Raw genomic sequence first — 119,434 nt, forward strand, 5'->3', positions numbered from 1 at the left:
TAATGAGGCTGAGAAGCTGTGTAGTGAGCAAAGCAACTATTATAGCGCTGTGTATTCGAGGAGCTCCATGGTATTTAACAGACTCTGTTGTAACTTGCAGAGATGAAATTAATGACATAGTCAGCTTGTCAAGACTGCTTCTACTAATATTGCAGGGTTTGCACAGTGTTGTGTTCTATGATGAACTATGTGATTTTGTTATAATCTTTACCATAATTATGAATAATTCGTAAGTTTTTGTTAATCATACACCTATTGTCTGTCCACTCAAAAAAAAACCTTTTGGGATAGTTCAATATTCAAGATTAAATGGACTTCCTCATTGTAATTTTTAATACCTTTTTATTCTTTTCTCTCTTTAAAACTGCTTTAAATGCAAATGTGTGTAGTTTTTAGACAAATTGCGTATCACACTGGGAGTTCTGTTTCTCTTTTCTGTGTGTGTGTGTGTGTGTGTGTGTGTGTGTGTGTGTGTGTGTGTGCGCATGTGTGTGTGATTTCCTCCTGAGTGAAATTTATTAAATAGAAATGATCTGAGGTGCACACTGCTCAGTCGTCCTCCACAACATGGAAGGTGCACTAAGGCTTCTGCTGCTGGCAGCCCTGACTCTGCTTGTTTCTGCCCAGACATTCACAAACTACAATAACTTGCCAGAATCTTACAAAACACACATTGATAAAGCACTGAAGAAGGCAAGCAGTATCTATGGAAGAGGACATCATATTGCTTTTCATTCACTTTTAAACAATCCGAAGGTAAGTTCTGTTGGCATGTTCGCAGTTTGTTTTACATGTGGAAATAACACTTTAAATATAATAGTTATTTATACTTATATTTATGCTATATTTATTTAGTTATATTTATACTATGATATATACTATATTTACAAAGGTTGTCATTCATCCCTGTTGAAGGGTGAATAATATTAATAATAATAATAATAATAATAATAATAAGCAACTGTCTCTAGAGAAGCAGAATGGTAAGTAAAAACAATGGTGAGAATAAACCCAAAGGTGAAGCCAAGATGTTTCTGAGGTCCTCTAGTGCACTACAACTTTTATTGCTGCTTATTCCCATACTAGCGTATAGTCCCATATTAGGACAGATGGCAAACTCTCATTTTAAGTTCCACCACCTCAAATTATATTCCTTATTTTTCTGTAAGTAATTCTTGTACTTATATAAATTTGTCATCTTGACTATGTGTCCCAAATGTATTATGCAATTTTCTTTCAAGGTCATAAAATGATAGATGATCACCTCATTAATCTAGATGCCATTTAGCAAATGATAACTTTTTTCATTTTTGATAATGAATTTTGACCAATGACTAGTTGGACTACAGAGGTTCCTAGATGGATGGATGGAAGGAAAGTTTGGGAGGTAGATGAACGACTTTCCATGTGTAACACTGTTAAAATTAAAGCCTTACTTGTTTTATATGGCATTTTTACTTTTTCAAGGAAAACAATCTCACCACTAACCAGTTATTCAATTAAGTTATTAATTTAGAAAAACTGCTAAACCAATTCCTTCTCTTAACTGATCCTCATAAACGTAATGTCAGATAGCATACTATATACTGTATATACTATAATAATGTTAAATAATACTAAACACATGCAAGCATTACATGACTAACCAATTCATGTTGATGACTTTTACCTAATATCAGTATTTTAAAAATAAGTGTACTGAAATGTCTTGTTTTTACACTTGTTAACAGATAACGGATGACAAATGGAAAGTAAACGTCCTTCTAATGGTCACAACATGCACAAAGGCTTCTACAGATGCATATGAGCACCGAGATGAATGTAATGAACAAAAAAATAAAACGGTGTGTATGACATTATTTTTACAGTTAAAGCAATTTTTTATATCATACTTACTGTATCAACAATAGATAGACTGCAGCTGTGGATTTTATAACATTATAAAATCTCTTAACCCAAAATTCATAACTTTTTTTCGCAGCCCTGGATTGACTGTCTTGTGTGTAAACTGGACAATGAACAAGAACTGGTTGATTGTGGCACAGTGAAAGATGTCAATAATGTAAGTTGAAAATATTTGATAACTGCAGCAGGTCTGAGAATACACACGGCACATAAACTAAAGACATCTAGTCACATCTGTTGTAAAAGTCACATAAAACTATTAAATAATTATTGTTTATTTAACAGGGAATGCGGGTAAAATATAGAGAAGTCTGTGCATTGAAGAAATATCATACTGGAGGTTCCATACTCCTCCATAAATCAGATAATAAGGAGAAGCAGTTTGGATGTCTCGGATGTGTGTGAAGCTGCACAAATCACAATAGCACAAAAAAAAAACTCACTATGCATGAAAAAAGATATATTAAAAAACAGGTTTGGTCTTTGTTAATTATAGGCTAATTAACCTTATGAGACAATGCTTTGCTATAATTACACAGATTAGTAAATAAAGCTTTTCATAAAGGGAACATTTTCTGTCAAATTTGCATATTTTGTTCTCACATTTGTACTTAATATATCTTAAGCCATGATTGTGCAGCGGCCAGGTAAAATCATTACATGGTGATTTTTTTAATATTTTCTAATATCATGTTATGTTAGTACTAACACAACTGTATCTATGGTTTATGTTTCCTATTAATTATTCATATTTAGCTTCTAGTCTTGATATTGTTTATGTTTGTTGATTTTTCAATTAGAAATAAATAGCTTGCACTTGCATCTGACTATCAGTGTGCGTGTGTGTGTTTGTGTGTGTGTGTGTGTGTGTGTGTGTGTGTGTGTGTGTGTGTGTGTGTGTGTGTGTGTGTGTGTGTGTGTGTGTGTGTGTGTGTGTGTGCGCCCTGCAATGGATTGGCACCCCATCAGGGTACACTCTGCTTTTTGAGCCGAGTCCCTTGGGTTAGGCTTCAGGCCCCCCATGACCCTGAACAGGATAAGCATAATACAGAATGAGAGAGAGACACAATATTTCTGTTCTGTTTTAAATGTAGTATAAAATGTTTTTTTTTTCCTGACTGTGGGCCAGAAGTATGGAAATTGTTCATAGCCAGGATTTGAATGCAAAATAAACTGATTAGGCTACAACCTGTGACTTTTGCACTTTATTATTCAGAAATTATCCAGCTGGATAACTGCTTTTGCAGACATGAAGATCAATGAAGTATATAATCTTTATACAACAGAAAAAAATAGAAAGAACTAAATAACACACGCCTCAGAAGACCAAAACCCTGCGCACACGCACACATACACACACACACACCACACATCCTGGATCTGTGTCAATCAGATCATTTATACATTCCAAGTTCAAATATTTAATAATTCAACATCTGTAAATTTCTAAAACAAAAGAACAGTTGTTATTTGTAAAAGAACATCTCACTAGAACCTCTTAGTATTTATATACTAAGTCTTGAAAGAATTGAAAGTTCATACTTTATGTGCATAAATGAATAGTACTGATTTTTAATTGCCTTCACATACCACACTGGGAGTTCTGTTTTTCTTTCTGTGTGTGTGTGCGCATGCGTGCGTGTGTGTGTGTGTGTGTGTGTGTGTGTGTGTGTGTGTGTGTGTGTGTGTGTGTGTGTGTGTGTGTGTGTGTGCATGCGTGCGTGCGTGCATGCATGTGTGTGTGTGTGTGTGTGATTTCCTTCTGAGTAAAGTTCATTAAATAGAAATGATCTGAGGTGCACACTGCTCAGTCGTCCTCCACAACATGGAAGGTGCACTAAGGCTTCTGCTGCTGGCAGCCCTGACTCTGCTTGTTTCTGCCCAGACATTCACGAACTACAATAACTTGCCAGAATCTTACAAACCACACATTGATAAAGCACTGAAGAAGGCAAGCAGTATCTATGGAAGAGGTCATCATGTTGCTTTTCATTCACTTTTAAACGGTCTGAAGGTAAGTTCTGTTAGCATGTTTGCAGTTTGTTTTACATGTGGAAATAACACTTTGAATATAATAGTTATTTATACTTAAATTTATGCTATATTCATTTAGTTATATTTATACTATGATATATACTATATTTACAAAGGTTGTCATTCATCCCTGTTGAAGGGTGAATAATAATAATAATAATTATAATAATAATAATAATAATAACAAGCAACTGTCTCAGAAGCAGAATGGTAAGTAAAAACAACGGTGAGAAACAATCTCACCACTAACCAGTTATTCAATTAAGTTATTAATTTAGAAAAACTGCTAAGCCAATTTCTTTTCTTAACTGATCCTCATAAACGTAATGTCAGATAGCATACTATATACTGTATATACTATAATAATGTTAAATAATACTAAACATATACAAGCATTACATGACTGACCAGTTTATGTTGATGATTTTTACCTTATATCAGTATTTCCAAAATAAGTATACTGAGGTGTCTTGTTTTTACACTTGTTAACAGATAATGGATGACAAATGGAAAGTAAATTTCCTTGTAATGGTCACAACATGCACAAAGGCTTCTACAGATGCATATAAGCACCGAGATGAATGTAATAAACAAAAAAATAAAACGGTGTGTATGACATTATTTTATAACTCAAGTTATTTATAATTATTTCACAGTTAAAGCAATTTCCTTTTTATATCATACTTATCAACAATAGATAGACTGCAGCTGTGGATTTTATAACATTATAAATTCTCTTTCTTAACCAAAAACAAAAACCAAAAACAAAAACCAAAAACTTTTTTTCGCAGCCCTGGATTGACTGTCTTGTGTGTAAGATGGACAATGAACAAGAACTGGTTGATTGTGGCACAGTGAAAGATGTCAGGAATGTAAGTTGAAAATATTTGACAACTACAGCAGGTCTAGGAATACACACGGTACATAAACTACAGACATCTTTAGTTGTTGTAGAAGTCACATAAAACTATTAAATAATTATTGTTTATTTAACAGGGAATGCGGACAAAAGATCGAGAAGACTGTAAGGAATCTCATACTGGAGGTAACTTTTTTCTCTTCTAATGAGGAGAAGCAGTTTGGAGCTAAGCTATGATTGTGCAGCGGCCAGATAAAATTATTTACATGGTGAATTTTTGATATCATGTCGTGTTAGTAGTGAAAAAACTGTATCTATGGTTTATGTTTCCTATTCATTATTCATATTTAGACTCCTAGTCTTGATATTGTTTATGTTTGTTGATTTTTTAATTAGAAATAAATTGCTTGCACTTGCATCTGACTTCAGAGTGTGTGTGTGTGTGTGTGTGTGTGTGTGTGTGTGTGTGTGTGTGTGTGTGTGTGTGTGTGTGTGTGTGTGTGTGTGTGTGTGTGTGTGTGTGTGTGATCTGCAATGGATTGGCATCCCATCAGGGTACACTCTGCGTCATCTATCATTTATACATACCAATTTCAAATATTCAATAATTCAACATCTGTAAATTTCTAAAACAAGAGAACAGTTGTTATTTGTAAAAGAACATCTCACTAGAACCTCTTAGTATGTATGTAGAAAATGTAGAAAATCTTTCCAACTTTAGAAACTTTATAAATCTTTACTCTTCTAAGAAAAAAGGGACACATACTGAAAAAAAAGCTATAACATACTGAGAAAAAGCTATAACATATATAAACTTGTTTTTAAAACTAACCACAATTTTAGTCCACTGAGTTTCCCCTTTACAAATGATTGTAAAATCATTTTTAATTTCTAAAAATTTGTTAAAAAAATGTTTTAAATATCAGTCTGCATTTATTTTGGCAAAGACGAAGGCATACTCAAGAACATCAAAGCAAATGCTCAGCTTACATTAATGTGTAATATCAGAAAAGAAAATTCAGATAACAATTGTGTGTACATGTGAGTTTTACTGTTTTTTCATAAATCAAATCAATAAACCTAAACCAGCAAAGGCAATATAGCAATGTTCTGACACACCTCTGAACCTGACCGTGATTAAGTGATTAAAGAAAATTAGCTAAACAGCTGTGTTTAGGTCAGCGTACTAATAAGGAAAAATAAAATTCCGCTCATTTGAGTGACAATATTAAGCCCCTTCCTCTCACATTGACATACAGGCAAAGGCAGGAGAAAATACTTTTAGCTGAATAACACTATTCTACACAACCGATGTTTAACAGCTCTTGTGTGTGTGTGTGTGTGTGTGTGTGTGTGTGTGTGTACTGTACTTCAATTTAATCAAATGTTTTTGTGTGTTCCTCCGGGTACACTGGTTCCCTCCCACAGTGGAACATGTCCCACATAGACATTAGATAGGCAGATTGGACTAATTGGTGTTCCCAAATCGCTCGTAGTGTCTGAATGTTGACCAGATGTCATTAAAAATGGGTATAAATACAGTGTTCCTAAAGGATGCAAAATTAACACATTAAAGCACTTTTTGTAAGTCGCTTTGGATAAGAGCGTCTGCCAAATGCCTAAATGTAAATGTAAATGTAAATGTAAGTGCATAAATGTATGGTACTGAAATTTTTATTGCCATTTACATAACGCTTTATTACCTTGAATAGAAAACCAGCCATTCAACAGATAACAGATGATAAATTATAACTTTACAGTATGTGCATGTTATTGAAAACATGTTCATTTTAAAAATCAACAAGAAAACCAGACTTTAAAATTTCACAGTTCACAGACTATCTGATTTTTATTTTTATTTTTAATTTCCTCTACTAACTACCAACTGCAGGCGGAATTATAGCTGAAACTGTGACAGAGGTAGAAAACTACCTCCCCCATGTGCCTGTAATGTGTACTGTAGACATCAATCGTGACAGTGATGATATAACTTTAAAAAATACCTTTCATTTTCAACATACAGTATGTGCTAAATCTTTTAAATAAATAAATTGAGTAATATGTCATTATAAATATATCAGGGATATCTGGCTAGTTAATTAACAGCCTAGGTCTTGTTTTTCTTGTTTTAGGAAAGTTCATGTTTAAATAATTATCCTTAAATAGACTTGACATCTTAATATATTATAACATAACAAATACTTTGGTGTTTTAGATTATAGTTTTTGTCTTTTGTGTAAAACTTTCTTTATTGGGTATATATTTTTGTAATAAAAAATAAGCTTCTGTTTGATAAACCTGTTACTAATAGCAGCCTAACATTATTCACATTAGCCTACCATTTGGGCTCTTTGCTATTATATTCCAATATCATTATGCCTCAAATAGTTACAGATTAAGAGTTGTTTCATGTGTACAGATGGGTTGCTGCTGTATTTAAAAATTTATGTACTTAAAAAATAGCATTCTGTTCCATCAACTACACTCTTATGAAACTTCTCTTAGAGCACTTTTAAAGTTTTCTGGAGGTGGGGAACAACAACTGGTAAATTTATACTGTTCGAATAACCAACCATTGACAAAAATCAATCGTATTGGTGGCACAGAGGGGCTCATAAATAAAATTCTGCTTAGGGCCCCATGAAGGCTTGGGTTTAGTGTTGTTAATCCCCAAATTATCCAGGAACTCCAGTCCCTGTCACTATGTAGGTGAGTATAGATAATAAATTTATTGCATATGTATGAAATTGAATGACATGAAGTTTTAAAATAATTTGAATTTTTTTTACCCCCAAAATAAGTTAAATGACATGTATCAGTCTAAAAATTTTATTTCTAAGGCTTTAGGACTCCAGCAAACCACAATGAGAGTCATTATCCACAAATGAATTGGCCATCCCACCAAAATTAGTCCAAGAGCACAATGGCGACTCATCCAGGAGCTCATAAAAAACCCAGAACAACATCTAGAGAAGTGCATGACTCACTTGCCTTGGTTAAGGTTAGTGTTGATGATTTAGAAATAAGAAAGACATGTGAGAGTTCCAAAGCAAAAGAGACTGCTGACTAAAAAGAACACAAAGGCTCATCTCAAGTTTGGCAAAAAAAAAAATCTTGATTGTCCCCAAGACTTTTGAGCAAATATTCTCTGGACTGATGGAATGTTTGCATTGTGCAGCTACCACGTGTTTGATTAAATAACTGCATGGAAAATGTGTCATGTGTATAGTAAGTATGGGTGCATGTCCCAGCACTGATCCAAAACTAAAACCAAAATAACTCTGAGGCCCTCTAGTGGCTAGATGCAGTAACTGTCTGTTAGTTTAAAGGACAGATGGCAAACTTTAATTTTAGGTTCCATCTCCTTAAATTATATTCTCGAATATTCTTAACTCTTAAACTTTTACCAATTTGTCATATTTGAATATGTGTCTCAAATATATAATGTGGTTATATGTTAAAATAATAGGCGACCTCTTTGATGTGGAAGCCATACAGGGGTGTCCTAACTTACTAAGCAAGTGATAACTTATTTATTTGTTGATAATGAGTTTAAAATAAACATCACCTAAATGAAATGCTTTGCTGTCCACCATTGTGATTTCCTCAGTCCTGCAGACTCTGTAAACAGTAACATCATAGCTACGTAAGAGCAAAGCACAACTGAATGCTCTGTTGTTGGCTGGACAAAAGAGAACAAAAGTGAAGACATGGTTGATGTCATTTATTAATGAACTAAATGCATTGTACAGTATATTCCAATGCAGTAAAAAGCCAGTGGGGAATCACATTACATCTATTTTTTAATATTCCATATCCAAACCTTTATTTTTGATGACAGTCCTTTTGGATGGCATGGTACCAGTGCTGCACAAATCTGAACAGATCAGAAAAAAATTTGGAGACATTTTTCATAGCTGCTCTTTGCTGGAGGGGATTTTGTTTTCCTATCTTTCTCTTTAAAGTACCCCAAATGTGTTCTGTTGGATTTAAGTCAGGCAACATGATTCATTTGAATAGGACAAAACTTTTGTCAGTTTGGTGTGGATGATTATCATGCTGAAATATTTTTTTTCTGACAAGCTTCGTGACATTGAAAGACTTCTTGTCCATTGGTAATTTGTCCACGGGCATTTATGGTGTCTATACCTGTCATCTTCTAAGCACGTTATGCACTTACTACCCATGTCATCACAACTACAACTTCAAGCTTTATTGTGGGACTACGTATTTACTGTAGTAGTCCTGACCAGGCTGCTATCTGATGTGCTCTTAATATTCACCAGTTGTTTTTTTTTAAATGTTCTTTAGCAAAGATTAATCTTGCAGGTTCATGGTTAAGAGTAAAGTTTCTTTTTCCTATGTAATGTCCTTTGCACTGTCTGAACTATCACAGAAATTTAAGATTTCCATTGATAACCACTGTGCCAAGTTTGAAGATTCACAAAACTCCTCAAAATGAAGTTTTTGACAGTGTGGGCAGAAGTGTGTGGACGTTTATCATCAGCCATGGATGTGGACAAGCATGTGGCTCCTTCTTGATGGCTAAAACCTTTTAAGATTATACAACCTTTTTTTTGAACTTCTCTATCTATTCAAACACATCTTCGCAACTAAACACTTTCTGCTCACAAAGTCTTTGATAAAAATATCGGCACCAGGTCCACACAAATCACAAAAACTTTCTGCACGCTGCTCTTCTTCCATGCAAATTACAAGTGGGGAGCCATTTTTGCTCGCACCACAGGTACAAACGAACTGTGTCATGTTCACACATGCACAGCTGTGACTGGAGAGACAGTAGCCTTGAATGGAAAGACAATGTGCCCAACAAAGGTTTTAATATAACCAGACTCACCTTGTATGTTTGTGTGCATTCATTCATGCCCAGTTTTCTGAAGATCTCATCACAGATGCATATGGGGTTGAGATCTGGCCATTCCAACACCTTAATTGCTTTATTGTTTAGCCAGTCAGATGTCTATTTGCTGGTGTTGCTGGTTCATGTTGCAGGGATTGTGGTCTTGTTGCATGACATTTCGGCTTAACTTCAGCTGTCTTATGAATATTCTGAAATAATGTGGATGCTCTTGATGTCTAAACTTGGACTGAATTTGCTAAGACACCCAATCTTTTGAAGAATGGGAACTGTCTTCAAGGTTCTCCATTTGTAAGCAATCTTACTCCCTGTACAACGCTGAATTTCCAAAAGTCTGAAACTAACTTCCCAGATTGATTAAGTAACAGTTGCTTCTCTGAGGTCACGGCTGATGTCCTACAATCTTGGTATGATGTAGACACATACCCGAGTGCTCCAGAACACCAAATAGCCAAAATTAGTTTTAGGTCACGCTATTGATTAATTAAATGTACGCATTTCATAAGGTACAAATAATTATGATTGTCAAAGCTAGAAATATATTCTTGGAATCCCAATCTTCGTTTTTGTGAATATTGGTTTACTTTTGGGGAAAGAATTACAGTACTACATAAAATACTTAAAATCTGTTTAATATGTATATAAATATGTGTTTTCTTTTTTTGTCATCTAAGGTTATTTCTTCGAGACCAGGAAAATTATTTAGGCACTAAATAATACATAGTACTGAAGTATTGTGTACTTTCTTTAAGTATCAAATTTACAGTTGTGTTCAAAATAATAGCAGCGTGTTGAAAAAAAGTGAGTAAAGCTCCATATCCATATTATAACTTTAAATTTAAATCACATAAATGCATTGGACACCCTGCACGTTCTATTCTGAATCACACCATGCAGACAAATGTGCTAAATGTACTATTAGTTTACAGAAAGTGAAGAAAAACAAATATTAGTCTTTTAAAAAAATAGCAGTGTCATCATTTATCTTTACAAAGTGATAAATTTAAACAAAACTGTTTGAAGTTTAATCTTTCTTGTGCATCTCTGAACTATTATTTAGTTGCATGGTTTCTGAGAACTGCTTCACATCTGTGACAATTGTACTACACGTCACAATTCCTCTGCATTTCTTGGTTTTGCCTTAGAAACAGCATTTTTATCGTCAGGCCACAACTTCTCTATTGAAATAGGGTCTGGGGATTGGGCTGGCCACTCCATAACGTCAATCTTGTTAGTCTGGAACCAAGATGCTTCTTGCTTACTGGTGTGTCTGGGGTTGTTGTCTTGTAGAAACACCCATTTCAAGGGCATTTCCTCTTCGGCATAAAGCAACATCACCTCTTTAAGTATTCTGATGTACTCAAATTGATCCATGATCCCTGAAATGTGATAAATAGGCCCAACACCATAGTATGAGGAGCATCCCCATATTATCTTGAACACAACTTTATGTTACAAATTGAAATGATAGTGAGTCAACATTTACAATCAAAGAATACAAAAACATAAGACATAATTTAGTTAAGAAAACATAACTAAATTATTTTTATTTAGTTATGATACCTGCAATAACTTACTCCTCTAAACAGAGTTGCTCAGGTAACTAATGCTATACATTTGTCAGTAGATCTTGTTTATAAAAAAAAAAAACACCAGCTAATCTTTCTAAAATACTTAGAATGTTTTCTAAGACTGCAGTTACTACCTGTGAAAGTAAATACAGTGTTACTTGCCTTAGTGAGTACAAATAGTGAACACTTCCTTGTTTATATCAGTGTTAAAACCCTTGTTTCCATTTAACATTAGATTATGTACACTATATAACCAAAAGTATTTGCTCACTTGCCTCCACATGCATATGAACGTGAGTAACAATGAATTCTTAATCCATATAGTTTGATATGATGCTGGCCCACACTTCTATAACAGCTTCAAATTTTCTGGAAAGGCTTTAGGAGTGTTAGGAATGTGTGGTTGTGACCATCCCTCCAGAAGCACATTTGTGAGGTCAGAAATTAATGTTTGATGAGAAGGCCTGGCGCGCAGTCTCCTCCCCATTTCATCTCACAAATGTTTCATCTGGTTGAGGTCAGGACTTCTCACTATGGAAAGGCAGGCGAGCAAATACTTTTGGCAATATAGTGTATGTAACCATGTCATGAAGTCAACTGCTGAGTCTATGGTTAGGAACTTCCAGGCTTTGGAGTGTGTTTTGTAATATGCTACGCTACATGTTTTTAGGCTGAGCAAAGTAGCAACTAACCAATAGTGAAATGTAATGTGAACTAATTACTTAGTTATTGTAACATTTATTGTTTAGCTGTTACAGTCCTACTTTGTCGTGGCTCACATTATTCAATTTAATCCTAATGTGAATCAGTACAATGAGAAAGAAGTTCCATAAATTAGGCTCTGACAGCATGGTCAACAGCACAAAACCAAAGTGATGTCATTTAACCAAAAAATGGTCTATAAACACAAAAAGGGTCAGATCTGAAGAATTTATTTTTTGGACATTTGGAACCAAAAGTTTTAGAACAAGGTAGAGAGTCTTCTGAAAAAAAGTACTTTTTGAAATAAACAAAAGAAAAATTGCAACCTAATTAAAACTAACTGATGGTGGGGAGGGGAAACAGAATACAAAAACATTTCCAGTCCTTCACAGTACACAACAGTGATTAAAAAAAAAAAAAAAAAAAAAAAAATCCATGAGCGTTTGTTTGCCATTGTCCCTGAATGGGATCTGTAATAATATTAATATCAACATCAATAAAAAATAATTACAGGTTAAAAAGTGAAGCCTGCACCACTGGGAAAAGCGGTCAGCAGCTGTATCTGTGAGTGTGTGAGAAACAAAAACAGGTCACTGAAGGAGTTGGATACTTTTTTTCAGTCTATGCCGAGAGGTCGCTGTTGTCAAACCGCTCTTGATCGTAAACCTCAGCAACGACCTTTCGACCTCCAAACCAGCGATTGTTAAGAGCCTGAATGGCCTTGTTCATCTCGGATGCTGCTGAAAACTCCACAAATATCTTAACGATGACCTCTGCGTCCTCCTCCTCACCCTGCTTCTCCTGGTAAATGATGACTCTGTTGACAGCACCAAACTTTCCACATTCTTCCGTTACCTCACCTTCTAGGTCGTCATCTATGTCTTCCGGTCCGACCATGTTCCTGAGCACCATAACCGTTGACTGTGGGTAGAGAGAAACAGTGTTTAAACAAACTGCTGTGACAGCTCTGTGCTGATAATACTTTCAGAAACTATACCATTATCTAAACATAAATTAAAGTTTTAATTAATACACTTTTAATTTACCAAGTTAACCTAATACTCTCAAAAGTATTAAGAAATTTTCATTTAATATAATAAACAAAATGAACCTTGTATTTATCCAGCATCCCATACTAAAGGAATGGGAACATTTTTATCATCATATTTCAGCAGGAAGACTGGAAAACCCAAAGCAATAATGCTCACCTCTTGCTTCCTTAGGAGTTTCTGCATAACCATGTGTCTAGCACTGCTGCCAGAGATACTCATGTGCTCCTGTTCACTGAGCATCTCCTGACCCGTCCCATCTAGGGCTGCTTCCTCCTCTTCCTTGTCCTTCTTCTCCTTGGCCTCCTGTGCGGCAGCCACAGCAGCAGAGATCATGGGTGGAGAGGCCAAGACAGGGTTCACTAGACCAACCTGGGGTACAACAGGCCGTGCTGGAGTCACGCCTGCAGAGGAGGAGCAGTTAGAACATTTGCTGTAGACACCAAGTACAACACAGAGCCCCAGGGCACCTACAATATCCCTCTAAATGTTATGCTTGTAAAAATGAGGGATTTTAATAAAGCCTAGGGGGCTCCAGTACAAGCCTAATCATCATTCGGTGTCAAAGTTTTACTTTACATCTTTATACTGTTTTAGAAAACAAAATGGACAAAAAAAAATCCTAAACAAGAAAGGTAGCTAGTGACTTACTTAGCACTAGCTACATGCCTCTGAATACATTTGTTGATCAAAACAAGTAAACATTTAAAAATATATACATTTCAAAAGAAGGTTGTAGATTTAAAAAATGAGGGGTAGAGAACATCTACCCAGTCAGTCTTCCTCCTCATGGACCGACGAACTCCATACATCCCTGCACCATTAATAGTTCTTTCCCCTTCATGTCAGTCAGTTCAAATAAATGTTACCCATTTTACTCCATAAAATATACAGCACTCACTGGCCAATGAGAATGAGAGATTTGATTATGAGGGGAGGGGCTAGAAACAATCCTCTTCACACTTGGTTGGTGGGGGGATAAGAGGCCACAGTCAGGGTGATTGTGGAGAGTAAAGACAGGGAAGGGAATAGAGACAGAGATAGAGATAAAGAAAAACGAAGAGAGAGAGAGAGAGAGAGAGAGAAAATAAAACAGAATCTATTAGTGTACAGGTCCTGTGACAGACCATATTCAACTATGTAATTGTGTAGAAAACTAATTAAACCTGGGGAAGAGAGTGACTTGAACACAAGATATATAAACATTATAAAAGCAACAGTACCAATAAAAAAAGGACTTCCTGAAACTGACTACCAACAGCTTCAATGCATATTATTAAACTAATACTCATAATACAATGCCACTGTTAAATGTTTGTATGGTGACAAAGACTTCAGGAATTATGCAAGTCTGCATGATTGGCTCCTACTGAGATATAAAAAATATTTTGTATCTATCTATGCGATGTGTATATTTAAATAAATATACACATCACATTGAAGCCATTCAAGCCAATAAGTCCAAATGGTCCAAAATGCTTAATAAAACAATGTCAGGCATACACTAATATATATATACCATATATATATATATATATATATATATATATATATATAAAGCTTAAGCTTCTTGCCAATTTTTTTTTTTACCCCAATTTTCTCCCTAATTTAGTCGTGGCCAATTACTCCCCGTCACCAGGGGGCTCCCACTACCACACAGCCGGAGGGTTGAAGACTAGCACGTGTTTCCTCTGAACCGCGTGACGCCAGCCGACCGCATCTTTTCGAACTGCTCGCTCACGCACCGTTAGGGGCGGAGTAACACACTCAGAGGAAAGCGCTAGCCGCTCCCTCCACGTGCGCGAGCTCACAGACGTCCCTGATTGGCTGTAGAGCCGTGATTGATGTGGGAGCACAATCCCCTCCCCTCTGAGAGAGCTCGGCCAATTTAGCTCTCTCTAGACGTCCGGCTGTGAGAGGTAACAGCATCACCCAGGGATCGAACCAGCGATCCCCGGATGATAGGGAGAGCACTTTACCACTGCGCCACTCGGAGGGCCTTCTTGTAAAATTTCAAAGTCAGGTCAACGTTCAGAAAAATCAGTAGCAATGCATGATTATTTGTCTAAACATCCTTGGATAAAGCTGACAAACAAGATTAATTTATTTGATGTCAGAACTTAAACATTTATATTCAAAATTCATGCAGGTATGTCAGGCACCAATTCCAGAATGAAAATAGATGTACAACTCAAACATTGTGTTAGATTGTAATTTTGAACAATATATGCACATCACCTACAGGCTACAAGTGTATTATGAGCGATTCGAATCTGAAGTACAACTCGGGCAAATTTAAAAGCACTACAGTGTATGCCTAAGCATCGTCAATGGTTCTGTAACAAGGATTACCAAATCTGATGCAACCCCCCCAAAAAGGTCCCAGTTCACAAACATGAACCTTCATGCACACAAGAGACATGCTATATGTGAAACACACTAGGTGACCATGCTAGAAATATGATTATATTTCTACCATGTGAATCTTAAGACCCTAGCCTACCTGTGATGACCCCTGGGGCCTGTGCTGCCATAACAGCCTGGGGGAGCTGTGGCAGGTTCACTGAGCCGGCCGTCATTGCCCCCAGGATGGACGCGCCAGCCACCGCTTCCTGGAACAAGAGGGGGACATATAGGAACACCGCCCAGACAGCGCCCGTTAACCAGTACACACAAGGTACGGACAAGACTTGACGAGACAGGACAATGGCAGGACAGACAAAGACTGACATGGACAAGGCCTGGGCCTGCTGCATTTGAAATGTGACAAAAAAGTTTGTAGACAGTTAATTACAACCTTTCTCTTCCAGATCCATATGCACTTGAACCAAAAGCTGCAGAGGTCTTGACTGCCTGATTACGGTTTATTAGAATATACAAATATTTTATACACACAGTGTGGACTAAAAGTCTAAAACCACTGGTCAACATGTCTTGAATTTCGAATTATTTTCCAATATCTTCAGGTGGTTTAGTATATAGCCATTTCCTACTTTTGCTTTTATGATAGTACACTGGACATGCTAAATCAAAACTTCTTAAACATCACAAATTTAAATGGTCACACTAGGAATCATGCACAATCATGAATATGAAATGAAGATACTGGACATAACTGGTTTTGATTTCCTCAAAAAAACAAAAAAAAAAAAAAACATTTGCACTTTTACATAAATCAACCAAACTAAACAATCGAAAGTTTCACTGCAGTTTTAGTTTTTTTTTTTAACTGTCGTGCATTTGAGTGAAATTATATAATGACAAGCTTTGAAAGCAACAGGTTATAGATTAATTTTATTTTACAGTTTTTAAACTGTAAAACTACCTGAATGCACTAAATGACAATTATCGCATCATGGATTTTATTCCGCATATTAGCTGTAAAAGAATGCTTATGACAGCATGCAGAATTATTTTTACACATGAATTGATCACAAGATTGTGCAGTAAAGGTAACAAACATATGTGTTACCTTTTTTTGGCCAGGCAGTACATTTGCATCAACAGAGGTAGACTACTGGCTCTTTTTGTAAAATTTTAACAGGACCTGTTACATAGTCTGCACTGCAAATCACTAAGAATAATTCTGCTCATCCACGTGTCTCTCAAAAGATATGCTTTTGCCTTTAATTGCAATTAGGTAACTGTTTGTTGAGCCTCATTATTTGGCAAATGTTCAGACCTGCATGTTTTGATCTGGGAGAAAGATTAGAAGTGCAATTTCAACTAATCAATTATTTAGTTATATCTATAAAGGAAAAGCAGATTTGGGTTCCAATAATGTAGGACTAAAGCCAACAGAACATTCTGCAGCAAGCAGATTGGCATAAACACCACAGCAAGAACTATTCTATGGCCTGTATAGTCAATGCAAATCAGGCCCAAGCCAAGAGACACAGACCACAATTATGACAAGACAAAACAAGCTAAACTAATCATACAATTTATGACTCAATTTAAAGTATTACATTACAGTTAATATTTTAATAGTTAAACTTTGTATATAAAAAGACAAGTATGGTAACATACCACAGATTATATATTTCAACAGCTAAGTAAAGGGATTTAAAAATGTCTTTAGGTCAATTATTTATGCTGTAGCATAGACTTTATACATGTTATAAAAATGGACTGACAATCCAGAGAAGTAAATTCAGCTTGTTAAAGCATAAAAAAGCACACTCAGTAATTTGACTATAGTTAAAAACTTAAAATATTAATTAGATCTAAACACATGCATATCTGTTTTTGCCAAACTGAAATAAGAGATGCAGGTAATGACTCAAGGGTCAAGGCACCTTAGCCGATAAAAGGCATAATGCTGCCTTTATACGAGGGGTGTTCAAGTCAAACCGGGACTTGTGACGAAATGTCTAGTGAATGAAGACTAAAACTGATTGACATTTAGAGAAGACTACAAGCACAGTATGGTAATGAAGCTCTTAGCTGCAGTAAAACATCTGCATAGTGCAAACATATTAAAAAAGGCTGTACGTCTGTAAATAAAAAAAAAAAACCTGGCTAAGGTGTCTCGGAGCACATTGTAGGCTTTCTTGTGAATATTTAGCAGGTGGAACGTCTAATCCTTGAAAACTGAGAGCTTGCATCTGTATGTGGGAACTGTACACAACCATTCACGAACATTACAGGAACTCGGCCAGAATTTATTGCCCCATCTTCCATACAGTCCTGACCTTGCTCCAACCCGTTTCCACAAGTTTGGGCCATTAAAAGAGTTCCTGGAAGGCTGGTGTTTTTAGACTTGAGGCAAGACGTTTGATCATGGCTCTAGTATATTAAAAGAACTTTCTACCTCGATGGTAACCAAGCACTAGTGAAATGCTGGGATAAGCGCATTAGTGTAGCAAGGGATTATACAGCAAGACGACCAAATTTTTTTTTTGATATTTTAACTTGATAAAGGAGCAAGGTCGTAACATACAAGTAGTACGCATGTACTACACGTACCTTGTCTGCTGAGCGTCACGTGACCACAAATAAGTCAATGTAGCCAGTAGCCCCCCTTCCTGCTCCTCTCTCGTTTTATTTCACCAACAGTTCATTTCAAAAGTAAAGTGCAGGTAATTTTTTTTTTTACTTTTGTGCATTAATTATTTTTTATATGAATATTCTTGGGTTGTAGACCGAATCATCTGAGTTTCTATTATTTCTTATGGGGGAATTTGCTTTGAAATGCGAATGATATGCAAGCATGCTTCCAGAACAATTATGCTCGCAATTCAAGATTTACCTATATATTAAAAAAAAAAAAAAAAAAAAAAAAAAAAGGGTTTTTAAACCGTATCCTGCTCAATCAAGAGTCCCGGTTTGATTTGACCGCCCCTCCATTTTATTATCTTATTATTATTTTATTTATTTTAGCAGTGAGCAACTTCAGACCCTGAGGTACCTGAAACTACAGCTGCCCAATCAGCATCCTGAATTTACATGACTGTAGAATTAACATTCTCCATCTAGCAGACATCTATGGCACAATGATTACCAGCATTACTGAGAGGTCCTGAAGACAAGTCTCTCCGCACACTTATAAATCTACACAAAACAAAAAAGCACCAGCGTGCTTGGAACAGAATTGCCTGAAGGATTTACCAGACAGTTGAGGAACTCTTCTGTCCGATTCTCCGGAGTGGAAAGATTCCATGCCATCTGTTTTTGGAGTTTACACGCTATGTTATCTTTCTGCATGTAAAAAGCTCTGTCTCATATAAGTAATGCTGTCTTCATGCCAGTCAAAAGCTAAACTGACTTAAAGCAAGCCCTCACATACAGCACCATCTCTCTCCTCTAACCTTGCTAAGCCCATTAAAAAACAAACACAAAATTCACTGCCTTATTTTAATCAAGGAACCATTCTAGTGCCAAATGGAAGCAGCTGATCTTACACACACACTCACACACACTCTCCTGACTAACAATAAATGGTAAAAAAGTAAAAAGGACTCACCTGGGCGGTTATTTTGGCAGTGGCCGCAGCAGCAGCCACTGCAGCAGCAGGGGGCAGGCCCCCGGGTGCTGTGGGCGTCAGCATCGGTATGGGCGGTGTCACTGCTTTGCCCACGCGCAGGTATTGACCACCCAAATCAAACAGGTTCATAGAGGACACTGCGTCCTGCGCTGACTGGGCCTTGTCATACTCTAGAGAAAAAGGAAACAGCAATGTAAAACTCAAAAGACCCGAATGAAAGATTCAGCTTAAATCTTCTGGCAGAGCACTGTGTCATTTACTGTGTAATTACCAGAGGGCACTTATGGCAAATTGTCCGCAACTGAGCCTAAGGAAAATAACGACAACAACAAAAAAACAAAAACTTACTATGAAAGCATGTGAGGAACCTGCCCCCACCCCTTCTCTATCCCCTGCGAGACATATGTAGAGAACAGCATTCCGCTATGACTGACCGCTCTCGGCCGCATACACAGTATTTACAACCTAACAAAAGCAGAGGCCTAGTTCTCACCTATGAAGCCGTAGCCCTTGTGTTTTCCTGTTGTAGGCTCTCGTGCCAGCATACAGGACTTGATTCTTCCAAAGGCCTCAAAGACGCTCTTGATGTCGTCGTCTGACAGGTCAGGGTGCACAGATGCTACGTAGATTCTGTTATAGGCGCGGGCTTCTTCGGCTAGCTGGTCTATGATTGGCTGAGCTTGACCGATGTTGCTTGGCCGTCCGACCTTGGAGGAAATATTAAAACAATGAAATATTTATTTAATTTATGCAATTATTTTATTCATAATCTCAATAGTAATTTTAATGATCTTGGCAATCTGATTAGCTATTTAAAAAATACCCACTTACTTTAATGTTTCTTCCCCCTAACATGACAGAGTTCATTTGCTCTAAAGCCAGCTGTGCTGCCTCCGGTACCTCATATTCTACAAATGCAAAACCCTGTAGAGAGAAAAGACAAATTCTGGTCAGACTGTGGAGAGGGGGGAAAAAATAAACTGCTACGACATATCAATCAGTTAAACATGTACGCTGAATATGAAAGATTTCATGCCTTGTGCTTAAGCGTAACTGAGTCCCAGGACATGTCGATGCTCTTGATTGGCCCGAAAGGTGCAAACGCTTGTCTAATGGTATCCTCTCCAAGCTCATAGTAGATCGAGCCCACGTAAACACGGCACATTATGGCAAGCGCCCGTTGCCGCTGTGCTGCAACCTAAACAAAAAACAAACAAAAAATGAAACTCAGTCCGTAAACCACTCTCAAAGATCAAATGAAACCTAATTTAGAAAAGTATGCTCTTTAAGAGTGTTTCAGTGATTGAGGATAGAACCAGCATACTCCAAACATACTGGTACCGAAGACATAGCACTGGCTCTGCTTTACCTCCTGACATTACACACATGAGTACTGAGCAACTGCATGTATGCCAAGAAATGGAGGACAAATACCATGTTCCTGCCTTAATTTTAATTACAAATTTTGTTTATAACAAAGTGTAAAATATGTACTTTTTCCTACCGACTGTAAGGGTGAAAGAGGGTCACCGAAGCCAGCCATGGTCAGTGAGGCCATCTGTATGGAATTGGGGATCTGTTAGGGAAAAGGGGCGAGAGAGAATTGTCAAGACTAATAAAAACTCTTTATATCAGCACACAAAAAATGGTGATGTTTATCAATCACACTTTGGAACCCAACATTTCTGATACTTGCTAAAGCTACAAACACTTTATGACTAATAAGGTTTTCCCAAACGCCATCAGAGTTAGCTACTGTTACCTGAAGGTTGTTAATTGGCTGCTGTTGGGCGAGGCTCTGCTTGACCAGCACACTCTTGATGCTCTGTTCCATGGCATACTTTTTCGCCTGTAATAAAACCAAATGTTCAATATGAAATCAGCAAATATTGAAATCAACCCTCTTTAGATGTGACACATCCTGGAGGATGTCAATAATATTAACAATCCACAGCACATGCCAGCAGTTGAGAACAGTACTAGCAGACATATCACACACTAGTACTGAAGGCATAACTCTGGCTTTTCTATTCTACTAATGCGCACAAGCTGCATGTGAATGCAAACTAGCGAAGGACAAGTTAACTATTAAACTTAATCAAGCTGATATAAGCATTGTTTTACAGAGGTTACACTTTGAATGTTACGCCACAGAAAAAGTGTTGGGGGAAAAAAAAAGTGATAACCTTCTGCAGGGCCTCCTGCTGTTCAGGGGTGAGAGGCGGCAGGCCAAGCTTCGAGGCTGTGCTCTGTCCATTCTCCATCATCAGAGCCTTGCCTCCCTGAAAAGAACACACATGTGAGACCCAATGCTATTATGACATAACCTTTAACTTTATTATCATTTAGGTTCAGAGCAAACACAGCCTTAGATAAAAATATGTAGTTTACATGAAAGTACTTAAATCAGTGAATTCAAATACATACATACATGACCTTTTTTTTCAAGTTGCTGTATATACTCTGACAGGGCTGAACATTTTTAATATACCATTTGTGCCCATGTAATTTTTTAGCTGGAAAATTCAACACAGACATTAACTGAACAGCTATGTTTATAAGTTTGGGAAAGTAAGCACTGTAGTTCTCCATGATGCTGTTTATAAAGATTAAGTACAAATAGTAAAAGAGAAACCAACATTGTACTTTTTCTCCCCAGCAACAGAAAGATACTGGCATTCAGTAGAGGATGCTAGCCACTTTTCCTTAAAAGTGGGAAGGCTACAGTAAGCATGATGAGGTGCGCTGCCTGACTCTACACAGAAGAAAGCTGAAGTACCTTTGCTCAAATGAACTCCAGTGATGCAGAGCCTCCCTTAAGGAGGTCTGAACCCAATTTGTTCTGCCATTGGCTTTGGAATTATAGTACAGTCAAGAGATATGCTCTATAGCACAGACGACACAGAGAGAAACGACATAAAGGAAAAGAAAAAACACAAACCTACTTAGAACAAGAGATACTTGAGAGCGAGACAACAGACTGAGAACAATGACAAAAAAATATCAAGGATACCCATTTTCCTTCCATCATGAAGTGCAAGACAACATGTTTACTGATTGTACTACTATTTCTAATTACATACGTGTAGTTGAGTGTCAGGTTCCCTGCTTACTTATGAACGTTGCTTACAAAAACAACCTTGTGAAAGAGACACATGCACAAGCCAGATCTCTGTGACCCAAGGTGCAGTGGAAAAACTCTTGACATCTATACAAAATGTACACTTAAAGGACGTCGAAAAGGTGGGCACACTTACTTAGCGCCTGCTCTCTTGTGAGGTGTCCTAATGCCAATAACCAGTGGAGAAATATCCAGGGAGACCTTTTATGATTTATTTACTGTCCGGAATCTAGGAAACAAAAACACAATACATCAACCCACAAAGGACATAAGGGTAGATTTAAAATCTTCTTAAACAATGCTTATTATACACAAACTATACTATTTTACAATTCTAATAAAGATGAACCGGTCTATAGGTTAGCAACCAGAACTGACTGGTTGTAAGTTTGATTGGCCATGACTGGTGATAAACCTCAAATATCAATGATTCTGTACCAACGCCAGAAAGCTTTCGATTGGCACAACAAAAACAAATTTTAGGTCTTCCTCTGACCAAAAGTTACATGTACAGTATGTTAAAAGCCTCTGCTCCGCTTTTTTCTCCAAACTCTGAATTAGTCTCAAACCAACTCACTATACACGCTTACACAAGTCTTAGAACACTGCAAGGGCAAATTAGTTGAAAAACATGTGCCATTTGCCGTTTCTTTGTAATTCTACAGCTAATACACTCTGAAATTAGGGATGCAACTAACGGTTATTATAATAATCGATTAATTATCTCCCCAGTGGAACACAGTGGAACCTTGGATTACGAGTATAATTCATGCCGGAAGCAGCTCATATTCCAAAACACTCTTAAACCAAACTTAATTTTTAAAATCACACTAACGTAATAACTGCTGTAAAATAAAAATAAAAAATTAACCTGCACTTTACCTTTAAAAAGAATCGCGACAGAGCAGTGTTTTGTGTATAGAGCAGAGAGAGTGTGTGTGTGTGTCTGTAAAGGCGAAAGTAGGAGGGGTCTGTGTGAGACACAGTGTCCAATGATGCGTGCCACACAGACACACACAACAGCGAAAGAGCAGGCTAAGCCTTGAGCAGAGAGAGAGCATGAATTTTTAACGTCTCTAAAGAGACTTGCTTTACACATCCGCTGTACACACACGCATGCAGACAAAAAATAAAATATGTCTTACGCGCACACACGTGGTCACCGTGTTATAGTAAACAGTACACGCGTGAACGGATTTTGATTATACCAGTAAGGAACGCGCACTAGGACTCAGCAGCCTCCGCTATGTATCTTTCCTCTACCTCCAGTAGTCTTTTTTTTTTTTTGCTCCGCCCTGTCTATGAGGCGCAGACTTCTGCCAGCATCAGTGCGCGAGACTGAGTGTGTTCACTCCATGCTCAACTTTTTTTTTAAAGAATCATATGTCTTTGCGTCGTGCGACACAATAAATCAATTATGCACCCCGTTGTTGCACCCCTACTGAAATATTCACACATTTTCAACTCATGTGGTAGGAGTGAATTATAACGGCGAATGAGAGATGTCGCTTTTTTGTTTAATTTAATTTTAAACACTTGTATTTGGAGTAAGTTTATGTTGTTTAAATGCAGGGCTTGGTTTTCAAATGAGAAAACTAAATGTTAGAAGGAACGGGCTACAGTTAATTAACAGTTAAGTACAATTTAATGGTTACAAACTTTAACAATAGGAGAAAAATGTAATTGCGTACTGGGATATTTATAAAACTGTGATGCTTAAAGAACGTAATCAGCACTCAGGTGTTGTGATAATAGCATACTGAGTGATGAATGGAGATCCCTATCCCTATTTTTATACACACACGTACGCATATACAGTGGAACCTCGGATTGCGAGTAATGTGGTTTGCGAGTGTTCCGCAAGATAAGCAATGATTTTTAACTTGAAAAACGAGTCCTGGTTTACGAGTACTGAGTATCATGTAGCACACATACGCTTCTTGTTTTGCACGTGATTGCGTGTGCACGTAAAACATTTTATTTTGTGTTTGTAAGCGCGTGTGTACTGTTTCTTATAACACACGTGTGCACATGCGGGTAAAGCAAAATAAAGTCTTATTAGAGAGGTTAAATATCCCTTTTCTCTCTCCCTCTTTGTATCAGCCTGTCGTTGTGTGTACACTGTGTGTATAATTTGACACCGTACCCCTTTACACACAAACACTCTCGCCTTTACACCCCCACTCAACTTCTCACACACGCACTGCTCTTCACACATTGTTGCGATTCTTTTCAAAGGTAAAGTGCAGGTTCATTTATTTGTTTTACTTTACAACAGTGATTCCGCTCACGCGAGTGCCATTAGCGATGGTCCTTGATAATTTTTCTGACAAAACAGTCTTTCCGTTAATGCGTGTGTTTGTGTGAAATTCAAAATCTTACTTTAGATTCACACACAAACATCACCTGCGCACATAAATAGAAACACTTATCTGTCTGGATTTTTTTTTTTTTAAGTTAAGTGCAGGTTAATTTGTTTTATTTTTACTTTATGTTTTGTATTAATTATTTATATTTATTTATTTTTTGGGGGGCTGTGGAATTAATCATTTGAGTTTCAATTATTTCTTATGGGAAATTTTGCTTTGATTTACGAGTGTTTTGGAATATAAGCCTGCTTCCGGAACAAATTATGCATCGGAATCCAAAGTTCCACTGTACTTAAATTTCATTAAAATTGGTAGAGATCAAGTCAAAAATTCTGCTGGAGCAAAAACTGAGACACTTGACTGCAAGTCTCAGGATCACCTACACCATATTAAATTGGGGAATTTTAAGCTCCTTTTAAATAGAACAATCTAAAACAGTAACTGAAATGCCATCAACAGGCACTAATGTTTGAAATATGTACATATGTATATTGTGTTGAGCATGCTATCTACTTGACATGTCTTATCCACTGCACAATGATTGCACAGTTATATTGTACATTATCCTATCCTTATTACCTACTGCATCTTCTGTACATTAACCACTCTCACCTCCGGAGCCATATACCCATTTACCACACTTATTTATTGTAAATAGGCCACTTATGCTAAATGCATTTCATTGGCAGCATACATTCACTTTGCATAATGAGAATAAAGTTAATCTAATGTAAAACTTCTATCACTAAATTGTGCAGATTTTCCTAATTCTAAGAGGTTGTAATCTGTGTGCCCAATGTTATTTCTAAAATACAACAATAATATCTAGAGATAAATTAATGTTATATAAATACTAGCATGACAAATGAGTTATAAACTAACGAGTTATTCTTCAGTCAGCATAATGCAGTTTTTAGCATTATGTAAACACACCCATAGAAAACAAGTTTAGCTATATTAGATTGCAAACAAAACAGCTCTGTCTTAAAGGCGGTGCTGGGGCAACCACGCAGTGTCATTCATTACATCTTCTTACCGTGAAAACGAGTTACATGGTAGCTAAAGGAAATAAACTAAAATACAGCTATTTAACTTCAACGCATCGGCAAAAAAATAGAGTACATGGGTAAAATAATCATGGAATTCAACTAGAAAGTTAGCTAACAAACGTTTTTATTCCCACGCGTATTCCGACACCTTTTGTCGGCTACGTTATGATTGGCTGGGTGACTCCGACCTCCTGCGTTAACATTGGCTGAATGTTTGAAACTGGACACAAGAGGCAATCACCGAGCAGGAGGCGGGATTTGACGGAATCGCGTGCGTTTAAAAAAAATAACAGAAACGTTAGCATGAATGTAACAATATGAAGGCGTGCTACATTCGCTAGCTACACAAGTCATTATCTTAAAGTACTAAACCTAACAATATAGATTTGTTTATTGTGCATAAACCGTAATTTTGAACAGAGCAGAGAATAAATCTTAAAACACTTGAGCTTTTAATTAACGTACAAAAGCTAAGTCCACTTCGATAGCAACAGGCCGCGCGCGACCAAGATCCCGCTCTCAGCTAGCGGCTAACAGGATTAGCTAACACCGCGCTTGCTTTATTACATTCAATGTCTACTATATAATTATCTATAAACGCAAAATTTACACAGAGCAAGTATTTCCCCACTCCCAAGAAAACGATTAATTGTCAAAATACGAAAGAAAGTAGTTAAATTACCGCAAAAACCGCCACCGCCATGAAGCACACTGTCCCACACGGCCACCTACGCTGGCGTTGAAAACTATAAAATATCGCGAGAGTGTGATCTCATGCGCATAGAGTTGCAAAGGTAATCTCGCGAGATTTAGCCCATAAAAGCGATCTGCTGCGGCATCGTGTTTCTAGACCATTCCATCTGCCTCCAGAGAAAGAGTGAATGTGGCCAAAGTCATTTTCCTGATTATACATTACAAACGAACCTACCAAGACAGAGTTATTTATGGGTTTCTTAACAAATTACATAATACATGTAGCTTTATATCAGGAACTGAACTGCATGTTTAAATCATGTTATTCCACTTTCAAGTAGGAATGATGAAACTTTGTGAATGGAGATTGAGTGATTGGGTCATTCATTCAAAGTTAAAGTTTTACACTTGTCTATCCCAGAAAAGCAGGACAATTTGCCACAGCTGAATGAAAGTCCTAAAGGTCTCTATCTCACACACACATTTAAATCTAGAAGCAATTTCACATACCTAGACCACCACATGTTTTTTGGATAACAATAGAAAACCAGGGAACCTTACAGACCACAGGTATGGACACAGAGTAACACACACTCTATATAGGTAAATTAACCACCCTTTCCATTCATTATAAATATTTATTATATATTTAATGTTTAGTATATAACCTTTTAAAAATGCTACGGATTTATTTCATGATTAAGATTTTATTGAGCAATTTGAATAACAGACAATATTTGACACAATTAAAATGAATTGCATAAATCAAAAAAAAAAAAAAAAAAAAAAAAAGGCAGCATGTACAGTAAACTAAAAGACCAGGGAGGACGTCAGCAAACACTGGGCAGGTATGTGTTGAGGTTACACATTATTTCTTTCTTTATCTATATAATCCTTGTTTCTCCTTTACACATTGCCCAAGATTTTAGGATGACGATACATGATTTTTTTGTGTATAATTGAGAATATATTTTTATGTACGACCAAACTTTTTCTTTTTTTTAACAACCAAAATGATCAAAGTTTACAAATATTTCTGAAAGATGTGGTCGTCAGTCGTATATCGCATTTCCAACATAATACTTTACCAAACAATTTGGCAATATCAATAATGTTCTAACATGCAAAAGTATTTCTACTGAGATAAATGGGAAATTTTAGGAGCCAAAGCCGTTCACACTGTAGTACTATCGGTATCACTGTAGTCTCCCTGAAGTCCAAATAGGACTCACTGAAATAACTACATTTGACTTGGGCAGTTTAAATAGTTTATTTAAATGCACATTTTAGCAGGGGAATTTTTGTTGTACTAAAACTACAAAAAGGAAATCTTATACCTAAAATAACTCGTAACCAGGTCTTAAAAATATTTGACAGCATCAGGGAAAATAAAAATACAGAATATTGATTTACAATACACATTAAAAAAATCCCCAAATCAAGAATCATAGTAAGATTTTCCAGATGCAATGTGTTAAACCTTTATTTTCCCTATTCATCTACCCCAACCCCAGCTGCCGGTATTGATTCCAGTGTTCTTCAGTGTTCATTTGGCATGTACTTCACTTGTTTTTTTATAGGAGTATGTAAACAGCTCTTTAACAAAACATCATTTTCAAATACTGCTGCATATGATGTAAACTCAGAAGTAAGAACAGCCCTTTTAAGTTTGTTTGAGGGATTTCTTCTCATCCAATATGTTAAACATCATATCTTGAGTTTTGTTAATTATATGAGAGTATATATTTTACATTATAAATTGCCTGTGGGCTTCGACTGGAAGTTACAGTGCACAGGAAAAAAAATGATGCTACTTTGGTCATGTTTAATAGTGTGTGAAAAGTTCTAAATACAATTAAAGAACTCATATTTATATACCTTAAAGATTGCTACTAAGCCATTCTTTCAGAGCAGTGTAATATATTCCCTGCTCCATGATTTGGAAGATTCTTTTATCCAATACCAGACAAGAATAGAGCCAAGCACTTGAGGTTAAGTATCTTACTCTGCCAGCCCTGGGATTTAACCCTAGAAGCTGCTAATTAGTAGTGCAGAAGCTTAACCTGGTAATTAACATGCAATTTGGTATACACTCACTAATGACTCTAATAGGAGAACCTGTTCCTGTAGCAGCACATTTCATCAAAATCATGTAGATACGGAGTTTCAGTTAATGTTTACATTAATCAAAATGAGAAATCCTCAGTGACTTTAAACATGGTATGTTTTTAATGCCATGCTAGATGAGCTTGTTTTAGTATTTAATCAGTTGCTACTTGAGAGATGTCAGAGGAGACTGGCCAGACTGGAGAGATTTGAACTGACAGGAAGACAAAAGTTTCTCAAATAATCACTCTTTCCAATCATATTGAGCAGACAATCATCTCAGAACGCACAAAATACTGTTATTTGTGTTAGCATTCCTGTCAGCTTGAAAATGGCCTTTCCCCTCTGACCTTTCCCCATCTGCAGAACTGCTGCTTTTTCCCCCCACCATTATGTGGAAACTCTAGCAACTGTTATGTCAGGAGAACAGTGGTTTCCTAAATATTCAATCCACCCTGTTTGACTTGCAATAGACACTGTTGGTGAGATTACATTTTCCATCAACATCAAACATTAACTGAAGCATCTGGCCGGTATCTGCATGACTGACTGTGTTTGCACTTCTGTCACATGCTGACTAGATACAGGTGTTCCTATTAAAATGGTTTGCAAGTATAGGGGTTTTTACGTAGTGTACCCTTGTCTTAAAGAAATCATACAAATAGTATTAAGAATATCTAGTATACATTTCACGCAGATAAAATCATACCCATGAAATTTAGCAAGTCTAGGATTACTGCTAGTGAATCACAAATCTGTATAAATTAAGCTCACGGATTAATAATGGCAGTATACCATTCCATGTACTTTTTCATTTCTTACTTAGGCACTTGGTGCTTCGTAAGAACCAGTCTTTTGAGATATTTTAGGTCTCACATTGGGAGAAGTAATCTAACTATAACAAAAGTAAAGGGCACTTTGCTACAGTACTGTACATTCATCATTTCCTGGTCGCTTATTTATTTAAAAAAAATGCTGCAGGGATAAATCATCTCACATACTTAAAAGTTGTTTTTTTTCCACTGGGAGTTTTAAGAGTCACCCTTTCTCAACATTTAAAAGTTGAACAATAAATAAATACACACTGCATTTATCTTAAAAAACCTTGACAGTTTAAGACACATGGGCTGGCAGACCCATGAGAACCAACTATTTGTACCAGTTAGTATTCTTACATGTTTGTTCCCCAAGTTCTTTGCTCCTAAAGCTTTACTTCTGTGGCATTTTTCTTTGCCAGAAACTTCTTGGACAGAGGACGGATATTACCATCCGGCATGGTAAAAAAAAGCATTGAGAATGTCCAAAAGAAATCCATCCAAACAAAGATATACATGGTGGATTCATCATCGGTGAAACATTTGTTGTGTTTTGGAATAATGTTAATGGTCAGATTTCTTTACAGCCTTGCTATTCATGGAGCTATTCAATTCTATCACATCATGCCACGTTGTGCCTTTTCCTGTTTAAAAGTGTTGCACTTTTGGTAACTCAGCTCCTTGCTTCTTTTCTCTTTGACCAGCTCCAGCCAACCTCTCTGCTTCGTGACAGCGTTCCAGTGCGATTCAGTGCATTAACACAATCGATGAAGGAGACGTGGAAGCTCCACCCCAGTGTTTTCCCAGTGCCTCTTCCAGAAAGCATGCCAACTTCTCACAGTCATCCTGTCCAACATTGACATATAATCAGATTATCGTTACTAAATTCATTAAATTAAATGGTGCACACGCACGAGATTTAAATTGCGTTAATGATGTGTTTTATAAAGGCTATTCATCTCACCTCGCTAATAAATGCATGATGGACCAGCTCACTGGCCAGATCTCTGGGGTGGTCAGCTGAAAAGACATCAGATCACATTTCGCCACTAATTAAAACGTTAGATCAGGATATAATGACAATGCAACACAGTAGAAAAGTCTCTTGTGTACCTAAGTATCTTTATACAGCTATGTTTCTTAAAGAGCTCCCTTAACTACAAGCATGCCATTTTGATTAAAGCTTGTCTATTTAATCTAAAAACAATATTTGTCTGTAGAATAGCTAGGCCTACTGTCCTTTTAGTTGCCTTTAATTTGTGGTAGTAATGTAAATAGAGTTGAGGACTAATAATAGTCCTAGGTTAATTATGTTAAATTTCTTTTTAAGTTTGAATATTTACAAAAGGTAAGGTATTTTATTATTTTAAATGTATTTGTTACTTGGTCAAACTAATAAACCGTCCTCCATATAAAATGTCAAAGCAACCTCTATGTACCAAACACAAATGGCAAAGTGTTAGTACAGTGTACTTGAATAATTCTTGTACACAATGACACTTAATTGTGAATATGTTTAACCAAGGATGAAAAAAAAACACTAAAGAAGATGACACAGGACGACTTACTTGGAAGAACGTCACAGCTAAGTTGGCGATGAAGTTTGTCATCCATCTTCAAAAACAGGGACAGCTAAAGATATGGATGACAAAATGTTTTAGGTACGCAAAGTCAGGTTGAGAAAAAATATGTCTAAATTAAAGAAATGACTGAGGTGTATGTTAAACTTACATGACTCCTGGTGCCTTCCTCATTAGCCTCTAAATTACAGTGCATTTGGATAACCTGCATGAAATAAGTTTAACTCATTAACATTTAACATCATATGGGCAATCCATCCATCCATCCATCCATCCATCCACCCAACCACCCATCCATCCATCCATCCATCCATGGACTGTGGAGGCCAATGGTGACATTGTACTTATTCATATTTAGCATAATCGTGGTAGGACCTCCAGTCAACATTCACACACTATGGGCAAGTTGGGGACGCCAATTAGCCTAATCTGCATGTCTTTGGACTGTGGGAAGAAAGCGGAGAACCCAGAGAAAACCCACTAAGCACAGGGAGAACATTCAAACTCCATGCACACAGACCCGACGAGCTAATCGAACCCAGGACCTGGAGATGCAAGGTGACAGTGCTAACCACTAAGCCACTGTAATACAGTATGTGTAATGCATGGCTTTTAAGTACCTATACTAAACATTTTTAATTCTCAAAAGAAATAAACTGTCCCAGAAGACCATAAAGTTTAGCCCATTATTTTCTGCTTTTCTCTAAAATAATTAATAACCATTCATTTATTCATTCATTTAATTATTCATTCAAGTAAAATTTTTTCCTACCTTCCTGGTCTCTGTCTCCTGAGGCTCTGGAGTTGGAGTCTTCACCGTCTCCATATGCTCCTGGGACAGAGAGAGGGCTCGAGGAATAGGATGCGGCCGCTGTGAGGCAAAGTTCATCAGGGGGTAGATCCCATTTCTAAACAAATTAATAGTTAAAGGTCACAAAACATTTTCAAATTGAATTATTAATGGGATAAAAAAACAATGAGTGCCTTTAAACAGCCTCCTATTCTCTACACTTACTTCACATCCTCAAGAAACTTGTCCAGTTCCAGCGGAGAGACATGGGAGTACCTTTCAGACAGAAGAGAAGGCAGTGAGGAAAAAAAGTCAAATATGATCAAGAGAAACATCAAACAGAGACATGAGTAACATACTTTAGCTGGATTCCTGGCCGGTCGCTGTGGTTTATTTCTGCCAGGATGCCGTTCGGGTCTATAGCCTTGGTCTTCTCCTCTACACAGTTCTCAGGAAGCAAATCTGTTTTAGAATGGAGTTATAGTCAGATAGGTCTTAAATAATTATACTAATATTTTAGAGGATTTATACAAGATATTAAGCCTCAAACTGGCTTAATATCTTGCAGACTCGTGAACCAGAGCTGGGTTTATATGGGAGTTTTCTGCTTCATCACTTGAAGTGACCACTCCCATTGAGATAAATATACAGTGGGGCAAAAAAGTATTTAGTCAGCCACCAATTGTGCTAGTTCTCCCACTTAAAAAGATGAGAGAGGCCTGTAATTTTCATCATGGGTATACCTCAACTATGAGAGACAAAATAATAATAATAAAAAAAAAATAATCACATTGTAGGATTTTTTTTAAAGAATTTATTTGCAAATTATAAGTACTTAATAAGTATTTGGTCAATAACAAAATTTCATCTCAGTACTTTGTTATATACCTTTTGTTGTCAATGACAGAGGTCAGACGTTTTCTGTAAGTCTTCACAAGGTTTTCACACACTGTTGCTGGTATTTTGGCCCATTCCTCCATGCAGATCTCCTCTAGAGCAGTGATGTTTTAGAGCGATCGCTGGGCAACGCAGACTTTCAACTCCCTCCAAAGATTTTCTATGGGGTTGAGATCTGGAGACTGTCTAGGCCACTCCAGGACCTTGAAATGCTTCTTACAAAGCCCGGGCGGTGTGTTTGGGATCATTGTCATGCTGAAAGACCCAGCCATGTTTCATCTTCAATGCTCTGCTGATGGAAGGAGGTTTTCACTCAAAATCTCACGATACATGGCCCCATTTATCCTTTCCTTTACACGGATCAGTCGTCCTGGTCCCTTTGCAGAAAAACAGTCCCAAAGCATGATGTTTCCACCCCCATGCTTCACAGTAGGTATGGTGTTCTTTGGATGCAACTCAGCATTATTTCTCCTCCAAACTAAGTTCTGTTTTAGTTTCATCTTGACATTCTCCCAATCATCTTCTGGATCATCCAAATGCTCTCTAGCAAACCTCAGACGGGCCTGGACATGTACTGGCTTAAGCAGGGGGACACGTCTGGAACTGCAGGATTTGAGTCCCTGGCGGCGCAGTGTGTTATTGATGGTTACACAGTTGATTTCTTCACACCAAGCTGCTTATCTATTGCAGATTCATGATTCCCAGCCTGGTGCAGGTCTACAGTTTTGTTTCAGGTGTCCTTTGACAGCTCTTTGGTCTTGGCCATAGTGGAGTTTGGATTGTGACTGTTTTAGGTTGTGGACACCTTTTTTTTACTGATAACAGATGCCATTAATACATGTAACGAGTTGAGGACAGAGGAGTCTCTTAAAGAAAAAAGTTACAGGTCTGTGAGACCCAGAAATCTTGCTTGTTCGTAGGTGACCAAATACTTATTTTCCACCATAATTTGCAAATAAATTCTTTAAAAATCCTACAATGTGATTTTCTTATTTTGTCCCTCATAGTTGAGGTATACCTATAATGAAAATTACAGGCCTCTCTTATCTTTTTAAGTGGGAGAACTTGCTCAATTGGTGGCTGACTAAATACTTGTTTGCCCCACTGTAAACAGTGAGACTGAATAATTATATATTGAACTGCTGCTACTCAATGGTGGGCAAGTGGACCAGCAAAAGTCAACCAATTATTATGTTCAAATGAAGAAGATAAAGTAAATAACAATGGGTTTTATGCAAAAAAAATATTCATAGTATATCCTATAAATTTAAGGTAATAAACCATGTAATAACCCATGCGACAGAGTGGCTTAGTGGTTTGGTTCAATTCCCGCCTGTGTGCATGGAGTTTGTACATTCTCCCCGTGCTTGGTGAGTTTCCTCCAGGTCCTTTGGTTTCCTCTCACAGTCCAAAGACATGCAGATTAGGTTAATTAGCAGTTCCAAATTAGCCGTAGTGCATGTGAGAGTGTGTGTGCTCTGCGATTGATTGGCTCCCCATGCAGGGCGTACCCTGCCTCGTGCCCAAAGTCACCTTGGATAAGCTCCACGATTTCTATTTGGCTAATTTTCCAATTCCCATGTCCTGGCTTCTCTACGAATTTAACAGCACCAAGAACATATAGTTTTGCACACTGAGAAAAAAAAATCCTCCCACTGTTAAACATGAATCATGCTTAGATTGTGTGTTCACTTACATTGGTTGCTGATAAAGCAGTGTGCAGCAAGCAGCTTCAAGGAGTGAACTTCAAACAGGACTCTGTGGAACAGCAAGTCGTGAGCTGTGGGCCTCATCTTGGCCTCCGTGCGCACACATGACTGAGTAAACTCCTGGTTAACACATAGATAAACTGTTTTGATTATTTCTTATCATACTTATAATCATCGTGATGCAATCAGGCATACCATTTTAGGTACACTTTTAGTGTATATACAATGCACTTTGACAAACCTGTGCAATACATGGCTGCTTTAATAAAGACATACATTTAAAATGTTGATGAAACCGAGTGTGTCCAAAGCAAGTTTAATGATTTTACCCTACATTATTCGGCAATTGTATCAAACAACCTGGTTATCATGTGAATCCCACATCTCCAAAGATATCCAGAACAAGGCACAAGCTAAGCCTGCTTTTTACCAAGATCCTAGCATGATACTGAGAAAAACAACTTCATAACCTGGACCCTTTATGTTTGGCCAGCTGGCTAAACTGGCCTTAATATTGCTTTAGGAAAACTTCATGTACTTCCAAGTGCACCGTATTCACATCTTCTTTAAGCTATACAGTATTTAACTGCATGTTAGATTCTACATCCTGTTCAAGATTTTACAGCTCTAAATTTTTAAGCTATGAGACATCATACTAATGTCTTAAAGGAGTATACTTAAACCCAAGCCCTTTAAAAGCAAGTCCATCAGTCTATTATTTTTAAAATAATAGACAATTACAATTTCCTGCAGTACATTACATGCATGCACTGCTTATAATAAGATCACAAGTATGTTGTTTACCCTCATGAGAGGGTCCTCCAGTGACTGCCCCGCATGTGCAATGGCCTCTTTGGAAACAGCAGTGTCCCCATTGGCTTGAATCTCCAAAACTGCCATCTTGAGGGGAGTGAGGAAAAACAGATAAACAGCCGTCATTGTACCCCAGCTTTTGAGTGAGTGACCAACATTTTTAAAACCAGTTTTGAGCTTCTTACCTCCAAAGCACAGATACCAAAAGAATATATATCGATAGAGTAGTCGTCCTCAGCAACTGCAGAGAAAAAGGCAGAAGGAAGAAATGAAATACTGCAATTTTTTGATAGAACTAGGGAAAGAGAGATAAAGACTGATTTAGATGGACACTTACGGCCATACTCTGGAGCAAAGTAGTGCTGATTGCGTGTCTCGTCTCGGTGCTGGTGCACGTTCCCATGGATGGCCTCTGGGAATACTGGAAAAGACATACACACATAAATACAAAATTTACTGTATCAGCTTGAATTCTTTCTTTGTGTGCATATAAAGACAGAAGGTCTTTAAAAACTGCAGTTGATAAACATTTGTGAGGATTATGAAGTGCACTAGGCATTAAACTGCAGAAAGTTTATAGTAATCTACCCCTATTTACAGCTATTAACATAACATTATAGCATATATATTAAACTAGGCATGTACAGCATGACATAATGCATCAAGTATTGTTATTATTTGTGCATTTTGTTATTGTGGATTTTTGTGATTTTATGATATGATGATGATTTCCTTAGTATATTTTAACATTGTTTAACAGAACGAAATTCATACAAACTATTTTTAAAAACTGGAAAATGGCTGGAGTTTACTTGTACACAATGCAAAATGAATAGGTGATACTGACCATAATAAAAGAAAGTGTGCAGAGAATAAAATCGTGGTAATACAGAGCAAGAGCTTGAGAACACATTTGCATTAATGAATATGCAATTTGGGCTATTTCCAATCAAGGCTGAAAAAAACAGGGTGGAATCAATGCTAAATGATTCATTTTGTACCTCCATCATGTCATTTACTTCATAATTAAAAGCACTTTGGGAAGATAGATTTGTCAAATTTGTGGTAGAGCATTTCTGCCAGTTGAAAACAAACCCATACCATTTAGTATTGTTTTAGTCCATCGGGCACATCGTGTGATGGATACTCCCCACTCTGGAGGTATGAATCGTTTCTGTGGCAGTTACAGTACTTAAGGGGTCGGGTTGCCAGCTACTGTAGATGCCTGATTGCTATGCGTACACACTTTGGGCGATTTGGGAACGCCAGTCTTTGGACTGTGGGAGGAACCCAGAGGAAACCCACCAAGCACAGGGAAAACATGCAAACTCCATGCACACAGACCCCGAGGTGGGAATCGAACCTGGACCCTGGCGGTGCAAGGCGGCAGTGCTAACCACTAAGCCACTTTATACCATTTAAGAAAGTTTAATAGCTGGTCTGTTTTTGTTTTTATTAAAGATTCCCTTCAAACGTGCATTTGGAAATACCAAAATGTTAACAGCCTGGGTTGGCATCCATATTCACCTTAATAAAATTCCCTGTGCTGTTATTTTACATTCATGCTATATTTAAAACAGGGGATTTTTTTTTTAGTTTGCCATCAGGGTTATCTCTGAGTTTCAGTTTTCAAGAAGAACTACTCCGTGTAAAAACCTCATTCACATACTGTTTCCTCCAACCACTTTTCTCATGACATCTCTCACACAGTTATTCCTTATTATTCAACAGCAACACATCCACTGACTGCACATGCAATTGCACAGATTGCTCATTATTTGCGTTTTTCAATAAAATCAGGGCCGTAATGTATAAAGACGGGCAAAAACGTACTTACCATTGACGAAAAGCCTGTGCCACACTGTGGAGGGAGACAAAAGTGAAGATTAAATACAGACAATGAATTCTGAATCTAAACTACAGAGTAAGGAGGCCAGACTGCACCTGAGCCGATCTTTATGAGGCCATTGTGTTGGATGAAGATGGTGTCGCAGGTCAGGTTTCCATGGATGATGGGTGGATCACATGAATGCAGGTAACTGGAGGGAGGTAAGAACAAAGTGAAAAAGCGTGAAAGTGACAGAATCGCTGTAACATCTTCAACTGAACAAGTAATTATGAGAAATCTATATGAACCTTATAATGACAAAATAATCAAGGCGAAGGCCTGAATTTTATATATAAAAAACTCAATGCTGGCCATGATGAAAAGGCACTAGGACACCCAGTGCACCACAGTCCACCAAGCACGGGGCCAAGAAAGCAAAGAGCCCAAGGAAATGGGGCCCAAAAGAGTGTATACACACTTCAACGGGTGGTATCTATGCCCTTTTTTAAAACTCGAATTGAATGAAGGCAGCAATGTGTAGTATTATGTTTCCTCTAAAGATGTCAGTAGTTGCACCATCGTTGATCCCATCATGTGACCAGTAGATGGCCATATATAATTTTCATGTTAAAGTGCATATACATTTTTTTGGGCCTTCTATACACACACACACAACCATTAAATTACAATAAAACATGAAATTCATTGAACCCTGTACAGATATTAATAGATTGTTTCAATGACTTCCAATGAAACAGTAATGGGACTGGACTGGAGTCTTACCTGAGGGCAGACAGGATCTGTGTGCACCAGCGTTTCCATGCCTACAGAACCAAAAAAAAAAAAAAAAAACACACAAAGAGAATGAGACAGGGGAGCACACACACATGCACACGCGCATGCGTACTGTACATACACACACACTTAAACACAGAAATGGAGTGAAAAATAGACAGAGGTAATCATGCAGACAGGGTGTGAGGGTACAAAAATGTGATTCCTCCTTTACCACAGGGTGGTGGTGTACTGCCTATCAAATCCTGTTTATGAGGAGGAACTGGGGCAAGAACAGAAAAAAAAAAGTCATACCTTAACATTCATAGTCTTGTGATTTTTCTTAGTTTTCTTCAAAAACTGTTTTAGACTTCCAGAGGACATGTACTCTGTGATAAAAATCACCTGTGACACAAAGACAGTAAGGTTAAAACAGCCTTTTATCTTCAGGATTTAGTTTATGTAAGAACCTAATCTGTTGGCATCATGCATCATTAGAAGTATATCTGATCACCATGAAGGCTAGAGAAATTCAACAACAATTACAAACGATTTCTAATCATAATCGAATCTTGTTTTAAATTAGAAGAAATCCAATCAATTAAAAATAAAATATAAAACAATAGTCTATTAATAAAAAGGTTGAAGTATTTCATTTAGCATTTACATTCCAATATGTTCTGTATAAGAAAAAACAGCTTGCAACATGTACACGCACTCACTCACTGGATGTATTGTATGTATACTCTTAAAATGAAATATTTTAAATATTTATTGTGCTTTTGTGTATTTATGAATCTTCATATCTCACCCTGGCTCGGTTCTCCCTCATGTCCAGCCAGTATTTATGAAACTTAACGATGTTGGGGTGCTCCACCTGCATGAGGTTCTCAAACATTTCCCTGATTCTGTCCTACACACGAAAAGACAAACACACAAAATCAGTCCACAGTACAGGTATCCCATTATACTGTATGCAGCACCTTGACCATGATACCAGCCGGTGTGACTAAGCATGATACAGAACCTGCACTGATGAGCAGATTGAGGCCTCAATGAATTAAAGTACACACTGAGAAACTAGAACAAAACACTAAGAAACCAGACTAATCATCCCACTTCAGTATGGCCTTCAAGGAAATGCCCACAGTTTAGAAGACAAGAGTTAATTCATTATTGCACGTGATCATTTTTATTATTGTATTATTATAATATTATTGTGTCAACCATCGCACTGCTGAATTCTCATGTCTGACTGATCAGATGTTGGTGATTGATCTTGTATAACAGCAGCACTAACCGCAGCAGAGCAAATAACAGGTTTTTAATTACTGCGCCTGTTCTGATATGTTGTTAATCAACTAGTAACACCTTGTCTAAGGACGTTTTACAGTATGAAATGACATTTTCTATAAGATGTTTATTTGGAATGTAGGTTAAACTCCTTTGGCAGAGAAAGTTTAATAAGACTAAGAATATGCATTTTGTTTCTTTTATTTAAGCTATTTTGCGAAATTGCTAAATTGACTTTTTTAGTTATTTTAGACATGCCATGCAGGTTGGCCTCCAGTGTGTTTATACAAGCAAAAAGAAATTTTTGCCCAGGACTTAAATAAGCATGACCTTATATTAGAAATTAAATCTCTCTCCAGGATTGTTGTTCAGCTCTGCAGTTACCTGGCAGGGTTTTCAAACGGGACTTTTGATAACGCAGAACAACAATGATGAGAGTATAAGAACCATTTTTATTTTTTCCAGGAACTCCTTTAATGGCCCAAACATGTGGAAATGGCTGGGGGAAGGTCTGGACTGTACGGCCGATGTGGCAATAACTGCCAGCTGAGTTCCTGTAATGTGCAATTGATGTTTGTAAACTATTGTGTGTACAGTATCCACAGACATGCATCTCTTCTGAAAGTTAGGCAACAAGTTATTTGTTGATTTTCATAGAATCAGATGTTCCACTCGCTGAATGTTCACCGGAATGACTACAGTGGGTTCTGAGCCACCTCCACCAGAATTGTCATTCTTAGATATACGGCCTTTTTAAAAACTTTTGTATAGGGATGCACCGAAATTTCGGCCGCCGAAAATTTTCGGCCGAAATAGCATTATCGGTTTCGGCCGAAACGTAAGAAAGCGGCGAAAATAAAAGCCGAAATTGTCGCCATGCCTCTCCCATCCTCCCGTCTCGTTCGCGCTGTGATTACGCATCAAACACGGAGTATGTCGGCGGTTTGGAAGCACTTCAAAGTTTCAGATGAGGACAGCAAAGTTGCAATATGCAACATTTTTTTAATACAAACAAAAAGAAAATATTTTAAACATGTTTTTTAATGAAGCCATTTTCGGTTTCGGTATCGGTTTTCGGCCAAGCGCATCCAAAAATTTCGGTTTCGTTTTCGGCCCAGAATTTTCATTTCGGTGCATCCCTACTTTTGTAGCATTAAAATGAATTGCTGCAGGTAAAAGTCTCATCACCATGCTGTGTTCGAAGGCTTCTGTAATTGTCAAGTGCTTCATTTGTGCGATACGTCTCAGTTTGACTTGAACGCCTCCATACATTGACACTGAAATGGCACACTTGGAAGAGGAGTAAAAATTGAGGTATGAATAAAATGCATTGTCTAAGGGGTATTGCTGCTGGAGCAAAAACAGATCTACTCCGGAGTTAATTATTTAAGGAAATGGTTTAATATGGGACCTTTAATTTCAATAGGAAAAACATTAGTCTGGAGAAGGAATGAACTTGACTTAGGATCATCATTTTGTAAGACGGTTCCTTATTCTGGCACAGTTGCTAAAAGCTGTGTTTAAAGTGTTTACAGAACTCTTAAGTACAACAATTTGCTTCAATCTTCAAATCTCTAACTTTGAAACAATGTGTCATTTATCTCATTAAGATGAGCGAGTGACTGGTCGCACCTCATGAGCTTTGAAGACCTTCTTGTCAGAGAACTGCACCTCGTTCCACACCACCTCCACTCCTTCTTCTGTGTCCATGGCCAAGGAAGCGCTCTCAATGCCAGGGACGTTCCCCTGACTGAGCTGAAAGAGATGAACAGTTACAATTAGGAAGAGAGGTCGTTCACATTATGCTGTTGAAACCGGTATTTTCAGCCCATGCTATTCATCATATCTTTATTAGTTCATTTTTATGCTTACTTTTCCATTAACAAAAAATTGCATATCCTTAAAAGGCAATATTATATATATATATATATATATATATATATATATATATATATATATATATATATATATAAATATAAAAGTATATATATATACTTTTCCCTACACAGGATAAGCGAAATACATAATGGATGGAGAGATAGATGAATTATTAGCGCTTTTCCACAGTGATGTTAAATTCTAAATCTGACGTCAGACGTGAATAATAAAATTTCTACAACTGCAGCTCTGACTATAGGCAAAGCACTTCATACATTTATATTACTGTGATTTCTATAACAACACATTATAAGGACTTATGTGGTAAATGCTCAACGTAATCTTAACCCAACAATAAAAGGATTAAGAAAAAAATATAATGAATAACTGAGTAAACCTTTTTCTGGCAAGATGTTAGTTTAAAGTTGACAGAAGGAATCTGTAGTGTCGGATTAAAGTCAGGAAGCTTTCGATCACTTAAAAGCCTTCAGGATAGAGGACTTTGCACTATCTGTAAATGTGACTTTTTTCTGTCTAATCATCTTTAAGTGAAAGTAAAAGAAAGGCTGTTAAAGAGATGACTCTCTATACTGTATATGCTATAGCGCAAGTGATAACAGGGACTACAGTACAGACATTCCCGCAGTTACAGACACAGAAAAGTAAATACAGTAAATAAAAATGTCATTGTTGAAAAATCTGTTATATAAGAAAGGAAAAAATATTAATGGGGACCTATTATGCAAATTCATCTTGTTGTTCAGTTGGGTTTCCAGTTTACATGTACAGTGCCTTGCAAAAGTATTTATACCCCTTGAACTTTTTCACGTTACAACGTAACACAAAGTATTGTGAAGTGGAAAGGAAATGATAAATGTTTTTCAAAATTATTTACAAATAAATATCTGAAAAGAGGGGTGTATTCTAATACCTATACCTAAAATCCAGTGGAACATAGGGGTATGAATACTTTTGCAAGGCACTGTATACACACAACAAAACATAAGAAATAAAATAAATCCATTCCATTTTTATATCGGCCTGGGCTTAAACAATCCAGTTCGCTTTTCCCCTATTGTGACCTCATATAAGAAGGTTCCCTCCCCCCAACTTGTTGTTCAGTCATGCTGTTTATGAGTCATTCGGAGGAGTGAAATGAAGGGAGTTTAAGGCATTAAAATGATCTGAGGAATGTTTTCGCTGATGGTTTAACAGACACACTTTGCTAGAGCTCTGAGATCTATGTCAAGAAAGAATCAAGAAATATGGGATTTTTAAAGTGAATTTAAGATAAACAATATCATACAGTCATACATTACAGAGACTGTCTTGCTTTAAGAACAAAGATCACTTTTGTGTAATAAAACCGACTATTCATTTTTAGTTTGTACTCAAGACATAAAGTCGTTTTATTACCCATTTACAGGACACCATTTATCATCATCCCAGGCTCTCAATTTCTCTGTCTCCATAATTCTGCAAATAACTGCAACCTAAAATGGGCAAACAACCATGTTTACTGTAGTTTTGATGATTTATGGTGTATTTATTTTCCGACTGGAAGGAAACAGGGCTTGGACAAGATTAAAAACAAGTTCTTTTTCCCTCCGTTTATAAATAGTGCTTTTTTCCAGAAAGTTAAAACTGTTTTTTTTTTTAATTTATTTTAAACGTCAATAATCCACTTTTCTTAAATCTTTTCACTTTGTGTATGTAACAGTCTTAGATTGGCATGGAATGTTTGTAGAGTGACCGCATGCACAAATTCGATAATGTGAGTAAACATTCAATGAGGTCAAGCAACTGATTAAATCCCAACCTTGTAAATACAGAAAGAGGCCATTGTGGGCGATGAGCATTTGGGCAGCGTGTCTTGAAAAAACCCACAAGGAATTCCTAGAAATGTGTGTTTTACAGTGTTTCCAGGACCTGAAACGTTAGGTGACTGTCGGATTCGTATTTACCTGGGAATCTTTTAAATATATACGCAAACTGTTGGCCAACAGCTGGGAGCGGTCATGAGTGGACGTCTGAATTCCTGTTCTTATTGTAGAGATGCTTAAAATACTGTGTAGTTAATTCCTGACCAAAATATATAAAACTTTGATTTGGGATAATTATGAAAAACAACTTATAATTCAATGATCAGTCATGTGCTTAAAGAGAACATTAAAACCTTAGAGTAATTTTAGTACCAGCTACAGTTTTTATGAACGTGAAATGTCATCTATATAAATAAAAGAAGGTTTTTTTTAATGTACATTCGTCAGAACTCGATGATATCAGTCCACTTAATGATATTGGAAACCAGTCCAAGAAAAATGTCTGTCTGTCTGTCCAACCGGTTTTATCATGCAAAACAGGCTCGACAGAATTGAATGAAACTTTGCCAGTTCTTCAGTATCTGCCAGAAGTTAAATCTGCACCATAAATAAAATCAAAATGTTGAGTAGAAGGGATGTTATGAGCGGGTACGCTGTTATGTGTCGTATTACACTTTTTTTTCCCCTCGAGGTGGGCGTGGCTATACGCGTCACTCAACCGTGCCAATCAACGCAATAGTTTACCGTGAATACACGAAGTATGTGGAAGTCACAGAAATGACCGTATTGCTCCTACAAAGTGCTCAAATAAACACGAAACACAATTGAACGTGCGACACAGCTTGGATTATTCCAACAACAAGAAAATAGCCAATACACTATGAAAACTGAATCTTCAAAGATGTATGGACAGATCAATGCATGTTAATTCTTCATTATCTTAGGGAAGCTGAAAAAAAAAGTTTGTCTCATACAAAAAAAATTGAGTTATTAATGGTCACGTACCGGATTTATTAGTCTACTGTAAACAGGGAATGTATCTGTCTGATGACGTAAGGAGTACAACTTAAAGCGTAAACAAGGCATAAGATACTGTACCTTACAAAATTTTATTTCTCTGTCTTAATAAGTTAGGCAGAGCGTTCTGCTGTACAGAAATACAGGCAGACATGTACGTGAGCTTCAACCTAAAATATTAATATCGCTGATTACATTAAAGCTGATCAGATTATTTTTAGCTTTAACCGTTTAACTATTTTTAAAAACGCTGTAATCGTCAACGACAGGTACTAACGTTAGTTAAATCATAAATAACCTTCTGGGCAGTAATGCAGAAACTGTCTAAGCTAGCAGTACATTACAGGAACGCCCATACCTAGAGGCTGTGGGTTAAGGAACTCAACTGGAAACCTGGCAGGAGGAGGAATTGAACTCAAACGTTCTGCTCGTCAACCTAAAACCTTAACCACAACTTAACATTTCTGCCACAAGCGAACCATGTCACCGTGACGTCAAAGGACGTCCTTTCCGGCAGACATCACAACATCGAGGCTAATTTAAAGTTGTTTGTGAACTCTACGCCCTACAACTTCTGGGATCTGACTCGCACAGACATTAATAATGATCAGATTGGCCTGTATGCCTCTTTGCATGTACGAAATTCAAGACCCAGTTAAGACCGGATTCGAACTCCTAAGGTCTAATAACTGGGAACAGTATTCTCATGAATCCAGCGGGGACCCAAGACCTTTCTGTACTAGGCTCTCGTAAATCCAACTACTATGAACTCGTGCCATTGCTTCCTAAATAAAAACAAACAGCACCTTTATATCCTGGCTTAACATGCTCTCTTAGTTAGTGTGGTATTCTAAATGACTGTACATGGTTACACCTTGTTATTACAGTTCATTCATTGTACATTATGCACTGAGCGCATGCACCATATTTGTTTTCCACTCGTTGTGGATGTGTACGTGTCAAGTGCAGGTCAGTGCATGTCTTCATGCTTCTGTGAATCAAGAGTGTCAAACTAGCAGAAAATATCCACTTCAGTACTGTACGTGTTGCAATGCATGACTTCCTTCATTCTCGGGTGACAACTCACCATGAACTCATGGCATTAAACTGTTTAAGGCATGTTATCCATGAAGGGCCACACCTCACTCTACTCGTTTAATTACTGTAGTTATCTTGGTCTTTAATCAGATATCTTAACTAGGTGGGATGAAAACCTGCAGTAAAAACATGACGTCTTTTGTACCAGTTTTCTACTATTAAAAAAAGCATTTTTATATATTATATATGAACAACACATTATATATGAAAAATTATATATGATAAGCGCTATATATTACGTAATATTTATGTTTTGCTGGTTCATTGGGTAAATGCAATCATTTTTCTCCAGACAGCATCACCTCTAAACTTTCAGGACTTATCCAGTAACGACATACACACCTACGCCTTACTCTGTCGCCATGCATCTCTAGGTTCCAGGTTCGATTCCCGCCTCAGCTCTGTGTGCATGGAGCTTAAATGTACCTCTGTGCTCGGTGGGTTTTCTCCCACCAAAGACATCCAGATTTGGCTAATTGGCGTTCCAAAATTGCCCGTAGTGTGTGTTTTGTGTGTGTGTCCTGCGATGATTGGCACCCTGTCCAGGGTATACCCCGCCTCGTGCTCCAGGCCCCCCGCGACCCTGTATACAGGATAAAGTAGTATAGACGGTGAATGAGTGCTAATGACTCAGTGACTAAGTTGCTATGTTTGTAAGAGATTAAAGGAGTGTCAGTTCCTGCAAGATCACATGAATCACAGTTGTGTCACTTTCCTTGGAATTGCTCAATATTTTGAAGACTCAACAGATTGTTTGATGGCACTTGTCATGACCAAACAGTCACCACCTTCCTAATACTTAGTGCTGCAGCATAGTAAACGTTCCTGAAAAAAAGTTTACTGTGCTGCAATACTAAGAATTATCCAAAAGTATGTGGACACCAACTTTAAACTGCTTCGTACCACAATAATTTAAAGAACGCACAAAGTTTCTTGAGTGCCTGTTTTGGCAATAGAGCAGCTTCCCAGGTGTCACCCAAAACTCAAAGCAGTGGTTCTAGTTGACAGACATAATTCCATCTCTTCATACACACAATGACACAAGCTTTTCCAACTCAGCCCGGACTAACGTCAGAACAAAGCAGGTTGTGTAAGGTCTCAAGGAAGCCGGAGGGTCCGGGAGGCCGGCACCATGATCTGAAAACAAATAACCCTTGTTAGAAAGCGTGGCAGCGCCATTTAAGCCTGGCACCGTGGTGCGGTTTTAGTCCGGACGAGGTGCCTGGGTGCTTAAGACAGGCACAATGAGCCTGAGAGCGGCGCCAGCAGCAACCTCACGCTTCCTGAAAATGAACAGGATTGCAAAAGCCAAGTTGGCAGAAGTGCAGAAAGCAACTTTCCTGCTTCTTGACGGCTTTAAACAGGAAAGAAGGAACTGAGGATGCACAATAGCTGTGATTATTCTAAGCTATCTATTTCTGGGCTATTTCAAGGGTTTGGTTTTCCTTTCGGGCATTGCAACACATTTTTTTACACTATATACTCACTGCTTTTTTGAGATTTGTGCATTGTAGCTTCTTGCATACAGTATATAAAGGTCAGTGTTACTGCAAAAGCATGGGGTTTAGAAACAAGACTGTTCCACAGACCCGTGTGGAATATCTCACCCTTATGAGGATTCGCACACTTGGCAGAAAGCACTCTTTATCCTGAGGCACATCAAGCTTACAGTGTCATTTTATGGGGCAGAACTGATCAGCATTCATAGTATTGCGGTATCCTTTCAGCTGGCTAACAGAATTAGGTGAGGATAGAAATAGGCTTGAGTGTGCATGAATCTAAATATTTTGATAGCCATGTCTGTGTAAGCATGCTAATGGATTTTGACAGGCAAATCCATGATTTGATTAAACCAACCCAACTGCCTCTGCGACTCTGACCTAAGGTCACGTCTCTGAAAGTTCTATTACAATTTTGCAATGCATAAACACTTGGGTTGCTTTCACATTTCAGAACTTTTTGTCATATCCTGCTATATCAGCTAAGGCTTTTAAGCCCTGTAAAAATATCGGTACATGACATACCTCATCATATGACGTATGATCTTATAAATAGAATTTCTACAACTTCATAGGCATTCCTGCCCAAGGACATAGCACTCAGCCAGTGGGCTGTTTTATAACCGTTAAGATATGGAAGAACAAATGGATAAAACTGTGTATACAGCCCTGTTCGCGCTAAAAGTAATGTTATTTGGATTGGTAGAAATCCATTTATGTGAAAGTAAACCTGCGATTATAATCAGAATTGGCCAGCATCAGGGTGCACGTGACTGTGACTGGAATATTCACACCATAGAAGACATTTTTCATGTATACCTTACATATCACAGTGCGTTATGAAGCAAAATCGAGTTCATATATCTGATTTAGCCGCTAAAGATTTAAGATCCTTTTTGAAGCTCAAGGCAGTAACAACTTGCCGCTGCTAGGGTTCGAACCCTCAACGTGCTCTGATCAGGCTTACTGTATTTGTTGAGCCACCAATGCTAAAATAATTGTATATATTGGTATCATAAAATGGTGATGATCCATCTATGAAATAAGCCTTCGATTCGATTATGTTAATTCATATAAATGATCTGCAAATACATCCTTGCTCTATAAATTATCATGTGGCGTCACCCCTTATTGTGCTCCTACCCCCTATTTTTCTTTTTTTTTTTTTTCCTCCGGCCTGTCAGTATCACAGATAACACATAGAGTGTATGTGTAGCTGTTCTATCATCATTCACAGCCATTTTTTTTTTTTTTTTTTTTTTGTTTGTTTGTTTCCCATATTATAATAGACTAGACCGGGGGACCAAAAAAAGAGAAGAGAGTAAAAAGAAGAAAAAAAAAAAAAGGGAATAAAAATAAATAAACAAACAAACAATTGAGGGGGAAAAAAAAAAAAAAAAAAGGGAAAAGAAAAAAAAAAAAAAAGGGGGGGGGGGGTGGGAGGGGGGAGAGAATACAATCAAAATTTGCTTCCGCACCTGCCGAAGAAAAAGAGAAAAAAAAACAACAGAAGACACAACAGCAGAGAAACCGCAGCCACAACCAACACCTGCACGACTCGCGGCAAACCACAAATCCCAAAACCTGTTGATTAATAAAATATTTTGAAATAAACATTTTGTTTTGAAGCAACAGCAAAGACAGTGTGTGTGTGAGCACCTGTTTGTACACCAGTGTGAACGTTTGTGTGCACACCTGTGTGTGTGAGCGCGCTTGTGTTCATAGGGCTCCTCCATGTAAATGTTTAATAGTGTGTGTGGGGGACCACAGTCCCGTCTCGCGAGGCATGGAGCAGATACGGCGGAGACACGGGTCCCAGACATCCAGAGGCCCCCCAGAGCACAGGAGTCTCAAGAGAACCACCGCAGGGACAGCCCCCCCACCCCGAAAGGGGCAGCTGAGAGCCCAGAGGGGGGTCATCTAGCAGCCCCAGTGTAGACGCCCCAGGGGGCCGTGGTGACAGGACCGCAGGCTCCGCCGGTGGTCGTCCACTCCGAGGCAGTCCGGTCCCTGGGTCCAGAGATCCCAGGGCCCCCCCCATCCACCAGCCGGTGCCCAGCCAAGCCAGGAGAGCCAGATTCCGCCCAGCGACCGCCGCGAGTGAGCCAGCACTCACCCGAGCGCCCCGCCCCGGAGCCAGAAACCAACAACCCACCAGCGGCTGGGAGCACCCCACAGCTGTGTGTGGTGGCAAAGCAGGGGGGGCCTGGGATGTTGAGAGAGGTGGAGTCTAGGACCTGACCTGACACCTAAACGTAGACAGCCAGGCACACACATACACAAACATACATTCCCACCCTCATACACACAAACAAATATTCACACACTCACACATGTAGACACACAAAAATAGACAGTATACACACTCACACTCCCCATATACCCACTTCCCTCCGTCGTGGGGACAGAAAGACCCCCCCTGGTCCCCGCAGCAGCGGAAAGGACCACCAGCCCAGACCCCGACCGAACGGCCAGCTCCTCCTCTCAGCCCCCGGCCCTGGACCGCGGATAGAGAACGGGGGTGTGGAAAAAAGGAAGACCCCCGCTTCGCTCCTCCCGCTCTAATGTACTGTTGGTGTGTGTTGTTCTAAAGTGCTTTAAAACAAGGGAGGGGCAACACACTAACCACCCTCCGGCAGCTCGTGTCAGCTCTGCCCCTCCCAATAACCCTAAATGTCTACATGCCACTTAAAATTGGGAAGTGGGCACTGGCACCAGAGGTAAGGCTGATTAAACAGCCCGCCCTCTGGACGCCATTCAGTGTGCCCACCCCCAAGGCCCTATATGTATGTGTAACATGACAGTAAGTAATTAGAGTGTCTAAGATGTGATATAAAATTGAGATGCAGGTGGTCACAAGGAGACAGGGAAGGAAAACCTCCCCTGCATCCCAGCAACACCCCCGCACCTCAAAGCCCTACCTGTATGGTGTTGTGATGGAGCGGGAAGAGGGAAGCATCGGAGATGGGGAGAAAATAATCGGAGGGGGCAAGTACCCCCCCCTTGGGACCAGCTCCCCTACTGACCCCCATAGGCACCCCCGTTGCCCAAAAAAAAAAAAAAAAAAAACCGCCCAGGGCCGGGGGCCCAGGCCCATCCAAACCAGGGCCCATGGCAGCGGCCCCACCGGCCACCGCAGAGCCCGGGGCAGCCCACCAGGCCCCACAACAGAGGGGAAGAAGAAGGAAAAAAAATTAATAAATAAATAAAAATACTCCCACCCCCACATTCAGTCGACTCCCAGACTACATAGAACAATAGACACCCAAGTTAGGCCCGTCCTCCTCCTGTAATGGACCCCCCCCTGCAAAGAGATGGTAGAAACACACTCACCAGCTGAAGAGGCCCCCCAGCTCCACCGATGCGTCGAAGGTCCCCCGCCCAGGGCCGGGCACCAGGGCAAGCACCAAGCCACATCCCGGCAGCACACCAGCCAGGACCCAGGCCCCCCAGGCCCAGCCGGAACCCCAGCCCAGAGGTAGAGCGCCCCCAGGACCCCAAACCCCCCCCGGACCTAACTTGGAGCGGTGCGGCCGCCAGGCCGGCAACCTACGTCCGCCGACACGGGCCTCCCCAGCAGCGCCGCGTTGCGGACGGTAGGGTGGGGAAAACCACCGCCCAGGAGCCACCCACGCCCCCTCCAGGCCAGGACCGCAGCCCCAGCGCCGGACCCCCCAAGAAACCCACCCCCCGAGAACGCCCAGACGCCCCAGGCCAGCATGCCCCCCCGCCGCATCAGCAACCAGGACCAAAACCGGACAGAACTGCGGCCCCCAGCCACACTAGGTAATGGAGCCGATCAAAGGAGCCCAGAGAGATTGATCTAATGTGGCAGCAGACGCCGTGTCAAGACTAATATAGTCTAACAAACGATCTCTATATTGGTTGATATTAAGATTATTTCTATTTTTCCAGTTCATGAGGACAGTTTTCTTAGCAATGCATAAGGCGGTGAAAGCCATGTGGATTGTGTTGACCTCTGTAGTGACACCCTCTAGGTCACCTAACAAGCAAACTGAAGGAGAGGCTAGAATGGAACATTTAAGACACTTTGATAAGTCTTCACAAATCTCATACCAGAATTTCTGAACAGGTGGACAGAACCATAGAGCATGTATGTAATTGTCAGGTGTGTTGTTTTGGCAGTGTGAGCAGTTGTTAGAAGCTGTAAGACCCATCCGGAACATCCGATGACCTGTGTAGTGCACTCTATGCAGAATTTTGTATTGTATTAATTGTAAACTGGGATTTCTAATCAGTTCAAAAGGTTTTAAACATATCTGAGACCAGAAATTGTGGTCCCAGCTGACTGATAAATCTGCCTCCCATTTTGCAATAGGAATCGATACTGATTCATCTATTTTAGATAGTGTCCTGTATATTTTAGATAATAATTTGGGGGTCCTGAGGTTAAGGAATTCTGCCACTCTTGGTGGTATTTGTAATTTGATACGATCGGAATTAAATTTCTTTTTTATTATAGATTTAACTTGTTGATATTCTAAAAATCTGTTCTTGTTCATCCCATATTGATTGACCAATATATCAAAAGGAATAAAATCTGTCCCTTCGAATATATGTTCCAAGTATTTACTACCTTTACCACCCCAGTCCCTGAAGTTTATCATATTATTGTTTTGTACTATGTCAGGGTTGTTCCATATGGGAGTGCGTTTGCATGGGATTAGTGAAGACTCAGTCATTTTAAGAAACTCCCACCATGCTGTCAGAGAGGAGCTGATACTGATACTTTTGAAGCAAACATGTCGTTTGATGTTTGAGCTAATGAATGGTAGATCTGAAATCTCTATATTATTGCATAGTGCCTGTTCTACATCTAGCCAAGGCTCATCTAAGAGGGTGTGTTTTAACCACCCTGATATGTGTTGAAGCCTGTTGGCTAAGAAATAGTGGTGAAAGTTCGGCAGATCTAGACCTCCTTTGTCCTTGGCCTTTTGTAGTGTTTTTAAGCTAATACGCGGGGGTTTACCTTTCCAAAGGAATTTAGAGATGGAGGAGTCTAGAGATCTAAACCAGTCAGATGACGGTTTGCTTGGGATCATTGCAAATAGGTAATTAATTCTTGGCAAAACCATCATTTTTATTGAAGCTACCCTTCCCATGAGTGATATGGGTAGAGACTTCCATCTGGTTAGATCATCTTCTATCGTCTTTGAGAGTGGGATGTGGTTTAATTTTGTTAAATCTGCGAGCCTAGGTGAGACATTAATACCTAAATACTTAATATTTCCAGATTGTAGTGGAGTGGAGGAGGAGGACTGAAAGGAGCAGTTAATCGGAAGAACAGTAGATTTTAACCAGTTTATTGAATAATCTGAGATTCTTGAGAAAGAGTTTATTAATGTAATTACCTCAGAGAGAGTGGTTTGTGAATGCTGGAGAAAAAGTAACACATCATCTGCATAAAGACTAACTTTATGTTCTATATTCTTGCATTTAATGCCTTTAATCGCTATAGTCTGTCTAATAGCTGCTGCTAGTGGTTCAATAAAAATTGCAAAAAGTGAAGGGGAGAGAGGGCATCCCTGCCTGGTGCCCCTCTTAAGATGGAAGCTGGAGGATGTTTGGTCATTTGTCCTGACACATGCTGTTGGAGAATTATATAATATTTTTAACCAGTTTATGAAGGAGTTTCCAAAACCAAATTTGTGTAAAGTTGCAAATAAAAAATTCCAATTAACCCTATCAAAAGCCTTTTCTGCATCTAGAGACAATATTGTAATTTGAAGGTTTTTATTACATGAATAGTCTATCAGGTTAAGTAATCTGCGCGTATTTGTTGAGGAGTGCCTTCCTTTTATGAAACCAGTTTGGTCTGGATGGATTATGAGAGGGGTTACCTTCTCTATTCTTTTTGAGAGCGTTTTGCAGATTATTTTAATGTCAACATTAATAAGTGATATTGGACGGTAGCTGTTAGGCAGTACCGGATCTTTGCCTGGTTTTAGTAAGAGACTAATGTTAGCAGAATTCATATTTGGCGGGAGTCTACCATTTTCCTTAGATTCCTGCAACATTCTGTTGAATGTTGGTGCCAGAACTGTCCAAAATTCTTTATAGAATTCCGCTGGGAAGCCGTCTGGACCTGGAGCCTTTTTATTGGGCATACTGTTCAAGGCTTCCTGGAGTTCATCTGATGTCAGTGGAGAATCCAATGCCATCGCTTGGTTGTCCGATAATTTCGGAAGAGTTATATGATCAAGAAACTGGTCAACTTCTTCTTTAGACGGGTTCATCTGTGGTGAATAAAGAGATTCATAAAAGTCCCTGAAAGTATTGTTTATTCTTTCAGGGTCATATACTGTGTCTCCAGTTGAGTTTTTAACAGCATATATAGTTGTTTTTTCTTTATTTATTTTTAACTGGTTAGCTAGGAATTTACCAGATTTGTTACCATATTCAAAGTTTTGCCAGCGGAGTCTTTGTGCTAAGAACTGAGTATTTTTATCAATAATTTCATTTAATTCTAGTTTTGCTTTACATATTTTCTTCAATATTTCCTTCTCCTGAGAGGATACATAAGCTTCTTCTAGAGATTTGATTGTTTCTTCTAATTCCTGAATATGTTTATTTTCTCTTTTCTTTTTATGTGATGAGAATGAGATTATTCTACCTCTCATCACAGCTTTGCCTGCTTCCCAGAGAACAGATGCTGAAGTTCCAGGCTGGTCGTTATAGTCTAGATATAAAGCCCATTCTTTCTTAAAATAATTAATAATATCTTCATCTTTAAGCAATGATGTATTAAATCTCCAGTTTTTACTTGGTGGAGTGTCCTTCTTGTTTTTTAAAGTTAAAGATACAGGAGCATGGTCGCTGACAGCTATGGTGTGTATTTCTGTGTCTGAAATGTCACCCAGCAGTGAGCTGCTGACTAAAAAATAATCCAGACGAGAGTGACTGTGATGAACTTTTGAAAAAAAAGTATATTCTCTACAGTTGGGGTGAAGAGATCGCCATGCACCTACCCCCTATTTTTCACCGCATACCTAAAAGCCTAGACAAACCATAAGCCAGATGGCAGAAAATAACCATTAATATAAAAAGATTTGTGCAAAAATTCCACAATGGGTCTTTTGTTCATGTTCCGTTATGGCTGCTGCTCATTGCTCTGCGTTCAAACATGCACTATGACCAAAAAGCCAAAAGTCATTTCGTAACAGCTGCTGATTTACAGTGACAGAATGAGAAGTGACCACTGGCAAAGCAACACTGCATTTAGTTTTATGCAAAACAAGAAGTGAAAGCAAATGTCAACTGCTAATGGTAGAGTCAGACACTGGCCTGCTTGTGTTTTTTTTAGCAGGATCTATCTAATTTATGGTGAAATGGTTAGCCAGACACCACCAGGAAAACCATAGCAACTAGCAACAACGATAAACATGCCATGTGCTGTTGAAGTGACTACAGACTTGGTGTAAGAAATGTGATGAATAGATATATGCATGTAAGGGATGTGCATTATGTTGGCTCTATATTGTGATGTTTGTCATTCCACTACTACTATTTCTGTTTGTTATACAGAAAAAGTACGAACGCGTGAAGCAGAAATGAAAGAGAATGATTTTATCACATCACTAGAGATGAGAAGCATCTCTTTCATCTGCCAGTAATAAACTGTGCAGCTGACTGAGAGCATAAACAAGGTTTGAAGTACATTTCAAGATGTAAGCTAAGTTCTGCGTGTGTGTGTATGTGTGTGTGAGCAAGTAAAAGAGAGAGCGATAGAGAGAGAGAGAGAGAGAGAGAGAGAGAGGGGAAACACAATCACTCCAGGGCTAATCTCAATACTGTAGCCTATTAAAAGCTAGCGCAGCGCTTTATTTCTCTATACTACAGTAATGTTACAACAATTTCAATATGAAATGTCATCTATATTAATAAAAGAAAGGTTTTGTCTGTACATTGGTAAGAACTCGCTCTTTCAATGATATCTTACGTTTTATACATTGAGGAACCCATAAGCCGTCTCAGACAAATTCTGTCTGTATGTCCATATGTCTCTTTATCTGTCTGTCCATATGTCTGTTTATCTGTCTGTCCAGATTTTGTCACAGCATCACGCAGAACTGGATGGACAGAATTAATGCCACAGTGGCGGCTGGTGCAAAACATTTTTTGAGGGGGGCAAACAAAAAATTAAATTAAACATTTAATAATCGCCTGTAAATAGCCATTTATTAGGTGATTAAGCATCATTACTAAATATAAAAGAAAGGCATGACTCACATGGCATCCAGTCAGCCGGCTCCGCTTGCCGTAAGAAGTGCTGGAAAAGCACCGAGTGCAAGATCAGCCGTGATCACTTGATTGCTGCTTAATTAGGAGATCAGGTCGACCTGGTCCAAGCTTTTTAACTTTATTTCTTTCTTCGTCTGATTGCCTCGCGAAGGGGTATTTTAGCAAAGAAATTACAGAATTTCCTCTCATATTTAGCTGGCTTCTACATTAATCACTAACAATCTGCTGCCCGTTAATAAAACTCGTTGAGAATGGTCCAATCACATGAGCCCAAATATTGTAAAAAAATTTTTGATTTACTAAGAACAATTTTTTTTTATTGTAAATAAATTATATTAAGAAATACAGCGGAATATTGTGACTAAATGACTTTATTTCATAATTAAAATAAATAATTATTAAGTGAAATAATGACATGTTAAAGTGGCATTCTTCTCGTCCTAACTTTAAGGGGGCGACGCCCCAGCGCCCCTTATTGACCGGCCGCTACTGCAGTGCCATAAATAAAATCAAAATGTTGAGCAGAAGGTAAGTTATGAGCATTTTGGCATTACTTGATATTTTCATCGCTGAAATAACAGCGCTGATGTGTTACCATGAATTTTAGCGTGCTGGATTCGTTCTTAAGACAAAAGTTTATGTTTATCTGATCTACTTTATCTTTGTCCGATCAGGAATACCGTTTCGGCAAACGTGTCACGTCAGCTAATGTTACCACCACGTGGAGCAAAAAGTGCTGAAAGACTTTCTGTGCTGCCGGAATAAATAGACAATCCGAACGAGCGTCTACATGGCCATTATCTACCTACTGAACAGATTATCAAAGGTTTACACGCCCTCTCTCATTTACATAAAAAGTTTATTCCGATCAGGCATGAATCTGATTTGGTTTTTAGTCTGATTATTAGGGCCCGTGTCCTGTAAATGCACCTACTGTAGAGCTTCCTGTATAAAATATATAACTACCCTATAAAATTGATTGGATATATAGTTTGCAAACACCTACCTGACGAAGTCCCATTGAATGGGTTGTTACTATAGAAACGATAACGTATTAGTGATTTGTATTAACGAGTGATTTACTTTGCAATATTTAAATCAATCAATCTCATGTTCAATCTCATGTTCAAATCAAAATCAATCAATCAATCAATCAACACCCTCTAACCAATCATAATATTTATTTGCATTTCATCTAAGAAGATTTCTGCTTGGATTCCTTATTTCAGTAAAAATTTAAAACTTAGTTTCCTTTTAGTGAACTATGAGAGTGAATGATAAAGGGTTAAGCACTTATGATAGGAACATTTTATATCATTGCATTAAGTGTATAATTGCAACTGTGCACCTGGCAGTCATCTGAAAGCGGCGTGTGTGTGTGACAGCTGAAGATGTACTGTCTGTAACTCATGTGCCTTGCAATGCCATCAACAATCAGCCATCAGGCAGAGAGAGAGAGAGAGAGAGAGACTGAGTATCTAATGTGCCTTTTACGTAATACCGTGATCTTCTTAGCAAAGAGGCGGATCCCACTGCAGTCTGGCTCAGCAGGTCTAACACAAAAATTTCTGGCCAGTAGAACACAAAATGTGTCCAAAATTACAGATGGATGGCTACAGATTGGCTCTGATTTTGTAATTACTGCATAGGCATAATTTTACGAGGGTGTGGGAGTTCAGTAAGCCCCAAACTAATCAAAACCGTCACAAAATTATCATAATGATGAATGAAAATTACTAGCTTTTATAAAACATGATAAAGATTAAATGCAACTGGTATGCAAGGAATATCAAAACATCCCCCATATGGGTGGAGCTCCTAATCACCCCATCCCCCACCCACCCCCACCCCTAATTAGAACTCCTTAAATTATTGAATACACTATAATAAGATTACATCAAACACATACTTGCCATTAAAAAAAACTCACAGGTTCTTCCAATGTATGGGCTGTGAAGGTACTGCAGGTGGGCCACAAGAGAACATGTACAGTATAACAACATAAAAAAGTGTCGTCGTCATCACTCACTCAACTTCTATACTGCTTAATCCTGTATACAGGGTCGTGGGGGGCCTGGAGCCCATCCCTGGAGACTTGGGGCACAAGCTGGGGTACCCCCTGGATAAGATGCCAATCCATCACAGGGCACACACACATATACTGTACACACTCACACATTGATTTACACCTTCGGCTAATTTGGGAATGCCACGGATGTCTTTAGACTGAGAACATGCAAACTCTATGCACACAGAGCCGGGAATCGAACCCAGACCCTGGAGGTGCAAGACAACAGTGAATAAATAAGTTATAAGAAATACATATATTTTATTTGAAATTTTTAATTGTAACTAAGAGAATATTTCAGACGGACTTTTAATAACTTTGGCTAGAATAAAGCATACGTCTTTCTGAAGCGAATATTAAAAGATTTAAACTGAACTCTTTGAGTAAAATTGCAATCCATTAGGCAGAGCGTAATCCACAAGCAGAGCTGAGCGCTTCAGCATCTAGCACAGTCTCTCCAACTCCGTCCGATTCATCAGTAATATTAAATACAGCCAAATCCGTGCTGCTTTGCCCATACAAATGAAAACGACAGTTCAGCTCGTGCTGAACTATAAACCCACTGGCTCAGGCACTAAAAAATAAAGTTAACAAACAGTTAAGGACAGACTGAAAGCGCAATAAAAACAAAGTTATGTAATTTCATACTCCATGCTGTCGAGTGATAGTTGGCACTCTCGCAAGTTGTTAATGGCTTGCATAGTGGCATTGCGGGCTGCTGGAGGCCACTACTGCTTCTCTCCTCTATCAATTACACCACTCTAGTCTACGTTACGTTATATCACGTTAAGTGCTTAAAACCTTGACTTTAATCAAACTTTTTCCGTTGTATTATCATGTATTATCTGGAGCCTATCCCAGAAGACCAGGCCATGAGGCAGGGTGCCAATCCATTGCAGGGCACACAAAGACACACACACACACATGCACACACACTATGGGCAATTTGGTAAAACTAATTAGCCTAATCTTCATGTCTTTGGAATGTGGGAGGAAACCAGAGGAAACCCACCAAGCCAAGCAAAATTCCACGGACACACAACAGAGGCTGGAATTAAACCCAGACCCTGGAGGTGCAGGTGACTGTGCTAAGCACTAAGCCACTGTCTCGCCTCTTATGAACCATCCTGATAATATTATTTTAGGTAAAGCAAAATGCTCTACCTCTAACACATTTTTTTTTTTATTCGGACGTATTATTGCTAAATTATTTAATTTGGACGTAAATGGACCTGACATTGCTTTAATCCACACTAGCTATATAACAAAATGACACCCCTGTACACTGGGCAAAAAAAATTACAATAGGAAACAGGTATGCATTATTGTGTTTGAATGCGATGTTTGATTGTATCCTCATCATCTACTTCCAAGTCACACAGGGAAGTTAAATCAAATATCAAATTAAAGGGGATATCAAATGTATCCCTCTAAGTGTAGGAACGATTTTATTAATTTTTTTTTGGTGCAATTCTCCGTACTGTGAGTTTCTCAGACTGTTGCATAAGAGTGCAAATGTTTCTCGAGACAGACATAGTCAGGAAGTCAAACAGGGATTGGGGCTTATGTCGAATAATAAATATTTATTCTATGCTTTAACAACCTAGCTTATCATTTCCCAAAATCAAATCTCCAAAACACACACACACACAAAATAAATGGACCAAAGTCATTAAACATGACAAAAGCAATAGCAGTGTTTCTAGTGATTTTTTTTTGTTGTTAGAAATGTTTTTAACATAACAGTTTTAAGGACTTTAGATGTACAGTACATTAGATAAAGGAGGACCGGATTATACAAAGATTAGAGACGGTAGTGGAAAACAATTGAGGTTTTATATAATCTGTGTGTGTCTGGTTTAAAGAGTTACACAACCAGGGTTGTTTCCTGCCACCTATGCACTTGGGGGGGAAATCAATTGTACAGCTCAGCACACACACACATACCCACACACGCATATATATATATACACACATATACACCTCTACACACACAAACACGCACCTATACACACCTACACACACACACCTAAACACACACCTACACACTAATCTCTCTGACCTGTGTGAATCCAAAATCCACGTGATTGTGGGACTTTGCCCAGCTGTAATCAGATTGAGATACCATTGAAGGAGATGTGCCTGTGTGTGTAACTCCTACAGTTAATTGTTGATTGTATTCGATCAGATTAATCTTCCTGCTACTGTGCTTTGTTGACTTTCACTTGCCGCAATTTCACAGGCTAAGAGACGCACTAACAGTCATGCTGTCATTAAACAGCGATTCCACATTGCCTACACACACACAGAACACTGATCCCATGCCACCTTTCGTTTCCTCCCGCTTCCTGTTTTCTTGGAACTTTTGAATGAATGAGCAACTCGAGCAAAAGAAAAAATCAGATTACTCAGACAAGTTAATCCCTTAACCTCAAACGAAAGCAATTGTGCGCTAACTTACCACCCCAGGGCTTACTTATGATCTAATCTTTGGTGTGTTTTGTATGTGGTTTATCCACAGAACATGGAAAAACACTGCATGACTTGCACACGGAAGCCTGTGATTTGGCAATAGTTACATTGAATGAATGAATAAATGAATGAATGAATAAATACCACATGGAAATATTTATTAGATTATATACATTTTTTATATACATTTAAGTATGTCCCAATAACAACCTCTAACATAACTTCATTAAAATGTAAATTTACACTCCCAATTTAAATGTACCATAACAATCAGCCTAACTTACAGTATACTGTGCAAAAATATACTTGGGTTGTCAAAATTAATGCGCTAACGCATGTGATTAAAGTAGAAATGTTAATGCACTACGCAAATTAATCAAATGACCAATTTTGACTTTAGTGGCTTCCCATAATCTAAGCCGGCTGTGTGTGATAATGGCATAATAAAATGACTGACGAACCATTATCAGGTGTACTGAACTGCAAGTTTCGTTATAAAAAGCTTCCGCATGGGAAGTTTGGATAAAAGCAAAGTTGTGTACTTGAGCCACCTTCAAGAGGAACTATTTTTCCAAGAATACGTTGTAGGAGCTAATTTTATTGCACTTACTGGAGAGCACTGGACATCAGTAAGTAACCATGACTATCTCGGTGTAACAGAATACCTAATTGATGACAAATGGCGACTGCACTCATTCACTCTGGGCGTGTAAAAAACACAAGACAGACATTTTACAGAAACATGCACTACCCAATTGTGCTAGCCAAGTTGGAAAGGAGACATGATCCCCACTATATGTGCAGACAGGGCTCACAACATGACTGCCGCTGCAAGGCTTCGTAACATTCAAGATATTTTAATTTAACATTTATTAAATGGTAATGTCTGAGATATTATAAAACTGCATAATCTGTATCCTCTAACCAGTTTGTCATTTATTTATTTATTCCAACATTGCACGTTTATAATAAAGAGTATTTTAAAATTTTAATTAATCGTGATTAACTAGATTATTTTTTTAATCGATTGACAGCACTAGCAAAAACAGACATTGTTCATATCAAGACCTGGTTAAATAAATATTAAATACATTTATTTTTTACATATATAGGAGGTAAATTGAGGTGAGCCATATACATATTTAATTATTTTGTCACCACTATGCTAAGACTGTTAGGAGTGGTGGGGGGGACTTAAATATAGAAGCTGGAAAAGGACAAGGGCAAGGTCATTACAGAGGCTTTGAATGGTGAATGAGAACAAATAGACCATACAGAGGAAGCCTAAGGGATAAAAAAAAACAGGCAAAATGAAGGCAAAAAAATCAACCGAGCCATAATTTGAAATCGACATTCATTCCATAGTTAGGTCCAAAGAAAGCCATACTGTCAGTTAATGAACAATGTGTGTATACGCATGTTATGCATCCACATCCCCTCTTCATAGATACCAAATACTGTATATTTAGCCCTAAATGACAAAGATTAAATGTTTGGCTTAATATTTGAACTCAATATGTCTGACTGTTTTCATTCTTCTGTTACCATAATCGAAGACCTGTTTAAATAGCACTGGCACAGCCCCAGAGAAAATCTCCACCGTACGAGTGTAGGACACTAAAATCAATACGCCATGCAGGGCTCAACAGAATACTGGGACACTTTTTCTTTCTGAGGGCTGCCTTTTTTTTTTAAGTAAAAATATGAAGAAGAAATGCGATTATTTGAAAAGCAAAAAAACGCTTGTAAGTATTAGTTTTTTAACACAATTCAATACTGTATTACTGTGAGAGGCATTCAAGTTAAATAGGGACGAATCGGGTATAGAGCTGATTAACTTCAAGCCCAGTATGGTGATGAGACTCTTAGCCGGAGTACAACATTTGAACGGTGCAAACATTTTAAAGAAGTCCATATGTACATGTGGCTTGGAGCCCACTCCAGTCGTCCTTAAAAATTGATAGATAACTTGTTGCCAACTTTTGGAAAAGTCGCATCCGTCTTTGGGAACTGTACACATAATCATTCACCAACACCACTTGCACATCACAGGAACTCGGCTGGGAGTTATTGCCACATCCCCTGTACAGTCCTGACCCCGCTCCACATGTTTGGGCCATTAAAGGAGTTCCTGGAAGGCCAGTGTTTCAGATGTGTCACAGAGCAACCCCACGCCAGGAGGAGAAGGGAATCTGCCCCTTGTCTCCATGCATGAGATCAGAAGCACCACTGATTGACTAGTGCGCGAGCGAGCAAGCGAGCGAGTGAGCAAATGGCATCTTTCGCTTTAAGAAAGCATGGTCAGGCCAGTTTTGCCACAAACAGCTGGGGCATCCTCAGAATTCACATATGTCATCTCTAGGTAATGAGACCTTCTTGCACTGTGAAATAAGTGCCTAATTAACGACAAAATGTTAGCAGTAGACGGAAATGCATTTTAGTGCAATCATTATTTTAAATAGATGTCAACACTGAGCTAATTTTTTGGTAAAACTATGACACAGTGACACCCCTTACTACATTTATAAACAGTATCCAAGATATGTTTTGGCTAATCTGATCTAGAAAGCACGTTGTGTACTCATAACAACCGGTCTTTCCTAGAAACCGGGCAAGGGAACATGCAGCAGGAGGGTGAGGAATACCAGATGGATGGCTTCATGCTGCAAGGCGAATGGCTCTCGCTGGCTTTCCTTTAGCCTGGCTGTGGGCCACAGTGCATTTGCTCTCACATCTGATTCAATAGAACTCGCTGACCAGAGATAAAACACATCTAAGATAGGCGGGGATTTATTTATCGTCAAACTGTAACGAACACACAAAACCACAATACTTCCTACCACAATAAAGGCGATATCTGTACTGCGTAATATGTGATACGACTGATACTGTCTTGCATTTGTCAGTGTATACGCTATAATCCACCACGTCCCTTAAGATCACAAAACTCCGGACTTCTGGTAATTCCCAGAATTTTAAAATCTACAAAAGGGGGCAGGGCATTTTCATATTTGGCTCCAAAGCTTTGGAATAGCCTTCCAGACACTGTTCGGGGAGCAGACACGGTTTCCCAATTCAAAAGTAGGCTCAAGACGCATCTCTTTAATCTGGCATACGCGTAACTCAACCCATAACCTCATACTCCATTACACTTATCCTGAATGGCAACTACGCTAATTCTCTCCATCTTTTCTGTATTTTTCTACCCATCCTGAGACATCTGGAGATTGTGCCAGCTTCAGTAGACAAAGGCCAACCCTGCGAGGTTTCTAAAGCATCTTGAGAAGGACCTGCTCCAGCTAGATTCTGCTTTATGATGGCTGGAGCTACACATCCTGCTCCTGTGCTTCCAGTGATCTGACCCCATCTGCCCTCTGCACCTACTGCTGAACTGAATCTACACAACTTCTGATATATTGAACTTTCACCTGCACAACACACTTGATGTTATTTCTATCTGTTATCACCCAGATGAGGATGGGTTCCCTGTTGAGTCTGGTTCCTCTCAAGGTTTCTTCCTATTGCCATCTCAGGGAGTTTTTCCTTGCCACTGTCGCCGTCACCCTTGGCTTGCTCATCAGAGACATTTCATTCATCATTCATTCATTTAATTATTATCTAGACACATTTTTCTCACACATACACACTTCCAAATATTTTCTTTTCTTTTCTTTCTAAAAAAAAAAAAAAAAAAATCTTTCATTTTTTTTCTTGTGAAGCTGCTTTGGGACAATGACCATTGTTAAAAGCGCTATATAAATAAAATTGAATTGAATTGAAGTGTATAGATCATATTTAGATTAAGTTTTTCAGAGACAATCACCGATTTGCTCAATTTGTTTTTTACGTTTCAGCTTCTCCAATATCTCTAGTGGATCTTTAGGTTGACGCATGTGCAAACATTGACTTACAGGCCCCGATTTATATCACCTTTAAAAAATGTGCAGGCTGAATTACTAACAGGGTCTATGTTGTGTCTTTTACATAACAGCAAAAAAAAAAAAAAGTGCAAAGTACAGGGTGGAGTTAATGCATAAAAGAGATTCCGCACACACAGAGTAAAATCTCAAGTCTAAATGTGGTCTTGTAAAGTCTTGTATTCTCATGCAAGTCATTTGGTAACCAAACTGGCAACAGCTTTCAAGAATAACTAGCACAAACAAAACCTCATCAAGATATTGCTTCCTTCCTGGTTTACATGTGATTTCATTCCCGGGATTCTTCTTGGCAAATTACTTACAACATGCCAAACCAACTATGCATGTAAATGACCTGATTGCACAAGAACCTGTTATGTTAAACAAGGGTCATGTTTTAGCAGGGAAACTAGTTATCTGCACACAGACAGTAAAGTCTTCTGTTGATTTTAACTGTAATCTACATCTGGCTTCACTCTTATTAAACACTGTATGCTAATCAACGCGAGGGAGTCTGGAAAGGCAGTGTTAAATAAAGGGGGGAAAACGTAAAGTTGCTCAAAAAGTTGGTGGACACGATTCTGTTTTCCACACTGACTTTGATCGAAAAATCGATTTCTTTTGTCCAAATAATTTTTTAATTTATAAAAATGATCCACCGGTCAATCGAGCAAGTGACCGACAACACTTGATAAAGTTGCATTAAAAAAAACATTCAAAATGTTGAATAGTGAAAGTAAGAGCATTTTCATACACACAAAGTGATGAAATCATACAGGATTGGGACTAAACACCTTTGTGGCAATAAAAAAAAAACACTTGTTAGTAAAACTAATATGAAAAAAGTCTTGAATTTGCTAAGAAGCATAAAAATTGGACTTTGAAGCAATAAGAAAAGGTCATGTGGTCTAAGTTCAGATTGACCCTATCTCAGAGTGATAGGCGTGTCAGGGTAAGAAGGGAAGCACATATGCATCAAGCGTATTGCCCAAGGCAGTGTTATTATCTGAGGTTGCTTCAGTTGGTCAGCTGATGACCTGAATATACTGAATGAAATCTATGGGTTTTTTTCTTTCCTGATGGCACGGGCATATTCCAGGACTCAAATTATGAAAGAGTGGTCCTGGCAGAATGAGGAATCACTTTCACACGTGAACTAATTTCCCACCACATTGTGTGCTGCAATCAAAGATAAAGGGAACTAAATGAAATAAACAAAGTTAACCTTTGAAGTTAGTTTATGTTCTTTAAAATACTGACCTTAGCTTTTAAGTGAGAAAAGAAACTGTTAAATAAACCTAAAATATAAATCTTTTAAATTACGATTAAATTGTAAAAATAAAAATTGAGATTTATTAAAAAAAACATCGTAATACTTACAGAATCGCAATATACATCGAATCGCATCTAGGTACTGTGATAATATCTCATATCAGGAAATCAGGTCCCATCCCTAAGAAGTAATGCCTATCATGTTAAAAAACAAGTAACTCAAGAAGCACAACAGTTGATTCAGTACCGTATGTAGAAAAACATCGGCACCTCAAAGAAAGCTCAAGCTTTCCCACTTTATGTTCTTGTGTGAAAGTAATCCTACTATAGAGAAATGTGAAATACTGTCACGTCATGCTGTCAACTTATCAGCTCATTATGATGTCTAATTCGTAATTCAGTGAAAAGTCCCGTCTTGCTTCAGGAGAGAACGGTAGTGCTGGAGGGACTACAGCAAAAACCAATACAACCCCCAGTGCCGTAAACTAAAGACACCCCCTATTCATCTCAACCAGACTTCTCTGGGTATCACTTTTGAGCCAGACAGATCCATCATTCTTGGAGCCATACACACATACACACACACACACATATACATATATATATATATATATATATATATATATATACACACATACACACACACACACATATACATACATATATATATATATATATATATATATATATATACACACACACACACACACACACACGTTGACATGCACACACATACACGTACATACACACACATATACATACACACATACATACGCACACACAGACACATATGCGCACACACACACACACATACATTTACACACATATCCATACACATACACGCAAACGCGTGCGCACATACATACCCACACACGCACATACATGCACACACATGCACACACATACCCACACACACCCCTATACCCCCCCCACACACACATATACCCCCCCCACACACACATACAGTGTACACACACACACACACACACAGTGTACACACACACACACATACACAGTACACACACACATACAGTACACAAACACACACATACACAGTACACACACACATACAGTACACACAGACCACATACGCAGTTCTGCTTTTTTATTTGCTTGTCTGCCTCCAGTTCATTCCCATAGTAAAGCTTTCAGATTAAAGTGCTACCTTTGGCAGAGCTCTTCTGTACCAGATCTCTTATTTCAGGCCAGTGAAGCTTCAAAGAAGAACAATAGAAGAACTGAAGCCACTTGAGGAAAAAAAAAAGAAGAAAAAAATGAATAATAATCATCCACTCAAGGTTAAAGCGGCATGTGTGTCATTACTGTGACAAGTTAATGCAAGACTTTTCTCAGCATTATTCAGAGTTCCTGGAAGGGTTGAGTAACCTGAACTGAATTCATGCTACAGACAACAGCTCACCTGGGAAAAGTCCTGACAGATATTTTCTGTTAATTTGCACATGATATCAGGTGTCTGAACACTAATTATGTGTTTATATAGAGACAGAAGCTTGCAATTCCCAACCTCCAATTAGGAAAAGCCAAAATAAATACCATGTTAAACTGCAATTCCTACGTGTCAGCTCGGAGTAGTCTTTACTACAAGTTCCCTTTTCAGTTTAGGCAGCTGAGGTACTAGAATATCCTTTGGAATGAAAAAGGTAGTACGTTCTGTATGCAACTATGTATGCTAATTAGCAAGCAAGCATGCATGTACAGTATGTATGTATGTATTTCTATATGTATGTATTAGGGATAAGAATAAGCAGAGGCCTTCTGATGCAATATCATCACGATACTTTGTTCCTGATTCAATTTTTTTATACTGCAAAAGTATAAAAATGTTATAAATGTCCGATTCTATATTAATTTTAGTTACAATTCTAAACACTTAGGGTCACAGGAGGCCTGGAGCCCATGCTAGGAGACTTAGGGAACCCCTAGACAGGGTGCCAGTCCATCGCAGGGCATACACACGAACGTCTTTATGTGTAATCAAGTAACTTTATATTGTAATACCACGCACTGCAATAACAGTAAAGACGATAGGCATGAAAGGCGTGGTGACGCTAAAATGTAATAACTCATTGGTTAATGGGGTTTTATTTACGATCTGAGTGACAGGTTAAACAGTGATAAGGTCATTAACAAATGATACCATCGATTGTTTAACGTTTGTAAAGGAGAGGGTGTGAAGAGTAAGAAAGAAAACTAGTGGGCAGATGCCAAGATAGACAATTTAAGCAAAGGTGAATGGCTATGAGAATGAGAGGGAGATTTTGTGTGTACAAATAATAAAGTTATACAGCCCTACAAAAATAGTCAGAGTGAGAGCTGAGCGATTTTTTTTGGCAGTAGGGAGGAAAAGACATACACATGTAGAGAGACATTAAAGCAAAAAGACACAGAGTTTAACAAGAAGAGAACAAGTAAAGATTCCGGGAGCTGAGAGCAAAAGAACGAGAGAGAAACTGCAACAAGATCAAAGAGAAAAATACAGAATGAAAGAGCCAAACAGAGCGAAGACCCAGAGACAAAGACAGATGTGCTTGCTTTGTGCAGTCAAGAAGCTTACGCATTCCCAGCAGCCTGTGTGGGTTCCAGTGTGTACATATACACTACAAAGCAAGGTCCAATTACGCAGATAGTAATGCAATGGGACTGGCTTCAGTTTAAATCTAACCATATCCAAATGCACCAAACCACCACTTCCTTCTGTCGGGAGGTTCTCCGTGCACACTGCTGCACGAGCTCATTGTTTTCCCCTGTGCTGCTGGTGTCCTTGACAAAGTGATCACAGATGACCTTTCCCTACAGCATTAACTATTCATGTTGTTCTCACTGGGAAACCTGTGAAAGGTGACAGTGCTGCTACATTATGTCTATAGCCACTGCATTATCGTGTATTCGGTTTCTTCATAATCATCTGCGGACAGATACTGTAAATGTGGCTAATCAGATAAGCTCAATGGTTAAGAAGTTGCACTACTGATCAGAAGGTCATGTGATCCATGCTGCCACTTTAAAGGACGTTAAGCAATCCCCTTAATCCTCGATTGCTTATTAGTATAAATGAGATAAACCTAAGTCGCTCTGGATAAGAGCATCTGCTAACACAAATGTCTTGGTACCTGGAGACTTATTAATCCGTTACTGACAATTCAACAAGAAGGCATGAGATCTAAAGGTCTCATGTGGAAAGAATCAGTTTTAAGGAGTAGTTATAAGCTGGTTGAGCAAGCTGCTGAAACAAGCTAACTACTGACTATTGTTTTTCTCCAAAACTATTCACGCTTATTGTCAAAGGCGAGACACTAGATTGTATTTTACCTGCAAGGATTGCCATTTGGGTTGCCTAGGAACCAGGCCACACCTCTGGCAACAACGTTTTAGCACCACTCACTACCCGACATGAAGGCATTTCAGAACCTACATTGCTATTTCACGAAAGAAGCTAATCCTAAACCATGTTTAGTTGCTGTGCCAAAATATGCTGACTCCATTTCGAGGTTAAAGGTTGAAAGTTAAAGTTTAGCTTAGCCGCGTGACGTCATGGATCTGCTAAAACAATGTTCTTCCATAATTGTACAAAATAGGGCAGCTGCCAGTCTGTTCTATCATAATACCTTATGCATTGTGGTGTAGCCTAACAAGCTTTAAGATGGTTTTTTGAATATTCCTATATTAATAAGATCCACTAGGTCCGGAACAGATCAAAATCGAGGCAAAATTCCTGAGGCTCTGGTGAACATTGCACTCAGGCTACCAGCTTCAAGATCACTTTAACGACGGGACTGTTTACAGATTGTATCAAAGTGACCCCAAGGGAAAAGAGCATTAGTCATTCATCAACATGGGGAAGATTACACAACAGCAATAAACTTGCAGAGAAGAGGATATGAGCATATTGTGCATCCACAGACTGTGAGGAGGAAGGCCAAAAACAAACTATTCCAATGATAATTGTTGTAAAATAGGGCAGCATTTTGAGATCAACAAGTTGGCAAATACAGTACAATTCAATGCCATGTCGATGCCCATATGTCGAAAGAAAGACTTCTATTTACATATCTACATGTTTGCCGAACACAAGTATACAACTGTAAGTGGCACCAGGTTTTATAGTTAGATTTAATTAAACAGAATTTTTTCAGCAACAGTCAAAGTGGGTTTGGCATCCAGCAAGAAGGAATGGTCGTAGAGATAAGGACCTTATCCCTTCAGTTTAGCATGGGGGAGGGTGTGCAACGTGGGCTGGTTTTCCTTCGAAAGCCCTAAGAACCTTATTAAGATACATGGCATATCATGGACTACATGAAGTACCAGGAGTAAAAATTGAAGTGAAAATCTGCCTGCCTCTGCCATGAAGTTACAACCAGGTCATGGCTGGATCTTCCAGTAGGACAGTCAAACAAACATACAACAGGTTCTGAGACCATTAGTAATTGGTATTACAAGGTATAATATTGACGATAACTTGGGCAAAAAGTAAAAATTTTTACATGAATTTAAGAATTTCTTAGTATTGAAGTTATGCTTTGATGTCAGTGCGCATTGGGGCACAAAACCTAATGATACATTTCTGATCAAACCTGTGAAAGTGTTGTCTGAGCAGATTAGGCATAAGGAAAATCTGACCTTTTGTACCCAGCACTTAACATAGTCAATATCACAAATTTCCTATACTGCTTATCCTGTGTGTTAGGTCACGGGGGGCCGCGCGACTATCCCAGGAGACTTGGAGCACGCGGCGGGATAATACCCTGGACACGGTGCCAATCCATCACACGGCACACGGTAATGGATAATATTAAATAGTAAAAAAAAAATCTAGATTTCAGGGTCTCAAAGTTTGGGACACCCCCATACATCTTTCACAAACAGAATTATAATAAACATTTGTGTATTTTACAAATACCCGGGTTCAGTTGAAGGGAAGATTTCTCTCATATTTTCAGTGTCAATTCATTCCAAATTCTTTAAACATTTTTACAGAGAGTGTCAATAATACTGGAGCTGATGAGTGTATAGCATATGGGTGAGGAATTGAAGATAAAAGCAGGTTAGTGTGGTGTACGGCCATCACAGCCTTTTAGTTCACAGTTTTAGGTTACCATGAAAGAGATTCTTGCTAGTGAAAGGAAACAATTCCTTTCTATATTTAACTGACTTTTATATTTTTAGTTGATCAGTGTTGCATATACTATGAAATGTAAAATTTCTACCTAAATGAAAGGTGCAGGAAAATTTCCAAAACAAAAACTGTATATAAAGAACTTTAAATAGTGTACCTGCACTAAGGTATATGATTTAAAGACTGGCTTTGTATGTATAGTCAATATTATACTTTTTTTAATGACATGATCAATGGTACTTGGCTGCATCGACTAATACTTTCTTATTATAGTCCATCAGTTATAAATAAATAAAAGAATTAATAAATAATGATGATCATAATAAATATTGTAATAAAAAAGGACAGTGTTTTGGATAACTGAAAATGAAGGGTTTTGAAACCAAAATTATGTTTTTAGTTTTCATGTAGATGGAAAAATTGATTTGGTAAAGCATATTTATATATTTTTAACACATGCCTGAGAAAAAAAAAACAATACAATTATATTCAATTTAAATAAAATACACCACTTTTTTTTTAAAGGTGTGTTTTGAGAAGGGATTTAAAAGTGAAGAGAGAGCAGTTCAAGGCCTTTAGATGGTCAGTTTGTGTGGCAAGTTGAATGGCAGAAAAGGATTCAAGAACATGAAAGAGCGAGTAGATATGAACGACTTCAGAAAGATAACGGGTGTGAGTTACGAGTAAAGTAAAGTCTTGTGAGAAAAACCCAAAAGGACAGTATTACAGTAGTCAACACGAGGTGTACCTGAGTCTGGACAAGAACAGCTGTGGTGTTCGGATTAAGGAAGGGTCAGAGGTGATTAATGTTACACAGCTGGAAATATGCCGTGTAATATTGTTAATGTGTGAAATAAGAGACAGAGACAAAGAGTCCTATCAAAGATGACATCCAGACATTTGATCTAAGGAGAAACTGAGAAATTTCCTGTAGCCATAGAGAAAGGAACTGATTTTGCAAAACAGGAGAACCTCAGTTTAATCATTATTTGATTATAAGTTTAGGGAAGTTGTTACAGACTCAGGCTTTAATCTTCCATACACACTTTGAAAGAGTAGAGGAAGCCTTGGTGGAATGATAGAGCTCGGTTTTATTTGCGCAACAATGAAATGGAATGCCAAATTTCCTGAAGATATGACTAAGAGGTAAGAGCTAAATGATAAATAAGAGGGGCCCCAGCACAGACCCTTGTGGAACTCAACTAGTGAGTTTCACAGTCCTAGCGGTGCCAGCAATTCCAGTAGAAACAAGTCTATCCTGAAGGAAATTACGAAAGATGATATCAGTGACTGTGGTTAAATCTAGGAGAATGAGTAGAGTTAAACACCCAGAGTCAGCTGCCATGAGGAGATTCACTTTTATTTCTCATACTCTACAGTCACATACACATTCTCTCATAATTGTATTCTTGAATCACAACATGCAATCATTATTTTATTAGCTGCCCTTACTGAAAAAAAAAAAATATCAATAAGGTATGGCTTTATACTCATAAAATGCACTGACCTACGGTTAAGTGCTGTGCTTTTCTTGTCTACTTCATAGAACGATGGAATGCAATTTTTCTACACGTAGCTATTGATTCTGAGCTGCAAAATGTAGAAGGTATGCAGCCTTGCATTGCTGTGCGGCCAACTGAAGCTGACCATCACGGTCTTGCATGAATTCCGGCTTAATTGCACCGTGACGCCAAAAGAAAGGTGAACTACAACACGGAGCCTCTACATATCACAGCAAAGTGCAAGGCAGCCAGTCAGTCTATACGAAATCAACAGTTGTTTTCATCGGTTTCTTGCTGACAAAACCGCACCTTGACGCTCCTCTTGGGAATTCATGACTCTCTAATGATTTAGGCCTGCAGTTAGAAAGGGAAGCTTTAAAAGAGTCACAGCCCCTTCTTTAATTGCAGCTGGCCACCCATGTGGCCCCCACGTTTCCATGTAACACATTCACAAAAACAATTCCCCACCTTCACTTCAGCAGCCGTTAAACCGAAAAAAGGAAAAAAAGATTAGGTTTTCACAAGCCAGGGGGATTGATTCTGGGAATTTTAGGTTTCGAAGAACCACATGCATACAGAAGTGGATACATTACAGGTAAAGACTAGACTCTATTTGATGCAGTTGAAGGTGTGGAGGACTAATGACGGAATGGTTTTTCAGTAAGTTTTAAAATACTTGTCTTATTTACAAGTGGGTGCACTGGAAAGACAAGATTATACAGGGTTGGTTTTTCCATTTGCATAAAACAGTTTGTGCCTCAATTATGCTTTCATGTTTGTAATAATGATCAAGTACAAAAACTTTATTTCGGCTGCTCCCGGTGAGGGGTCCCCACAACGGGCCATTCAATTCGCTCACAACTTGGCACAGGTTTTTAAACCGGATGCCCTCCCTGATGCAACCCTACCATTTTTCTAACTGGGCTTGAGACTGGCACTGCATGCCACAGGGTGTGGCAAGCTACCAACGGCGGAGCTCGAACCCGGATCCTCAGATCCTCAAATCAACAACCTAGAACTTTAGCCGCCTGAGGCTCATTAAATACAAGGTGTATGAAAAGTTACCAACTTAATGAGCGTAAAATTACATAGACTTTTTGCATTTATTCACATCATATGCTCTGCATTTTCTCCCTTTTATCAGCTGTATTTTAAATTGCTTTATTTGATGTGTTTTTTTTTCTTGCAGAATTTGCTCAACAGGATTTTTCCAACCCTGTATTTCTATACAAAGTATTCAGTCTGATTAAAACATAAACCGTTTCTGATAGGAAGTCAAGAACAGCAGTCTCTCGAGACAGGACCAGAGCAACCCGAGGAGCAAGGGGACTTCACTTTGGCTCCTGTGCGCAGGAAAAACCACTGAGGAGAAACACAGGACTGGTTTTAAATGGCTTCCTACAGAACATGAAGACTTGTGCACTATGTACAAGGTGGATGCCACTATTTCATACCCTACAAAGTGTACTTATTTAAGTGGCGACGAGCCTTTAGGGATTCAGCCAGTTTGAACAAACACGGCTTTCACCTTCCGAGCACATGGGGCCCAGCTAGCGACTCTGACGCAATCATCGTGCATACCACTCGCTTTCTTGCACACATGTTTATGTGGAGCAAATAATTAAATTGAACTGCTGAACACCCTCACACACTCACTCACTCACTCACTCTCTGTCTTTTTTTTCTTCCTTGACACACACACTAACACGAGTATCCCTCCCGCGCTTTCCTCTAATTATAGTCTTATAGCTGCAGTTTACTGGGAAGTGTTATGGGAGAACATGCCACCACAAGCCCACACCATGGAACAAACGGAGTAAAATAGTGTAACTCATCTAAACAACATACTGTACAATGATGCAAAAAAGTCCAGCAACAAACAGGGTTGCATTAACGCTTAAACTTACGGCGTTTGACATTTAGTATTGAATTAATCACAGTGTTTAACATCAAAACCTGTCATAGTTACCGTTATGACAGAATGCATACCATCGGGGGTTAAATATTAGGGACTAACCCATTTAACCACAGTGAAAATGTCTCTAATTAGAAATGAGTGTACAAATAATAATGTGCAATATTATGTCCCCTGCATGGTGTATTCCTGCCTCGCACCCTTTGTTCCTGGGTTAAGCTCTGGATCCTCCCCAACCCTGGCCAGGATATAATGTCTGCTATTAAATGAAGGAACAAATGGATTTATTTTGTGTGAGACCTGAAAGAGATGGTCCCTTGGAGTTTATAAGGAAAACCCTACAACACTGTTCTGCATCTCTAGCTGAAAGTAAAGCACTTTTTTTGAAAATATGATCCCATAAAAAAACCTTTAAAGGATCCCTTTTTCTTATAGTAGATCCTGTGCATGAGCTTTACCAGATCATGTGACTTCGTTAGAATAGATTTGGGCCAAGTAGTGACACCATGGCGGCATGGTGGCTTAGTGGTTAGCACTGTCGCATTGCACCTCCTGGGTCCGGGTTTGATTCCTGGCCAGGCTCGATTCCCGTCTCTGTGTGCATGGAGTTTGCATGTTCTCTCCGTGCTTGGTGGGTTTCCTCTGGGTACTCTGGTTTCCTCCCACAGTCCAAAGACATGTAGGTTAGGTTAATTGGTGTTCTCAAATTGCCCGTGGTGTATGTAAGTCTGTGTGCCCTGCGATGGATTGGCGCCCTGTCCAGGGTTGTACCCCGCATCGTGCCCTAAGTCTCCTGGGATAGGTTCCAGGCCCCCCGTGACCCTGAATACAGAATTAAGCTGTAGTGATAATGAGTAAGTAAGTGAGAATAAATACAATGGTCACCATTGGCCTCCACAGTCCCTAGATAGATGGCAAGATGACAAGGATTTTCCTTCTTAGTTAAATGAAACCAAATATTATAGAAACAGATTTTTCCCCAAAACATGTTTTCGGTTCAAGTCTCATTCAATTAAATGCACAGATAGGATGAAGGAATACTTTTTTGCGTGTCATTCCTTAAGACTACACACAACATAATTTCTACCTAAAGAGACGGATGCAGCAGAGCTTTAGTCCTGGATCTGCCTATCTCCCTCACCTCTTTTTCTGTATACTGTACTATGCTCGAACAAATCACATTCACGAAAGTGTCATGCTAAACTCACACTAATACCACCGTCAAAGCCACTGTACCGCTAGCTAAACCAAGTCTCTGCTACAACTTGGTGCAACTGTAAAGTTGTTTTCTCATTAATCTAACATTAACATTAATGTCATTGGAAAATGAATAGTGAAAGCCTATTAAATGCTGCTCTAACTGAGCGTAGAATCAATGTGGCAGACAGCTACCAACCTCTCATTGGTGTAATTGATATAAAGCACTAACCAACAGATATTTCATTTATTTTCTTAACCGCTTTATCCTGTGTAGGGTCACAGGATGCCTGAAGTCTATCCCAAGTAAATTCCAAGGCACAAAGCAGGGAACAACCTGAATGACACACTGAGGGCAAAAAACGCACACCCACTCACATACCTAATCATACACTCTGGGTAAACAGAAATGCCAGTCAGCCTACAATGCATGACGGGGCTTGAGTGCAACTCATACAGCACAGGACAAACATGCAAACTAAATATTTCTAACAAACAAGATGAGATTTTTTAAATATACAGTTGCAAGCAATGATGAGCGGGCCCAAGCACTCTCTGCCTTTGACACCGGTTGCTAAGGAAAAAAAAATCCTTAGAAGAACAAGAAGGCCCTTTACACACTATGACAACATATGGGCGATGTCATAGTGCTTGGGCCCTAAATATAATGTGAAATGTAAAAAAAAAAAACAACGATGCAAACAGACCCTGCCCTCCTGTGATCTCTCAATCACCAAATTCCAATTTACATCTTACAGCGATAAATGACTACTCACACTTCCTGCACACGAGTTTGGCAGTAATGATTATGACATAGTGGTCATAGTCTTGAAGAAAGTACAATGTGTGAAAACCTCAATTGGTTTTAGTTTGTTTCTCAACGACAAAAAAAACTCACTTACTTAATAAAAGAACTAAATGGTTAACCTCCAAAAGCAAAAAAAAAAACACTCTAAAAGCTGCAAGTACCACATATTGCATACACAGCATAAAGAATTACCTAGACTCCTATATTTTTATGATACACTCATTGTCTAAGTATCGTTAGTTTGACTAAGATTTGTTAGCTTTTTTTCAAATTGGAATAAATCTATCCTCAAATCATGAAAATTCTTCCAGCCCACAACTGGATTGTTGTGTGGATTGTGCCAGAGACAAATAAATAGGAATCTTGGAATGATCCTTTTTTTCCCAGTAATTGAATTATAGTTCAGTTTAAAGAAAAAGATAAAACATTAAATGAGTCTCAAACTTTCGTAGATCTGTTTGAAAAATCTGTTAAATCATGTGTTAATAGCTGAACGTTACTTGCTCAAAACTTTAGTGCATTTTATCAGAAAATTACGGGTGTCCATTTACTTCTTGTCTGTCTGTTTATACTGGCATCCACCCTGCATGTGACTTTTTCCTTATTGACACACCTGCAGCTTTAAAAACTAGAGCTTATAGAAAAAAAAAACAGACACAAGATGTAGGCCTTATTACAACAATGTCCCGCCTGGCGTTCAAGGGTCTTGAAGACAGCATGACACCGTCACACTGAACGGTGATAACTCAACAAGAGGCTTTGCAGCTGTAAGAGCTCTGTGTAGACCGAGATAAGATTTCAATGCTTCCTAACTACCACTTTATCGCAAAGTGGCGGTCAGTGAAGCCGAACTCCGGGCTGTGTCTCCGTCCCAAGTCTCAAGCCTCCAGCCCTCGCCAGGGGAATGCATCTCCACACCCAAGCTGTTATCACCCCGCACGTGCGCATGAGTCCAATTAACCTGGGTTGAGTTGAGGAATAACTCATGACTGTTTGTTTTTCTATGCTGATGGAATGCAAGTTTGTATAAATAATTTAAAAAAAGAATAAAACTTTAATACAATGTAGCCTCGAGTGTATTGTATTGGAGGAAATGTTCGCACAAGTTAACAATCGGCTCTGGTGTTATTACATCGATCAGCCATAACATTATGACCACCCACCTAATATTGAGTAGGTCGCACAATAACAGGCATGCACTGTGTGTTCTGACACACTTCTATCACACCCAGTTGTCTAGCCATCACAATCTGTCCCAAGTCAAAGTCAATCAAGTCAATTTTCTGCTTCCAACACATCAACGTTTTACTTGCTACCTAAAACATTCCACCCTATTTAATTAATTAAATTAAATATTGAAAAAATATAGCTTCTAGATTTTGAGAAGGGCCAAACTGTAATGGCTAGACAACTGGGTCAGAGCAGCTCCAAAACTGCAGTTCTTGTGGAATGTCATTAGGCTGCAGTGGTCAGGAGATACCAAAAGTGATCCAAGAAAGGAAAACCGGTGAACTGGTTGACAGGGTCATCGATGGCCAACGCTCACTGATGCACATGGGGAGCAAAGGCTGGCTTGTGTTGTCCAATCCAATAAAAGTGCTAATGTAGATTGCCCACTCACTCATCGTTATACCAGAGGTAGGCAAGTTCGGTCCTAGAGTGCGGAAATCCTGCAGAGTTCAGCTCCAACCCCAATCAAACACACCTGAACAAGCTAATCAAAGTCCTCAGGATTACTAAGGCTACAGGCAGGTGAGTTTTGTTGGATCAGAACCTAGGACCGAACTTGCCTGCCCCTGATCTAAACCGCTTTATCCTGTCTACAGAGTCGGGTGCTGGAGCCTATCCTAGGAGACCGGGGCACTAGGCCAGGGTGCCAGTCCATTTCAGGGCACACACATTCGAACATTTGGGAACGGCAATTAAGCTAAACGGCATGTCTTTGGACTGTGGGAGGAAACCGGAGTACGTGGAGGAAACCCACCAAGCACGGGAATCAAACTCTAGTAACCCACTCACTCACTCACTCTCACTCATTTTTTATACCGCTTTATTCTGTATTCAGGGTCATGGGGGGGCGGGGGGCATACACACACTTAACCAAACACTACGGGCAATTTAGGAACACCAATTAAGCTAAACTGCATGTCTTTGGACTGTGGGAGGAAACCGGAGCACGTGGAGGAAACCCAGCAAGCACGGGGAGAACATGCAAACTCCACGCACACGGGAATCAAACTCTGGTAAACCGTGCTGCTTAACTGATGAAAAGGTTGTGATAGAAAGGAGTCAGAACAACAGCATCACTGTTAAGGTGGCAAAAGTGGGGATCTAGTCAATTGATCATAGCTGATGCAGAGCTTTTTTTTTTGCCAAGTAAAGTATGATGTAGGCCATGTTGAACTAGTCTTCATGTGGGTCTGTAGCTGCAGTACCCAGAGGAGCTGAGAGACATACCTGCTCCTTGCGCTTCTGCCAGCGGCCGCACGGGCTCTCCTCCAGGATCTCACTCTCATCCTCACTCTCCTCTTCTTTTCCTCCAGACTCCGAGATCCTCTCCGGGACCGACATGGTCATCTTACGCCTTGAGTCTCCCCCGCCTCCTCCTCCTTCTTGTCTTCTGCTTCTTCCTCCTCCTCCTCCTGGCTCTGTCTCCAGCCCGAACTACGCACACGCGATTTGTGTCCAAACTGTCCTCCTGAGCAGCTACACTCCACTGTTGATGATCATGATCAAATGCAACGTGCAAAATGAGCCGCGAAGACGATCGATGTCTCCCCGAAGCCGAGCGTGCATGCAGAACGCAGCTGGACGCGCCAACGATCTCTCAGCTATGGAGTGTGTGTGAGTGTGTGAGTGGAGGCAAGCGCAGATATTCCCTCGTTCCTCTCATCATCATCATCATCATCATGGACGTGTGAGACGTGAGTGTGTGTGTGTGTGTGTGTGTGAGAGAGAGAGAGCTGCTGATAATCTCCCTCCCCCGCCAAAACACACACACACTCCCACTTTACACAGGCTACAAGCAGTGTTTTGTCCCGTCAGCTCTTCAGTCCATGCGCGCGCGCGCGCGTACGTGTGCGCTCAGAATTTCCTCTTTTTTTAAAAACAGCTACCGTAAGTCTCCCACAAGCGGCGCACCACGTGATTGTGTCCCTCTATCCTAACGAAACGAGATGTGCACTACAGTTCTACTGTAGACAGCCTCCGTGCACGAGTCGAATCGTCGAGTCGATTCTTTTTGATTCTCACCTACCAAGCTTTTTTTATACGTTAAATATCTTTGTTTATTTTGTTTGTTTGTAGGTGGTTAGTACGGTCGCCTTGCACCTCCGGGGTCCGGGTTCGATACTCGTGTGCATGCCATGGTGCTTGGTGGGTTTCCTCCGCATACTCGGGTTTCCTCCCACAGTCCAAAGACACGCAGATTAGGCTAACGGACAGTCCAGACATCTGGACTACGGTTCGGGAAACCCAGGTTCTAATCCCACAACTGCCAAGTTGCCCCCATTAGGACCTAAACCCTCAACTGCTTAGATGTATAGTGAGATGCCTGTAGTGTTGAGCTGCTTCAACCAGGAATGTTTACTGTTTTTCATCTGATTTATTCATCCAGGACTTATCATCTCGCATGCATGTGCACTTTTTTGTTGTCTTTTTGTCTTTTTTACTGTATATTTCTTAGATACTTTTGTCAATTTATGGTGTTAATTTGCTTTGTCTCAGATAGTCAGATAATTAGGTCTCTTAGTCAGATCGTTAGTTTAGTTAATTTATGTTGTATGTAGCACCTTGGTCTTGGAGGAATGTTGTTTTGTATCGTGTGCTGAACTGTACTTTATATGGTTGAAATGACAATAAAAACCTACTTGACTTGACGTCACTTAAGTGTGTATGTGTGTGTGCGCCTTGGTTGGATTAGCACCCCGTCTAGTGTGTAACCCGACTCGTGCCCTATGTCTGAGTCTGAGTGAGAGTAAGTTCGTGTTTTTTTGTAGGTACAGACAATAACATTACATTTGCAAAGTTATATTTAGCCTGCTTCCAATAGTTAGTAAGTTAGTACCTTTTCTTTTAATTCTGTTTTTGTGTAAAAACACAATAAACATCATCTCATTAAGTACAGTATTAGGCAAATACAACATCAGATAGACAACATAAAACCTTCTGTTATTATTTAACAAAATAAATGTAGCATTCAGGTGTGTGTTAACACAAGGCCAAGATGGTAAGACATACTGTATAAGAAATGCTCTTAGAGAAGCTGCATGCCAATCTGCCAATCTGACAGGATTATAAAACCATTTCTCAAACATGTTTACAAATAAATTAATTACGAGCATAGTTAGAATACTGAACAAGTATAAAATAAGTTTTTTTAGAAGGGGTTGCCAGGAGAAAGCCTCTTCTGACTAAAAAGGATACAAAACAAGAAGCACAAACCACAAGAACAATGTCCTAGGAACAAATGAGACCAAAGTGGAGTTGTTCAGCATATTTTTACCTAAGCAGTTTTTTTCTGAGCTGTATACTGTATATTCCAGCAGAAACATCTCAAACCCCTTGGTCAAGCACGGAGGTGAAGGGGTGGTTATTTGGGCTTGTTTTTGCCACCAGGACCTGGGCACTTTTTAGCTTCTAAGTCGATCATGAACTTCTCTGTATACCAGAGTATTCTAGAGACAAATGTGAGACCATTTCTTGGACAGTTAATGCTTGATTTGATTTGTTGGACAGTTAAAGCTCAAAATTGGGTCGTGCAACAGGACAATGATACAAAGCACTACCCATAAACCTGAAAAATAAAAGAATCAAGGTTTTAAAATGGCTCACTCAAAGACCAGACCTCAATCAAACTGAAATGCTGTGGCAGGACCTTAAAAGAGCTGTGCATGAAGGAATGCCCAAACCATTCATTTGTAAAGAAAGATGAGCCACAATTCTCCCACAATGATATAAAAGACTGATTAAGTCAAACAGGCAATGATTACTTCAGGTTATTGATGCTAAATGTGGATCTACAAGCTATGGGGAAGCTTAGTATTGCCCACAATTATTTTAATTTTTTGGGTTCCTTTCTGGTAAATAAATAAGGACATGGTGAAAAAAAAATATTTAGTTCTTTATTTAATGTTGTATTTGCGTAATTCGTCACCCCTATATGATCAGATGATTTTTGTTATGTTTTTACACACAAAAATAAAATTAAAAGAGGGGCTACTAAATTTTGAACATGCCAATATTTTACATCTGAGCTGTAAATCATATGTTCAATTCTCAGTCAATATTTCACATAATACAATGTTATGCTGTTTTGTTCATTTAAAAATGAAGTAAGAGTTCATTAAACATTATGAGTCATAGTTAGGTAATGAGCCGCTCATAATATTGCAAGCTTTTTTTAAGCAGTAATGATCCGTTTGAGAGCCAAATGAGTCGTCTCTTATTATTTGAGCTGAGTTGAATGATCTGAACTCAATGAACTCCAGTATTGCTACTTAGCTCAGCATTATGCTTATGCCTTCTTCAGCTTCTTATGAATTCTTATAAATAATTATTTCCAATCATTCTAATTGTGCACTTGCATACTATCATTTATTAATTAGATGTTAAATGAGGTGGATTCAGTTAAAAATAGAAGAACATGACCTAGCTTTATGAGTATCATTATCATATCAAGTTCATAACTCAATATCATGCTAGAAATGACATGGGGAATTCTGTCATACAACTAGTATTAAATATAGTTTTTGTCATACTGGGTGAACATTATATGACTAAGTATCAGCATTGTGACGGAAAATGTGCATACTAATGTTTTTTATAATATTCAGCTCTAATTGGTTTAATTGATTAAGCAAACAAACAAACAATATTCAAGATTGAAATAACAATATTAATATAACAAACTGAAAATGTTATAAAAATAATTTTAAGATCTGTTACCGCTGTAGACAGGTTTATAATGAATGTGCTATTTTTTTCCCAGAGTGTTGCATTAACTGTCTGCCAGTTATTCTCATATACTGTAACATTTTGATGTTTGCTGCATTAGAATTAAAACATATGGACAGTTCTAAACAAGAAGAGGAAGAAACTAGAAATGTTTTTTTCCTTAAAACTGCAGGCAGAGGAGAAGTAACACATCAGTGCTCAAAATACCAAAATGTTGAAACAGAACATGAATTTCTGTTTTAAGGCCACATCCACTTAAGATAGCATATTAAAAATTACATTTTAGTTTTCTTTCTTTTTTCTTTTACGTTACGCAATATAATGTTTGTATGTATTAATTAATTATGCTAAAACAGTTATACATAATTTTCATATGATAAACGAAAAAGACAGTCAGAGTGAAATTCAGCTCATTATTTCCTGTTTAAAAGCAATTAGGGATAAAGTTTTCATACTGTACTTTAGACAGAAAACATCACCATATCAAAACTTTTAATCAAAACATTACTTAAGATTTAACATAATTTATTTAGTAAATGTTAATGTAAACTAGGTGGCACGCTGGCATAATGGTTAGCACTGTGGCCTTGACCATCCAGGGTTAAGTTCCACCTTCAGGTTTCCTCCAGCTTCTCCGGTTTCATCTGACAGATTAGGCAAATCAGTGTTTCCCTGTATTAGTAATTCCCCATAGTGTGTGAGTGTGTGTATGCATGCTTGTGCCCTGCAAAGGATTGGCACCCTGTCCTAGTGCCCCAAGACCTCCCCTGGGATAGGCTCCAGGCCTCCCACGACCCTGTACAGAATAAACAGTATAGAATGAGTGATGAGTGAGTAATGTAAACTAGACATTAATGACTGAACATTTATAGCACAGAGTTGTTTGTAGTTTCTTACATCTTGTGACACGAGTCTGAATAAATTCAAGGTCGAAAAAAATATTCTTCTTTTTTTTTTTTAATAAATTCATATTGACAGTGTTTGTTATTTGTTTGTTTGTTTTATAGTTAAATGCCTTTTCGACTGTAAAAGCAGAATCTACTGCTTATTCTGTATACAGAGTTGCGGGGAGTCCTAGGGCCTATCCCTGGAGACTTAGGGCATGAGGTAGGGTATACCCACACACTACGAGCAATTTGGAAACCCCAATTAATCTAATCTGCATGTCTTTGTTTATGGAAACCAAGCAGAGGGAGGGCATGCATACTCCACCCACACACAGACCCAAAGCAGAAATCGAACCCTTGACCATTGAGGTGAAAGGCCACAGTGCTAACCACTACGCCACTGTATCACATGGTCACAATATTTACCTTAAAATGTACTTAATTACATAATTATATTCTTTGTATTTATTTAGTCTTCGATTATAAATCTTGAATCTTGAATGGAATCTAGGATTTTCACATATATGTGAAATAAGAAGCATTAAGTGCTATTTGTCACCATAAAATAACAAAATAAATATGATACAAACAGACAATGGGTTTTAATTTTTGTGTTAAAATGTGCATGACCCGCAGCAATCGCAAGAAACCAGAAGTATTGCTAAGGATTTTGGCAATAGATATTAATGCAATAAATTCGTGCAATTTTATATAAACAAGTGTGCTACAACTGCTGACCTACAGTATATGAACTCTGATTTGATTAAAAAGTGTTTGGTGCGTTTCAAAATCTTTAGTACCCTCTGCTGGCCAAAACAGGTCACTACAACGAACAAAATCGTAACAAAATAAGTGTTTAAAACTGTTTTGGTGCATTAAAATGTTTTTTATTTATTTTATTTTATTTATTACATCCAAATGCAGTTTATTTTTATACAAAATTATTGGTTTTTTTTCGTTTTAGCTCTAATATACTGTTCCTGATAATAAAAGCATTAAGAACTTTCTTCCACATATTAAAAAGTCAAGGCATAGCATAGATTACTAAAATTACTTCTTGTACTACCTAAAAACGTAAATACATATTTATTATATGCTGGTATGCGGGTTGGATCTCATACAAATCATAAAAAAATACTGAAATATAATCTAAATTTAAGACCCAGGATGAACAGACCCGCCCCTCATTCCAGTTCGCTGATTGGTCCGCTGTAAATGCCTTTTTTTATAACAGAAGCCACGCCCCTTTTACTATACAGAGCACAGGATCGACAAAAACACCTCACATGTGAGAAACTTATAAAGGGTTCTCTCATTTAGTTCCACATTGCACTGCTGTAGAATATATATATATATATATATATATATATGTCCAGACCTCCATTTAGTGGTCCATAAAACATAAAATATTTTTAAACCAGAAAACTATAAAAGTAGTCTTATCTTTAATAAGTCCTATGGGTGGAAAGTAAATGAAATAATAATAATAATAACAAATCCTCCACATTTCCAATAAATAGGTAAAACATTATTATACGCACTAAAAATTTGTACATTTATTAGTTTAAATAGTTCATGCTTAAAGGGTTCATAAGGGTTTTTCACCGGGTCAGCAGGTCTTGTAAAATGTTTGAGAACCTGTGGCCTTGGAGGTCTGACAGTGCGGCACAGTTGCTTTTTAGTTGGCCCTACCCCTTAAGGGTCCGGGTTCGATTCTCGCCTCAGGTCTGTGTGCATGGAGTTTGCATGTTCTTTCTGAATAATTAGGTATGTGTGGAAATTCTTCTGCAGATTAAACTGGTCTCTGTGTCTCTTTTAATTAGTGGCGTCTTAAAAGGCTTTTGAGTACATTGTGGATGTGGTGCCCTTTTTAAAATTCTGATTAATCCCTTTCGTTAGGAATATGATCTAATAATCCCTGCTGAGGCGGCACAGTGGCTTAGTGATTAGCACTGTCGCTTTGCACAACCAGCGTCCGAGTTTGATTCCCTCCTCACGGTCTATGTGCTTAGAGCTTGCATGTTGTGAGTGTGTGTATGTTATGGATTGGCATAGGGATAGGGTCCAAGTCCCACATGACCCTGTATACAGGATAAAGCGGTACAGATTATGAGTGAGTGAGAGTGTTTAATCCCAGCATCACTGATCCAGAGGGACTAAAGAAGCACTGGAAAGGTGACAGATTTAGACATTCTTGAAAACAAGACTGGTGTTATGGTTAGTCTTTTGCGTCAGGGCAATAAATGACACACACACTATAGGAGATGTGTTGAGATTTGCCTACAGTGGTACCACCCATGCCTCCTCCATGCTGCTGTAACTCAGCGCCACCGGCTGCTACGGCATCCTGCCAGGCTCAGAAAGCATCCTCGCTCGCGTTGTTTAAATCAGCTTTCCCTTCCTTCAATGACGATGGGTGACATGATATCCGAGGAACTGGAAGATTTAATGCATTTCTCCGTCCACGATTTGCCAGCTCGTGGTTATTCCGTTATGGAGGAGATCCGAAGACAAGGGAAACTCTGCGATGTGACGCTTAAGGTATGTTTTTCCCCCTTCTCCTCCCCTGATCCGTTGAGCTACTTTACTATGTTGCTAAGTTCCCAGTTTATGCTAAGCTAACAGGTTCAGATGGTCGGCATGGGAACGCCTGAAAGCACGGAGACAAGCTATGAGAGAGAAATATGTAGGCTTATGAGCCATAAATAAAAAAAAATAACGTTGTGTTATATAAAAACGTGTGTTTTTAGGTGGTTTGGGTTCAAAGGTTCATCCTGTTAGCTTAGCTTTGGGCAGTGCTGAGCTGCTAACACCTAGAGAGCTAACAGCGGGGAAGCTTATAGCTCAGGTCTGTTAATCATTCTGGTGTAGAAATTTTAGAATAAAATGTAAAATTCTGACAAGGAATTAAAAAAAAGTATAAAAGGAATTCAGATTATTTATAAAAAAAATATATTCTTACAGTTCGTGTATTTGATAACTACTTAAATCACGCTTTAAGACTTCCAAGTGAACAGGACATAACAACAAGAAGCCTAACATTTCAGGAGCAAGGGGGTGATAAATGCTGTAGTTAGGAGAACTTCTGACAGTTTCTGAGATAGTAACCTAACCCCTTAAAAAATCACCTGTACTTTACAGCGGTGCCCAATCCTGCGTTCTGATTGGTCAAAAAGTGTTGATTAATTTTTCTACAGTAGTGTTTGTTTACCATAAGTGAAGAAGTCCTGACTCTGTCAGTTTCCATCATAGGCGAGGCTTTCAGTTTTCTTTGTAACAGGAAAAGCTGCTTTTGTTGTTGTTGTTTTTTGTTTTGTTGACTGCAAAAGAGAGAGAGAGTGTGTGTGTGTGAGGGGGAGAAATAACAGAGGAGGCCAATGAACAATGGTTTATAGGCAATTAAAAGTAACTGGCAAATAAAGGTAGCTAAATAAATATGCATTCAGCTTATTATATAAATTTTTACCTTGTTTTTTTTTTTTTTGCACATACATAAAATAAGGATTAAGAAATATGATGCGAACATACATTTTTTTTTGTCAAGTATGACTTGCAGAATTTGCACGAAACTGGGAGTATTGATGAAGATGAATTTATGCAAAGTGCGCAAAAAAAATCACAGGATCTCCATCTTTCAAACCACTCTCCTATGTGAACTCTACTTTGATTAACAAGTGCTTGTTGCCACTTATTGTCTCTTCTCGGCAGAACCTTCCTGATTGCTTGCGCCTTTTTCTTCTCAGTGTCAGTCATGTTTCTTCCTTGATTATTATTCACACACAACTAGTGGTGTTTTCACATTAGGCCCCCGAGTTTCAGAGAACACTCTACCACAAAGTCTGGTTTGTTTTGATCAGTGAGAACACACCTGTTTTGCGTTCAGGGACTGCTGGAAAAGATTGATAAGTCTTGAGAATGATGCATCGTATTCGGACACAGATGGATCGAATCAGATATGGAACCAATCGTACCTGAGAACTGAAGTGGACGCGGCGTCGTGAGTGCCGTTGATTCTTTATGAAATCATCTCTGATCTACACAGCCATAGCTGATAAAGTAGCAAGACATGTGAGAGGGTTGTTCTTGACTTTTTTTTTTTCAAACATATCAATAATATTAAGCATAACGCAAAGACGTTTAACGGCTGCTCGCAAACCAGCTAGGTGCATACTGCCTTCTGTATTGTAGGGTAAAAATACAGCAAGTGTATCTGAGTGTGAAGGAAAAAAATAATAAAATAATGTGAACGCTGGCCAGTGAGGGAGAGCAATTGTTCCTGGGCACAGTGCAAATCACTCGTGCCAAGTGTGAAAGCATACTAAATACACCCTTTGAAAATGCCAAGGGGCAACCGCCGATTCTGAAAAATGGGGGGGACACTCTTATCAGTCAAAAGTATAGGAAGACACAAAATTATATATAAATAGGGGCATGGCTGGTTTGAGTGACAGCTGCATTGTCCGTGTCAACTTAAAGGTGGTCCTATGCATCACTTTAGCTAAAGAGTCAATGTAGTTTATTGTACCATAGGAAATGTAGAAGCTGTCATGGGACAATTTGTAGCGTAAGAATGATGGAACTCAATCCAATGCAGAGTTATGTTAGAATATAAATTAACATTAGTCACCTTAGCTTTTTAGATAATTTAAAGCAAAGTTAGCTAGCTTCCAACCAACAGTTGAGGTTCAAAACTGCTCTTCAGAAAACCTGTGTATGGCGTCCTGGAGGGTTTGTCCAGTTTGTGAAAAATTTGCATGTTATAAAACTTCACTGCTTTTTTCTAATGTCATGTGATACAAATTGATTCAATGAAATAAATAATCATTGTGAAAATATTCAGTTATTTTAATTATTTTTGAAGCAAAATATAAGTTCATATTATACATCTTTAAAAATCAAATTTACATTTTTAAAAACCATCTGTCATTTTTAATAAGTAAAAAAAAAACATTGCAATTTTGCCGTGATATTAAATCAATAACACGTTTGGGCGTTTGCTGTTCTCTGAAAATAATCCACTTGTTGGTTGTAATCGTAACTCCAGTATATACGGGCTGCAACACACAACCTGTTGTTTTATTTTTTTATCTAGTAAATCTATGGCAGCATGGGAAAGCCCCTTCAGAATTTAACGATCTACAAGTTGCGCAATGCAAAATTTGCTCTTGTATATAAAGTTTTAAAGATCCATGCTATCTGACGCATGTTTTTGTTTCCAAAAGTAAAGTAGTAGCATATTAAAGATAAAAACATGGAAGTGAAATTAACATGAAAATTGTTTTATGAGGTTGTGTAAATGTGAGTGAAACTTGCACCACTGTGGTCCGTACAGAGCATGTAAGCCCACTTCTCTTTTTTGACGATAATGATGATTTTTCATAACAGTTTATGATGCTTTTTACAGACGATGCCCGATTTTGCAGCGGCTTGAAAACCTTTTTTAGATATAACTATCAAGGATTTAGACATAATTTTACCGCTTTATCTGTACACTAATTTACAGGCAGGTAACCGAACCTAGGTTAGAAATTGCCCTAAATTAAAACATTTCAAAATGAGAGCTGTGAAAGTGACTGAAGTCTTGACCTTGCAGATGTCTATCAACATTCTTTTTTAGCATTAAATAGGGCTGCATAATTTGACTAAAAAAATAATCTTGTTGCAATTATTTTGACACGTACTGTGATTTAAACTCTGATATATAACCAGTAAAATGTACCATTTTGTATGCAAAATAATTGGACAAATAATCGTGTATTATTAATATTTATTACTACAAAATTATTTTTAAAAAATACTTTAAAAAACATGTTTGTTTTTTTTTGGCAAACTCAACAAAGGCTATGTGCATGTTACCTGCAGCCTTTTGCAATTAAATAATAGCACAGGTCCTTACTGTGATTTAGATTTTTATGCAGTTAATTGTGCAGCGATGGCATTCATGATCATCAAAAATGTCCAAAGTTGTAGTGAAGGTGAGGACACATGTTATTTAGATCACACATTGACTCCTTATAAGAGAAATAATATATCATCATCTTAATTTAGAAATCTACTGATTAATTATTTTTTCTTTCTTTTTTAATATTTGTTTATGGCTTGCTCGACCACGCTTTACTAGTCTGTCGTTTGTTTATCCCCTCCCCAGATTATTTGGTTATGAAAATAGCGAACCTTCTATTGAACCGTGTTCATATCTTTATGCGGTTGTTCATGACTATCGGGACGATATGTCTGACATTGATATATCCTCAAGCAAGTCTGCTTTACGATTAAGATCGGATTAAAACTCTTAAAACTACCCTCGACTAATTGTCTCAGCCGTGTCCTACTGTATCCAAATCCTCTTTTACACGCTGTGTGCTAATTTAACCTTGTCAGATTTTCTCTCTCACCTGACCTCTCATATGACCTTGTCGTTCCCTCGCACCTGCGCACTGAAGGGAGAGAGTTATGTAAATCACCCGTATCTGTGGCTTTTCTCTCGAGTATGTGCGTTAAAGCCTGTGTGTACTGTAAGTGTGAGAAAGTGTTTGAGTAAGTGTTAAATATGAGGATTTAAGTAAGAGCTAGTGGTCTAGAACTTTATCACTTGAAGATAAATGATTCTTTGTAAAAAGTCAGTGTTAGGTATGATCATTTTAGGTGCTTTATGTGCTGTTTAAGAAGGAAATGGGCTGGTAGGTTTTACTGAGTGTCTTGGGGTATAACCTACCGACTTATTTATCTCAGTTGTGTTTAGAAACCGTTTTGACTAAAGTCACAAAATATGAAAATGTATAACAAAATATGAAAGCTAAAAAATTTGGGGAGTATTTATGGACATTATCCAAGTACGAACGAAAGTATAAAGGAATGTCAGACATTCAAATCAGATTAAAATCCTGTGGCTCAAATTCCGTGACCCTTTTTAGCTATATTCTACAAAAGTAAGCGCACCCGTCGCTAAACCCCTCCCACTAGATATCATTCATACTAACAAATGGTGCGTAATGTATTTTATATATTTATCTATTTTTAATGAGGCACCAATTTCACGTTTTTTACCAAGTGATCCTTTATCATTAACCCGAGGGTGAGTTACAAGTACAGGAAGTACGTGTTTAAATGCAACGAGTTGGTTCTTAAAACCTTCTCAGAATACAATTCAGATATGACGCGTATGACATGACCCGGAGTAAACATACACACTATGGTGGGTCTGACTAAAACTCCTTTGATTAATAATTTTGAATCTTTTCTCCTAAATTAAAATAAATGTAGAAGAAAAGTCACAGCTTCTGTGTCTGAGGACTTTTTGACTCTTTGGCCGGAAGAAGTGCTCGAGCTGGTGGGCTGTGATGAGCTCAACGTCTGTCACATTCTATAAATCAGTCTCAAAAAGAGACAGGGTTGTGGGTGTACACGTCTTTATTTGATTTTATGTATGACACGAAAGGTTGTACAGGATGTATAACATCTCTGAGGTTATTTGCAGTGGATTTTGGGATTATTGTCTTAAAGGTGATTCTCTTTCAAATTTAGCCAGCCCAAGAACACGCTGCACTCGATTAAGGTGTAGTAGGAGTGACCAGTGTGTCTGTATGTGTGTGTCATGTTGTAATAAGCTGTGTGTGTGTGTTTTAGGTGGGAGAGCATAAGTTTAGTGCCCACAGGATTGTCCTGGCTGCTTCCATTCCCTATTTCCACGCCATGTTCACTAACGACATGGTCGAGTGCAAACAGGATGAGATCGTCATGCAAGGCATGGATCCCAGGTAACTGAAGTAAACCTTTTTGTCTTTTATTTGTATATAGAAACCTCCAAAAACACTATAAAGCTGAACAGAAAGGAGTATAACATATAGCTGACACTACAGTGATGTGTGCTTTTTCTTTCTCTCTCCAAAGTGCCCTTGAAGCACTGATCAATTTTGCGTATAACGGACACATTGCCATTGACCAACAGAACGTCCAAGCGCTCCTGATCGGCGCCAGTTTCCTGCAGCTTCAGAATGTTAAAGATGCCTGCTGCGCTTTCCTTCAAGAGAGGTACCGTGCAGTTTCCATGCCACTAAACACAACCTTTAAGTGCATGGTAATGAAGTTATCAATGTTAATAAACAAACCAACATTTTTTTTTTGTCGCTGATCACAGGTTGCACCCGAAGAACTGTCTGGGCGTGCGCCAGTTTGCCGAGACCATGATGTGCACAACGCTGTATGACTCCGCCAACAGCTTCGTGCATCAGCACTTTGTGGAGGTTTCTGTGTCTGAGGAGTTTTTGAGTTTGCGGCCGGACGAGGTGCTCGAGCTGGTGGGCTGTGATGAGCTCAATGTCAAGGCTGAGGAGCAGGTATGTCTGTGTAGCAGAGTTCACCATGGGGCATGCAGCAATTGACTTTACTGGCCCACTGCACTGAAATAACGATCCCTTTGTTGCGAGAGACGCGTTTATTGATCCTGGAGGGAATTAATGCAGCAACGCACAACAAATCAAAAGCACAATGTTGACATGACTACAAAGTACACCATAACTGAGTAGTCCAAGTGACCATAAAGATACCAATCTGATCTACTATAATAACACTTCAAGTATTAATATAGAAGTGAGGTTTGCTGTTACTCTGTAGAAAATGATTCAGCATCTCCTGACCAATCAGATGCATGCATTCCTCTAGTGCCTGTCTGTTGAATATTCCCACTCAGCTTGTGTTTGCTTCATATATTCGCCTCCATGTTGACATTTTCCAAACAAGGAGATATTTTCTTTTGCATTTTTTTTATTAATTTGCACGAAATGACAAGAATGCACTCACCATATCTCCTCTTGCTCGCTGTAGGTGTTCGAGGCCGTCCTTGCATGGGTGAGGCATCAAAGAGAAGATCGCGCCTCCTGCCTTCCTGAGCTGCTTTCCAAGACCCGACTGCCCCTGTGCCGACCCCAGTTCCTGGCCGATCGGGTCCAGCAGGACGAGCTGGTGCGCTGCTCCCATAAATGCAGGTCTGCTGCCGTGTTCTCATCACCTTTAGAATGTGTTTTAGGTCCCATAAATTAATACAGTGGGACCTCGGATTGCGAGCAACGCAAAGATTTTTGATAAATTTGGACTTGGAAAACTAACAAGACTTGGTTTACGAGTACCAAGTATCATGTATCACGCATGCGCTTCTTGTTTTGAAGGCGAGTGTCACGTGATCACAGCTGAGCCAATGTTTTTTTTTCTCTCTTGCGCTGTGGAATTGTAGGAATCGTCTTCCCTGCTGGGTCTTAGTGCACGTCTCTAACTGGTATAATCAACATCCGTGCACACGTGTACTGTTTACACTGTGACCATGTGTGTTCGTGTAAAAACATATTACATATAAGTGCATGTGTACAGCGTGTGTGTACTGTTTCTTATAACACAAAAAAGAAAAAGGAAAGCAAAAGAAAGTTGCTTATTGCGTAATTTGACACCGTGCCCCTTCTCACACACTCTCGCCTTTATACCCCCTTTTCCTTTCGGCTTCACAGGTAGCGTTTCAAAGGTGAAATGCAGATTTCCCACTTGTGGGACTAATAAAGTTTATCTTATCTTATCTCTTATCTTTACAGCAGTGATTCTGTTAGTGTGCGCTCACGCGAGTGTCAATAGCGATGTTCCTTGCTAATTTTTCCGATAAAACAGTCTTTTCGTGTGTGTGTAAAATTCCAATAAGGGAGGAGAAAGGTTTACTGAGTAAGATAAGAAGAGGGAGATGGGGAGGGGCTGATTTCTCCTTTCCTACTTTAGCTTCACACACATACACAAACACAAACAAACACACATGCACACGCTCGCGCGCATAAACGGAAACACTTATCTGTCTGGTTTTATTTAACTTTTTTTAAAGGTAAAGTGCAGGTTAATTTGCTTTATTTTCACTTTATACTTTGGATAAAGAGCCCGCGTCCGGAATGATTTATGCTCGTAATCCAAGGTTCCACTGTACAACATTAATAATTTAACATCGGTCACAGAGGTACTCTAAAGTGTGTCTGTTATTGCTTCATCTAGCTTAAATACCCCTTAGATAAACCTTTGCTTTACAGCTTCCAAAATGCACCATTTTAGCTTTAAAGCAGCTACTGCTAAACAACCAGCCTGGGTAAGGTAACTTCTTCTATGAGGTCACAATAGAGGAAAGATATATTTGACTTGTTTAAGCTCAGGCCAATACAAAAATTATCAAAAGACAAAAAGAAGGAAATTTTGTTTTTTTCCTCTAATTTAATTCCTCTAAAAAAATTTCTGCACAAGAACACCTGGCAATTTGGAAATGCAAGCAGTTCCAGAAATGTTTGTATATTTATGAAGTGTGCTTTGATCACAATAATGGTGGTGTAAAAACAAGTTATTTAAATAAACAAGGAAGTTTCTGTGTCTGTAAAAATGAGAAAGTTTTAATACTATTTAGCTTGTTTAAATAGCACACTATCTCTAAAAAAAAACTATTTAGTCAGTTGTCATGGTAACTAGTCAATGGATGGCGCTGTTTTGATTATTGGCTTACAGTGTTTTTGATTATAAGACCCATTTACAAACTTAATTCTTTTGATTGTGTAAAGCTGCTTTTTGATTATGTAAATCGTTAAAAGCGCTATACAAATAAAATTTAATTGAATTTACAGAACTGGATGTAAAAAAAACACAACACGCGCACACAATTTTCCTTCGTCGATCTTTTGACAGTGAACTTGTAGGTGATAAACACTTGATTAGACAATTACAAATTTGTCTGTTTAAACAATTAGTTGATGGAATTGAATCATGGTTGTTTTAATGTATACTGTATACAGTGGAACCTCTGATTACGAGCATAATTCGTTCAGAAAGCGGGCTCTTATTTCAAAACACTTGTGAATCAAAGCATATTTTCCCATAAGAAATAATGGAAATTAAAATTATTCATTCCACAGCCCAAAAAAATAAATACATAAAATAATAAAAGACACAATAAAAAACACAAAATATAATGTAAAAATAAAACAAATTAACCTGCATGTTACCTTAAAAAAAGTAAAAATAAATCCTGACCAATAAGATTTTTCCATTTATGTGCACAGACGCTGTATGTTTTTCTTTCTCCTCCACTGCTGAGTGTTATGTGTGTGCGCGAGTGTAATTTGACACTGTGCCAGTTGTGAGTGAAGCACCCCCTCTCTTTTTCTTAGACACACACACACACACACACACACACAAACACATTAAAGGCGAGCGAGAGACAGTGTGAACTGGCACGGTGTCCAATTACGCGCACACACACACACACACAACAAACACACTCTGCAGCCCACGAAAAATAAAAACACACATAACACATATACTCAAACACTGACACACAGTAAAGGCGAGAGAGAAAGAGAGCGTGTGTGTGTGTGTGTGAACCGGCGGTGTCAAATAATGCTCACACACATAACACACACACTCTGCAGCGCTTTCTCCCAAGAGAAAAAAAATCACACACACACAAACACTGACACACAGTAAAGGCGAGAGAGAAAGAGTGTGTGTGTGCGCGCACACACATAACACACACTCTGCAGCGCAAGAGAAAAAAATCACACATACACACACACACACACACACAAACGGATTGATTATACCAGTAAGAGACGAGCACTAAGCGCTAGAAAGAGAGAAAAACCGTTGGCTCAGTTGTGATGACGCGACGCTCTGTGTCAAAACAAGAAGCGCATGCGTTATACATGATACTCGAAGCTCGTAAACCACGACAACGCTCGTTTTTAAAGTCAAAATTTATTAAAAATCTTTGCTCGTCTTTCGGAACACTCGTAAACCGCGTTACTCGTAATCCGAGGTTCCACTGTACATCTAGTGTTGTTTAGATCTAGTGTTGGGCCGAATCTAAAATAACCTGCCAGGCAGTTATTACATGTAGTTTAAATTTGGTTTGTGCTTCTCTTAAAACAGAGATCTGGTAGATGAGGCAAAAGATTATCATCTTATGCCCGAGCGACGTCCACACCTGCCTGCCTATAAAACGAGACAAAGATGCTGCACGTCCATCGCCGGGTTAATCTATGCAGTTGGAGGGCTCAACAGTGCAGGTGCTTTCTGGCTTTTCTGTCATATTATTTAATATGTGTTACACTGTAATGGTGCAGTTTCCTGAAACCCAGTCTAAATTATGTAAGGCGTTCAAGTCAAAGTGGGACTTTTAATTGTGCAGAATAACAGAACACGTGTATATTAAAGTAATACCTAGCTTTATTTCTCAATATAATCCCCTGTCCCACTACACTGTGTTCCAAATTATTATGCAAACTGGATGTAAGTGTCAAACATTAAATGTTTAGTTTTTAAATTAATCTCATGGATGGTGTTGTGTCTCGGGGCTCTTTGGATCACTGAAATGAATCTCAGACACGTGTGATAATTAGTTTGCAAGATAAACCCTTTTAAAAGAAAAGTACTGAAGAAGGTTGTTCCACATTATTAAGCAGGCCACAGGTTTCAAGCAATATGGGAATTAAAAAAGGATCTCTCTGCTGCCAAATCATCAAATAGTGCAATGCCTTGGACAAGGTATGAAAACATTAGATATTTTAAGAAAACTTAAGTATGATTTTTATAATGTAAAGACATTTGTGGCTGATTTAGTGTACAGACAGGTTCGTGCAGATAAAGGCAGAATGAGGAAGGTTTCTGCCAGACAAATTCTTTGGATTAAGAGAGCAGCTGCTAAAATGCCATTACAAAGCATCAAACAGATATTTGCAGCTACTGGTGCCTCTGGAGTCCCACGAAACTCAAGGTGTAGAATCCTTCAGAGGCTTGCAGTTGTGCATAAACCTACGATTCAGCCACCCCTAACTAGGGATGCACCGAAATGAAAATTCTGGGCCGAAAACGAAACCGAAATTTTTGGATGCACTTGGCCGAAAACCGATACCGAAACCGAAAATGGCTTCATTAAAAAACATGTTTAAAATATTTTCTTTTTGTTTGTATTAAAAAAAACTACAAATTAATTAAAATTATTGCAACTTTCTGTCTTCATCTGAAACTTTGAAGTGCTTCCAAACCGCCGACATACTCCGTGTTTGATGCGTAATGACAGCGCGAACGAGACGGGAGGATGGGAGAGGCGTCGCGACAATTTCGGCTTTTATTTTCGGCGCTTTCTTACGTTTCGGCCGAAACCGATAATGCTATTTCGGCCGAAAATTTTCGGCGGCCGAAATTTCGGTGCATCCCTACCCCTAACCAATGCTCACAAGCAAAAACGGTTGCAGTGGGCCCAGGCATACATGAAGACTAATTTTTAAACAGTCTTGGTTACTGATGAGTGTCGTGCAACCCTGGATGGTCCAGATGGATGGAGTAGTGGAAGGTTGGTGGCTGGCCACCATGTCCCAACAACGCTGCGACATTAGTAAGGAAGTGCCGGAGTCATGTTTTGGGCCGGAATCATGGGGAGAAAGCTGGTAGCCCCCTGTAGGGTCCCTGAAGGTGTAAAAATGACCTCTGCAAAGTATATTGACTGACCACTTTCTTTCATGGTAATAAAAGAAGAACCGTGCCTTCCGTAACAAAATCATCTTTATGCACGGCAATGCACCATCTAATGCTGCAAAGAATACCTCTGTGTCATTGGCTGCTATGGGCATAAAAGATCATGGTGTGGCCACCATCCTTCCCTGACCTCAAACCCAAAACCTTTGGAGCATCCTCAAGCAAAAGATCTATGAGGGTGGGAGGCGGTTTGTATCAAAACAGCAGCTCAGGGAGGCTATTCTGACATCCTGCAAAGAAATTCAAGCAGAAACTGTCCAAAAACTCACAAGTTCAATGAATGCAAGGATTGTGAAGGTGATATTAAAGAAGGGGTCCTATGTCAAGATGCAACATGCCCTGTTTGATTAAAATAGCTTTTAATTTCAGTAAATATGACACCCTAAAGCTGCAAATTTAACAAAAGCCTATTTTCAGTTCTTTACAGCCTATAAAATGTTTTAACTGTTGTGCATAATAATTTGGAACAGTGCATTTTCAGTTTTTTATTTTTGAAATAAGTATTATCAATAGGACGTTTGTTCAATAAAATTTAAATTATACACTTATGGTTGATAACTAGAAAATTATACTGACTAATAGTTGATAATTATGAAAATCAGAGAAAGATATCATTTGCATAATAATTTGAAACGTAGTGTAATGCACTTATCGTAGTCTTTCATTAGTGCATGGATACCATCAGGGTAGAACGATTTTTCAGTACGCCGGAGCCATGATCAGACTGCACTCCAAGGAACTCATGGGATGTGGCAATAACTCCCAGCCAAGTTCCTGTAATGTGCAATTAGCAGATGTGTCTCTTCCATAAGTTATCCCGTGATTTCTTAGTGCTCAGGAGTTCCGCTGGCTGAATGTTCACAGGATGGGCCACCCCGCTGGGATTGTCATGCACGGATGTACAGTCTGAGCTAAAAGTCTCATCACCAAACTTTACAGTCTTCTGTAAATGCCAGACAGGTTTTACACTGTCATTCGCAAGAAAGTTCATCACAAGTCCCAGTTTGACTTGAACGCCCCTCATACATTTAAACAGAAATCCATGTGTGTATATCATAATCAGAGCCTAAAGTGAGGTGCGGAAAACCTTATTAAATACCTAATCATTTAGACCGGAGTTGCTGTAATTGATTGTATTATGTCTAGGTGACTCATTAAACGTCGTTGAAGTATTTGATCCAATCGGTAACTGTTGGGAACGCTGTCAGCCAATGAGCACGGCCCGGAGTCGAGTGGGCGTGGCTGTGGTCAACGGGCTGCTGTACGCTATCGGGGGCTACGATGGGCAGTCTCGGCTCAGCACAGTCGAAGTCTACAACCCCGAAACGGACACGTGGAGTAAAGTCGCCAGCATGAACAGTCAGCGCAGGTGAGGACAGCGGAGTAGTCATGTTTCATATTTAGATTTAATTTTTTATATATATATACACGTTAATACAATACAAGGATTTATATAGTTACTTTTAAGGTACTGTTTAAAGCCTTGTTAAGCAAATGCTGCCAGAGACATTAAGGATTAAAAAAAAAAAAAAAAAGCTTAAATGACTTCATGGACTCATCTAGCATTAGTGCAAGTCCATAATTTATGGTCATCAATGTGATGCAAGTTTATTTATTTTAATTGTAAATTTAAATAGTTTCAATAGTATTAAGGACACTGATATTCTGAAGCTTTCTGTAAGTACACAGTTATTTAACATGCGCAGAAGGAGTCTCCAGTGTCGGAGGTTTAGCTGTTCAGGAAACGTTTTCAGTACAGGGGTTTGCACTTTGCAATTTTTTCATGTGATAAGCTGCATGCTTCTTCTACTATTTATTTAAAAAGCAAGTTTATATTTGTCACTGTTATTAAGTGATTAAATGATATTAAGTTGTTAAGTGTTAACACGAAGTAACTTGCTTTCTGGGACTATTCAAAACATTAAGCATGATTATAAATTGGAGAAGAAAAAAATTACATCATCTTCGGGGGAAGATTCGATCCTGGTCATTATAGGGATCGGGTGTGATGATTGATTAATTACTGATTATATTTTCTCTGGAGAAAAATAGTCTTTGACAGTACAAGCTGTTCTGTTCTTTCCTCTGTCTGTCCACAGTGCAATGGGAACAGTGGTGGTTGATGGACACATTTACGTCTGTGGTGGCTACGACGGCAAGTCCTCCCTCAATACAGTAGAGTGTTATTCTCCTGAAACTGACCGGTGAGTCTGGTTTTTCTGCTTTCTTAATAGTCATGGTAAATGATCTCAACACTAAAATGAAACAAGCCATTGTGTATCTTCTCTTTTTTCCAGATGGACAATAATAACAGAGATGAGCGCGAGTCGCAGTGCTGCAGGAGTGACGATATTTGAAGGGAGGATTCATGTTTCAGGTGGCCACGATGGCCTGCAGATTTTCAACACGGTTAGTAAGAGACCTACACATGATTCTTGAATAATTTATCCTTTCCTAGCTGGTCTCAAAGTGAATACAGTGGGGGTCAGAATACAGTGGGGGTAATGTCCTACTGTCATGCTTATGCTGCAATTTTTCCAGTTAAAAATACAAATGAATCTGTCTCATGACAAGGAAAAGTACAATGTGCAATTATCTTCCAGCTCCGAAAATCCTCCTAGCCCAAGTTATTGACATAAACACAACTTATGTCACAATAATAGAATGCCGCAAAGTTTTCAGTAAACATGTTTCCCATTGCATCATTTTCTCCTTAATGATAAAACTTGGTTTTATTTCTAGTGCAGCTTTTCTGTAGTGAACAGTTTACATCTTGTAATGTAATTGATTTCTGCACACAATACTAATGTTGCATTTGAGAGAAATTAATTACAACTTGTAATTCCACACTACAACTACAACCTGGAAAACCATCAAAAACCGCACATTCGACTATGAATTCCCTTGTCTGCAGATTGAAGTCAAATCACATGACATAACCAGTTTAAAGCCCACCTTCCCTTCGTATATACGTTTATAGCAGTGGTGGTTTCAGATCAGTTTATTTACAGACACAGTGCTTGGTCACAGCAGTGAAAACACTGAACATACTAAACGCTGTTTTGAGAAGGGTACAATATTAGACTTATCATAATGGTTAGACGACAGGTTTTTGCAGAATGTTTAAAGATCCGGTAGTCACTCAGGCCTGTGTCTGTAAAAATGCAGATCAGGTTCAGTACAGTTCCATTATTTTTGCAGCATTATTAGTGCTAATGACAAATGTTAAAAAGACTGAAATGTTGAAATTGTTAAAAGATATACATATTGACGTGGACCCAGTCATGTCAAGTTTTTGATAAATAATATAGCAGTTATTGATGGGGACCTATAACCACATATTCAAGGTTTCCAAGTCTTAGACTTTTAAACTTAGACATGAGCCAAAAACTGTGCAAAGTGTCAAAGCTGTAGTGATCCAGAAATGCAGTGTGTTTTGGATGTTTTGATAAACAGAAAGACATGGTAATCAATGAATATGATAAATATTACTGCACTACTGCTCAAAAGTTTGGGATCATTAAAAAATTTCTTTGTAAATTGCATGAAAATTAATTTTTCTTTGGAAAACAAAAGTTTTATTTATTGCACAAAGTTTGACTGTAATTTAGCGGCCAGCACAGTCTCTGCCCTATTGAGCTGTTGTGGGAGCAGCTTGACCGTGTGGTAGGGAGGAAGACTCTCATCAAGCCAATCCATCTTGTGGAAGATGCTCCAGGAAGCATGGGGTGAAATCTCTTCAGATTATCTTGAAAAATTGACAGTTAGAATACCTGCTGTACATGCTGAAAAGGTTTTTTTTTTTTTTTGGATGTAGGCAAAGTTGAAGAAAAAAAAAATGAACTTATTTATGATTTCTATACAAATCATTATTTCTATCTCTGACATTGTCAGCATGTCTTGTTCTTTTGCTATATTTTCTGTTTAGACTAATTTTGTGTTTAACAAAAGTGATTCCAAACTTTTGAGCAGTAGTGTATATCTAATTGATCTATTTATTTAATTATATAGTCAATTATTTAACAATTGGTCCTTGATGTCCTCGCTTAGTTTTTATGATTTCTAAACACGCTTGCAAAAGTTAATCTTTTATGATTTCTGTGTATTTAAATAAAGCAGTTCAACAAGTATGTTTTTAGTGCTATACAGCCTTTTCAATTATTTTTTTTTTGGCTTATTGTTTTAATTATTTAAAAATGTAAATCATGTAAAAAACAAACTGAGCTAAACAAAAAGTTAACTTTTAGTTTTGTGATTGCAGTTGTTAGTAGTCGATTGAGGCTTTAAAATTTTTAAGAGTTATTTTTCTGGTCCACTAGGTGGAGTATTACAACCAGCACACAGCACAGTGGCACCCCCTGTCCCCCATGCTGAACAAGAGGTGCAGGCATGGTGCAGCGGCTTTAGGCAGTCAGCTCTACGTGGTGGGTGGCTACGATGGCTCTGGTTTCCTGAGCGGCGCCGAGGTGTACAGCTCTGTAACCGAGCAGTGGAGCCATCTGGTGGCCATGAACACACGGCGGAGTCGAGTCTCTCTGGTAGCTAACTGTGGCCATCTGTACGCTGTCGGTGGCTACGACGGCCAGTCCAACCTCAGCTCGGTCGAGATGTACGACCCAGAGACCAATCGCTGGACGTTTATGGCTCCCATGGTTTGCCACGAAGGCGGCGTCGGGGTCGGCTGTATACCCCTGCAACCAGCTTAGCCAAAAGATCCATGTTAGCAAGCGTTTACTTTTTCCTTTTTTTTTAACAAGAACTTTCATAATGCTCTCGTGCAACTTGATGTCCGGACGTACGTTCTGCATTGGAAGAGCCGTGCTGTTGTACATGGTGTACACACGGTGCAGCTTGTATAAAGGGGTTTCTTTGTTCTGATCACAGTTTAAAATGTTTAAAAAAAAAAAAAAAGAAGAAAAAAAAAATCACATTTTATTTGGGGATTTCATAAGGTGTCATTAAACAGTGCACAAATTGTGCAGTCAGGTTCTCCTGAGACAATGACAAGCTTAAACAAGAGAATGTGAGCGTGTTGAGGGGGAAAAAAAGGAAAGAAAGAAATGATGTCATGACTGTAAGACAAGCTGAATGGCACTTTTTGTATTAGGGCGCCTTAGTTAAGGGTGTGTACGACTTTTGGGATAGAGACCACTCAGTTCCTGTTAGTGTGTGTGTGTGCTTGTTTAGGGAAACGTGTATAAGTGAGACATAAAAGGATCTCATAAACTGGAAGCTTAGTTAAGACATGCAGGATGGTACAAGATAACCACTGACAAGCCGATGTATGCTCTTTGGGAGAGTATAGTGACATTATTTATAGGGATAACAGGAGCGCTTTTTTTTGTTGTTGTAATTTTATAGCATATGTTGTAAATATTCTATTTGGGATATCATTGCTCGGAGTGTTGCGATACAAGCAGCATCAACGGACCAACTGAACCTTGAAGTAACTGTGCGAAACAACCACCAGAACTGCCATATTCCATACAGCCATCATACGGAGTACTATATGATCAAGTTCTCCCATTTTTCCCCAAGAGCTTCGGGTTCTTACTTATAAGGCCTCGTTGTTTGAGACACTGTGGCACCTCCTGGTGGAGTGCAAACGGTTGTGCATGATAACAACGGCCTGTTTTACCTCCTAATAAGCTCTACATTCCTTCTCTTTTTGGATGAAAATCGGTGCAATTGATACCAAAAATAAATTAAGTGATGGTGTGGAATTTCCTAATGACCAGCATCGTCAGTGTCGTGTCCATTATCCGTGCAGTGACATTGATTTCTGTTGGGGAAAGTTAAAATAATGGGTCTGGCCGACCAGACTGTGGTTGCATGTGTGGAAAATATGGAAAGTATGTTTTTTTTTTTTTTTTTTTTTTCAGCCAGCTGCTTTATGTAATCATTAGTAACAGCTCCTAATTCGGGATTACTAACTGTGAATTTAGAGTATTAGATGTCCATTTCTTCTTTTCCTCTCTTTTTGTCCATTCCTCTACTGATCTTGATTAAAGTTGAATTTACTATAACCTCGATGATGAATTGTAAGTTCAGCCATGGTGCAGTATTTTATACTACTTTTTCTTTTTTTTTTTTTTTTCTGGACCACAATTTTTTAGTTGCATTTTTGTGCATATTTTTTTATGACATTGCACATAATATTTCTGTACTCTGTCTTAACATTGAGAATCAAGTTTATAGATGTGTATATATAAATATATATATAGTATAATATATAAGCAGAGGATCATATCATATGTTGCCTAGTGAATCTCTGGTCTTTTTGGTCTGTCTGATTAATCTTTAGCTACCTCTGTTTGAGATGGGAGAGCTTGAGCTTGTGTAGTGTGAGACAGAGACAGACGCTCTGCTTACACCGTTTCTGTTTCAACTGAAGGATCTTCAAACCAGTGACTGAAATCTCGTCTGTGGGTCTTTTTCACGTTTTGGACATCATTTTGTCAATGTCCTTAATAAATCATGTTTTTTAATGAAAAGACATTGTTCAATCTGTTGTCTTTATTGATTTATTCATGCCCAGACACAAATAGACTACTGTATAAAGTGTGTATGGAGCAGTTAATCCTCAACAGTGTGAGGTTTTAAAGTTGCACCATTTCTGTTAAGAACACTGCTATATAACTTGGTTCACTACCACTGTAGATTAATCTTATTGCCACAACTGCACACATTTAGAGATAATTCACAGCTGTATCCCATAATAGAGAATGTGTGCTTACTAATAGTGATGTAGTACAGTCGGGTTTGTGATGTGAGAATGCACTTGGAATTAACATAGATGTCCTCTAATTATTATGAAAAGATTTTTTTTTATATTCCTGTGATTGTTTCAATAACTACAGTCATGTAAAAGTTAGTGATTTTTTTTTATGTGTAAAAACATTATAAAAATGATCAGATTGTAGCAAAAAGAATTAGTACATGTATTAGGCTAATACAACCGCATACGAATGACGTTTAACTTTTTTTCACAGTACCACAAAGAGAAAAGAAAAAAAAAGAGAAGTGGGCCATTTTAAGTACCACAATGATCCAATAGCTTAAAGATCCACTTTTAGCAGAAATGACTTGAAGAAATTTTTTTCTGTATGACTTTTCACCCTTTTTTGTCCATTCCTCTTTACAACATTGCTTTAGGTCATTGAGGTTTTTAAACCTTTCCAAATGTTGATTTATTTTTGTAATTTTTCAGCCTTCCTGATATAAATTTATGGGTTTGTTTTATAATAGTTTTTGCTAGCCTCCCAGGAAATCCTTTAATGGCCCATACATGTGGAAATGGTTTGGAGCGAGGTAAGTACTGTACAGAGAATGTAGCAGTAACTCCCAGACGAGTTCCTGTAATGGGCAAATGGTGTTGGTAAATGATTGTGTGTACAGTTCCCACCGACAGATGAGTCTCTTTCGGAAATTGGCGACAAGTTATCCATCGATTTTCAAGGATCAGGCGTTCCACTGTCCAAATGTTTAGAATGACTGCAGTGGGCTCGGAGCCACCTCGGCCAGGATCGTCATTCATGGACAAAAGGTTTGGATTGTTCAAATGTGTTACTAAAAAAATCTCATCACCTTACTGTTTTTACGGCTTCATTTATGCTTGTTTTTGAACTGTGGCTTAATTGCAAAGTCCACCGTAATCATCACAGTGTGAAACTGTTTTCTTGTCACGTATGCTGGTATATTTGACCTTCACTACCGAGTGATAAATGTTTAATGTTGCAAACTTATATAAACTAAAATATCAGTTTTAAAACTATTCAAGCTTTTCCCTAAAATTAGTTTTATTTTGATTACCAGTCACAAGACATATTTTCTAGGTAAGAAAATGGGAAAAAAAAAAAAAAAAAAAGGAACCCAGTTAAGACTATCCAATCTGGAAACACTGTTCATGTTCAGTTTTGAACTGCCTGACAAGGTGAACTCTGATTGATTGGCTACTGCTTTTCCAGCATGTTAAAACCTTTAAGCCTGGAAATTTTGTCATCTGTTACACCACCAAACTGTTGAAAATACTATCTGATGTATGATGCATGCAGTTTAAGACACTGCTTTAGAATGCACCCATACCACAAGTAAAAACACCTTAAACAGGATGTTATGTAATGACTTTTGACACAGTACACTACAACATGAGTGTGAGAGAAACGAGAATCACAATCATAGAGCTTGTATTGCATTTTCCTACTGCAGCAAACCTGAAAATTAGCTATCTCACAACCCCGATGAGGACACGTCAATCCTGGCAACACTGAATGCCATCCTGCCCTAACGCTATTCAGACTTTTGCACTTATGTTACAAGCATGTCCAAATTATTAATGTGGATCAGCCACAGCACATAATATCCATCACCTGTGAAAAAAAAAAACCCATATTTGTTAGAGGTGTCATTTGCATATAGATACATTGCATACCCATGTTTAGTGGTAGCGTCGTCTCGCCAAATGTTCAGCCAATTATTCATCCCGTGGACCGGCCCCTGAGACCAAGTGACGCAAGAGTGACATGGGAGCGCCGAGTCCCACCCTGCTGTCTGTGGGTGTTTTCATGTACACAGGAGCAGATATAACATTAGCACCCTGACTTGAGGTAGTCAGAAAGATCAGCCAGGATGAAAGGAGCTGTGGTTATCCTTCTGCTTATTGCCCTGTTCCAAAACTCCTCAGTGGCCGGGCCCATGGACAGGCCTCAGCTGGTAGGATGATTAATTTGACTTTATTTATAGGTATATATACTGCCTTAAATTAAGGGAGAACTTAGAGTAGTCTCGGGTTACTTGAACCATAAATGTGCATACAAGAAGTGTTCAAGTCAAACCGGGACTATGCGTTTCCTTATTTGTTTTTTTTAGCAGTATATATATATATATATATGATGTTTTTCAATTGAATCTCATGCATGCTTAGTTGTTGTTTAAAATTAAGCAGCAGCAGCTTCTCTATGCTGTCCTGTCTTACATACACGAGAACCAATTCTAGTTGAAAGTTACTATATATATATATATATATATATATATATATATATATATATATATATATATATATATATATAATAGATTTATATTTTTGTTTGGTTCTGAACTCACTTGCTGTCCATATTTTAGACGCCTCAGCCAGAAATCCAGACGGAAGCTGTGGAGGCGACAGGACCATTAGATGAGTCTCAGGTGGGTTTAGTGAGATTGAGAGATTAAGCTTCTATTCAGAAGTTGCTTTCAATTAAATATGTCTTGAGCCACAAAACTGCAAGATTTAGTTTAAAAAAAGAGAAGTTGTTATAATATAGACAGAGTTCACGAAGTGGTTGTCAAAATGTGAAAATCTTGGAATCTAGAGATAAATCAGTGGTAATGGTGGGGTAAGACTATATACTGTACAGGCTTAAACCGTGCCAATATATAATGAGATAAAAAAAAATAATATGAAGTTTGTTTTGGTTACGTAGGTCTGCCAAATGCTGTAAACGTATTAATCAGTGCTCTTGTGTCAGGTGTGTCTATTGGGTTCTATTGGGTTTAAGTTACTAATGGCTTCTATGGGTTTTAACTGGACCAGTCCTACATCTTTATAAATCTGTTAGAAGCATCACAAATTACTAGTTATGACCAGCTTGAGAAAGTGTAATGATAACTGGAGTCATAATCTTAAACTGGAGTCAATCTTAGAACAATGCATTTCTTCTCCTACAGAATGAGATCTCTCAGTCTGCGGGTCTTCGGGTGAAGAGGGAGACGTTCATCGTCTCAAAGACACCTGACCGTTTCTGTACTGGTTGCTTCTCTGTGATAGGAGACCCAACCAGACCACAGTAGCAACACCTTACAAAGGTTTTTAAAGAAGAAAAATACATTTGTTGACTCTATTTTATTACTTTTTGTACTTGGAGGTTTTTCTATGTCTGTATCTATTAAGTCTCAGTCCTGATAAATAAACACAACTGTTTCTCACCTTTCTTTTCACTAAAGTGTCATGTGGTGTTTTTTCATCCCATTTTTCATTTCAGAGCTTTACTGCACCTGTAATTTGTGGATTTCCTAAACTGTCAGGTAATAACACGGATTACAGCCTGACGTCCAAGCGGCTAGCTCGGTGCTCTGTCATTAGAACCGCAGAGAGTGTTATTATGGAGCAATGAGGTTTGAGTCCAGACAATTAAGACCATTATTCTCTCGCCCACCCTTGCCAGTCCTTCCTCATTTTGACCTCTTTTTCCATCTCAGGCAAAAACAACCAAAATAGTGTTGTGTGTCAAAGAGGTGTTATTTTAGAGTGAGAGCTTTTGTGAACTTTCTGAGAAAACACCCAGTGTGTATACAATTAAACATAGGCATGTTTTGGATGATTGTGACTTGAAGGCATGATCTTACAGAGATGTGGTTTATTATTCTCAAACTCTCAACTTGTAAAATAGTCATGTAATCTATACAAGCCATAGAGCAGAAGGGAACTGATGCAAATGAAAAGCATATATTTTACAGAAATGTTTCTGTAGTCACAACTGCAAAGTGAAGCCCTGCTTGTAAGGGCGAATTTTCATTTTGTCTTCTTTTCCTCTTTGACTTCCGAACCTGCAAGGACAAAAGACATAATAACAATATAACAGAGCCATGCTGATGTCAACAATCAAATATTGTTTTTTAAATAACAGGAATATCATGTCAATATCAATTTGCACCCAAAACACATGCATATAAAACATATACTGTAGTGTGTTAAAAAGCCCCGTCTGTAAAATTAAATCATTTTCATGTCTGTAGAACTACTTTCATAGCCAAATATATACAGTGGTGTGAAAAACTATTTGCCCCCTTCCTGATTTCTTATTCTTTTGCATGTTTGTCACACAAAATGTTTCTGATCATCAAACACATTTAACTATTAGTCAAAGATAACACAAGTAAACACAAAATGCTGTTTTTAAATGATGGTTTTCATTATTTAGGGAGAAAAAAAATCCAAACCTACATGGCCCTGTGTGAAAAAGTGATTGCCCCCCTTGTTAAAAAATAACTTAACTGTGGTTTATCACACCTCAGTTCAATTTCTGTAGTCACCCCCAGGCCTGATTACTGCCACACCTGTTTCAATCAAGAAATCACTTAAATAGGAGCTACCTGACACAGAGAAGTAGACCAAAAGCACCTCAAAAGCTAGACATCATGCCAAGATCCAAAGAAATTCAGGAACAAATGAGAACAAAAATAATTGAGATCGATCAGTCTGGTAAAGGTTATAAAGCCATTTCTAAAGCCTTGGGACTCCAGCGAACCACAGTGAGAGCCATTATCCACGAATGGCAAAAACATGGAACAGTGGTGAACCTTCCCAGGAGTGGCCGACCGACCAAAATTACCCCAAGAGCGCAGAGACAACTCATCCGAGAGGCCACAAGAGACCCCAGGACAACATCTAAAGAACTGCAGGCCTCACTTGCCTCAATTAAGGTCAGTGTTCACGACTCCACCATAAGAAAGAGACTGGGCAAAAACGGCCTGCATGGCAGATTTCCAGAGCGCAAACCACTTAAGCAAAAAGAACATTAAAGCTCGTCTCAATTTTGCTAAAAAACATCTCAATGATTGCCCAGACTTTTGGGAAAATACCTTGTGGACCGACGAGACAAAAGTTGAACTTTTTGGAAGGTGCGTGTCCCGTTACATCTGGCGTAAAAGTAACACAGCATTTCAGAAAAAGAACATCATACCAATAGTAAAATATGGTGGTGGTAGTGTGATGGTCTGGGGTTGTTTTGCTGCTTCAGGACCTGGAAGGCTTGCTGTGATAGATGGAACCATGAATTCTACTGTCTACCAAAAAATCCTGAAGGAGAATGTCCGGCCATCTGTTCGTCAACTCAAGCTGAAGCGATCTTGGGTGCTGCAGCAGGACAATGACCCAAAACACACCAGCAAATCCACCTCTGAATGGCTGAAGAAAAACAAAATGAAGACTTTGGAGTGGCCTAGTCAAAGTCCTGAGCTGAATCCTATTGAGATGTTGTGGCATGACCTTAAAAAGGCGGTTTATGCTAGAAAACCCTCAAATAAAGCTGAATTACAACAATTCTGCAAAGATGAGTGGGCCAAAATTCCTCCAGAGCGCTGTAAAAGACTCGTTGCAAGTTATTGCAAACGCTTGATTGCAGTTATTGCTGCTAAGGGTGGCCCAACCAGTTATTAGGTTCAGGGGGCAATTACTTTTTCACACAGGGCCATGTAGGTTTGGATTTTTTTTCTCCCTAAATAATAAAAACCATCATTTAAAAACTGCATTTTGTGTTCAATTATGTTATCTTTGACTAATAGTTAATGGTATTTGATGATCAGAAACATTTTGTGTGACAAACATGCAAAAGAATAAGAAATCAGGAAGGGGGCAAATAGTTTTTCACACCACTGTAAATGGAAACTGTATTTTGGATCAACAAGTTATTAACCTTACTCACTCACTCACTCACTCACTCACTCATTCATGGTCTATACCGCTTTATCCTGTCATGGGGGGCCTGGAGCCTATCCCAGGAAACATACTGTAGGGCACTTACAGTAAGGCGGGATACACATCGCAGGGCCCACACACGTACATATACACACTATGGGCAATTTGGAAACGCCAATTACTATAATATGTTTGTCTTTGGACTGGAGGATGAAACCGAAGTACCTAGAGGAAACCCACCAAGCATGGGGAGAACATGCAAACTGGCTGCAGAACCTAGGTGGAAATAATAATAATAATAATAATAATATAATGGTATAAATAATTAGAACTGTGGTTAATAGTTTTTACAGTACAGTGCAGGGGTGGATCAGGCTGAGCAAAAAGTAAAAAAAATTAAATCTACGGTACTCTTTTGTCATTCGCTCAATCCCATAGATCATGTACAGACAGTTTCTTGACTGCTAAAGCCTTCTTCACCACTGTCCAAGAGTTTTCTATAGGGTTTAAGTCTGGAGATAACCCAGGCCATGGCTCAAGAACTGAACACTATTGTCACATGTTTTTTTTTATCTACTTTTTAGGTTAATTTACACAACTCTTCAGCCAAGTAGGCTAGAACTGATTTGCAACATTACCTGTTTTGTGCACATGGAAAACTGTAATACATAGCATATGTTATCTTAATACTTTTGGTCACCACTGTATGTACTACAGTTTACTGAAAATCTGTTTAGTTACCAAAAAAATAAAGAGTTTTTATTTACTTTTCTTTTTTCCACACATACCACCCATGAAGATGTTAAAAGTATACTTTTATCTAAAGCTTTAAATAACACAGTTGGCACAATATTTTGATATAATTTACTAAGTGGTTCTCGTTACGAGATGATGGTAAGGTTTGTTTGAGGGTTTTAGATTTCTTGACTCAGTAGATTCTAGATTTTAAAAAAATATATATTTTAATACACTGCCTTATGACTCAGTAAATGCTTCTGTACCATCAGGATCTGCAGGACTCTGCTGTTCTACAAAAGGTTGGGTTCCTCCTTCAGCTTCTGCACTACCATACAGTGACCTGTAGGGGACAATATAACATGCAACATATCTCATTTTAGACCACAGCATTAGGGCACAGTTAAAATTAATTTTAATGCACTGAACATTATTGTAACTTCAGTATCCTGTAGGTAGGAATAAAGAAAATAAGTTTGTCTGTAAGGATTTTTCACTTTTTTTAAAAACATTCCTAGAGTAAAGCAGAGTAGTTACCAAAAAATTATTTATACAGTGGGGCAAAAAAGTATTTAGTCAGCCACCAATTGTGCAATTTCTCCCATTTAAAAATATGAGAGAGGCCTGTACTTTTCATCATAGGTATACCTCAACTATGAGAGACAAAATAATAAGAAAAAAAATCATATTGTAGGATTTGTAAGGAACTTATTTGCAAATTATGGTGGAAAATAAGTATTTGGTCAATAACAGAATTTCATCTCAGTACTTTGTTATACCCTTTGTTGGCAATGACAAAGGGAAAACGTTTTGTGTAAGCCTTTACAAGGTTTTCAAACACTGTTGCTGGTATTTTGGCCCATTTCTCCGTGCAGATCTCCTCTAGAGCTGTGATGTTTTGGGGCTGTCGCTGGGCAACACAGACTTTTAACTACCTCCAAAGATTTTCTATGGGGTTGAGATCTGGAGACTGGCTAGGCCACTCCAGGACCTTGAAATGCTTCTTACGAAGCCACTCCTTCATTGCCCGGGCGGTGTGTTTGGGATCATTGTCATGCTGAAAGACCCAGCCACGTTTCATCTTCAATGCCCTGCTGATGGAAAGAGGTTTTCACACAAAATCTCATGATACCTGGCCCCATTATTCTTTCCTTTACACGGATCAGTCGTCCTGGTCCCTTTGCAGAAAAACAGTCCCAAAGCATGATGTTTCCACCCCCATGCTTCACAGTAGGTACAGTATGGTGTTCTTTGGATGCAACTTAGCGTTATTTCTCCTCCAAACACGAAGTTCTATTTTGGTTTCATCTGACCATTTGACGTTCTCCCAATACTCTTTTGGATCATCCAAATGCTCTCTAGCAAATTTCAGACGGGCCAGGACATGTACTGGCTTAAGCTGGGGGACACATCTGGCACTGCAGGATTTAAGTCCCTGGCGGCGCAGTGTGTTACTGATGGTAGCCTTTGGTACTTTGGTCCCAGCTCTCTGCAGGTCATTCACTAGGTCCCCCCTTGTGGTTCTGGAATTTTCGCTCACAGTTCTTGTGATCATTTCGACCCCATGGGGTAAGATCTTGCATGGAGCCCCAGATCGAGGGAGATTAGCAGTGGTCTTGTATGTTTTCCAATTTCTAATAATTGCTCCCACACCAAGCTGCTTACCTACTGTATTGCAGATTCAGGTGTCCTTTGACAGCTCTTTAGTCTTGGCCATAGTGGAGTTTGGAGTGTAACTGTTTGAGGTTGTGGACAGGTGTCTTTTATACTGATAATGAGTTCAAACAGATGCCATTAACATAGGTAATGAGTGGAGGACAGAGAAGCCTCTTAAAGAAGTTGTTACAAGTCTGTGAGAGGCAGAAATCTTGCATGACCAAATACTTATTTTACAGAGGAATTTACCAATTAATTCAGAGGTTTACCTATGATGAAAATTACAGGCCTCTCATCTTTTTAAGTGGGAGAACTTGCAATTGGTGGCTGACTAAATACATTTTTGCCCTAATGTATATCTTTAGTAAATGCTGTATCCTGGTCAGGGTGGTAATAAACACTGGGTATAAGGTAAAATACTTGCTGAATTAAACCTGGAGAAACTTTGAATAATCTAATTCTCCCACTGGCATGTTTTGGGAAGTTGAAGGAAACTGGGGAATCCGCTGAAAACCCATGCAAATATGAACCTGCGAAGCTACTTGGAACTATGAGGTGGCAATGCTACCTGCTCCACCACTATGCTGATTCATATTGGTCACTTGACCATGCTTGTACTGTAGAATTTTTCTCAATCCATCCATCTTTCTAGAAACCTCTGTGGTCCAACTAGGTGGAGGCCAATGGTGACCATTGCATTTATTCCAATTTTTACACCTGTGGTAGGATGTCCAGTCAACATTCACACTCACCTAATTCACACCTAATGATAACTGGATTGAATTAGAGGAGATGCTGTGCTAAGGATAATAGCTCAGAGACTTACAACGATGGGTGGCATCTGCTCTCCTCTCCATCCAGGATCCCATGATACATTCCAATCTCCAATTCTATCCTCTTTTTGTTGTTGAACAGTGTCTCATAGTCCCGCTGTTGCTGCTCAATGTCTCCATGCACATCAGTGAGCTCAGCCTCCAGCTTACCGATGACAGAGCCCAAATTCTGAAGCTCGATGTCATGCCAGTGCTTTGCATCGTTCAGGGAGTTCTTTAGGCCTCGTTTCTGTATGTAAGACCATAGATCAAGGGTGAACAAATAAAACCTGAAACTGATAGACAGAGTGGCCTGCTAAGATTAAATCAGCAACAAAATAAATAATAAAAAATTAAATAAAAATAAATTAATGTCAGATGTAAAGATTTGATTGGAAAAAAAGTTTCATACCAGTGCATTCATGGACTCTGTTTCAGCATGCAGTCTCTGGATTTTAGCGTTTGCCTCATAACATTCCGTCTTCAGATTCTCCAGCAGTTCTTCCTCCTTACTCAGCTTTTTGTCTACACTCTTATCCTTCTGCATACAAACACAGAATTTTTCATAGCCAACTTGGATTTGTAGATTGATTAAAAAAAAACTTGTATTTTCCCCTTCTTGGTCACAAGGACAATCACTGTAACTGTAACTATACATGTACATAGTTCTGTGTTTTTTTTTTCCTGAAAGTATAATTTCAGTTCTTTGAATTTTACCTTGTACTCAAGGGATGCATCAGCCTCTGCCCGTGTCTTCTCAACGACCTTCTCCCAGTGGGATCGGATAAAACTCAATATCTGTTCAAGACTTGTCTCAATTGGTGGATCAGCCTCATGGATAGCCAACTGGTTATAGAGCTGTCTTACATCCTACAAAGGTCAAAATGTTAGCATGTTTTTTTTTTTCCCCCGATTTTCTCCTTAATTTTTATTCGTGTCCAATTCCTCCCAGTCACTAGGGCGCTCCCACATTAAGCTTCTACTACCACTCAGTTGGAAGGGCCGCAGACTATCACGTGTTTCCTCCGACCCACGTGACGTCACTGACCGCATCTTTTCAAACTGCTCGCTCACACACTGTTAGGGGCGGCGTAACACACTCGGAGGACAGCGCTATCAGCTCCTTCTGTTCGCGTGATCTCACATACGCCCTTGATTGGCTGTAGAGCCATCATTTATGTGGGAGCATGAAGTACCTCTCATTCATCCTCTGTGAGAGAGCTCGGCCAATCAGCTCTCTCTAGACCTCCGGCTGCGAGAGGTTACAGCATCACCCGGGAATCAAACTCGCGATCTCCAGATGATAGGGCGAGCACTTTACCACTGCGCCACTCGGAGGTTAAATGTTAGCATGGTGTGTTAATTATACTTTTAAAGTGAGTCTAAAGCACAATTTTTCCCCAAATCAAAACTACTCCCCAATGCCAAGTTTTTTAATGTAGCCTAGAACATGCATTGTCTAAATTCTCACCTCTTCATGAGTTTTGGCCAGGTCTTGGAGCTCTGCATTCATGCTTACAATCTGGTTCTCTAGGTCCACCTTGGTAAAGTTGGCATTATCAATCACTTTGTTGAGGGAGTTAATCTCTTCCTCCATGGCTTTATGGAAGGTTTCTTCATGGTCAAATCTGAAGAATCACACAGAAAGACAATATTCTGCTTTTTCTCTACAGAAGCTAGTCTATGTTGGAAAGGCATTTTTGTGAGAACTGTTGTTCACATTGTTGATTCAAGGCTGTCAATCCAACATACCTCTCTTTGAGATCTTCCGCACTGGCTTGGATGTTCTCTGTCTGAAGCACAAGTCTAGCATTGTCCAAGATGGCCTCACTCACCTGGAAGATGGCATGGTTTATTATATTGACACTTTTATTTTATCTCACTTTCAAAATATGTCATGTTTGTACTCAGAGCAAACAAAGAAGCACTATAATATAGGATCACCTAAAGTCATTAACATTTCAACAACAACTTCCATCCAAAAAGTTGTTGAACTACCGCACACTATTATTACAGCAATCAATTGGAGACACCATGACTTGACAATTCTCTAATCTAAGAGTCTTTATTGCTTTATGAAATCTTATGAATGAGTGGTGAAATAATAAATCAATAAATTATCTACTTCTGCTTTTAAAAAAGAAATTTCACTCGTGGTCTGCAGCTCTGCCCACCTGTCTGTAGATGTCCTCCCATTCCCGCTTGAGTGCGCCCCACATCTTAGCGCTGGAGGCCTTACGATCCATGCAGCTATGGATCTCTTCTTCTAGCTGCTGATTAAGTTGCTCAAGTGTATGTACCTTTTCACGGTACTCTAAGAGAGAGACATTAAGCCCCTCAGAACCTAACAGGTGACCCCTTTCTGCATGCTTAGGCAGCACCGGGGCACTGGTGCTGCGCAGGCCGTGCAGGAACACACTGCTGATGCATAGTGCTCTGCGGGACACCCGGGCACCCAGGCAGGTGCCGTCCGAAGATGCTGAGCCCACGAATGTGCCCCTAGGAAGATGGCTACTAACCGTGCTCACTCGACTCACACTTTCTGGGCTTTCTGCAGCAGTCTGGCCCAGGATGGATGAACGGCGTCTTGGCAGAGGCATTTCGTTTCGACGTTGGTTTCTGACAGACCAACTACTAACCCAGAAACATTCCTGCAGAACACAGCGCTTCTTTCTGACTTAGCAACAGCGAGAGCAACAAAACAGCACCAGCTTCTGTCACATGCCTCTTTATTGTGGCCTGGGCTTCTGGAAAGCAGAGCCTTTGTTTTGGAACCTGCATTCTTTGTCCATACAGGCTGACAGATTTTTGTCTGCCGCAGCATTCTGTGGTTCTCAGGAAAGCTCTATGGAGTCCCTGACAAATCCAGGGCACATGCTTGAACACATGCTTCGAACAGCAATAAATAATAAAGGTAAAAACTACGTAATCATCATATCCTATGCTTTGAGTGCATGTGTGTGTGTGTGTGGAAGAGCGCATTATGCAACTCATCACACATCACAACATATTGGGGCAGTAAGCACCACCTGACTTAAACCCAAGCTAAATGACTCATCTCATCATCAGTAGGACATAAGTCATCCGAACACTACTAGAAAGTATAACTTCACTGCTTCCTTTTTTGAGAGTGGCATGGTGGTGGCATAGTGGTAAGTGTTATTGCCTGTGCAGAATGTCATATGTTCTTTCCTGTTTCCCCTCCCACTGTCAAGAAAACAAGCATGTAGGCAAATATAATATGTTAAATCCCCCTTAGGTGTGAATGTATGTGTGCACAATACCCTATGATAGACTGGGGTGCATTCTCCTGCCTTGCCCCACAGCGTTGACAGGATAAGCTCTAGACTAGGACTGATCAGTTTATAGCGAGTAATAAGGACGTCTTGTACAAAAATGAATTCTGACCAAATACAGTAATCTGATCGGGCGAAAGACTTTCCACGAATAGTGATAATAGATGATAACAGCACTGAGAAGTTTAACCATACCGTATCACTTCAGGTGCTCTGACAATCTTTAATTACACTAGCTGTCGATCGCAGTATGGGTGAAAGTAGGTCAAAAGAAAGCAGCTTTCTGCCAAACCATACATTCAATATCAGTCACGGGAAACACTTTCAGCAAGATAACACATCTGATAATGTCATTGCTTCGTAAAAAACAATTTGACTCCTTAGTAAATTGCTTCTAAGTCGTTCCAAATTACCTCTAAACATATGCGTCTATGTTGGTTTACTGTAGTTACATCTAACACAAGCTGTAACACTAACTTGCTTCCTAACTAACACAAGGCTGAATCCCAAATCCCTCTCGAACTCCTGATCAAGGACACTACTTCGTGTGAAACAAGGCATTAAACAACCTACATAGTACACTAGCTTTCCATTTAACACTATTTAAGATTAAAATCCAGACATCTGGAAATAAGCTGATGTTCTAAAGCAGAAAAAGTGGAAATATTAAGTACATTTCACATGTTTCTAAGGATTGTCTACCAATATTGTAATATAGGAATATTGGGCTCTTGAAAAACGTATGAAGCTTTTTCCAAAAAAAAACAAAAAAAGAAAAAAAATGTTTTTTAAAAAGGCTGTACCAATCAAAGAAAATGGAATTTCATCCGAATAACACAGAAGTAGCCTGAAACTGTGGTGTCACAATAGAAAGTCATGAGGAGGGTTATTGAACTAAACTGTAACCTATCACCGTTTACACTTCTCCAACTTTGTGGTCCAGGGGAAAATTCACAAAATTCCCTTTGTAATAACACACTCAAGCACAAGTTTCTACTTAATGGTTTGCATAAACCATCACCCTACTTACTTCAGTAAATGCGGATATGGATATGTGTTGCATTTTACCCAGAGGTACGTTACAGTATGTTACTTCTTGTAGTGTGAGATATATAATTTGTTACCTAGTAGTCTAGTCTCACTAAACAAGTAGTCCATTCTAGCAAACTGAACAGAAGGTGGAGTGTAAACCTTTGCTAAGCTCTGCTAATCCATAAATCCATAATTGTACTATGTGTTTTATGGCAACATGGAGGTGCAATGGATATTTGTTGTTTCCTTATAGCTTTGTGCTAGGAGATGTACATTTACATTTAGCCATTTGACAGACGTTCTTACAAAAGAAAAAAAAAATCCAGAGCGACTTACAAAAGTGCTTTGTGGTTTCCGTCATTGGATAGATCCTTATACTGGGTTACTAGGTCACTAACTATAAATACCATCAATCAAACACTGTTGGGAAGATTTTTTTATATATATATATTTAAGAAACAGATGTCTTTGGTTAATCTGTGTGATGTTTCTGTGCATGTTTTCCCCATGTCCCTTGAGGTCTCCAGTTTCTTCCTGTATTGTGACCAAGATATGCTGTAGATCCACCTACCTTCTCATCATGATAAAGGGATTTCTATAGATGATTGCTTATTCCATGTAAGAGATATTACAGAGCTGAGATATTTGCGCATAAACTTGTAGTGTGAGCCATTTATTCTGACTAAACACATTTGTCTTACTGCATCTATTTTCATTCAGTGGTGGCCCATACGCTATCCTGTAAAGACTCAGCACAAGGCAAGACAACACATAAATACCAACATGGTAAATTAAAAATAGCTCCGTACTTTTGCTTCTTCATCTCACTTCATGAGTTTCAGATGACATTTCCTCCTCTATTTTTTCACATACTGTACTGTAGCTTTTTTTTTTCAGGTCCAGGAGTGATTGTGGCAGACACAGATATCTCCCACAACATCTAAACGTGTAGCGAGACTTTCGTCAGTTTGTGATAAAAAAAATTATTGTTCACTTTCAGTTATGCTTAACCTCCTTTAAAATATCGTTAATAAGTCATTGTCTTCCTGTTCAGTAAAACTGACTGTCACACTTCCCACGAGAAAGGAAGGGTGCTGTTAGTCTAGCTCTATGCCTGTTTCAGACGTGGTTGAGTAAAAGTGTTAGTCTGAAACTTTCTTAGGCTGTTACAGTATGGTTTCTAAATGACTATAGAACGAAAAAAAAAAAAACAGATGAAAAGGCTGCAGATGTACACCTATGGAACCACTTACTTCACAGCTTAGACGTTGTGAACACGATACATTACAACAGCAAACGTATGTGAACATCTGAAAGTCTCGCGCGTGAGGCCCCTCTTTTCTGTTAGAATAACCTCCACTCTTCTGAGAAGGCAATCCACTGAGAATTAGTAGATTTTCGAGTGTAGCATTCAGCCACAAGAGCTCAAGCACAGATGTTAGATGAGGCCTGGGTGCAGTCAGTGGGGTTGAGGTCAGAGCCTCTCGAGTTCTTTTCCTCCCAGCATTGGTAAAATATGTCCCCTTGAAGTTTGCAAAGGATGCCATGCTGGAACAGGTTTGGGTCTCTTAGATCCAGTGAAAGAAAACTCTGATGAAAGAATACTAAGACACTTTTTCACATTTGTACGCTTTGAAGAAATGCTATAGCGGTCAAATGTTCATACAGTATACTTTTGGTCAAATAGTGTCTTTCATGTATGGTGCAGTCTCATTTTCTAATTATTGATGTGCCAGCAAAATGGGCTGAAAAATAGCAACTCTCATGCATACACATCCAGTAGATGTGTCTCACTCCGTGTATTCACTTGGTGATAGTGATATGATAACTCCTTGGTAAGTGTGTGCCTTATTTATTTCATGTGAATTTTTATACAATGACTTGAGATGGATTTGTTGTCCTTCATTCTTCCGTAAAGGTCCCACATTTTACTACATCTATAAGAATGAGCACAGACCTCAGAGGCCACTTAAAGTGTATCCACTTAATGTATCCTAATAATATCCCCCAATAGAACAGCAGAGCCGATCAACAAGCCAGTGGACAGGATCTTTTTATATGTGTCCCATCACATCTAATCTAGTGAGTCGCATTTGGAGTGATTTGAGTTATGCATATTTTCATATTTATGTTTTAATAAGCTTCATTTTAATACAAGTTTATTACCGTAGGGCTGAACGGTGACATAGTGGTCAGGGTAGCTCAGTGGTTAAGGCGTTGGACTATGGTTCGGAAGGTGTTCCATGTTCCAATTCCGTGACCACCAAGTTGTCCCTGTTGGGCCGTTAACCGGTCAGATGTATAATGAGATAAAAATGTAAGTCTTTCTGGATAAGGGTGTCTGCCAAATGCCTAAATGTAATGTCATAGTGGTTAACACTGTCGCCTTGCAACTCCAGGGTCTGGGTTTAATTCCCGCCTCGAGGTCTGTGTGTGTGGAGTTTGCATGTTCTCCCCGTGCTTAGTGGGTTTCCTCCGGGTACTCTGAGTTTCTATACAGTCCAAAGACATGCAGATTAGGCTAACTTGTGTTTCAAATTGTGTGGATGAATGTGTGAGTGTGTGTATGCATGTGTGCCTAAGTATCCTAAGATAGGCTCTGCCACAGTGGTCAACCTTGTGTCTTAAAATGACTAAAACGTGAACTTTCCATAACATGTAATTTAAATAAATATTTGTTTACCAGCCACCACTATATAGCATACTACATATTATCATATAAATATCTATTTCTTTGATTTAAGGGATAAAAATGTTACTAAATACTTAAATTCTGAACAAATATCTATTATAGTTGTTTTGCATGTTGCTTTTGTGTTGCACCCTGCAAGGCAAATAAAAGTCTATAGTTCTTAGTACTTGCTGAGGCACATCATTTCTTAAGATACCCTCAAACCTCTCTGAGTGCAACTTGTAGCACCGGACATGTTATAACTACATCGCCTTGCAGGTGGTATCATTTGAGAAAGCTTGCTGATGTGGCACTGCTCACAGCATGTTCAGATCTGTGGCAGTTCACACAAGGCACTACGTGTGCTGTAGGGCAGAACGAGATGACTGATCAGCAAATAATTCGCACTAAATTTGGCGTGAGATGACTGATTTTGCATAGATAAAAAACAATGCATAACTCATTTTTCACACTTCTGTGACGTGAGTGGAAACAGATGCAATGTTACTCCAACTCTTCCTTAATATACTTTTTTAAATACTTCTTGTTTGAGACTATGACCGTGACGTGGGGGTTGGTGACAGACTGGCTTCTTTTCATTTGTTGTTCATTTACAACAATTCATGCAGGATGGTGTGAAGGCACACCACAAGTTGGCTTACACAGAATGGTGTGAAGAAAAACAGCAGTTTACCCAGAACTATGCAAAAAAACAAAACAAAAAGAAATTCTATAAATGGAAAGGCCTTGTCAATGTGAGAGGACAAAAGAGAAAGGTCCAACTGGTTTAATCCTTTAACCTCCTTAACCACTTTTTACAACCTTAGGAGTAAAAAAAAAAAAAAACTCAAAATGAACAACACATTGATCCTCAGGGCTGCAACAGAAGAAGAACATATCGTATTCCACTCTGGAAACCAAAATGCTGGAATGTGATTGTGTGGGATATGGGTCCTACTCAATTATAGTACCATATATGGTGCTTTTCCACTGCATAGTACGGCACGGCACGGTTAGGCCCAGTATGCTCTTGGTAATACATTTCCTTTAAGTTTAAAAGATCTGTGTTAAGAACTGTCTAATGCATTGTTACATTAACATTTAGGCATTTGGCAGACGCTCTTATCCAGAGCTTACTTACATTTTCTTTTCTTTTTTTATCTCATTACACATCTGAGCAGTTGAGGGTTAAGGGCCTTGCTCAAGGGCCCAACAGTGGCAACTTAGTGGTTGTGGGGTTTGAACCTGGGATCTTCTGAACCGTAGTCCAATGCCTTAACCACTGAGCTACCCCTGGCCCCAAAGCATTGTTAAAACCTGGTAGGATAGTACTGAACTGCCAACTTCACAGAAGAATTTTAATAATAAAAAAAAAAGAATCATGAATGGCGATCATTTAAACACTAGGCAAAGTTGTATTGTAAAAAAAAAAAAGCTAGCAAAGCTAAACAAAAAAAAAAGGCTTAAAATTTTCTAGGGAGCATGACAATTCATGGGATCAAGGTCTGATGAGCCCAGATTGGGCCTATTCCAAGAGTGTTGGGTGTGTAAGAAGGGAAGCATATTAAGCGATGCACCCATCATGCATAGTGTCCACTGTACAAGCTTCTGAAGGCAGTGTTATGATCTGGAGTTGCTTCAGTTGGTCAGGTCTAGGCTCAGTAATTACTTAGTTATGTGGCAATGAAATGAAGTCAGCTGACTACCTGA

The 119,434-nt window shown here is 38.7% G+C and overlaps 6 protein-coding genes, 1 long non-coding RNA gene and 1 other non-coding gene across 10 annotated transcripts; 4 read left to right on the plus strand and 4 right to left on the minus strand.

Moving 5' to 3' along the window:
• Positions 1 to 540: 540 nt before the first annotated feature.
• On the plus strand, positions 541 to 2,546 carry LOC128527933 (cystatin-like protein). Its single transcript, XM_053500603.1, has 4 exons — positions 541 to 756; positions 1,731 to 1,844; positions 1,982 to 2,062; positions 2,191 to 2,546. Exons 1-4 carry the CDS (start codon positions 568 to 570, stop codon positions 2,308 to 2,310), a joined length of 504 nt encoding a protein of 167 aa, XP_053356578.1. The 5' UTR covers positions 541 to 567; the 3' UTR covers positions 2,311 to 2,546.
• Positions 2,547 to 3,712: 1,166 nt separating this feature from the next.
• On the plus strand, positions 3,713 to 5,168 carry LOC128527942 (cystatin-like protein). The gene is made up of 4 exons (XM_053500615.1): positions 3,713 to 3,919; positions 4,432 to 4,545; positions 4,731 to 4,811; positions 4,936 to 5,168. Exons 1-4 carry the CDS (start codon positions 3,731 to 3,733, stop codon positions 5,002 to 5,004), a joined length of 453 nt encoding a protein of 150 aa, XP_053356590.1. The 5' UTR covers positions 3,713 to 3,730; the 3' UTR covers positions 5,005 to 5,168.
• Positions 5,169 to 12,164: 6,996 nt separating this feature from the next.
• Positions 12,165 to 26,278, minus strand: puf60a (poly-U binding splicing factor a). Of its 2 annotated transcripts, XM_053496658.1 has the most exons (13): positions 26,207 to 26,278; positions 22,243 to 22,335; positions 21,172 to 21,267; positions 20,748 to 20,834; positions 20,490 to 20,561; positions 20,022 to 20,183; positions 19,817 to 19,909; positions 19,479 to 19,692; positions 18,965 to 19,155; positions 18,610 to 18,666; positions 15,503 to 15,611; positions 13,159 to 13,403; positions 12,165 to 12,871 (listed from the first exon to the last, which is right to left on the minus strand). In XM_053496658.1, the coding sequence occupies exons 3-13, from the start codon at positions 21,250 to 21,252 to the stop codon at positions 12,572 to 12,574; spliced, it is 1,611 nt and encodes a 536-aa protein (XP_053352633.1). In that variant the 5' UTR covers positions 21,253 to 21,267; positions 22,243 to 22,335; positions 26,207 to 26,278; the 3' UTR covers positions 12,165 to 12,571. The 2 variants fall into 2 exon arrangements, with proteins under 2 accessions (XP_053352633.1, XP_053352640.1); XM_053496665.1 differs by lacking the exon at positions 18,610 to 18,666.
• LOC128532035 (small nucleolar RNA SNORA57) lies at positions 20,275 to 20,411 on the minus strand. Its single transcript, XR_008361254.1, has one exon. It is a non-coding gene; the product is annotated as a small nucleolar RNA SNORA57 (small nucleolar RNA).
• Positions 26,279 to 27,935: 1,657 nt separating the features above from the next.
• nrbp2a (nuclear receptor binding protein 2a) lies at positions 27,936 to 77,292 on the minus strand. The gene is made up of 18 exons (XM_053495586.1): positions 77,142 to 77,292; positions 40,455 to 40,577; positions 38,341 to 38,442; positions 37,845 to 37,934; positions 37,539 to 37,579; positions 36,872 to 36,966; positions 36,765 to 36,788; positions 35,265 to 35,348; positions 35,113 to 35,168; positions 34,919 to 35,014; positions 34,102 to 34,234; positions 31,868 to 31,970; positions 31,734 to 31,784; positions 31,491 to 31,626; positions 30,870 to 30,923; positions 30,707 to 30,770; positions 30,103 to 30,158; positions 27,936 to 29,984 (listed from the first exon to the last, which is right to left on the minus strand). The coding sequence occupies exons 1-18, from the start codon at positions 77,259 to 77,261 to the stop codon at positions 29,886 to 29,888; spliced, it is 1,527 nt and encodes a 508-aa protein (XP_053351561.1). The 5' UTR covers positions 77,262 to 77,292; the 3' UTR covers positions 27,936 to 29,885.
• A 6,590-nt stretch (positions 77,293 to 83,882) lies between these two features.
• Positions 83,883 to 101,562, plus strand: klhl18 (kelch-like family member 18). Its single transcript, XM_053501817.1, has 10 exons — positions 83,883 to 84,067; positions 89,153 to 89,283; positions 89,417 to 89,557; positions 89,664 to 89,862; positions 90,350 to 90,510; positions 93,464 to 93,600; positions 96,215 to 96,437; positions 97,168 to 97,272; positions 97,366 to 97,477; positions 99,388 to 101,562. The coding sequence occupies exons 1-10, from the start codon at positions 83,933 to 83,935 to the stop codon at positions 99,772 to 99,774; spliced, it is 1,731 nt and encodes a 576-aa protein (XP_053357792.1). The 5' UTR covers positions 83,883 to 83,932; the 3' UTR covers positions 99,775 to 101,562.
• Positions 101,563 to 103,691: 2,129 nt separating this feature from the next.
• LOC128514339 (uncharacterized) lies at positions 103,692 to 104,979 on the plus strand. Its single transcript, XR_008356448.1, has 3 exons — positions 103,692 to 103,780; positions 104,189 to 104,251; positions 104,774 to 104,979. It is a non-coding gene; the product is annotated as an uncharacterized LOC128514339 (long non-coding RNA).
• A 491-nt stretch (positions 104,980 to 105,470) lies between these two features.
• Positions 105,471 to 116,590, minus strand: bfsp2 (beaded filament structural protein 2, phakinin). 2 transcript variants are annotated; one of them, XM_053499444.1, is made up of 9 exons: positions 115,390 to 116,590; positions 112,900 to 113,932; positions 112,478 to 112,560; positions 112,197 to 112,353; positions 111,443 to 111,595; positions 111,138 to 111,266; positions 110,740 to 110,975; positions 108,524 to 108,600; positions 105,471 to 105,652 (listed from the first exon to the last, which is right to left on the minus strand). In XM_053499444.1, exons 2-9 carry the CDS (start codon positions 113,323 to 113,325, stop codon positions 105,618 to 105,620), a joined length of 1,296 nt encoding a protein of 431 aa, XP_053355419.1. In that variant the 5' UTR covers positions 113,326 to 113,932; positions 115,390 to 116,590; the 3' UTR covers positions 105,471 to 105,617. The 2 variants fall into 2 exon arrangements, with proteins under 2 accessions (XP_053355419.1, XP_053355428.1); XM_053499453.1 differs by lacking the exon at positions 115,390 to 116,590 and having other exon boundaries at positions 112,900 to 114,532.
• Positions 116,591 to 119,434: the final 2,844 nt, after the last annotated feature.

Source organism: Clarias gariepinus, chromosome 1 (genome assembly GCF_024256425.1).
Source record: "Clarias gariepinus isolate MV-2021 ecotype Netherlands chromosome 1, CGAR_prim_01v2, whole genome shotgun sequence".
In the NCBI taxonomy this organism is placed as follows: Eukaryota; Metazoa; Chordata; class Actinopteri; order Siluriformes; family Clariidae; genus Clarias; species Clarias gariepinus.

Excerpts from the sequence above, each read along its gene's own strand:
- LOC128527933 (XM_053500603.1), top strand. The coding sequence starts at position 568 with ATGGAAGGTGCACTAAGGCTTCTGCTGCTGGCAGCCCTGACTCTGCTT. Across the intron at positions 757-1,730 it reads CACTTTTAAACAATCCGAAG|ATAACGGATGACAAATGGAA; the intron begins GTAAGTTCTGTT and ends ACTTGTTAACAG. Across the intron at positions 1,845-1,981 it reads ATGAACAAAAAAATAAAACG|CCCTGGATTGACTGTCTTGT; the intron begins GTGTGTATGACA and ends TTTTTTTCGCAG.
- LOC128527942 (XM_053500615.1), top strand. The coding sequence starts at position 3,731 with ATGGAAGGTGCACTAAGGCTTCTGCTGCTGGCAGCCCTGACTCTGCTT. Across the intron at positions 3,920-4,431 it reads CACTTTTAAACGGTCTGAAG|ATAATGGATGACAAATGGAA; the intron begins GTAAGTTCTGTT and ends ACTTGTTAACAG. Across the intron at positions 4,546-4,730 it reads ATAAACAAAAAAATAAAACG|CCCTGGATTGACTGTCTTGT; the intron begins GTGTGTATGACA and ends TTTTTTTCGCAG.
- puf60a (XM_053496658.1), bottom strand. The coding sequence starts at position 21,252 with ATGATGGAGAATGGACAGAGCACAGCCTCGAAGCTTGGCCTGCCGCCT. Across the intron at positions 20,184-20,489 it reads CTCTTTCACCCTTACAGTCG|GTTGCAGCACAGCGGCAACG; the intron begins GTAGGAAAAAGT and ends TTTTTTGTTTAG. Across the intron at positions 12,872-13,158 it reads AACTCCTAAGGAAGCAAGAG|TCAACGGTTATGGTGCTCAG; the intron begins GTGAGCATTATT and ends CTCTACCCACAG.
- nrbp2a (XM_053495586.1), bottom strand. The coding sequence starts at position 77,261 with ATGACCATGTCGGTCCCGGAGAGGATCTCGGAGTCTGGAGGAAAAGAA. Across the intron at positions 36,967-37,538 it reads CAGATCCTGTCTGCCCTCAG|TTACCTGCATTCATGTGATC; the intron begins GTAAGACTCCAG and ends ACCTCCCTCCAG. Across the intron at positions 35,015-35,112 it reads TTGGTATCTGTGCTTTGGAG|ATGGCAGTTTTGGAGATTCA; the intron begins GTAAGAAGCTCA and ends ACTCCCCTCAAG.
- klhl18 (XM_053501817.1), top strand. The coding sequence starts at position 83,933 with ATGACGATGGGTGACATGATATCCGAGGAACTGGAAGATTTAATGCAT. Across the intron at positions 90,511-93,463 it reads CGCTGCTCCCATAAATGCAG|AGATCTGGTAGATGAGGCAA; the intron begins GTCTGCTGCCGT and ends CTCTTAAAACAG. Across the intron at positions 96,438-97,167 it reads AGCATGAACAGTCAGCGCAG|TGCAATGGGAACAGTGGTGG; the intron begins GTGAGGACAGCG and ends GTCTGTCCACAG.
- bfsp2 (XM_053499444.1), bottom strand. The coding sequence starts at position 113,325 with ATGCCTCTGCCAAGACGCCGTTCATCCATCCTGGGCCAGACTGCTGCA. Across the intron at positions 112,354-112,477 it reads GCGGAAGATCTCAAAGAGAG|ATTTGACCATGAAGAAACCT; the intron begins GTATGTTGGATT and ends GTGATTCTTCAG. Across the intron at positions 111,596-112,196 it reads TGGCCAAAACTCATGAAGAG|GATGTAAGACAGCTCTATAA; the intron begins GTGAGAATTTAG and ends TGACCTTTGTAG.